The sequence below is a fragment of the Sinohyriopsis cumingii genome, unplaced genomic scaffold, assembly GCF_028554795.1.
Source record: "Sinohyriopsis cumingii isolate HCF-2022 unplaced genomic scaffold, ASM2855479v2 utg001339l, whole genome shotgun sequence".
Classification (NCBI taxonomy): Eukaryota; Metazoa; Mollusca; class Bivalvia; order Unionida; family Unionidae; genus Sinohyriopsis; species Sinohyriopsis cumingii.
This window is the reverse complement of record NW_028315985.1, coordinates 2,022,695-2,166,873: the sequence shown is the minus strand read 5'-3', so window position 1 is coordinate 2,166,873 and position 144,179 is coordinate 2,022,695. Positions and strand designations below refer to the sequence as shown.

Genomic DNA, 144,179 nt, shown 5'->3' with positions numbered 1-144,179 from the left:
GGTCACCGAATTGTCATTACTTACCCTTAGTGGGACCGAGACATTGAAGTAACTTCTTACCATAATAATCTGTTCATGGATACTTTACAAGAGAACATTTGTGCTTTGCCTGTGGAGTTGAGAGAACGCATTTACCGAGAGCTGGTCAAAATACAAGTGAAACGTAAAGAACAATTGCATCCGTTACGTCACCGGTGTTTGAACCACTGGTACCTGAAGGCTATACAAGGACTGATTCAATTGAAAGTGTTCCATCGGACGGACATTGATCAACGATCCTCTAGTTTTAAAAAGGATTGGTTTGGTATGGACGATTCTATCTACTACATCACTGTAAACTTACTGCATCGAATTCCAGAGGAAGAGTTAACGAATTACCAACATCTTGAACACAATGTCAACTTAGTGAAAGAGGAAACTTCTGAACGAATTGTAATGTGTAGATTAGTGACTCAACGATTTAAATTCGACACTGAAGTAAAACCATGTTTCTGCAAAGAGTACATTTCTTGTGTCAGACCAAAGAGGATTTAGTATGACCTATTCATGGATACTTTGCTAGAGAACATTCGTGCTTTGCCTGTGGAGTTGAGAGAACGCATTTACCGAGAGCTGGTCAAAATACAAGTCAAACGTAAAGAACAATTGCATCCGTTACGTCACCAGATCTTTAACCACTGGTACCTGAATGGTATAAGAGAACTGATTCGTCAGAAATTCTTTCAATGGTCAGACATTGTTCAAAACTTTGAGGTCGCTAATGATCGACATGTTCATGATTATGGTTACTTCGAGATTCACCTAGTGCAACGCATTGAGGAAGACAAGTTAAAGGATTACAAACATATTTTACGTGGAATCTGCTTAGCGGAAGAGGAAACACCTAATCGAACTCTGACGTTTCGGTTACAGTATGCAAGGTTTAGATTCCCTACTGGAGAACGAAGATCTCTGGCTAGAAAGTACGTGTATTGCATCCGAAAAAAAGAGAATATAAAAACAGGCTGCCATGCCACGGTTTATGTCACATGTCATCCAACAGATTCCGTGGAAGGAACTCAATGACCATATTCAAACCGTGGATCATTACCATCGATTATTACAAGAACTGTATCCATTCAATTTGGGACGACAAGTGGTGTGTGTCTTAGTGACTTGTTTTTTGGGATTTCGTTTACCAGCCGATTCTTTGTGGACTCTTTACGATCAGTACTTACCACCTCCATGGCCTTAAATGGTCACGAAAAACTCCTTTTGCTCAAAGCCTTGCGTTTTCATCTGGATACTTCTCGACCTCAACAGGAAAAAAAGATTCGTCAACTTTTAGCTACCCAAGACGTGTATGACGATGTGTGTGTAGCTTGTGACTTAAATCCCCATTGGACAGATGTCCGTGCCTGGAAAGAATGGGGTTTTGAGGCTTGGACCCAAGAAGTGGCCCAATATGCACGAGAGTTGTTCAAGGAAAAAAGTTACTTTTCAACCCGTGTTAGTGACGGTGCCAGAAGAACCCGTCACCCAGGACAGGACTGTCGTGGACAGGCCTGAAAGACCCTTTCGGGAGGACACTTGTGTGACCTTACCCCCTACTATAGAACTGGTTAGAACATTACCCAAAACATGTTGTACAGACACTTGTTTTTATTCCACGTTCATAGTTATCATGTGCCTTTTATCCTTGTACTTAAGCCTTTGGCTTTTATGTATTTTTGTCTTTCGTATTCATGTTTGAAAAAAAACATTCAATAAACGTGTTCTGAAAAAGTATATAAACTCTTGTCTTGTTTGTTTTTTCGTGTCACAAGTGACATTTCTCACACCATGACTACCTCTGCTGTCTCTGCTCCCTCTTCCTCTACTGTCAAAGTCATCGACGAACACTTAGATCGTGCCAGTTGGGAGGCTTTGTATCTTCGCCATCCCTTTAACATGCTCATTGCTGGACCTAGCGGTTCAGGCAAAACCGAATTCGTCAAACGTTTGATCGAACATAAACATCATTTGATCGATCGATCCCCTCAACGGATCGTGTGGTGTTACAAAGAGTGGCAATCGGCGTACAGCCTCTTGCGAGAAAGTCAAGGCGATTCCATCGTGTTTGTGGAAGGCATTCCTAAAGAAGACGACGGCATCGTCTTTGACTCCCGTCAAACCCATTTGGTCATTTTCGACGACATGTTAGGAGAAGACGAAGAAGAAATTAAATTGTGGTTCACGCGCAAAGGGCATCACCGTAATGCCAGTGTCATTTACATCACCCAAAATTTGTTTCAACAAAGTAAAGCCCATCGCACCATCAGTCTCAATGCACATTACGTGGTCTTGTTTAAAAGCCCTCGAGATAAATCGCAAGTGCAAGTCTTAGCCAAACAGTTAGGAACGCCTTGGCTAACTCAGGCGTACGACGATGCCACTCAAACGCCACACGCCTATTTACTCGTCGATTTGAAACCTACGACTCCCGAGGATTTGCGATTTCGTACCCACTTGTTTCACCACTGGTGCCAAGACGGAGGGCCTGTCCTGTACACGTCTCCGTCCTCGACTTCATTTCACTCCCCATAAAAAAATCTATAAAAACCTCAGACCCTTTTTCGTCTGTCTCACACAGTGTGAACATGACGTCCCTTCAGTCGCATCTTCCCATCAAATTGATTCGTGCCTTGTATGGCATCAGTCGAGAAAAAGATCCACAAACACGAGCTCGTGTCTTAGAAGATAGTCTCAAAGAAGTCTTACGATGGTTCACGGTGACGGCACGTCAATTACTCAAAGGAATCATTCAGATTCCTCATCAAACCCAACGCTTTTTTGATCGAAACAAAGTCGCTTTGGTACCACTGGCCGATCCCCGCATCGACACTCAAACCAAAAAACAAATCATTTTGAAACCTGGAGGGAGCGGTACTCTAGGAGGGGTCATCATTCGCTCACTCTTAAGATGGGATCCTAATGCCCCCAAAGTTATCCCCAAGACAAAAGTTCAACGAAGCCCCAAGAAGAAAAAGAAAAAGACCAGGTCCCCAAAGAAAAGAACTTCTCCAGTGGCAGGACCCTCCTCTTACCAGACACCACCCCGAAAAAAGAAAAGAAGCCCCCAGAAAAAGAAACAGAGAAAAAGTCCTCAGAAAAAGAAATGTCCACAGAAGAAAACTAGTCGCAAGAGAGGCACTTCGGCCAGGACGCAACCTTACACTCGCAAACCACGATCTGCCACGGCGGTGACTGCGTCTCCGCAGCCTCACGTTTATCCACTCCTCCGTTGATGTCACCAGGAACTGAAGAGTACTTGGAGACGTTAATCACACCAAGAACTTCTCCGTTGATGACCCCCAAAAGAACTTCCCCAGTGGCAGGACCTTCCAATTTAGCGGCAGTGGCTGCTGCTCACAAAGTACCTTCTCCCAAAATCAAAGTCCATGAAAGATCGGGCATGTTACAAAGTTTGCTGGATTTGTCCAAGCAAGAACTGGCTCGATTTAGTCCGTTACGTACCCCTGCACGACGTGTCATGCCTGTCCTCAAACTGATACGACGTAAAGACAATCAGTGGCGACGCGTTCCAGTATAAAAAAGGCCTGTGACCCAGTAGGGTATCAGTGTTTTTTGGTGCTCCTGAAGACTCAAAGATGTCACCCTCCAGAAAACCCCAAGGAAAGAAAAGGAAAGGACTGCCACCACGTTTAGCCAAACATGGGGACCTGTTATCTGTCCTGTCCAAAGCTTCTCCACCCCTACGAAAAAAACTCATTCAAACGGCCTCCAAAGAGGTCATCGATACCGTGTGCGAATGTTGTTTGAACGTTTTGAAAGGCACGATTCCTTTGTCCAAACACCAGAAACAATGCTTAAGCAAACATCGTCACGTTCTTCGCCAAATGGTTCGAAAGAAAATTCCCATTCGTCATAAAAAGAAGATGTTGGTCCAACGTGGAGGCATTTTGCCTCTCTTGTTAGGCCCCATACTGAAAGGAGTCTTGGGAACCATGTTGGGAGGACTAGTGGGAGCAAGATAAAAAGGCCTTCGAAAGTCCCAAGATCTCAGAATCGACCCCTGACAACCCCATGGAAGGACGAAAACTAGCTTTAGTGCCTTACAAACGATGGATGGAATACCATCGGTGGCAAGAACAACACACCCCGCATTTACCTCCCAATCCCAATTTGAGCGAGATGTCCCAGTTACAACACGAATTGCAGTCCTTGATGGATCGCCAAGATTTGTCCGAAACAGAAAAATCGCAAAAGTACGGTCAACTCTTGCAACGATTGCAACTCTTTCACCAGAAAGCTTTAGACGAAACAGCTCTACCCACTCTGAAAGATTTTAAGACCTTGATGAAAAGTCCAGCACCATCACCAGTACCAGTACCAGTACCAGTGGTCAAGACAGAAAAAGGAGAAGAAGAGGAAGGGTTTCAAACTCCACCAGAAAAAGTACGCAAGTTAACAACACCACCTACCTCCAGAATTGGATGGATTAAAAAGATGATGGCCACCCCTTCTTCATCACAAGAGAAAAAGAAAGTGAAGACAGAAGTGAAACAAGAACCGATATCCCCCGCTCAGACATCCTCCTCCTCTTCGACACCTATTGCCGGTCGCACACGCAAAGCATTGCAATCCAAGAAAATACCCCAAGAGAAAAAGAGTAGCATCCTCCAAGAGTGGGTGCCTTATTAACACACCAACCAACACACACAAAAAAATGGAAAAAGTCTTAGCCAGCATTTACTACGATCCCTCACATCCTGCAGGTTACGCAGGAGTTCAAAAATTGTATCGTGCTGCCAAAACGCGACTGAAAAGTCTCCGTTTACCTCAAGTGCAACGATGGTTACAAGAACAAGCTACCTACACTTTATACAAACCCATTCGACGCAAGTTTGCCAGAAGTCGCACCCGAGTGGAAGGCATCAATCATCAATGGCAAGCCGATTTAGCCGATGTCTCTCATTTGGCCAGCTACAATCGTGGCTACAAATATTTGTTTTGTGTCATCGACGTCTTTTCCAAATTTGCCTGGGTCGTGCCCTTGACTTCCAAATCGAGCAACGAGTTAGTGCGAGCCCTGCAACGGGTGTTGAAACAAAGCGGTCGTCACCCTCTTCGATGGCAAACGGACAAAGGCACCGAATTTCTGAACCAAGCTTTCCAAAAAGAATTAAAGAAACGTGACATTCATTTTTTTACCACCGAGAATCCCGAAACCAAAGCCAGCATCGTGGAACGTTTTCAACGCACTTTGAAAGAACGCATGTGGAAATATTTTACGCATCACCACACTCTGAAATACATCGACATCTTACCGCACCTGGTGCAAGCGTACAACCAATCTTACCATCGAAGCATCGGACGTGCCCCGCAAGACGTGACTCCCAACAACGAAGTGCTGGTGTTTGAGCGCCTGTTCGGTACGTCCCCGACGAGGGCTGTCCCCAAGAAAAGTGGAGAGTTGGTCGTAGGAGATTGGGTGCGCATTGGCAAAACCAAACGCACTTTCGACAAAGGTTACTTACCTAACTGGACGACCGAATTGTTTCGCGTCACTGGACGAGTGCATGGCCGTCATCCTGCCGTCTATAAATTGGAAGACATGAACGGAGAAGTACTCAAAGGAACGTTTTATTTACCCGAGTTACAACGTGTCACCAAAAAAGAAGACGACGTGTACGACATCGAAAGCATTCTCGAACGCAGAACCCGTAAAGTGGGCAAACGACGTGTCAAAGAAGTCAAAGTACGTTGGAAAGGATATCCACCCAGTTTCTATTCTTGGATCGACGCTTCGCAAGTCATCGACTATAAAAAGAAGAAGTGACCATCATGCCCTTTCACTCAGCAGACGCAGCTACGTCGACCACTCCTTCTTCACCTAGTTCTTCTGTGCAAGATTTACAAAAACAACCCTTGTGGGTGTGGTGTGGAGAACGTGTGCCTAAAACGCAAATCGTCTTTTTCTGCCAAATCTTCGTGGTGTATTGTGTCATCGGGGCAGCCATTGCCAATTTGAGTTTGCAACAAGGAGACAAACAATTGTGGACCATTTTATTGAGCAGTTGCATCGGTTACCTGCTTCCCAATCCCTCCCTGAAATTCTCCTCGAACGGAAACGTTGTGTCCAGTGCCAGTGCCAGTCACCACTCCAACAACCACAACCAGAACCCCATTTTGGGCGGAGACACGCCTCTGACGTCCAGTCATATCCCCTCGGACAGCCACAGAACTCTGGAATTATGAGTCACCAAAACCAATTTTACTTAACCTTACCCAGTGACAGTTCCATGGAGGTGTTTCCCAATAACACGTTGTGCTGTTACACGGCCAAATTACCTCAAGCCATCCCCTTAGATCACGAAGCCCATTGGGAAGTGGCTTTAGTAGAAATGATTCACCCGACCCAAGTCCTCAATGTCCTTCCCAATGAAAATAAATTTGATGTGGAAGTTGTTGACGTGACATTGCAACAGGAATTGGATAAGAGAGCCATGTCTGACGTTAAAAAACCTATAATGACAAAACTAAAACGTGGACCTACCACTTGTTCATTCTCCCAGGCTATTATTTTAGTGGTCATCATTTGGTCAGCGCCGTAGCCTCCAGGTTTAATGGCGTGTTTGGGAAAGCTTTTGAGCAGCTCAACAACAAAAGTGTCACCATGGAGTACCACAAAGTAGCTCGTCGCTTCTCGATGAAATTTGAGCGGAGTAAAATCCTGTCCATTTTATTTTGTCCTGAATTGTATGACATGTTGGGCGGAGACATGAACATGAGAACGACCATACTCAAGAACAACGAATTACCCATCGTTTACGACAACGAGTCTTTTAGCAAGTTATTTCGTACCCCAGTAGAACTGAACCAAGGACTGAATTTGATGTTTGTGTATTCCGATGTGGTGGAGTATAACGTGGTGGGACACACCTCCGTACCGTTACTGCGTGTCATTCCTTTCAAAGTGGATTCTGCCGCGAACGCTGACGAGGAAGGTGGAAACACTTACCACGTCAACCGCGAATTTGTCCATCCTCACTATTTGCCTGTCAGCAAGTCGTATTTGGACACGGTCAACATTACTATAAAAGGAGATTTGGGACAAAATATTCCATTCACCAAAGGAAAAGTCACGGTGAAACTCCATTTTCGAAAACGGTTCTCTCACGACTCGTAAGTAAGTAAGTCATGTATCCAGTGTACCGAGGGGTTGCTCGACAGCGAGGACACTGTTTAGGAGACATGTTAAAATCGGCCTTTCGTTCGGTGGCCCCGGTGTTGAAACCGATGGTGACACGCGGATTGCACGCCTTGAAAGATGCGGCACTGACGCAAGGCAAAGAATTTCTCCAAAATGTCATCATCGACAAACAAAATCCTAAAGAAGCCTTCATGAGGGCAGGCAAAAATGTCTTGCTGCAAACGGGCAAAGACATTTTAGGCCGACGAGAAACACCTATAAATGCCCTGCACGCTACCGAATCAGGCATTCAGCAAGGACAAGGCAGAAAGAGACGACGAAGAAAATACCCTTTCACTAGACTTCAAGCGAGAAAGATCAAGAAAAGAAGAACCGTTCGAGACTTAGACGTTTTCGATTATTGAAACACAGGAAAAAATGATGCACCGAGAGTCTTGCGCTTGTTCCAAGACGGAACTGGATCTGTTTGCCATGCCCCCTACCATGATGACGATGCAAGAATCTCAGTGGGTGGAATTTCATCCCGTCTCCTCATTGACCGATTCCGCTCCCATCGAGTTTGAAATCAAAGGACAGCCCGAAGATTACATCGATCTGAATAGCAGTTACTTGTACTTGAAAGTCCAAGTTCTAGAAAAAGATGATAGTGCAGTAGATGACGGTGACGAAATAGCTCCCGTCAACAATTTCATGCATTCCTTGTTCAGCTCAGTGGATTTGTACTTGAATAACAAACTAGTCAGCAGCAGCATGGATACATACCCTTACCGTGCCTACCTGGAAAATCTCTTGACGTACGGAACAGATGCCAAGGATACTCATCTCAATGCCTGCGTGCTGTGGGAACCTGACACAGCGAGCAAGTTCGACACAATAGATGGAAGCAATTCCGGCTTTGAGGCAAGAGAAGAGAAAATCTTAAACAAGAGGAGTTTAGAACTGATGGATCGTTTGCATTTGGACATGTGGTTGCAAGAGAAATATTTGCTGAACGGGGTCAATGTCCGCTTGAGACTGAATCGCAGCAGTGCCACTTTCCATTTGCAGGCTGCTGATCCTGCTAAGGCTCCTAAAAGCATAATCCATGAGGCCAAACTCTACGTACGACGCGTAGAAGTGTTACCCAAAGTGGGTAACGACATCAGTCAAACGTTGAGCAGAACGACCGCCATGTATCCGATCCGACGTGTGGAAGTGAAAACGTTCACCATTCCCAAGGGACAGCATTCTATGATCGAAGATCATTTGTTCCAAGGACAGCTACCCAAACGTTTAATCCTTGGTATGGTCTCGAATTCAGCCTTCAACGGAGCCTTCAAAGAAAATCCTTTCAACTTTCAACACTTCGACGTGAAGAAAATCGAAGTCAGTCGCGATGGCAAGACCTTGTGTACCCGACCTTTCGAACCTGACTTTGCCAACAAAAATTACTTGAGATCGTACTTGTCCCTGTACGAAGCCACGGGTCAGTTAGGAACCAACACCAGTCACGGCATTGAGTACGAGGATTATGCAGGAGGCTATGCTTTGTGGGCTTTCGATTTCACTCCAGACCAAGGCAGCGACGAGGGACATTTCCACCCTATAAAATCTGGCCAGATTCGTGTGGAACTTCAGTTTGCAAAAGAACTACCAGCGACAGTGAACGTCATCCTGTATGCAGAATTCGATAATACGATAGAAATCAACAGTTTGAGAGAAGTCATTCTAGATTATTAGAAACTATGGAAGACTGTTATCCCTCTTTACCTCGTGGAGAAACTTTGGAGATGGAATGTAAGGAGACCGTGGAAAAAGAAGAAGAAGTGATCATGATGAAATCGAGATGGCCAGAACAAGAAGCGCATTTAGTCTCCTGTTTTGCCAAACACTTGGTCGACAAAATAACAGAATTGATCAAGAAAAATTGCTATGGATGTCAAAACGATCATCCCAGTCAAATTCAACACGATAAATGCCTGATGTTAAGTCAAGAAGAAAAATTGGACGAGTTTCTGGACGAAGCTTGGAGTCTCATCTCGAACAAAGACGTGTTGTACCAGTGGTATAAAGACTTGCGTGAACATTCTTGTCCACCATTAACCACTCAAGAGATCCATCGTATCGAAGCTCTCCTGAATCAGAGTGAGGAAACAGAACGAATAACCGTTTATTCGTCAGACATTTTCAAGCAAAAAGTCAGGATCGAATTGACGACTTATTATTACCTGTGAAGAAGAAGAAAAAAAAACAACACAGAAAACAATGGATACCTGGGAACTTTATTACCTTTTGAACCACAGTTCGTATACGGCTTCTTGGAATCCTGTCGTCTGTGCTAAAGATGAACTCCCTCATCGCAAACCTAAAGACCATCAAGCTTACGTGATCAACACGGACGACAGTCATCTCCCAGGAACCCACTGGGTAGCCGTCTACTTTCCTCAAGAAGGATGTGTGGAATATTTCGATTCGTACGGATTGCCCCCTTTGGAAGACGATATCATCGACTTTATGAGAAGAAATGCTCAAACCACCCGATTCAATAACGTGAAATTACAAGGCACAGATTCCTTGGTGTGTGGACAGCACTGTGTGTATTTTCTGCATCATCGCAGCCTGGGCTATTCCTTAGAACATTTAGTGACTCATTTTGATCCTCGTTCTTCTGCTAGAAACGATGTGAAAGTAGATCGATGGTTTTGTGACCATTATGCTTATCTTTTGTCTCAAGCTAGGAAACGTAGTGTCCATCAATGGCCTAATGATTTCCAACAGTGGAAATCACGATTTCATTCACAACGTTGTCAGCCTTGTTTAAAGTAGATAGTATATTGAGAAAAATTGTTTGTGATTTGAAAAAAATTGTTTGATGTTATATTGTTAAAAATGTTAGAGTTGTTGTTTAGTGCTAAGTGATTTTTGAATAAAAAATGTTGTGTTTTGAAAAAATGCTTTTGTCTTTTGTTTAGCTATAAGAATGTTGGATTGATGCTCTTTCATTTTTTACTATCCCTCTCATGAACGTTGCGGCTCGAAAAACCGTGTGGGGATGTTTTCCTTCACGTCCGCGCTTTGACTTTAAGAACCGGTTTGTTCCCAGTCTAACCATCCATTGTCGACTCATCCTCCTACGAAGATGTGCTCCAAACTAGCTAAGCTCAACGAAGCCTACGTGAATTTGCATAGGGTCAGACACAGTCTGATACCGAAGCCAAAAGAAATAGAGAATGTGAGAATGTTAAAAATCACTGAAGACCTGATAGAAGAACTCTTCAGAGAAGAAATGAACAGGGAGAAAGAAGAATGGACAGAGAAGTACAGACTTCAGAGACAGCAGCAACAGCAGCAACAGCAGCAACAACAGCAACAACAGCAGCAGCAACCTAAAGCTGACAGAGGCTTTGTCGATTGTCGTATCGACACCAAAGAGTTCTTCTTCTCTTTCCGAAGAAGCAGACCTATTGCCAGAAAGTCTATCCTCAGAGGACATCGCATTCTTAGAAACTAAAAAAGAATGCCATAGCAAACAAAAAAAACAGCCCTTTTCAGGGCTACCCCAATACTCTAGAAAAGAAATAACGATCGATTTGCCAATGTGTGTAGGTAGAGTAGTGTGAAAATAAACACTAACTCTTGCTTTTAAAAATGTGAGGGTATGTGTTGGTGTGTTTGTGTTAGTAAGAGCTCAAGTAAGTTGGTGTGGATAGTAGATTAAAATGATGTTTGTTTTTTTTGGCTGTTAGAGGTGTATATTTGGGGTTAGATTGGATTGCTTTGCGTATGTGGATAGTCTATTGAAGTGATTTATAAACAATTTTACAATAGTGATGGGTAGAATAAAAAAGTGAGTGAGTGTTTCTTTTAGGTCCGCGCGTTGTTGTTGTTTTTTGGTCATGATCTAGGCAAGATGAATTTTATGTTATTAGGGGGATGTTTTCCTTCACGTCCGCGCTTTCAGTATAAATTGAAACTCGTTCGGCAGTCCAGCTACCCTTGTTGATTGATCAACACCAAAAAATGAACACGAGACTTGAGAAACTGTTGGAGCTTCATGTGCATCTGGAATATGACAGGCGCATATTAAATGAACTGGCCGCGGAAGCCATTGTCGAGGAGGGAAGGATAAGAGAGGAGGAAAGAAGAAACAAAGAAGAGGTGGAGAGAAGATATAAAGAAGAAGAAGAAGAAAGAAGATATAAAGAGGAAAGAAGAAACAAAGAAGAGGAGGAGGAAAAGGAGAGAAGAAATTTCAAAATCCCAGAGAGCGAAAATTGGGATTCTGAAGCGACATATCCTGCCTCTGCTCTCTCCCCCCAAAAGGTAAAAAGTAACTGGGGGATAAGATGTGTATGTGGCGCCAGGCCTGGAAGGTGCCACCATTAACCAGGTGTCCATGAAGTTCCAAACAAAACAGCCCTTTTCAGGGCTACCCAATACTCTAGAAAAGAAATAACGATCGATTAGCCAATGTGTGTAGGTAGAGTAGTGTGAATATAAACACTAACTCTTTATTAATAGTGGGAGTATATGTGATTGTGTGCTTGTGTTTGTAAATGTTGAAGTAAGTTTGTGTGTTTGTGTTTGTAAATGATGAAGTAAGTTTGTGTGAATAGTAGATTATGGGTTTATTTATTGATTCTTAGTGTATGTAGAGAGTATAGTTGAGGTTTATATTATATGAAATGAGAAAGTAAGGGGATGTTTTCCTTCACGTACGCGCGATGTTAGTCATGATCTAGGTAAGATCAAATTTATGTTATTAGGGGGATGTTTTCCTTCACGTCCGCGCTTTCACTATAAGAACCCACAGTGTTCGTTGTTCAAACCATTCTGCAAAGAATAAAAAGAAGATGGCGTCAAACCAAATGGACAAAATACAAACCTTGCAAGACGTTTTAGACAACTTAGGAATAATGGAACAGATGCTAATAAGACTCGTTGAAGACCATTATTCCTATAGTCCCCATCGTGTGAAGATGGAAATTAATAACTTAAGAAAAGCAAAGGACAAGATTAGTGGTGTCATGAAAGAGATCAAGGAGGAGAAGGAGGATGAAGAGGAAAGAATAAGAATACGCAAATGGAACGAAAAAATTGAAAAAGAAGAAGAAAATGAAAAGAGGAAGAAAGAAGAGGAGGAAGAGAAGAAGAAAGAAGAGGAGGAGAAGAAAAAAAAAAGAAAGAGAAGAAGAGTGTAGGAGATAAAATAAGAACTTGGTGGAGGAAAAGAAGAAATTAGAAGAAGAAGAAAACCCAAAGGCCCTTTTCAGGGCCAGCCATATTTCTCGAAAAGAGATAGCCTTTCCATTGCCTACCCCTTTTTTTATTTTGTTTTTTATAAAAAAATAGAGTCCCTCCCTGTTTCAATTTTACATAGACCCTATACAGTCCCAGGGGTTTTTGGCCATGTTAATTCCCATAGACCCTATATTGTCCCACGATTCTTGACCATGTTAATTCCCATAGACCCTATATTGTCCCACGATTTTTCTCCATGTTAATTCCCATAGACCCTATATTGTCCCACGATTTTTCTCCATGTTAAATTTACATAGACCCTATATTGTCCCAAGGGTATTTTTAATGATAAATCCCATAGACCCTATAATATCCCCCTTCACTACTTGTAGGATACACACGTACAAGAGATAAGAATGCCGAAAACGAACTTGCATATTATATCAATTTATTCGACCCTTGTGGGTTTATTTTTCGAAACGCTCTATTTTATTTATTTATTATTAAATTCGTTTGACTACATTTGCAAATCAAATTTTATAACACTTCACAATGTGTTATATTGACAATGCTCTTGGACAAATTCGAATACTGTGGATTTTGTTCATATACGACATTAAAATAGAGAAAAAGATTTGCAGTTAATCTTGACTGACTTCTTTCTTTCATACTATTTACTTCTATCACTGCACACAGTCGTATGCGTGCCGTGATTAACCATCGTATTTTGAACCTATGATATCTTTTCTAAGTATTATATTAACAGAATAAATGATAGAACTAGGAAGTTTAAGTTACTAACCGAACTTGAGCGTCACGTTGGCAGTAGTTTACAGAGATCGGCTACAACATTAGCGACTCAGTCTCGAAAGGCCATGCAAATAGTGCCCTTGGGGTGTTGTTTGTCTCTGTTTGCATCGTCTGATGTGGCTGTGCAGGCCTATACGTGAGTGACAGCCACTATTGCAGTTGGTGCAGACATACTGGGAAGTATGCGTTACTGTGGTTGCTGCCGCTTTCTTCTTTCTCTTACGTTTCCCCGCCACCAACTGGCCTCTCTTCGCATCAGCGACTGATATGCCATTGTTTACCGTCAGTCTCAAGGTGCCTCGGTCCTCGGCCAGCTCTTCCCAGCCATCGGGTGAAATGTTGCATGCATGCATGTCCCTCTTGCATACATCCTTGAAACGGAGTGAGGGGCGGCGACTCTTCTCATGCCAGTGGCCAGCTGTCCATATAGGATGTCCTTTGGCAGCCTTCCTTCCTCCATGCGTCGGACGTGTCCCAGCCATCGAAGGCGGAGTTTGCTCAGCAGGGAGTACATGCTGATTGTACTTGCACGCTGCAGGATCTCGCTGTGTGGAACTCGGACTTGTCAACTGATTTTCAGGATGCGTTTTAGGCACCGTATATGGAAGGAGTTGAGCCGGCGTTCTTGCCTCATGTAGGTACTCCAGGTCTCACTTCCATGTAGAAAGGTGCTGATGATGCAGGCCTGGTAGACTCGGACCTTGGTGTGCTCTGTCAGCGCGTTGTTTTCCCACACACTCTTCATTAGTCGTGCCAGGATGGTGTTTGCCTTTCCGAGTCTTCTGTCCAGCTCCATATCAAGCGAGATAGTGTTGTTGATGGTTGACCCCAGGTAGGTAAAGTTTTTGACTGCTTCCAGGGTGACACCGTTGATTTTGATGGAAGGGGCAATGGTGGTATCTTGTACGCTGATATTTGTTTTTCCCAAGCTGATGGTGAGACCAAACTGCATGCAGGCATCAGCAAAACGGTCTCACAGTCTCTGGAGGGCTTCCTCGGTGTGGGTCACAAGAGCTGCGTCATCTGCAAAAAGCATCTCCGTGATGAGCACAACTCTCACTTTGGTCTTTAGGCGCAGTCGTGCCAGGTTGAACAGTCTCCCGTCGGACCTGGGTGTAGATATATGCCATCCGTTGACGAGTCGAAGGCGTATGAGAGGAGCAGGGAGAAGAAGATTCCAAAAAGTGTTGGTGGCAGCACGCAGCCCTGCTTCACACCGCTGTTAATTGGGAAGGAGGTTGAGGAGGATCCATCATACATAACTGTTCCCTTCATATCTACATGGAAAGAGATTATCATACTGAGGAGTTTTGTGGGGCAACAGATTTTACTGAGAAGTTCAAAAAGGCCCTTCCTGCTGACAAGTCAAATGCCTTGGTGAGGTCGATGAACATCATGTAGAGTGGTTTACCTTGGTCTCTGCTCTTCTCTTGGAGTTGTTGTAGGGAGAAGACCATGTCTGTTGTCGACCTGCATGCTCTGAAGCCGTGCTAGGATTCCGGGTACACACGGTTTTCCAGCAACTGCAGCCTGTTGAGTATGATGCGATCGTACACTTTACCAACGATACTCAAGAGCGAGATCCCTCTGTAATTATTACAGTCACTGGGGTCGCCTTTGATTTTATAAAGGGTCACAATTGTGGCATCGCGCATGTCTTGGGGGACTGCTCCTTCCTCCCAGCAGAGGCAAAGTAGCTCATGCAGAGGTTTAATTAATGTTGGTTTTCCACGTTTGATAGCTTCGGTCGGTATGCTGTCACTACCTGGTGCTTTGTTGTTCCGGAGAGAGTGGATTCCTTTGCTGAGCTCCTCTAAGGTTGGCAATCTGTCGAGGTCTTCCATGGTGGGCAGATCCTTTATGCTGCTGAGGGCTGCATCAGTGACTGACGTTTCTCGTGAGTATAGCTCTGAATAGTGCTCTACCCATCTAGCCACATGTTGCCCACGGTCTGTGATATTCACTCCCACCAGAGATTTCAGGGGAGCGACCCTTTCACTGTAGGGCCTAGAGCCTTCTTAATGCTACTGTAGATACCTTGGATGTGTCCGGACTCGGCACTGCGCTGGATCCCTTTACACAGTTGTTGCCAGTACTTGTTCGCACACTGTCTAGCGATGCGTTGGGTGTTACTTCGGGCACTTCTGAGAGTAGCAAGCGTCCGTTAATTAGGACATTTTTGTAAGCTATGAAGGCTTTTCGTTTCTCCTCGATTTGTGGTTCCATCATTGATAGGTGTGCGTTGAACCAGTCCTGGCTCGGTCGTTCCGTCTTGCCAAACGTGGCCATAGCTGTACTATAGATGGCAACCTTCATGGCGTTCCACTTGGCTGTAGCGTCGTGCTCAGGCAGGTCCTGGAGAGCCTTGTCCAGGGCGGATACATACTCCTCCACCTTGGCGGGGACTGACATCTGCGCAGTGTTTATGCGAGGGTGTCCTTTTGCTTTTGAGCGGTGTAGTGTGTGTGGCTGTAGTCGCACTCTGCTGCTCACGAGTGCATGGTTGGAGTCGCAGTCTGCGCTGTGATAGGTTCTGGTGGGGAGGACGCTGTTAAGGGCAGAGCGCCTGGTGATGATCAAGTCGAGTTGGTGTCAGCGATGAGACCTGGGGTATTTCCATGACACTTTGTGTTGTGGTTTACACTTGTAGAAGGGGTTTGTGAAGCACAGGCCATGGTAGGTGCAGAGCTGCAGCAGTCTCTGACCGTTTTCATTGGTCTTTCCAGTGCCATGATATCCGAGGCGGGTAGGCGATGACTTGTGGTCCGCACCTACTCTGGCATTAAAGTCGCCGAGGAGGACATTGGGGCATCCTTTGATCTGTTCGTCCAGCTACCCACAGAACTGATCCTTTGCTTCTGTTGACGACGTGAGGGTGGGGGCGTAGACACTGATGATGTTGATAGGACCTGCAGCAGTGGTGAGGCGGATGGACAAGAGACGCTCAGTACCCGCTGTGGAAGATTGTTTTTGATGGCGAAGGCCACTCCGTGCTGGCGGGGCTCCTCAGGTTCTCGACCCTTCCAGAAGAAGGTGTAGTTTTCCTCTCTGAGGGAGCCACTATAGGCGAGCCTGGTTTCCTGGAGGGCAGCTATGCTGATATTTAGTCTGGTGAGTTCTCTATCGATGATGGCCATCTTTCTGATGTCGTCCACTTCTCTGAGGTCGTCGGAGATGCCTGTACACATGGTGCGCACATTCCAGCTTACAAATCGAAGAGCTGGAGTCTTCTTTATTGGTTTCTTCTTTCTTTTCTCTGGTGTATAATTACCGTCTGCTTGTCATGCTGAACAAAACACTGAGCTCCAGACACCCACTGGAGCAGGCAGACGATGGCGGATCAACACCTTATTGACCGCGGGCTGCCCGGCTTGAGGCGGGCGATAGTCGGCCAGTGAGACACGATGATCCCTCCCACCGTCAAAGCTGACCCGTGGCGCCCCTTCCCTACGCCAATCGGGTGGGGCTTATAACCCGCAAACTGTCAACTTCCGTGTTGTTCCCTCACTCAGTAGCGAGACTGGAATGTCCTTTCCAGGGCGCAAGCCCGGGCTTGGAATATGGAGATCCTGGGCTGCCCTGACGTCAGGATCCCCCTCTCGTCCTTGCTGGTGGGGTTCAAAGGAAAGCTGAGCATCACATTTGGCACCCGTTTGGATGCAGGAGCTGCCGGAAGGAAGTCGTAGTCGACACCCAGCCACCTTGGGGGCTCCACTCCGGATTTTCTGTCTGGGTTTACTCCCGTAGTCTTTCCTTCTCCCGAAGATAGCCACAAGGCAGTGGAGCCATCATCCAATGGATGGGACTTGGTGGGTTTTGAATCAGAGTTTCCTTCTCCTAGATGAATTGCCTGACAAGGCTAACGAGCTTCATCTGCCAGGGTTTGGAGTCAGAGTTTCCCTTCTCTTAGACTGGTTTCCTGCCAAGGCTAACCAACCCAGTCTGCCCACCCAGTTATACCGCCGGGTACTCGGTCGCGCCACACAGCAGGCTCTGTGAAAACAGGGGGCCCCGCGTAAAGGTGCTGCTGTAGACACAATACTGTAGGAGAGGCCATATACAAGTAACCTCCTACCCCGCAGAGCGAGACAGTGGTCCTGCGGCGATCACTACACCTGGAAAGGATAGGCAATGAGCGACGCTTCACTTTCCTTTGGCAAGCGGGACGTCAGGCCCAGGCCTCGCACACACACCCTCGGCTGGGGGGTAGACACTACATAGGGGTTCACTATCAACAAGAAAGCATTTCCAAGCAATGGATTGTAATTGATTTTGGAGTTTGAAGAAGCGACATAACCTACAAATTTCTTAGATTGAAAGATATGACCAATCAGAAGGTGAAATACAGAATTAAAGTGTTATTTGCAATGTATGTCATGCAATACTAATGACAAGACCCCTTAGTCCCCGGGTAAATATTGAGCTACATGATGATGCATGTTGTACCAAGTTTACTGCAGATGTCTTTCTTCCTCGTTCTTGCTATCCACGCTATTGAGGGTCAGGTCAGGTCATCTTTAATTACAATAGACGTGATAATATGTGTCCGACATTTCGGTTTGATCAATAACTAACAGTTAGAACGATAGAAACAATGGGGGTGGGGTGGCACAATGAAAGGGTAAAAAGATAAGAATGCACCCCCAAAAATACCTATCGGTGGTGAATTTATTAAACTACTGTATTTTATCGGCCTGTAGTGTTTTATCATATTAATTTATCTGTGTGTCATTTTTTAGTTACTTTTGCAAGCAAAGTTAAAAAACACACGATAATGCGTTATATTGAAAACACATATAAAGAGGAGGAAAATGTTGGTCCCATGAGTTTTTTTTATATGCGGCATTACAAATAGAAAGAGCATACTTTTCGTTCAATATGTCGTTTCTTTGGTAGGAATTATATATATATATATATATATATATATATATATATATATATGTTGTAATTCGTTGCCACCCTGTAGTATGTTATGATTGGTTAAAATTGCAATAATGAAGAGCTCGATCAATATTCTAAATACCTGATGTTTGTTGTACAATTTCCTGATATATTGCTATGGTTATAAATTTGGTGCCATTATTTTCAGTATTTGGATGAAAAGTTCCTAGTAAATAACAAGGGTAAATCAAATGTTATCCCAGTCAACTGAACACACGTCTTATGTTCTGAAAAGGAAGAGAAAATAAATGGGTGGCTGTGTGCCAAAAGTCCGAATCCGATGTCGATTTATGATGTATCCTGAATCTCGGACTTTTTAAATATATAATTATTCTGTGTTATTATCTTTAAAACGACACAGCTTGAAATTAGACCAATATATAATTATGGTTATGTAAACAACAATTATTCTGTTTATTGAGGGAATATTGTTAAGCCTAGAGATAAGAAATAAGAGAAATCCAAATTATTTAATTCACCACTACTCCCAAATCTACATGACGTAAGTTAGTCAACAAGTCGTAATTGTTCTAAGTTTACATCATCAGGATCAATCATGCAATATTTAGGTGGTTTAACCTGAAACAAAGACAACATTAGATTGAATGACACCTTGTTATCTAACCACCGTGCTGTCAAAAAGCGTTGTACACCCGGAGATTATGTAATTCAATAAGACCAGCTCATGAAAGGAGCTTGTAGGATTCATTGTTGCAGATACAGACCTTGAAAAGACATATTGATCTTAAATTCGAACTGTTTTGGTTCAAATTTATTAGTTCATAACATTTGTAATATCTAAAAATGCAAGTGAATAAATGTAACTATTTGGTCTATTTTTACTTCTTTGTTTCCTTCTACGTTGACCTTCAGACTATGATGACCAATATATTGAGCCTTGTATAAATGTTTTAAAGTATTATATTTATATATAAATGATGCAACTAAGAAGTAACCGGACTTAAGTTTCACGATGGCAGTGATTTACAGAGATCGGTGAGATGGGGGCTGGCTACCAATAAAGGTTATGTTCTATAATAATGGATCATACTTAATTTTGGAGTATTGTAAAACGACATATGTAGTAAATATTCTACATTAAACGATACAGTCATCTAAAATATGAAATACGGAATCAAAGTGCAATTTGTTAAGTATAGGATACATTACTATTGACAACACACCTTAATACATGGGTAAATATTGAGTTACATGATGATGCATGTTGTACATTGTTTGCTACTGGTATCTTCATCGTTCTCGTTACCCACGCTGTTCAAGGTCATGTAAGTGCACTTTTCAATACGATAGACGTGATAAAATGTGTCTTGAATTTTGTTTAGAAGAATAAATAAGGAACAGAAAGTTTGAAACAGGGTGGGGTGGGGGTGCGGGTAGGACAGCAAATTAGAGGGCAACAAGGATAAAAATGCACAAAAAATAACTAACAGAGGGGAATTGTTTAAACCAATGTGTTTAATCGGCCTGTCCTGTATTAGAATATTAATGTATGTATGTCATTTTTAACTATATTTGCAGGCAGATTTTAATAACACACGACAATGCCTTCTATTGGCAACACACATAGGGGGAGGAACAGAGTTTTGTACATGCCACATTAAGAATATAAAGGACGTACTTTTATTTTTCAAGATCTTTCGTTTCTTTTGTCGTAATTTTAGATCTGCATCCAAGAAAAGCCCCAAACGTGACTTAGACGTTGGAACCTAAACCAAACATATGATTAGCCATTGTCGTTGTAATTATCTATCAATCTATCTATCTTATAGGACTGAAAATATATATTGATCTTACATTCGAATTGTTTTATGTTCATATGTATTAGTTTATAACATTTGTAAAAAAAATAGAACTCCAAGTGAATTAAGGTAAATATTTTGTCTTTATTTACATCTTTATTTCCTACTGCTTGGATCTTCCGAAAAAGTCGTGTACATGTGTGTACCATAATGACCTACCCTATCGTTGTTGGGCCTTGTATACATGTTCCTAAGTATTCTATTTATATGTGAATGATTTATGTATGACTGATAAAACTAGGAAGTTTTATTTAGTGACCGAACTCAAGTTTCATGATGGCAGTGATTTACAGAGATCGGCGAGATAGGGGCTGACTACTAATCAAAGCTCATGTCTAAAATTATGGATTGTAATTAATTATGGAGGTTTGAAAAACGTCATATGTTACAAATATACTATACTAAACGATACAATCAATTAAAATATGAAATACAGAATTAAAGTGTCATTTGTTAATTATAGGATAAATTAATATTGATAACACCCCTTGAGCCATGGGTAAATATTGAGTTACATGGTGATGCATGTTGTACCTAGCTTACTGAAAATATCTTCTTCGCTCTAGCTACCCACACTAATGAGGGCAATAACAGGACACTTTTAAATACGATATCCATGATAAAATGTGTCTTGAAGTTTGTTATGAAAAATAAAAAGAAACAGAAAGTTAGAAACGGGGTGGAGTGGGGATGGGGTTAGGACAGACAATGAGAGGGCAACAAGGATAGAAATGCAAAAAAATAACTATCAGAGGGGAAATTATTAGACCAGTGTGTTTAATCGGCCTGTCCTGTATTAGCATATTAATTTATGTATGTCATTTTAACTATATTTGCAAGCAGCTTTTAATAACACACGGCAATGCGTTCTATTGGCACCACAGATTGGTGGAGGAACGTTTTAGCTGCATGAGTGTTGTACATGCGACATTAATAATAGAAAGGGCGTACTGTTATTTAAAAGATATTTCGTTTCTTTTGTAGTAATTTTAGATCTTCATTCAAGTAAAGCCCCAAAAACACAATTCTTAGACCAAGACCTAAAATATGATTAACCATTGTCATTGTAATTATCTATCAATCTATCTATCTTGTAGGGTTCATCGTTTCAGATACAGACCTTGAAAATATATATTGATCTTAAATTCGAATTGTTTTTAGTTCACATGTATTAGTTTATAACATTTGTAAAATGTAGAAATCCAAGTGAATTAAGGTAAATATTTTCTTTTTATTTGCATCTTTATTTCCTACTGCTTTGATCTTCAGAAAAAGTCGTGTACAGGTGTGTACCATGATGACATACCCTATCGTTGTTGGGCCTTGTATACATGTTCCTAAGTATTCTATTTATATGTGAATGATTTATATATGAATGATAAAACTAGGAAATTTTGTTTAGTGACCGAACTCAAGTTTCATGATGGCAGTGATTTACAGAGATCGGCGAGATAGGGGCTGACTACTAATCAAAGCTCATGTCTAAAATTATGGATTATAATTAATTTTCGAGTTTTGAAAAGCGTCATATGATACAAATATTCTATATTAAACGATACAATCAATCAAAATATGAAATACAGAATTAAAGTGTCATTTGTTAATTTTAGGATAAATTAATATTGATAACATCCCTTAATCCATGGGTAAATATTGTTTACATGATGATGCATGTTGTACCAAGTTTAGTTCTTCCTTGTTCTCGTCACCCATGCTACTTAGGGTCAGGTCAGGTCACTTGTAAATACGATAAAATGTGTCCGGAATGTCGGTTGGGATAATAAATAACGAAATATTAAAAACATTGCAAATTGGGGAAGGAGATGGGTGATTAAAGGGCAAAATTAGAGAAAAACATGTGCAGAAAATGTAGTAAATGGCATCTGAAACGAATTTATTAGACCCATTTCTTATGGAGACCTGTTCCTTTAAGAACACTTCACACTTTGTTACGATGACAGTTCATGTATGTATGTATGTATGTATGTATGTATGTATGTATCTGTGTGTGTGTGTGTGTGTGTGTGTGCACTGTTTGGTTGGGTTAGGTTTGGTGCTTTATGGCAGAACAACACAAGTACGTTATTTAGTGCCGAGGCAATTGGAATAAAGCACTTAGCCCCTGGACACACCTTAAAAGCTGTCCCAGTCTGGTCCAGTCGTGCGATTCAAACTTTAACAAATTCTGTCATACGGATCCGGCATTCATACAACTCACAGTGGCTCGCATCGTGACTTACAATATAAATGTCAGTCAGTATTATTTTGTACTATATGTATCAAATACGTTGGAACCGAGACCAAACATGATTAACCATTGTTTTTGTAATTATCGATCAATCTGTCTTGTAGGATTCATGGTTTCAGATATAGACCTTGAAAATATATATTGATCTTAAATTCGAATTGTTTTATGTTCATATGTATTAGTTTATAACATTTGTAAAAAAAATAGAACTCCAAGTGAATTAAGGTAAATATTTTGTTTTTATTTACATCTTTATTTCCGAATGCTTGGATCTTCTGAAAAAGTAGTGTATAGGTGTGTACCATGATGACATACCCTATGTTGTTGGGCCTTGTATACATGTTTCTAAGTATTATATTAATATATGAATGATAAACTAGGAAGTTTTATTTAGCGACCGAACTTAAGTGTCATGTTGACAGTGGTTGACAGAGATCGATAAGATAGGGGTTGACTACCAATTAAAGCTCCTCTATAACATTGAGGATTATAACCAATTTTGGAGTTTTGAAAAATGACATATGTTACAAGTACTCTATATTAAATGATAAAATCAATTAAAATATCAAATACAGAATTAAAGTGCCATTTGTTAATGTATAGGATATATTAGTGTTGACAACACCTCTTAATCCATGGGTAAATATTGAGTTACATGATGATGCATGTTGTACCCACTGCAATGCAGAGTTCTTCCTTGTTCACGTTACCCACACTACAAAGGGTCAGGTCAGGTCACTTGTATATACGATAGACGTTATAAAACTTATCCGGAATGTCGGTTGGAATAATAAATAACGAAAACTAGAATGGCTGCAAATTGAGGAAGGAGATGGGCTATTAAGGGGCACAAATAGAGAAAAACACGTGTAGAAAATGTACTGGCATTTCAAATGTATTTATTAGACCCGTGCATTATGCAAACCTGCTCTTTTTCGTTCATTCGTGCATTCGTTAATTTATTTTTATTCCATTTTACGAACAATTGCAAACCAATTGTTAGAACACTTCACATTTTGTTTCGATGACTGTACATATCACTGCAAACACATTTGTATATCACGGCTTTTTTACATACGACATTAAAACTCAAAATGACTTATTTGTTCAGTACTACTTTTGCTTTCAATCAAGTAATCCTTAGCGTGTACTCGAAATTGGAATTGTGATTTGTGGGTATGAGATGGAAATATTTATGCAAGACCAATGCCAGATATATGAATAACTATTATATATATGTATATATGTATGTATGGATGGATGGATACATGCATGCATGCATGTATGTACGTATGTACGTATGCATGTCTGTATTTATGTATGTATGTATGTATGTGTGAATTTAATTGAATTTCGAATTCTTTATGAAAAAGTCTGGTTAAAGAAGAAGACGATAAATATGACGATGGTAAAGATGATGATTATCAATCTACCTCTGACTGGTCTTTCTAAACGTACTGTTTTCAGATTATTTTTGCTTCAGATTATTTTGCAAGCATTGTCTTTAACAATTCATCGAATTCCAGGTTTCCTTGCAAAACGCAAAGTAAACCGAGTTACTTCTGGTGTGGACTATAGTCATGAACAAGTTCAACTATTACATTTTTTGATAGTAGATCTAGTTATGTTTATGTGTTTATGTAAAACCATCCACCACCCCACCACCCCCACACCCACCCCATTATTACACTTGGGAGACTACCCTTGCATTGCCACGATCCTGTTCTGGTATGAACGATCTTGTATTAACAGATTTCAACAATATTTTTATATTTTAGCGCCATATTAAAGAATAACTTAAGCCCAAATATAACACATGTATCAAGCCGTAAAATGTTCTCTTGTTTATATTCTTGTTTTAACTTAACTTGTCAAACTATTCATCCAGCGTTTGTTTTTCTTCCATACGTGATTTTTTGTCTACATTTACAAATGAGAAATTATAACCGTACTCGAAAATCACAGACAACACTAATATTTATTATCATCACCGTCGGCGTCGGCGTTGTCACCATCATTATCATAATCGTTGTCGCCAACCATCTCTATAGCAACATGAGAAGTGGTAGTAGTATCAGCAGTCAGGGTCGTCGTAGTGGGCCATGGACGGGTTTGCAGTAGTTGCTTTTCAAGTGAGAACGGGGCGAAGGTGACGCTTACCCGGGGTGCCGCTTCGTCAAGTGCAAACGTGGGACATACCTGGCAGCAGTAGTACTAGGAGTTGTTGGTTTTGTTATTTATTTTTTTCCTTTACAAAGATGGTGTCACCAATGACGAAAACGATGAAGATATTGGCGAATCAGAAGTATTCCAAAGTTATATGTAACGTTTCAATTCATTTTGAGTTTGTGCATTCTTATTTTGCAGTCGTTTCATGTCATGAAATCACTGTATAGTGTTTGGTTCGGTTTTCTAGGTTTCGTGCCTTGATTCATATTCATATAACAGTTTTAATTTTATTTTGTATTTCCATGCTGGACGTGCAAAACAACGAGAAAAGAACCATTTAATAAGTTGCCAGTCCAGGGGAGGTAAGTCAAAAATGCATATCTACATCATATGACAGTAGTATAATAGTGGTGAGTTCCAACGCAGTCACTATTCAAATGAATGTTTTTCCACGTTTCAGAATGCGCTAGTATCTATTGACATCCACTATTGACATAAAGATATGTCTAGTCTGCTATTAGTCTCTATACAAAATATAATGTATCGTTAATTGATTATGTCTTAATGAACAGTTATTAGAAGAGCCTCTGACCTTGACATTAACATTGTTCTACTCAGCAAAGTACAAACTCTGTATGCTTTAGCATGGGATTGTTGGCATATACAAAAACTGCGCATTTAACTTGCCTTGCTCAATCAGGAGTAATACTACTACTGTTGCTAATACTACTACTACTAACAATAGTTATGATAATAATAATAATAATAGTATTATTATTATTACTATTATTATTATTACTATTATTATTATTATTATTATTATTAAACAGTGTGCAAAGTGACACTTAGCATTGCTAGTAGAGTCAAAGCCTGTTCTTGGAATGTTATTAAGTACATTGTGTAAAACTAATAGTGCAACAATTTTACCAGGCAACTAATCGGAACTTATTGGTTCGGACAAGCCTAAGGATACAATCGACAGGATCAACTTATCAAATGTTTAAAAGGTGTTTCTAATTAAATATATTAACAATTATAATATTGACATTCTGCAAATAACTACAAAGGCTTTGTCTAATGATATCAGGTGTTGTTACAATACAATTCTTTCTCCAGCAGGAAACTATAGAAAACTACAATGTTCATGTTCAACAACATGATAACCTAAGGATAAAAGAAAAGCCTCCTGAAACTTTGAGACTAGAGCAATCAATGGAAAATGTAATGTCTGTGTTTATCTCAGCAGTCTTTAAATCTGTATTTTCGTTCGGCCTCTCTGGGGAGCTAAATGTAAATCGAACTCTCTATGAAAGTTGCGTCAAATGGCATAAAGTGTTAATTTTGTATTGTACAGATTTAACCACTACCCGTATTAACAGATAACGTTAATGCATGACGTAACTTTTCGGAACCTTGTTTGTGTAACGAAGTTTCTAACTCTATCAAATGAAATGTTTAGACTGTCTTCCTTGATGAATTGCAATGAAGTTTCTTTATTCCACTCTTGCTTGTTTCTAAGGTATTTGAACAAATTGTTATCACTTCCCAAATTAACTAGCTCAGTCAGCCATTGGTGGGTTATCATTTTGTTTTCAATTTTAGCGAGTATAATATTGGCCTCTTTCTGGATTGTTTATTTACAGGAATGGATTAAGTGAACCTCTACCAATTATGTATGATGGCATCAAGGTTCAATTACTGTTTCAAGTACTTTATCATTAGGTCTTTTTTCTTCAATTTTGTTATGCTTTTATTTTTATAGGTGTCTTTTCACACCATATACAACCTCTTTTTGAGTTGGATTAAATTTTGTATAGTTTCAAAAATGGACTGAATATACGATACTCGCTCATTGTTTCTAAATGCCTCTGCACATTCGCAAAATTTGTCATATTTTCCCCTCCTTCTTAAGTTCTGAGCAAAATGTATTTAACATCAATTATAATTTAAACGTTTAGAGAAGTTTACATTTCTAATTTTGCTGATCCCAATGCAGCACATCTTCTTCAGTATAGATGTATCGGGCACCTCTGACGTAGTTTTATTTGAATAACTTTAAATATTGTATATGTTTAAAATGACTTGTTCAAATACTTGTAATTTCTTAATGTTGTTTGTCAGAGATCATTTATTGTCATCGCATGGCACTGACAGTTTGTTTATTCTATCGTATATATCATAAATGAAAGACCTGAACAAAGTCATTTGTTGGCAATAAGCAAGTTCACGGAAAGTTACTTCGCATGTTGTTGTATTGACGGAATAAGCAATCAACGTACATTTAAACGTGAAATTATTTGGCAAGAAATCCTTTAATGCCACTGAAATTTCTTTTCTTTCGTGGTCTGTCTTGAAAATAAAGAAAACAAAATTTTTTGCCTCAGACATTATAATTTCCTTACATAATGCACGAGAGTTCCTTGTTCAAGCATCATTTTGTTGACTTGTGGAATGTTTAAAATGCTGCCAGTTTTGCAATAACTTTTGTAGTATATTCTGTATTTTATTTGTGATATCGTCATACAGTTGATTCTCTCAAACGTTATGCACGATAATCTGTATCTGTAACACTAGTTTCATTGTTTATCACATTTAGTTTGGGTTCTCTAATATTACAAATTCGAACAAGCTTTAACACTAAACGTCCTGAATATATATATATATATATATATATATATATATATATATATATATATATATATATATATTTATTTATTTTTTATTTTTTTGTTGCTAATTTAATTTTCCTCAGATAACAAACACTAAGTCATCGGCAGGAATTTTCATGCAGGAAAATAATTGCTTTATTTACAATGTTCAATATTTCCATTCATTCCAAGGCTGTAACTGCAGCTGTTTTTCAAATAATACACTCATTCCCATTCAATTTACTCATTTCACGCCCACTTACAATTGTTGACACATAGCCCATTTCTTTTTAAACTGTCAACATTTTGATAAATTATTAATGACTTGGGACTGGATCTGTCATACTCATTTGTGTCATCTTCATCATCAGCATATACATCATTATTAGCTTTTTGCATAAATGTTTGTTATAATGTTAAGTCGTCCGCTGATACTGATTCAATTTTTTTAAAAATAGTACATTAACAGTTTAGATTTTCTATTCTTCTCGAAAGGCTCACGTACCATCAATAAATATTTCTGGACCTAATAGTTGCTAAGGTTACTTAATGTTTCAAGTTTAAAATGATTCATAACATCTTGATCATTGATTGTCGTCATTGGATACGTTAAAAATGAAGCGCAGAGTTAAACTTTAACTTCCTGAATTCGTGGTTTTAAGTCAAGCAATGCTAACAAAGCACTCATCTAATTGCATGTCATTTCTCGAGCATTTTGGTTGCATCTGTCCAAATTATGTGTTGTTTTAACAAACTCATCATTCAGATTTACTGTGTATTACTCAAATACATGATGCATAAATCTGTATTTATAATTACCAGTCTATGCTCTTAAACTAATAGAAGAAAACTAAATCCAAGTTTTCTTAAATTAAACAAATAATTTATTTCCTTAGAATACAAAAGTAAAAAACTGTGGAAAGAACTTTTGGTATTGCGAATTAAATTCCAAAAAATCCTAGAATTTCTAACACAAGTCCTAATGATTAAAGATTAGAATAAACTTTAGCATTATTCCAAAATAAATCCAAGGCTGAAAAGTGTTGATGTGCCTGTGATGGCCTGTGTCAGAATGATTAGTCAACAATTTTGTATTGAATCAAAATAATACAATGATTATCCAAGATTATATCCTAACATCTATTTCACTATAAATCCGAGTCTCAATTCCCAAGAATTTTGTGTTTGAGTAATTGGTATTTCCACAGAAGAATAATTTGAATTAAATAATTTGAATAGATAAATTTTAGCCCAAAATGAAACCCCAGATACAATAATAATGCAACTAAAATCTGTTCAGTGAGAACAAGAATTAATCATTTCTAGACAAACAAAATTATATGGTACTCAACTTGACCTAATGTAACAATTAACAATGTAAAATCAGAAAAACCACAAAACCTAAAACAAGAAAACACAACAAACTACTTCCTAATTGAAAGTTTCATTCTGGAAGGTTCCAAATATTTACAAGATAAAATCTTAGATATACTTAGAAATTGTGTTACTATAATTATAATATAAAATGTAAACAACAGGTAGACCCGGCATTTTAAGGGGAATTTCCAATGTTTTGGACTAATAAGTGAGATTAATATGTTGCTTACAAAACTAAACTCATTGATTCAGGTCAGGTAGAAAATGAACTTGATTTTGGACATGGTCAAGTCCAAAATACAACTTTTTATATCATATAATGAACGAAAAACAATGCAAATTAAACATACATGACACTATCTACAAACATGAAAGATTATTTTACTATTATTATGTTACCACATCTCACAAACTATCTGTCAATGTATATTTTGGATAATTCAATTTGCAATTGTTAACAACATGACCTTTATATGCTCAAAAGAAATCATAATGATCGCCATCTTTAAAATCATCAATCTCTTTCTCAGAAAAGTTTTAGTTGGATTTTGAATTGAATCATCTTCAAATATTTTAAATTGAGACACTGTAACATTTTCAAACAATGACACTTCATTTATGAGAAAAGACACCTATCAGTATGAGTACTTCAATATTCCATCTTCTGTAAAAGAAATATATAAATATGAGCACTTCGATATGCCATCTCCTGTAAAAGAAATCTATCAGTATGAACTCTTTGATATGCCATCTCCTATAAAGGAAATCTATCAGTATGATCACTTTGATATGCCATCTCCTGTAAAACACATATACAGGTATCAATATGAGCAATTTGATATGCCATCTCCTAAAAAGGAAATCTGTCAGCATGAGCACTTCAACATGCCATCTTCCATAATTCAATTAGTATGAGCACTTTGATATGCCATCTCCAATTAAAGACATCTATCAATATGAGCACTTTGATAATCCATCTTCTGTAAAAGAAATATATAAATATGAGCACTTTGATATGCCATCTCCTATAAAGGAAATCTATCAGTATGATCACATCGATATGCCATCTCCTGTAAAAGACATATGCATGTATCAATATGAGCAATTTGATATGCCATCTCCTAAAAAGGAAATCTATCAGTATGAAAACTTTGATATGCCATCTCCTGTAAAAGACATATACATGTATCAATATGTGCAATTTTATATGCCATCTCCTGTAAAACACATATGCATGTATCAATATGAGCAATTCGAAATGCCATCTCCTCTAATTCAATTAGAATGTGCACTTCAATATGCCATATCCAATAAATGACATCTATCAATATGAGCACTTTGATGTGCAATCTTTTATAAAAGATGTCAGTAAGGATAAGTACTTTGATATGCAATCTCCAATGAAAGAGTTTTAGCCATCATCTTATGAGCGAAATCTATATATCGATAATTGGCAACATGTACATTACTTGGTTCCACGCTTTAATTGCCAAAATGCGATCTTCATAACTACTGATTAATGAAAAGAGTTCAAGAAAATTAATCAACAAACCAATTTATTGTACCGAATATATGCTGTTTGCGTAATCCGAGGAGTTTGAACAAGTTTCTCGGACTGCCCTGCCTGAGTAATGTAGCTATATTTTGTCACGAGGTAACTTAACTTCACCATTTAAGTAACAATAATCATTATGGAAACAGTCCAGTCATCCTGTATTCGCTAACTATTATATTAAATTTATCAAAATTTACTTTGTTGTCACTTATTGATTTACTCATTTCATTAACTCTGTTCAACTTATCAATAACATAAATTACAACCTCGTCATGTTTCAAATTTGTATAGAGTATAACAACTTGTCTTTCCAAACTTTTCCATCAACCCTTGTTAAGGTAAAGGAATAAAAGGTCAGTTAACATGGGCAATCGCAGCTCCTTAACCAGTAGGCACAATACCAGTTTAACTAGAAAAACTTGCCCTAACAACCTCTATAGAGTTTAAAACCTTAAATACTGCTGTATATTTTTTCTTTCATTTCAACAATGTTACATCTCTATATGTTAATCGCTCTTAAATTACATTAATTGTAATGTAACATTACTTCAATGTTCAATAGGTAATTTATCTATCACCAAAGTTTTTAATTTGTGGATGGTTGAGCCCATGGTGACATCAGACATTGTTAACAACTCAAAGAAATAATAATAAGCAATTTTAGTAGTTTTTCCCTGCCCATGCTAGCTGAGGAATCAATATTGAAATTAAATATTTTTTACATAAGCAAACAATACTTATTGTAGAACTGAGTTTAATGCCATGTCCTAAAAGTTGTTAATTTTGTTGTTCATTTCACTTGCCTTTAACTGTTAGGAGTTAGTAAGTCAGGAGATGCACTCAGCAAAATTGATGAACACTTTAGATAGAAGTAACACTCATACAAATTTGATGGCTACAACAGCAGATGTTACGCTTATAAAAATATAACTACCAGGGGTCTCAGTTTTTCTTGTTTAAGTGCCTTAAAATTATATATTTTGTCTTCTAAAATGACTTTTGAAAAGAAACAAAGAAAAATAAATCGGCCACAAATGATCAGTTAATCAAATGAAACATTACATTTCTGACACAACATTTAATAAAACATGTCATAATAGGGCAAATTTTTATCCTGTGTTTTTTAATGAAGAGGTAGCTCTGTATGTAAGAAGTATTTTGATTGGGTTAGGCTTCTTAGTAAAATGTTGATGACATGTAGCCTAGGTGGCTTGTTTTTTCACATATCTATTTGAAGACAGGAAGCGTAGCGAACCACATTTGTTTCTGGCCATAACTTACAGGCAGTTTAGTGGCCCAGAAGTCATCAAATCTGAAGGCCAATGACACAGAATCTGCCAGTGGTTGAGTGGCCCAGCAGGGTAACATTTTTAAGCCCAATGACCATTTTATTATTAAAATTGAAACAAACAATAAAGCCAATTTAAGGGCAAATGGTTACTTATTTTAAATTTGAAAAACTTGAAAGTTGGGAGCCAAGATCAAACGGTTGGAGGGTAAATACAAAAGGGTGAGGACATAAGGATTAAAGACAGCATTCAGATAGACCTTAGGAAAGATGCACTACTTATTTTGGTTTTCGATGACAATGTTTTCTTGCTCTTTAAGGCAAAGGACTTAACTTTATAATTCATGTACTGTCACAACAGTAAAAAGTGTATACTTCAGAGCAAAGAATATCCCAAAGTTGACACATTGGCCCTAACTTATAGCCTTGAGAAATTTGTATGGATCAAATGTACACTTGGTATGAATGAAGCCGAGGGAGGGCGAAGGTCAAATATCAGTTTGCCTCAAGAAAAAACATTGAGTATAATATTTATATGGTGGTAAAAGTGCATGGCACCTATTGCTACAAAAGGTTACATCAGATTATAAAGAAATCTTTCACTGAATTAGAAGTATCATCATGTGGTACCAATCATAAAGCAACAACTATGTGATGATTTCATTAATTTTATTTATGTTCTTATTTATAGTTTTATAAATAGCAAACAGACAACAAATACATATCTTTTAAAACTACTTTTGTGTATGCAACTGTCCTGAATGATGACCTTAGCTACAAGGTGGAAGATGCCTTCCAAATATATCATGTATCTATACCTTGGGGTTGATGAAGAAAAAAGCCAGCAGCTTTAAATTATTTCATAAATCTTGAGAAAATGATCTCAGGTGTACATGTACTGCATTCAATATATATATATATATATATATATATATGAATATATATATATATATATTTATTTCAATATTCATGCCAAGATGTACAGTGAGTGATTTATCCCCCTCCCCATAATTATTTTATAGGTAATGGAAAACAGTTCATACATAAACGATAATACATTTTGTTGTAGCAGTGCATGAGCTAATTATTGGAGAATTGCAGTGGTAACAACACTGTACTAGCAACATTACAGGGGTTTATAGTTTACAAACACAATTTCTAGTCATCTGCTTCCATTGTTGTATATTTGCAAATTATAATTACATACTTACCACGTTTTAATTTGGTACATTCTGGCCAGAAAACAGGGATAGTTTTCTTATATATGAGGACTTGCAATCCAAGTCTCTCATTCACCATGAATTAGAGTTTTTTGGGCAATTTTAACCGCAACATTCTGATAAGTAAATAAAAATCAATAAGCATTTGTCTTCACCAGTTTGAAAGTACATCATACAGTTTTAATCCTCATAACCCCAGACAGAATAATAATAATAATAATAATAATAATTATAATAGCAATAATAATCATATAAGTTTTTTTATTTGATGAGGGTAACTAAGTATATCATACTACATGTATTCTTCCTGGGGCCTTCAGGATGAACAAACTATTGTAAATACAAGAGAAAAAAATACATAGATTATAAAAACATAGTGTCAATAAAATGCACTAACAGAAAATACCAGAGTGCATGTATTTCAATATTTACAATGAAAGTTGGCTTTCAAGATGGACAAATCCTTCAGTATAAAGCCTGATCACTTATACCACATGCCAAGAATAGTGTTATGATAAATCCTTCAGTATAAAGCCTGATCACTTATACCACAAAAGCCACGAATAGTGTTAAGGTAAATTCTTCAGTATAAAGCCTGATCACTTATGCCACAAGCCATGAATAGTGTTATGGGAAATCCTTCAGTATAAAGCCTGATCACTTATACCACAAAAGCCATGAATAGTGTTATGGTAAATCCTTCAGTATAAAGCCCAATCACTTATACCACAAGCCATGAATAGTGTTATGATAAATCCTTCAGTATCAAGCCTGATCACTTATACCACAAGCCATGAATAGTGTTATGGTAAATCCTTCAGTATAAAGCCCAATCACTTATACCACACGCCATGAATAGTGTTATGATAAATCCTTCAGTATAAAGCCCAATCACTTATACCACAAGCCATGAATAGTGTTATGATAAATCCTTCAGTATAAAGCCTGATCACTTATACCACAAGCCATGAATAGTGTTATGATAAATCCTTCAGTATAAAGCCTGATCACTTATACCACAAGCCATGAATAGTGTTATGATAAATCCTTCAGTATAAAGCCTGATCACTTATACCACAAGCCATGAATAGTGTTATGGTAAATCCTTCAGTATAAAGCCCAATCACTTATACCACAAGCCATGAATAGTGTTATGATAAATCCTTCAGTATAAAGCCTGATCACTTATACCACAAGCCATGAATAGTGTTATGGGAAATCCTTCAGTATAAAGCCCAATCACTTATACCACAAGCCATGAATAGTGTTATGATAAATCCTTCAGTATAAAGCCTGATCACTTATACCACAAGCCATGAATAGTGTTATGGGAAATCCTTCAGTATAAAGCCCAATCACTTATACCACAAGCCATGAATAGTGTTATGGTAAATCCTTCAGTATAAAGCCTGATCACTTATACCACAAGCCATGAATAGTGTTATGGGAAATCCTTCAGTATAAAGCCCAATCACTTATACCACAAGCCATGAATAGTGTTATGATAAATCCTTCAGTATAAAGCCCAATCACTTATACCACACGCCATGAATAGTGTTATGGTAAATCCTTCAGTAAAAAGCCCAATCACTTATACAACAAGCCATGAATAGTGTTATGGTAAATCCTTCAGTATAAAGCCCAATCACTTATACCACAAGCCATGAATAGTATTATGATAAATCCTTCAGTATAAAGCCTGATCACTTATACCACATGCCAAGAATAGTGCTATGGTAAATCCTTCCGTATAAAGCCCAATCACTTATACCACAAGCCATGAATAGTGTTATGATAAATCCTTCAGTATAAAGCCTGATCACTTATACCACATGCCAAGAATAGTGTTATGATAAATCCTTCATTATAAAGCCGGATCACTTATACCACACGCCATGAATAGTGTTATGGTAAATCCTTCAGTATAAAGCCCAATCATTTATACCAAACGCCATGAATAGTGTTATGATAAATCCTTCAGTATAAAGCCTGATCACCTATACCACATGCCATGAATAGTGTTATGGTAAATCCTTCAGTATAAAGCCCAATCACTTATACCACAAGCCATGAATAGTGTTATGATAAATCCTTCAGTATAAAGCCTGATCACTTATACCACAAGCCATGAATAGTGTTATGGTAAATCCTTCAATATAAAGCCTGATCACTTATACCACAAGCCATGAATAGTGTTATGGTAAATCCTTCAGTATAAAGCCCAATCACTTATACCACAAGCCATGAATAGTGTTATGATAAATCCTTCAGTATAAAGCCTGATCACTTATACCACAAGCCATGAATAGTGTTATGGTAAATCCTTCAGTATAAAGCCTGATCACTTATACCACAAAAGCCACGAATAGTGTTAAGGTAAATCCTTCAGTATAAAGCCTGATCACTTATACCACAAGCCATGAATAGTGTTATGGTAAATCCTTCAGTATAAAGCCCAATCACTTCTACCACAAGCCATGAATAGTGTTATGGTAAATCCTTCAGTATAAGGCCCAATCACTTATACCACATGCCATGAATAGTGTTATGGTAAATCCTTCAGTATAAAGCCTGATCACTTATACCACAAGCCATGAATAGTGTTATGGTAAATCCTTCAGTATAAAGCCTGATCACTTATACCACATGCCATGAATAGTGTTATGGTAAATCCTTCAGTATAAAGCCCAATCACTTATACCACATGCCATGAATAGTGTTATGGTAAATCCTTCAGTATAAAGCCTGATCACTTATACCACAAGCCATGAATAGTGTTATGGTAAATCCTTCAGTATAAAGCCCAATCACTTATACCACACTCCATGAATAGTGTTATGGTAAATCCTTCAGTATAAAGCCTGATCACTTATACCACAAGCCATGAATAGTGTTATGGTAAATCCTTCAGTATAAAGCCCAATCACTTATACAACAAGCCATGAATAGTGTTATGGTAAATCCTTCAGTATAAAGCCTGATCACTTATACCACAAAAGCCACGAATAGTGTTAAGGTAAATCCTTCAGTATAAAGCCTGATCACTTATACCACAAGCCATGAATAGTGTTATGGTAAATCCTTCAGTATTAAGCCCAATCACTTCTACCACAAGCCATGAATAGTGTTATGGTAAATCCTTCAGTATAAGGCCCAATCACTTATACCACATGCCATGAATAGTGTTATGGTAAATCCTTCAGTATAAAGCCTGATCACTTATACCACAAGCCATGAATAGTGTTATGGTAAATCCTTCAGTATAAAGCCTGATCACTTATACCACATGCCATGAATAGTGTTATGGTAAATCCTTCCGTATAAAGCCCAATCACTTATACCACACACCATGAATAGTGTTATGGTAAATCCTTCAGTATAAAGCCTGATCACTTATACCACAAGTCATGAATAGTGTTATGATAAATCCTTCAGTATAAAGCCTGATCACTTATACCACAAGCCATGAATAGTGTTATGGTAAATCCTTCAGTATAAAGCCCAATCACTTATACCACAAGCCATGAATAGTGTTATGGCAAATCCTTCAGTATAAAGCCCAATCACTTATACCACACGCCATGAATAGTGTTATGGTAAATCCTTCAGTATAAAGCCCAATCACTTATACCACACACCATGAATAGTGTTATGGTACATCCTTCAGTATAAAGCCCAATCACTTATACCACACGCCATGAATACTGTTATGGTAAATCCTTCAGTATAAAGCCCAATCACTTATACCACACGCCATGAATAGTGTTATGGTAAATCCTTCAGTATAAAGCCCAATCACTTATACCACAAGCCATGAATAGTGTTATGGTAAATCCTTCAGTATAAAGCCTGATCACTTATACCACAAGCCATGAATAGTGTTATGATAAATCCTTCAGTATAAAGCCCAATCACTTATACCACACGCCATGAATAGTGTTATGGTAAATCCTTCAGTATAAAGCCTGATCACTTATACCACAAGCCATGAATAGTGTTGTGGTACATCCTTCAGTATAAAGCCCAATCACTTATACCACACGCCATGAATAGTGTTACGGTAAATCCTTCAGTATAAAGCCCAATCACTTATACCACAATCCATGAATAGTGTTACAGTAAATCCTTCAGTATAAAGCCCAATCACTTATACCACACGCCATGAATAGTGTTACGGTAAATCCTTCAGTATAAAGCCCAATCACTTATACCACACGCCATGAATAGTGTTATGGTAAATCCTTCAGTATAAAGCCCAATCACTTATACCACATGCCATGAATAGTGTTACGGTAAATCCTTCAGTATAAAGCCCAATCACTTATACCACACGCCATGAATAGTGTTACGGTAAATCCTTCAGTATAAAGCCCAATCACTTATACCACACGCCATGAATAGTGTTATGGTAAATCCTTCAGTATAAAGCCCAATCACTTATACCACATGCCATGAATAGTGTTATGGTAAATCCTTCAGTATAAAGCCCAATCACTTATACCACATGCCATGAATAGTGTTATGGTAAATCCTTCAGTATAAAGCCTGATCACTTATACCACAAGCCATGAATAGTGTTATGATAAATCCTTCAGTATAAAGCCCAATCACTTATACCACAAGCCATGAATAGTGTTATGGTAAATCCTTCAGTATAAAGCCCAATCACTTATACCACACGCCATGAATAGTGTTATGGTAAATCCTTCAGTATAAAGCCCAATCACTTATACCACACGCCATGAATAGTGTTATGGTAAATCCTTCAGTATAAAGCCCGATCACTTATACCACATGCAATGAATAGTGTTATGGTAAATCCTTCAGTATAAAGCCTGATCACTTATACCACATGCCATGAATAGTGTTATGGTAAATCCTTCAGTATAAAGCCCAATCACTTATACCACAAGCCATGAATAGTGTTATGGTAAATCCTTCAGTATAAAGCCCAATCACTTATACCACAAGCCATGAATAGTGTTATGATAAATCCTTCAGTATAAAGCCCGATCACTTATACCACATGCCAAGAATAGTGTTATGGTAAATCCTTCAGTATAAAGCCCAATCACTTATACCACAAGCCATGAATAGTGTTATGATAAATCCTTCAGTATAAAGCCCAATCACTTATACCACATGCCAAGAATAGTGTTATGATAAATCCTTCAGTATAAAGCCCGATCACTTATACCACACGCCATGAATAGTGTTATGGTAAATCCTTCAGTATAAAGCCTGATCACTTATACCACAAGCCATAAATAGTGTTATGGGAAATCCTTCAGTATAAAGCCTGATCACTTATACCACATGCCATGAATAGTGTTATGGTAAATCCTTCAGTATAAAGCCTGATCAATTATACCACATGCCATGAATAGTGTTATGGTAAATCCTTCAGTATAAAGCCTGATCACTTATACCACATGCCATAAATAGTGTTATGATAAATCCTTCAGTATAAAGCCTGATCACTTATACCACACGCCAAGAATAGTGTTATGATAAATCCTTCAGTATAAAGCCTGATCACTTATACCACATGCCATAAATAGTGTTATGGTAAATCCTTCAGTATAAAGCCCGATCACTTATAACACAGGCCATGAATAGTGTTATGGTAAATCGTTCAGTATAAAGCCTGATCACTTATAACACATGCCATGAATAGTGTTATGGTATATCCTTCAGTATAAAGCCTGATCACTTATACCACACGCCATAAATAGTGTTATGGTAAATCCTTCAGTATAAAGCCCGATCACTTATAACACAAGCCATAAATAGTGTTATGGTAAATCCTTCAGTATAAAGCCCAATCACTTATACCACAAGCCATAAATAGTGTTATGGTAAATTCCTTTTGATTTCGTAACAGTCGATGTCATGAGTTAAATTTTCCACCTAATTTCCTATCACATAATTATTAATAAGTTTTACAAAACACGTATTTAAAGTCATTCCTTGCTTCTTTCTATTTCAAAGTAGTATTCATTTATATGTAATATATCTGTTCTATAGATCATTATTGGTTTAGAAATGAACAGAATTTACAACTTCAAAATTAGGAAAGTGTTTTCACTGATTACATAATAGCACCTTATTTTCATAAAGATAAGACACTGTGTTAAACATTGCTATCTTGTGTTCTGTTTCATCTTCTTACCAACCTGGGGCTTATACTATAAAACAAGAAAGAGCAACCACCAGCCAGTTTTATATATTTTAAAATATGAATATATTTTTCTAAAATACAAAGCAAAACAATGAAAAATAAACTTACAATGGTTAATAATTCCATCAACCTTCAACGTCATATCAGTTACAAGTTATCCCAATGTATTCCAAAGGTATTACAAATGAAAACTGTTATGTCCTTATGTATCAATACCACAAAAGAATCACTATGTTTATAAATCCAATTTTCCTTTAATTGAATTCATAGTAAATCCAATAGAGATATATATACACCTGAAATGTCCTTGAACATTTTACGGTAAATTTATATAGCTATCCAAGTCTCTTTGAACAAATGTTTACTGTAGTTTCAACAAATGATATTAAGTTAAACGACTTACACAATCAAATTAAAGTATTTCTTCCAAGACCAGTACAATATCAAGAATGAGAAATTATACATAAAATATCTTTTGCATAAGAAGATAATATGCCATAATAATACAATGTAATACGAGCCATTGAAATGAATCATTATGCATTTTGAAATTCTGAAATTCAAAAAGAAAATTAGCTAATTTACATCGACTTATTAGGATATAGGTCAGGTTGACTTTTTAACAGTGAATGTCCTCGTGAGATTATGCGATGTTTATTTGCACTGTTCCTTTGCATCATATTATAATTTATGAATACTATACATAATACATGACGTGACTCATCTTTAAAATGCAGACTATGATGTTAAAATATTAGCATTAAAATGCCATTAAATAAATGCTTCTTACTAAAATCATTATTTTGAAAATAATATACATAACATAGATATACCAAACAATCTGGTCAAACTACTTTTGTACACTCATTATACAGCATCTGGTAGTATTAATTTAAACTATCTAAATCATTTACTTGTACAATGAATATTGTCAGCCCAACGATGTTTAGAGGAAATATTAATCATATAATAATAATAATAATAATAATAATAAAGTCTTTATTTCATAAGAGTGACTTAATTGATACAAAACCTAACTTTCCTTGTGGCCCTTTATTATCTACATGAGTGAAGGCAAATATATAAACTACAACTGGAAAACAAACTTCATATGAATAATAATGGACTAGTGTACACAAGAGCAACTAATAATATATTATCCCAGAAAGCATTGCATACACTAATATGTATGATAGAAAACATTTTTGTTCATTCATTCACACACAAACAAACCTACACAAATCAACACACCCACATTTGATATAATATATACATATACAAATATTACACAAAGTTGTTCAAAACTGATTGTATGCATTATCTGGAATGCATATAATTTAAACACCTGTTATTATAGGAAGGCACTGATGATGCTACTTTAAAATCTTTAGGTATACCCTTCCAAATGATGGAACCCCAGATAACCAAACTAAATGTATACCATTCAATGTAAGCTTGGGAAGAAGAAAATGATTACATGACATACAGCATATCACCTACAGGCTAGAATCTGTAATGATATTAGTTGTCCTTTTACTGAACATATGTATTTAGTTGGCCAATGGAACGTTTGGAAACTTTAAACACAAGTTAAACTTTTCTTAAACATATTTATTTAGTTGGGCATTGGAATGATTGGAAACTTTAAACACAAGTTAAGCTTTTCTTAAACATATTTATTTAGTTGGGCACTGGAACGATTGGAAACTTTGAACGCAAATTAAGCTTTTCTTAAACATATTCTTTCATAGATAAAGATGACCTTCAAATGCATTATTCATGGACAGTATTACCTTAAGCTCATTTTAATAAATTTGTTCTGGAAGCATTACCTCAATTGATGTAGTCCAGATGAGATTCAATATAACTATTGTAAAACATTGTCATGTAGTTTAGGGTTAGAAATTCTTTAATTCTTTTACTAGTAACCATATATAGCTAGCCATCCTTTTGTAACATTATGTATATGCTGTAACCATTGTAATCAACTTGAACTTCTACACGTTTATCTTGACTAGCAGTTATTAGTTCCATGCTCGTCAGTAAAATGGATGTGGAGATTATCATCTTTAATTCCATTACATAGTCCCTGAAGAGTGATTATCTTATATTTATATCATTTGTGTTCTATTTTGCATCATTGCATTCAACAATTCTTACACAATAGTCTTTGACACTGTAACAACCTGGTCCTTTCTGTACAGAACTATCTTGCTTACCCTTGCATTCCAGTATTTTATTTTCTCTTTTCTTGTTTCATAGGTGTACAGTAATACCTAGTGCATTCATGTTTCTGGATTCACGAATTCACAGATTCACGAAATTTTCATTGGTACCCTCTACATATATGTTTTCTTTATTTTATTGAATTGTACCTTCGTTATATGACTTCTGTGACATATGAAGTTTACCTAGTTTACCTTCCTGACAATGACAAGAAAATGTCAGTCATTAAGTTTACAGTCCCATTTGTCACTTGGTTTTACCTTACTGTGAGTGCAAAAGAAAATGGCAGCCAATGAGTTAGTATAGGGGTAATATTAGTATACCATATTGTAAATGCGCTAGTGTGGCAATGATTTGGGTCATAGTTAGGGTTTAAACCCTAGAAATAAGCATTTTATAGCATTTTAGTGACTCATACCAAACATTCGCGATTCCTCCTGATCTGTGACTGGTTCTGGAACCTAACCTCACGAATGTTCGAGGTATTACTGTATTTAGAATGTACTAGTCATAATAATGATGCCTCTTCTTTATCATTCATTTTTATATAATATTCCAAATGATTTCCATTGTATAACAAAAATGGCATTTAAAAAATTCATATGTACAGTATTTACATTTACAAAAGGGCATAAATGTATGCAAGTGAAAGCAGTGTTTGTTTAAGTTCAAATTTGAATGGGGTTAAACTATGCCAAAATCTGTGTTGTACAACTGATTCAATTAGCATTGAAATAATTATGCAACCTTTCATTTTAAATGTATGTACATGAGGTAAATTTAACCAACTTATATCATCGATGATTGCTACATGTTTTAAAACAAAGAAAAAAAAAAGATTCAAAGCAATAGCAAGTAAATGCTTAAAAACAGGATCACCTGAGTATGATAAATACAGGAGATGTCTGTGCATCATTTGTGCATTTATGTATGAGAACTTCGCTTGGGTATTTTAGATATTGTATATATTTAGATTATTTATTCTGTATAATTTTAACTGATGACAAATAGTGGCAAACAAATCTCAGCCAAGATTAAAGTCAGAGGACATGAACTGGAAACAGTGAGCCAGTTCAAATATCTTGGTTCCATAATCACTGAAGAGGGATCAAGAGCAGAAATTTTGTCAAGACCATCACAAACAATGGCAGCTATGTCAAAGCTAAGACCCATCTGGAGAGACAAGAATATCTGACTGAAAACTAAAATCAGACTATTGCGAGCTCTAGTCATCTCAGTCTTTTTGTATTCATGTAAGGCTTGGACCCTGTCAGCAGAATTACAACGAAGAATCCAGTCACTTGAAATGAAATGCTACAGAACCATATTTGGCATCTCTTACATGGACCACATCACAAATGAAGAAGTGCTTAATACCATCAGGCATGAAGTAGGCCAATATGAGGACCTCCTCACCACCATCCAAAAGAGAAAGCTGAAATGGTATGGCCATGTCACTAGAGCCAACAGTATATCCACAACAGTCCTGCAGGGCAACGTTCAGGGTGGCAAAAGGAGAGGTAGACAGAGAAAAAAGTGGACGGACAACATCACAGAATGGACCAGGAAAAGTTTTGTGGAGAAACAGGCATGGGCACATGATCGAGACAAGTGGAGGGAACTGGGTAGATGTTCAGCAACACAGTGCCTCACCGGCCACACTAGGTCATGAGACTGATGATGATGATGATGATGATGATAATTTTAAACTTGAGAAATCCTCGGAATGTGAAATCTTAAAATGTTTCTTAATTTCATACTTTTAAGCTCAATTACACTATTATGTGTAATACGGATATAAAAATTGTTTCTGATGAGTGAAGCCATCCCTTTTGGAAAAACGTTTCTTCAAATATTTTCCTGGTTATGTGTACTGTTAATGATGTTTTCATGAAACAGTCGTGTTTTCATATACAATTCTTTCTCCTGAAAATAAGGATGAAATAACATTAATTACCAGCATCATAGGTGTGAAACAAAGAACAAAACATATATAATATCATTGAAAAATATTTCTGAAGAAATTTAAATATAATCAAGCCACTTAAAACCATCCAATGATGTCCACATATAGATATTTAAAGTACAGATAAATATTAAAACTGATATGGAATAAACCTGCATTTCAATTTAATGTAATAATCTATATTTTCTTCCCTCATTTTATGGGATATCAGATTTGTTTGATTTTAACGCTTTTCCACTCACTTTATTCAACAAATTTTCTGCATTTTCATAGAATGAATTACAGCTACATTAGTATGCATATTAAATCTAACGTAAACTTTTAAATTTCTACATTGTTATCACCTAACACTTGTATGAAGTACAATATTTCTCCACTGCATATTTAATGATGGCAGTAAAATTGAATATTTATTGGCGCAGCTGATGAGCTAGATTAGCTAATAAAAATGCTACAGGACCCAATAAAACGTAGTGGTGAACATCTTTATACTTTAGATACTGTATTTCTATATGAACACCAACTATGTGAAGCCAGTAAAAAATTAGTACATGAAGTGGAGCTAGCACACACACACACACACACGCACACGCACACACTGTTAGTAATAATTCAGGATCGCAGTTGAAAGGGCATCCCTTTACCTTAGATTCTGCATCTGAGAATGAACCTCAACTGTTTTACACTACTAGAGCCTAGACTGGTGGAGGAAATGTGTCTTCCCTGTGTTTTCTGTGTTATTAATGTGATTTGCCTTGCGGGTGGGGTCATTTGGCAGAAGAATTGATATGAATGGATCTTTCTCTTTAATCATAGGAGCGGGCGTGTGACAGGTGCATTTTTAACCCCAATGGGCACTGGAAGGGGGGGCAATAGGGACACCAGCCCCTAAAATTATATTGATCACCTTGCTGAAGAGCTCGGATTAGTGTCAGCAAAGGAACATTTTGAATCGTTATTGACCATTTATACCAACTTAGCAACCGTTTGAAATCTGGCACTTCTTCAGTGAAAAACTTTACCAGCATGACAGACTGAGTCCACAGTATTTTGTTTGAAATGTGTGAATAAGTTTCTGAAATGTACAAGAAAGACCAGAGTCTGTCTGCCATTGTCATATATAAAAAGACAAATAAATATTTAAGCGAGGCTAATGACTAGTGGATGGTATTAATTGGGAACATATGATGATGCAAGAAGGCTGAAGGGTTTTTACTAAATTCTAAATTATTGAAATGTACACAATGTTGGATTTAGGACATTATTCCAGTCTCTGAGCACGGTCTTATTGTCACAAACGTGTGACAAAAATGAACCAGAATACCTTAAAGTGCGAGTGAAGTAACTTTTATTGTCTGCATTAATACTAAAGATTACCCATAGCAGAATAGATCTTCAAAGATCTGGAGTATTGCTAATGGTTGCTAATTCTCATATATTCAAAAACATACACACATCCATACAAACACCCCAACCCATATATATATATATATATATATATATATATATATATATATATATATATATATATATGCATATATGTGTGTGTGTGTATGTGTGTGTGCATTTACCACTAGAGAGGTCATTATATACATGTTCTTGATCATTTGGACTTGAACATATCGTTTCGTAGAATCCTATCCTCGATGACCTACAATATTAATAATATAAATAATATAAATAAAAATAATAATAGAAGAGCGTTGGTAATTCTAATTATGTGATCTACATTCTGATGTTCAGTTTAAACAGAGAGTAAAGAATTTTGAATATATTAATAAGGCTATGAATAATAACTCTTCCCTTATAACAATTTAACAAGTAACCGATACCAACTGGGTTAAAAAACACTGATGTTATTTATAAATTAAATAGTAGTGTGTGTCTGTGTGTGTGATTTGGATATTTTATGTAGCTTTTAAAAAATTGTTAGTCTTATTGCTACAATGTCAGCAGTGTGACAGTTTATAGCAATGTCTAGCACACGAGCATCATGCCAGACATGTAGCGTGATGTCCCACCTAGTCATATTATCCTGACACCAGACTGATCAGTCCTAACACTAACCTCTTAATGCTTAGCACCTAGCAAGGCAGCTGTTATAAGTACCATCATTTTAAGTGCTTGGTTTGTCCCGGCAGGGGTTCAAACCTGCGACCTCCCATAACCTAGGTAGATACTCAAACCACTAGGCCACCGAAGCGGTCAAAGTAATATATATTCTATTTCAGCGATCACCTCACATTCACCTAGCTTGTTTTATTGAAGACGCTGATGAAAAAGATACAAATAGAGACACACACACATGTGCAAACATTTAACACATTTGACCTAGCAGAACAATAATTTATGATAGCCTAGAATTAAGTAATACATTACATTTGTTTTTTATTACAAATTATCAAACACAGTCGATAACATCAGCAAACTGGAAAAAGGGACAATTAACAATAAGGCTTTAAGTCATCTAACTACGTTGAGAAGCAATCGGTGTAATATCTTTGCAAGACATAATTTCAATGTACCAGTTATAAATGCAATGTATATTGTATATATTATTCATGTAGTAATCAGTGTAATGTCTTCACATTACATAATTCCAATCTTATAAATGCAATGTATATTGCAACATAACCATATTTCTTTTCACTACAACCACATTATTATTCATGTAGTAATGGTATGGCATTGTATGGCATGATGATTTTACTTTCTTTTTTAACTTGTGAAGAATTAATTAAATAAACTGAACAAATTAATCTCTAAACTTCACACTAATATTCAAGGTAGCCAATCAAACTATACTTCACAATTGTTTGACTGCATTAGAATTACAATACCTGACATTTAGGTTTTCACTGCCTTCACTGTTGATGTCTGAATAATAATAATAAGAATAATAATAAGAATAATAATAATCTGACTTTAAAGATCTTTGCTTAGTAAAGTTATAGCATAAATGAAGCTTTTCTTTGAGTTTTTATTGCTTTAGCACACGCTAATGAAATGTTTATTTCATGATTAAAATTTATGTGAAATATTTAATCCCAATGACTAAAATTTCATATCTTATGGATGTTTATCTTAAATTTACGGACAACAGGGCAATACTGAGGCATTTGTAGAGAAAACAAAATAGTAATTAATAATGAAAGAAAAAAATGTTCAAAGTTTAATTGAGAACACTTTGATACTATTGTCTTCAACATTTCCATGTTTATTGCATCCGCAGTAATCAAGGGCTTGAATGGAAGTTGCATATTAGTAACAAAAGAACTTGATACATTAGACAATGACTCAGGGAACTTGTCATGCTGTTAGCCTTCATAAACAGACACTAAATTACAATAATGCAGGTAACATAACCATGCCTAAATTTTACTTGTGACAGTGACATGCGGGTAAAAAAATAACTTACGTTGAAGTTCTAGATATTGACCTTCTTTTTCATTAATCTGTGGACCTTCGCTCTTTCCAGTACTGGCCTCGAGGCTTCTGAAATTTTAACAAAGTCAATTTAATGCATTGGCCATGTGAAGATTTATGTCTTTGAAAACATTCTTTTGAAAGCAAGCAAATAAAACGCAACAAAACCAGAGAATGCATTCCATAGGTCTTGTGTGTATATTTAATCCAAGCACTACCCTTGCTATCCAACAACCACTTTCATGAATCTAATATGTGTAGGAGGCAAATACCCTATTAGGATTGCTTTATTTACGTTTATTTTGGGGAACCAGTCCTTTAATACAAGAAACCACAATTATACAAAACATAAAGATGACAAAAGTGATATTAATAATGTGATGACTTATACAACATACAACAAAATGCCCATACGGTATCAAAATTAACAGAAAACAGATGATAAAGACAGATGGAGGCAAATATGAATTTCACAGATATGTACAATCCAAAAATGTTACACATGTAAAACAAAATGGATGACAGAGGGATGGGTAAGTTAGGGTAGATAAATACCATTCTTATTTATAATTAAAACAAAATGATACACATATAAAAGAATGTTTCCAATGAGAACATGAGTGCACATTTTGTTTAAAAAATGCATTACCAAAAACACATATACAAATACAAAATTAGATGTTGTCAAGAATGATCCATAGGCCCTACAAAAGTCTATTGGGTTGGCATGAAAATGGTAATGTCTAACGTTTGACTCCTAGCCAATCTGGTTTCTTAAAGAACAGAGTATGAAAAGAAACACAGACACTTAACATTACTTGGGTCCAACCAAAGAAAGTTAGCGACATTGTGGATACCATGGAGAAATCCTTCTCCTATGTAGGCAAATCCAGCTCTGGCTATTTGTCTGGGTGTCGGTCCGACATATGTTTAAACCATTTCACCTTGACAGTTTGGAATCGACTTTTAAAGTCACAGTAACTGGCAAAGCCACAGACAAAGTGTACTTTTCTTTGACAGATGCATTTTGTTGAGGTGGCGGTGACATTCCAAGTCATTTGTACAGGCAGGCATGAGATCCATAGGGCAGTACACACATGGCATCACACTCACCATGAAAACCAGTAAATGGTTGTGTTGCATCTCTTCCACTAGTAAACAGGCACGGTGGTACATCAACAGCATCACTTTTACATTCATATGGTGGTACATGAACAGCATCACTTTTACATCCATGTGGTGGTACATGAACAGCATCACGTTTACATCCATATGGTGGTACATGAACAGCATCACTTTTACATCCGTATGGTGGTACATGAAGAGCATCACTTTCACATCCATATGGTGGTACATGAACATCATCAGTTTTACATCCATATGGTGGTACATGAACAGCATCACTATTACATCCATATGGTGGTACATGAACAGCATCACTTTTACATCCATATGGTGGTACATGAAGAGCATCACTTTTACATCCATATGGTGGTACATGAACAGCATCACTTTTACATCCATATGGTGGTACATGAACAGCATCACATTTGCATCCATATGGTGGTACATCAACAGCATCACTTTTACATCCATATGGTGGTACATGAACAGCATACATTTACATCCATATGGTGGTACATCGACAGCATCACATTTGCATCCATATGGTGGTACATCAATAGCATCACTTTTACATCCATATGGTGGTACATGAACAGCATACATTTACATCCATATGGTAGTACATCAACAGCATCAGTTTTACATCCATATGGTGGTACATCAACAGCATCACTCTTACATCCATATGGTGGTACATGAACAGCATCACATTTACATACATATGGTAGTACATCAACAGCATCACTTTTACATCCATACGGTGGCACATCAACAGCATCACTTTTACATCCATGTGTTGGTACATGAAAAGCATCACTTTTACATCCATATGGTGGTACATCAACAGCATCACTTTTACATTAATATGGTGGTACATCAACAGCATCAATTTTATATTCATACGGTGGTACATTAACAGCATCACTTTTACATCCATATGGTGATACATGAACAGCATCACTTTTACATTCATATGGTGGTACATCAACAGCATCAGTTTTATATTCATACGGTGGTACATCAACAGCATCACTTTTACATCCATATGGTGGTACATCAACAGCATCACTTTTACATCCGTATGGAGGTACATCAACAGCATCACTTTTACATCCGTATGGTGGTACATGAAGAGCATCACTTTTACATCCATATGGTGGTACATCAACAGCATCACTTTTACATCCATATTGTGGTACATGAAGAGCATCACTTTTACATCCATATGGTGGTACATGAACATCATCAGTTTTACATCCATATGGTGGTACATGAACAGCATCACTTTTACATCCATATGGTGGTACATGAACAGCCTCACTTTTACATTCATATGGTGGTACATGAACAGCATCACTTTTACATCCATATGGTGGTACATGAACAGCATCACGTTTACATCCATATGGTGGTACATGAACAGCATCACTTTTACATCCGTATGGTGGTACATGAAGAGCATCACTTTCACATCCATATGGTGGTACATGAACATCATCAGTTTTACATCCATATGGTGGTACATGAACAGCATCACTATTACATCCATATGGTGGTACATGAACAGCATCACTTTTACATCCATATGGTGGTACATGAACAGCATCACATTTACATACATATGGTAGTACATCAACAGCATCACTTTTACATCTATACGGTGGCACATCAACAGCATCACTTTCACATCCATGTGGTGGTACATGAAAAGCATCACTTTTACATCCATATGGTGGTACATCAACAGCATCACTTTTACATTCATATGGTGGTACATCAACAGCATCAATTTTATATTCATACGGTGGTACATGAACAGCATCACTTTTACATCCATATGGTGATACATGAACAGCATCAGTTTTATATTCATACGGTGGTACATCAACAGCATCACTTTTACATCCATATGGTGGTACATCAACAGCATCACTTTTACATTTATATAGTGGTACATCAACAGCATCACTTTTACATCCATATGGTGGTACATGAACAGCATCACTTTTACATCCATATGGTGGTACATCAACAGCATCACTTTTACATTTATATAGTGGTACATCAACAGCATCACTTTTACATCCATATGGTGATACATCAACAGCATCACTTTTACATCCATATGGTGGTACATCAACATCATCAGTTTTGCATCCATATGGTGGTACTTGAACAGCATCACTTTTTCATACATATGGTGGTACATCAACAGCATCACATTTACATCCTTATGGTGGTACATGAACAGCATCACTTTTTCATACATATGGTGGTACATGAACAGCATCACTTTTACATCCATGTGGTGGTACATGAACAGCATCACTTTTACATACATATGGTGGTACATCAACATCATCAGTTTTACATCCATATGGTGGTACATGAACATCATCAGTTTTACATCCATATGGTGGTACATGAACATCATCACTTTTTCATACATATGGTGGTACATGAACAGCATCACTTTTACATACATATGGTGGTACATGAACAGCATCACATTTACATACGTATGGTGGTACATGAACAGCATCACTTTTACATCCATATGGTGGTACATCAACATCATCAGTTTTACATACATATGGTGGTACATGAACAGCATCACTTTTACATCCCATGTGGTGGTACATAAACAGCATCAGTTTTACATCCATATTTTGGTACATGAACAGGATCAGTTTCCATGGTGGTAGTAGTGGTAGAGAAGCAGCCATGCCATGCTGAATCGATGGTGCTGCAGGGTATAGCACTGATGTGATCACAAGACACATAATCACTCTCAAGTTTCTCTCCATCACTCACTTGTGTCTGTGTGAAATGATTCATCTTTCTTGCTCTGTGTTTCTAGTCATAATGAAGTATCCTATCAAGGAAATCTTCCATTTTTATACTGGAGCTCGACATGTCCATAGGGTGAAGGACTGTGTTCTCAATCCACTCATTTCTGGTACACGAGTTGTTAAATTTTGTCCAAAGGGAGACTGATGACTTGGTAGTTTTGTAACAGTACAGATTTATGTGGCTCCAATGTGGTCACATAGGAGTTTTGATCCCTTCAGACTGCAGAGTTTCTTTCAGCATGACAAGGTTAACCACTTGACTTGCGCAATAATTCAGTGTTAATCCTTAGACTTTGCGGTTGGTATGCATTTCTTTTAATATGGCAGTATCTCTGGTATATTTCATGTCAGTTTCAGTTCATTACACTTTTCATGTTTTAAAACAGAAATGTCATGACTACATTTTATGAATTACAGTAGGCCATATTAGGGACCTATTATTTTGTATTCTCTCTCTACTTATAGAACAATTTTTAAAAATATATTATCACTTGTTTTCATATGCATTTAGAATCTTACATTTAACTTTTGTTATTTTTGTCTTCTAAAATGCCTACTTTACTCTCTAAAGATTTATCTTTCTATGTGTGCCAAGATGTCCCTACGTTAGTCAAACAATGACATTTGTTTTTCTGTTTACATCACAAAAACATTGTGTACTGTATTTGCAGCAATACAGACAGAAATCAAAAACAATTTTGAATTATTAATAATTGTTCAGACATGAGTGAAATATTTAGTCAGTACTTACCTTGGGGTGTTTTCTCCTTTCACACAATTACCTGCTCAATTAGAAATAATAAGATATTCCCAAACCAAAATGCATGCTTACCACAAGCTAGCTGAAGTTGCACAAGCTAGTAAGGGAGCTAGAACAAGCTTGCAAAAGAAATTTGTTCAAGTCTGCAAGCTTGCAAAATCTGATGTTCAAGCTTGCACAAGTTTGCAAAAGAAATTTTTCCAAGTCTGCAAAATCTAAAAATCTACATAAGCCTGCACGCAAGCTTGCATTGTAATTTAATCAGTCCTGAAAGTGGAAAGTTGGCAGCTAGCTATAGCTCCTGCACAAGATCATACAGTACCTGTTGAAATGTTGAATATACATTTTGACTATAGATCATGTGCAGTAAGAAACAAGTCAAATTTAAATGTTATTTTGTTTTTAATTCATAGCATCTGATAATGCACTCTAGTTAAATATATGTACATACATTTTCAATTCTTGCAGAAATGCTAAACAGTTGTACTTAGCTGCTACATATATAAAATGTATTATTCCAACATTTCTGTCTGAACTTAAATAGGAACAATATTGATATATATTTCAAATTAAACTGATTTCTTGTTCTTTTTTAATAGAAAATGTAATTTAATTCTACAAATATCTTTTTTCCAAGTGAATGATATACCTTGTTTAAAATATCAGCCAGGTTAGATAAACAATTGAACTTTGAGCTTTTTACATATAAGAAACATTCTTTAAGTGACTGTACATTGAATTGGCTATTTTGTCAGTGATTGACATGGATTATAATCATACAATAACTATTAGTTGTCTGTAATATGTTTATGTGCCTAAACATACAAATATTTCAATCTACAGTTAAAAGTTTTAAACTATACAAAAACGTGTCCTTACAAACACACATAACCAGTATATTATCAAAGTCATCCCATACAATGTTTACTATATAACTAATTCAATCAGTTTCCACAGTATATTATCAAAGCCGTTATCATGCAGTGTTTACTATATAACTAATTCAATCACTTTCCACAGTATATTATCAAAGTCATCCCATACAATGTTTACTATAGAACTAATACAATCACTTTCCACAGTATTAGGTCTTAGTATGATACAGCTCTTATCTTTTAAAAATAAATTAACCCAGACCAACAATGTTTTCAAAAGGTATGGCTACAAAATCATCAGATAATTTCCCAGTATAAACGTAAATCAAACATGCATGAACGAATGTGGTTTCATCTACAAATGCACATTTTTCATCTTTATTTACAGACTACCTTAATACGGCAAGATATTTGATGTCAAGTACTTGTAAATGCTATTTACCGACTGCACCATCAAATATAATCTCACTAACTACTGTAATATTAACTTCTGGCATTGAGGTTTTGAAATAATTGTCATATATTTGTTTCAATGACAATCTCCTGCCAGAAGAAAGAAAAAACGATGGTCAGTTATTTACTTACTAATATATACAATATCTGGGTTTTTTTGAGAGAGAAATGCATCCCATTCAGCCAACATTCTATAAAGAATTAAGCTTTGTGAAGTTCTCTAGCTTAAAAGTAAATCAAATCTAGCCATGGAAGATTAATGTGGTTTTCCGCAACAGAGACTTAAGTCAGTATCAAGTCGTTAAAGATAAATACTTCCCCCATTTACGGTCAGCAGACTGGTATACACACAACATATATGAGTCACAAGAACACAAAACAACCACTGTAGCGTCGCTTAAAAAACAATTTAGCATGTTAATTCTGTAAATTTCATTGCCCACTGAAGCAATATTTGTGCAGTAACCGATCCTATAAGCCGAGAGATAATTTGAAGACACAGAGTTATCATGTTGGTGAGTAAACTCAAGAGTGTGTCATACGTTTACAGTGTTCAGGACTGTAGACTGGCGGTAGCATTCTGTTTCACTTTTATGATTTAAATACGCCAAAAAATTACTTTGTATTGTTGCTTCATCCAATGATTGAGATGACAATTCTGAAGATCATTATTATTTATTGCTGCACTTGGCAAATGTTAGTAATCAATGCAGTGCTGTCAGTTATAGACAATAAGGCTATGAAATTATAAAATTAAATGCATGCTTATGAATCTCATTTCCGTTATTCTTAGGGTCTTTATTTACTCTTGCATATCAAAATTAACAATTGTTCAGAGGTTGTTACATTTAATCCTTTTCATTCTCAAAGAATATCGCATTTATTTTATTTCAATAATTCATATGGTACCTAATCAGTTTCATCAGATTTTTTTTTTGCTTAAAGCTCTGAAGTGCCATTCGTTTGACGTGTGCCTTTCAAAATGGATGGTAAAACTAAATTTTAGGAGCTCATTAAAGGATGATCATGAATAACACTTACTGATATTTTTTGGACTTCATAAGTGATTTTGGAACTAAAAATGAAATACTTTTATCAAAGAGATAAATACTTGGGTTTTTATTCCTGAATACATAGTATATTTGCCGCAGTTTCAAATATAAGCTTGCCGCAAACTTACTTAACAAGCTCGCAGCATGCTTGCTCAACCTTAAAATAAGCTTGTGATTTCGGTTTGGGTTTGGCACAAATGGAACACAACACATTTGAACTTAAATTTCTTTGAATTTAGTTCCAAAAAATAAATATTACCTATAAGTAGGAATTAGCATGGTTAAATATTTTAAAAAGCTATCAGCAGATGACCAACATCATAATCATCTCTCTCAAAAAATTATACGCTGATCGCAGGATTCAAACCCTGCTCCCTTTCAGCTGTGAGTCCAGACTACTAATACTGAATAAAACATATGGCTATGAAACTGTGCCCTGAATTGCAATCTGCAAGTCATGATTTCATGAGTTAAAATTCTATTAAAAAAATCATGCAAGATTTACTTTATTATTTTTCTTACTCTGATATCAGGTAAGCGCTAAACATTTCTTTAAATGCATATACATACTTGTTAATAATTTCAAAACTGTTGATGAATTTACCATTAAATATGAAAAGGGATCAATTATATTGTGTTCGTATTATATATTACCTTCATCATGGGCATTTCTTTTCCGATACAGCAGTATCCCAATAACAGTAACTACTAATGATACAAATAAGGTCGACCCAACTGCACTTCCAATAATTACTGCATCTGGGCCACTCTTTTCCTGTGGTTTGCTACCTGTTAAAAAAGTAAGAGATTTTTAAGCAATTGATAATATCTGTATATAGGCTACAATACGCTTGACGCCTGTACCCAGCAAGTGAAAACATTTGGTTTACTCAGGTGTTACTTTTCAAGAATCTAGTTTCATCATCATATACTTTCTCAAACTGAAGGATTTTCTTCGATATCAAAGACAAAGGTCTAAAAGGATAAAAACTAATTCACCTACTTGAATGAATCAGATAGCAGTGCTTGATAGGTTGAATGTCACTGATGATGTCAGAGTGAAATTATCAGTACTCAAAAACGACTATGAATCTAAGTAGTTTATGGTATCAGTGATGGTCCATATCAACTTTATGGGGGACTGTAACATTACTGATGTCACTACAATGACCTATGTCAATTTAATAAGGATGAGACAGTATCAGGCACAGTGGACATTTCAAACTTGAGCTGATATAAATGTTCACTATAAAAATGAAAAAAAATTATTGGTCTGTTGATCTAATACAACTGTATTTTTGTATTGATTGGAAATGTAATTATACAGATGGATACATAATATCCTTTATAACTAGAGTTGAACAGTACGAAAAGTTTGATAAATTAATGTACATTTTAGAAACTAACAAGTTCAAGATTTAATGCAATAATTACAATGTAATTCAATAACTGTGTTTGTAAATTTCATCTATTTCATTTTCTGCCTCTGCCAAGGAATATGGATATTTAGAATAAGCTTCAATAAGCTACAATTTTAAATTAATCATATATAAATAAATGTCTTATTTCATTATCATTCTTAGTGTGTTTATTGTAATAACCTGACCCCAACCCAGTTCATCTTGCTACATTATCCTTGCACAGCTAGATATCCTAATGAGGATTGAAAGTTTCCTGTGAGACCATAGCATTTGAGAGAAACAGCGACCTCCAGTGGGTGTTGACAATGCCTAATTACCAATGGGTGTTGACAATGCCTAATTACCAATGGGTGTTGACAATGCCGAATTACCCATGGGTGTTGACAATGCCAAATTACCATTGTGGGTGTTGACAATGCCTAACTACCAATGGGTGTTGACAATGCCTAATTACCAATGGGTGTTGACAATGCCTAATTACCAATGGGTGTTGACAATGCCTAATTACCAATGGGTATTGACAATGCCTAGAGAATCATGGTAACCATTTCTGCAGGAAAAATTATTGTGTTCTAGTATTTTAACATCTAGCTAATACCCACTGGTGACCATGTCAGGCCATCCCAGCACAGTTCTGATGATGTTTCAATGTCAACAGAATAACTTTCGGTTGATATTTCAATGGCTGTGCTCATTGTTGGTTTGTATGGTAATGGCTATGTTGGCCTTCTTTCCCATGATTGACTTGGTGCACAACAGAAATTCATCACTAATGGCTTCAATTTCATACACACACGTGGGAATGCCAAAGATGTTCCAATTATTATGTGTTTTACATGCAAACATAAATGAACTGTTTGCAGCAGACATCTAAATGGTTCCATGCAAACATTTGGTTAATAGTATTACAAATGCAGTGCTTCTGATGAATACCTGGCAGTGCCATGATTACACATGGAAATATGATTTTGAATTCTAGCAAGTTCCGGGTTCCCAATATCAATGTGGTTGTGCCCTGGATCATATTTGTTACCAGATTTTGCAATGACACTTTACTTTCTGTGAATATCCATTGGTCCATTATACAGTGATTAATCGACAACAGAAACAGCATCAATGAGTTCATGTACAGGTGCACAACAAACACCAGGGATCACACTATCAGAAGAAGTGGGCAACTAAGTTGCTTAAACATGTAAACTTTGCCTTCTTTTGTTATGAGAGAGAAAATGACTTCGATTGAGTTGCATTTCTTGCTGTTGCAGGGATTGTGCTGGTAACTTCTCCATGGTCATTCTGATTACTCCAACACCACCAGCAATTTATAAAGTGTTCACTTGGTTCTACCAGTTGCAACAGTGATTTTACACAATGCAATTACTTATTAGAATCCCATGGTGAGACATTCACATGTGGATTGATGCGACTGCAGCTGTTGTTTGATGGTTTCTTTTGCAGGCATAATATTTTTGTATGTAACTTCAAGTTGCTATTGTACCAACAATTTGGTATGCCCAATCTAAAATGGTGCAACTGCATTTTTAACAAGTCTGTGTGCTGTCAATCGTTTGTGCTGACATCAATGTCAGTGAAAAATCTGGTTGATACTGACACAACAACGTATGCATAGGTGTACGTGACTGATTGTGTGCAGATCCAAACAATCCTGCTTTTGAGTGCACAAGAAATTCTTGAACCTGTTGTGTACCATGTCTCCAGAACACCATGCTGCATGAATATTTAAGAACATGTGTGTGTCTCTGCTCTGTCATTGAAAACCATGAGTACATTGGGTGTTATGACGTATAACTTTCTGAATAGCGAAGTACTTGTTGCCTGACATATGATTGCCAAGTTTGTGAAGTCTTTAAGAACATGGTAGCATCACTTATCATTGGTCACTTGAGCCATCTCATGATTAAGTAGTTGTTGTTGTTTTTGTAGGGTTTAATGCAATTTTTCAGCACACAATAGGCTATACATGGCGGCCAGTATTAATGGTGGAGGAAGAACCCAGGAAAAACCCGGAAAGAACCACCGACCCACGAGAAGCTACTGGCAAGCTTTCTCACATATCCACATTAGCCGAATCTGAGACTTGAACCCACGCAGACAGAGGTGAGATGGCAGTGATCCGTAATGGAGAGCGCTTTAGACCACTCGGCCACTCAGGGCCCCCATGATTAAGTTGAACAACAACTAAGTTTTGCTAAATCAGGATGGTTCAATGAATATCACAAATCTTGGTTAATGCTGTACGATGTTTGACTGGTGCTAGAAACCTTGTTGTTTAAAAAGTCAATTACATCCATGGTGGAAATTAGAGACACCTTAAGATCATATTGTTTTATATGCCCCAGGTGAAAAAGATACAACAAATGCAGACAAATAATAACAAACACACAATCATGGGGCATGCACTAGATGTGCCAAAAGAAAAATATTGAAGCGGGAAGCAACCTGGTGGTTTAATAGTAACCAGTAAAGTAAAGTCATGGTGGTGTCACTATCTTGCCTGGTAAGTTGCAATACATGTCATGCATGTAATATCCCTGTGAAAAGGATTTACCCAGGTATAATAACTGCAGTCCTGGCCTTCTCTCTCACAGCATTAGAATGATGATTGTTTCATAATAAACATGTGTGAACGAATCACTAGCAGGTTGAAGTTTGTTGTAGTCTTGGGACTGGTGATCAAATCAAAACCCACTTTGGATTCCTGCAACATATATTCAATGCGTGACTCAGCCAGGCAAGGGAGGTCTGACTTTTTTATGTGATTACTGGTGATCCATGCATATTTTTGGTGCAACACTGTCAATCCCTGTGCACTGTGGACAGTTTTTGTGTAAGTGAGACAACATTGGGACAATTCATTGCAAAACAGGCTTGGGGGCCTCGCCTGTGCCTGGCATATTTTGAAAGTATCCTGTGAAGGATACAACAGCACCAGTGATACATACGGGAATTCTGATTGATGAAGTCTAAACTGTTCTTGCTGAAGTTTGTTGCACACTTGCTTGCGTGAAACGATGATGATGATGATGCTGTTGGGAGTCCACTCCTGCAGGAAATCTTTCATGTGCACAATACTGAAATTGATCTAATTACATTCTCAGTTTTAGTTATTTTAATAGAGCGTCCTTGGTGCGAAAATCAAAATCAAGGTCAAACCGTGGCTCTACAACAGGTCTGATGTGAGAATGTTGCTGTAGTTCTGCAGAGAGGATGAACTCATTGATTTCCACATGGAGATTATTTAATTTCTTGTTCGATCATGGCCAATTTGCAACCATTTTGGTATATATATATATGTATGTATGTTTGTATGTATGTATGTATGTATGTATGTAGGGGGATCTACATCACTAATTAAGAAAGAAATAATCATTATTTTTTGCCACACTACTATGGTGCAGATAATGTCTACTGATCATTATAGATATCCTGAGATACGTTCTTTTGCATACCGAGGCCCAGCAACATGGAATGAATTGCCCACTGAACTTAGACACAAAGACAGTGATCACATTCAGGAGGGCTCTCAAAACTCACTTATTTCGATTGCAAGAACAAACTTAAAGACCTAATAATGTTTCCTACCTGAAATATTCTCAGCATATTTTTTTAAATTAATTTTGTTTATGTTTTTCTAATTTCATGGTGTTTGCTTTTGTAATAATATTATTATGTTTTTTTATCTTATAGGTGTTGTCTAATGTTGTAAAGCGCTTAGAGCTTCTAAAGATTAGGCGCTATACAAAGTACTCATTATTATTATTATATCCTGAGATACACTGATAGTCCATGAGACTATCACGGGTTTGTCATACCACTCCTTGGCTGTCATTACAAACAGAGGAATTGTTATTCTTAATGTTTTTGAAAACTTAACATTGAACCCATGCACACGTATTTTAGAAGATTGAAGCCAGGGTTTCCATCAAAGTCTACATGCATCACACAGTTTTCATAATGCAATTTTTCCATGCACACCATGTTGGATTGGTGTGCATGGACCAATTAGGACCACCACCTTTACGAACATGATCAGAGCGTATGTAGCAATATTTGTGAATAAGTGGATGTGTGACTGAAAGAGTTGCTTAAATAAAAAAGAAAGGAAACCTTACTGATATTGTACATTTAAACCTACTAAAGGAAGAGAAAGGGTATAATTTAATAACATGTATACACACATGCAATCCAACATATATCCTTGTTAACTAATAGAAAATTGGTAAATGGTATGCAATTGCAAGATGGGTAGCACACAAATTTATAAATAAATACCCAGTTACAAAGAGACAGACAGAATGTGGTTTGTTAAGTAATTCTCCAGCTTTACAAACGCCCACACTAATTAACGTGCAGGGACAAAATGGGTACACTATCTTATGATGATTAACAGACATTACTAAAAAAATACTCATTCTAATAAACTATGAGATGCAGTGAACAGTGTAATAGTTGGATGCATTATATAAATGAAACAAGTGATTTTATCCATGTAGCAGTTAATTTATAAAAGCATTGGTTTATTCAGCTAGAAATTAGTTGTCTATTCAAACTTTGTTCCTTCAAGTTATTTTACATCATCATTATGGATGATCTTCTCATAGTGACAACATTCAGTAAGTATTGTTTGAAACTAATTTAATATCATTGTTATGTCAATTACATCATTGTTTACAAGGCAAGATAGTAAGAGCTTCTTTACAATTACTGATATGAAATACTTGCACACAAAAACTTAATTGCAAGACTGAAAAATTATGAAACACTTTTCACAGTTTGAGTTTAAACAAAATAACACAAATTGGACAGAAATGCATTCAATACAGTATGATATGAAAGTGCATCAATGAATTGATACCACATATAAAGTGGTCCATGGAACATGAAACAACGTATATTTTTAAGTCTGATACAGAAATAATAATAAAATGTACAACGATGTTTGTGATACTCAATGATAGTTTTATCAACTTTAGTGGAGGAAAGTTATTTTCTGAATATTGATGGCAATCCTTATTTAAAAGTAGTTTTAATTAGTTGCTTTCTATTTCAAGTTTTCAGCTATTCATTCTCTATTATATTTCTTCAGAACCATCAAGCCTATCCTAGATTTCGACTCTTGTGAGAGCCTTTGTAATTTGACAATTCCTAAATTTGCAATAATTTTACCATGAAAGGATTTATTTTAGGTCAAATATCTTTTGACTTCTTTAAACCTCCTTTACACTATCACACATTTCTAGCCCTGTTGAGTATGAAAGAAAATGGGCAAGCCTTTGAAATACAGCAATTTAATCCTAGTCAAGGAAAGGTGTCATACTCTCTTAATGAATGCAGGAGCATGTGGTTTAAAAGAACTTACCACTTACACTCAGTTGTAGTAGCAATGGATACATTTCCCCAACAGAATTCTGCACATGGACTTGGTATAAACTGAAGTCCTCCTCCGTTATGTTTCTAATCTCCAAAGTGGCTATAAAACCAGGTTCACGGATTCGGACCGAGTAGAAATTTACATCCACCATACTGCTGGCTACAATGATGTTGTACTTGTCTGAGTTCAGCAGTTTCTCTAGAGTTCCTCCGTTGTGTTTATACCATGTAACCATCAAATCCAACAAACTGTTATATAACTCAATGATGAGCCTTCCAGAGTGTCCTACCTCTGCATAGAAATTCGTTTCTCTTGATGTGACATAAGGGAGTCCTGAACACAACAAATACATGTTTGGATGTACATTTTGGAAGAAAAACAATTATACCTAACTGATATTATGGCAAACCTTTTCAGAAATACGAGTTTGTTTTAAAGACATTCCTTAAGCATGATTTAAATTTAATTAACCGAACAGTCGCAGATATATCAATATTGTACTCCTAGGTTTAGGAGAAAAAGTATTTTAAAAAAACAGATAAAGAAAAGAAAAGACCCTTTCTGCTGAACCATGTCAGGAACATGGCAAGCACATCCTCAAGAGAAGTTAGAAACTTTACAAAATATTTAAATGATCAATTAAATAAGTGAACTCTTGAATAACCCATGGAAAGAATGTGGAACCATATATTAGGTTTACTAGTAACTGTATGAAGAATCATTATATCTAAAACATTAGGTGCTGTTACAAAAAAATGATGCAGCTATAAATATGTATAACCATAATCTTGTTAATATATTTACTTTTGTTGAACATTAAACATATTCACTATGTATAATGTAATAAATATATTAACAACAATGCTTCAAACAAACATGGTTAACATAAAGAGCTCTCACCATTAGAGATGACTACCACCTGAAGGCTTGGTTTAGAATAGGCCCGATTTGCCCTCCAGCATGAGGTAAGAGGCAGACATTTAGTGTAGAACTATAGGCTTTGTGATTGTCCATTGACATTTAACTGAAACTTGCTTGGAATATTTAACAGAATAATGTTTATATCAATAATAAAACAAACATATTTTAAGGATTTACCCTCTTTTACTTTTAGCTTTTGGTACTTTACATACTGTTGTCTAAGGGGGTGAAATTGGGGGTAGGGATAAAAAACCTAAGCATAATTTCTAAAGCCCGATGTTTTTACATATCACTGAATCCTATGCATATAAACACATTTAGCTTTACATTAAAGAGTACTTGTAAAATGTTCATGAAATTACAATTTATTTAGACTGTTGTGATCTATAATAAAGGCCATTATCTGTAACAAAAAAAATGGAACAGAAATTATAATTTAAATACTACAGTCTATCATGAGAGGTACAAAACATTTATCTTAACTGTTTAGTTTGAGTAAAAACTGATACTCAATTACACCACCTTACAGATAACAAAATTATGTAGATGGGTATGAAATACAAAAAAAGACATTATGTTGATGAATGTACAAATATTAAAGGTTTAATGAGAATAAATATGGAAATAAAGAAACGTGCATTTTATATTAATTTGACACTGACCTTTAATCCAAGCAGTGGAATATACACTTTGATCCAATGATCCATCAGTGTAGTCCAGTATTCCATTGTTTACACTACAAGTGTAAATTCCTGTGTCCATATAGGTAGGATTATTAAAACGGTGGATTATTACTCCTGTAGAGATGAACTCATAACTCACTTGTCGTATTTCTGTGTTAGAGGACAGAGACTTGTGTGTCAATCTGTAGGTATATTGTTCAGGTATGCCATGTGCTGAGCATTTTATCATAAGACTCGTGTCGTTGTGACTTCCATTTCTACTTTCCATGTCAACAGCTGGGGGATCTGCAATCAAAACACAAAAAATAAATAATGAACACTTAATTTAAAGTAACCTATTGAGTCTCTCAACTTGCTGCTTCTTTTTTTGTTGCAGCTAAAATTCATATTTGTCGATTAATATTTGATACGCAATTTGACATATGCATACAACCCTAAACCTGATGTCAAACAACTATAGTGAACTAACTGATGAAAAAACCCAACCCAACTAAATTATGGTTTTCCAAAAGTTTCTTAAAATCCATTCTGAGACTCATAGTTAGAATTTGCCATTGCATCACCAAATTTTATTAAATTCCTAACAGATTACAAATGACCGTACCAAAACTGGGGTCACAAAGTGATCAAAATTAATTGACCCATTATTCTCCTGTACAGTACCCACACATGCAAACCATTTATCATTTATTTATTGTTAGCAAAGAAGATCATATGTATACAAGTATGAGTAAATCACTGTTCCTATGCCTGAAAAATCTTTAGGTTCAGGATCAGATATTGTGAAAAAAATAATCCCAATTATTTTCTATTTCTCAATCTCTGTGTCAAATTACCATAAGTTAGCCAGTCTGAAACTCCACCCATTCAAAATTCAGATGTTTTCAAATTTTTTTAATCAACTGATCATACAAAATATACTGACCGAGATGGAATTAATGTACAATTTTAAAATGTGTTAACAACTGTTTAAAGTGATGCTATTCTTTAAAAATGGGGCAAAAGATGATTTATATATTGATAATCTAAGCTCGGTTTTACCCTGATATGAAAACTAATTGGGTCACATGCCTTTAATTCTTCTATTTCGTTACATAAATACATAATTCCAACAATAATTCAGGTTCCAGGAAACAGCACTCACTATTTAAAATCAAATAATGTTAATTATTAGCATCGGGAAATGGATCGAGACAAATCGTTTTGGTGCATTTTTCTTGGATGCTCAAATTTAAAACTTAAATTGTTTTGCTTTACAGCAGATTTCATGGTATTTGTTTTAGTGGCATTTTATATACTTATATGTTGCTGTGTGAGTTTCTCCCAAGTCAGTTGTATGGTTAGTTTTTCTGCATATCAGTTTATATACAATGCTGTCGGGCATTTCTGCGCACTTAAGGTTTCTGTCTCCAATACTGAAGCAAAACGCATACCTAATTCAACCAATGGACAAAAATAAAATACAGCAATGCTTACCATTTGAAAAGAGGCAATTGTAACCAGAATATTCTGTTCAAAGTAATATTAATTTTGGACACAGGGGATACCACCCTTGTGTTTTCCTGATTCGTGATATGTCGGCCTATATTGAGCACAGCGTTGACAAGATGTAATATTTATTAATCGGGCAAAAGAAATGAAATGCATTACTTTGGACTGTCACTGTCAGCATTTCAATCGAGTAATTAGGTCAGGTCATGGCTAGCTTTGCAAAATTCAATGTAATAATACCAATAAATGGCAAGAGATATTTAGCAAACAAAACCCGATCTTGTAAGAGAGTTAGTAAAGTACAACATTTAATATTTTTTTTATATTTATTATGTAGGAGAAAAACAACACTGTGTTTACAATGTCTTGCTGATAGGGAAAAATTAATAAAGAATTTAGAAACAGACTATACACTGGTGAATTTCTTGAGAATTTATATTCTAGCGGCATGTTGACACGTTAGGTAGCAGACGATCTTGTACGTGTAGGAGAACTTCTTGCAAAAACGGAAACTTGGATTAAAATGCAGTATTGTTTTAAGGTATAAATTTCCATCTTTTTTATATGTATTCATTTGTATGATTCTAAAAGATACTCAGTAAATCAGATTTTCTGGGTTACCAGTTCAAGAAGGCCATGAAGTGGGTCTTCATGTTGAAATTTAAAATCACATTTTCATATGCATTTCAAGTCGAAATGCCAGACATTTTTGTACACTTTATGAATATCACTTTTCTTAATTAAATTGTGATTATTCTTTCTCGATACAAAATGGATTGTTGACCCAAAGTAACACCTGAGCCAATGTTTACAGAAATGATGTATCGTTGCACAGAATTACCCGACGCACAGAATTGGCCGACATGGTAGTAGTTGTTACCTTAAATTGGTTTCTGACCATAATAAAAAGTTTATGTAAATCGATGCCACCACTGCTCATGCTATTAGAACAAATACTGATGATATTGAGAGTAACCCTAAAGTCTGACATGCCAAATTCATAAACTTGACGTGGGAACAATTTCATAGTCAAAAACTGCAAACTAAACAAAAGAATTTTAAAAGGAAATACTGAGAAGAAGATGATCTGAAAGTATTTGGGTAGATGACAAGCTTGAAAGTGTCAATCCTGAAAAAAACTGAGAATTTACAATTTGAATACCTGAATAGAAATGTGGCTATAATGCTGTTATAAAAAAAATGTTCACTACATAATTAAAAATTGCTGGAAAACTCAGATGGCTAATTTTAAACGTAGAGAAAAAGTACAGTGACTCCTGATTTACAAATTTCAAGACAACCAGGCAACAGATTATATCAATACATGTATATGACAATTAAATGTGGTCTCCAATATTCATGCTTGAATCATTAACTCTTCTATGAAAAATTAGTCATGTATCCAAAAACAACAAAATGTATACAACAAGTTTTACATTAAGTGGTAATTTACTATAAAATATCTTGCCTAATGATATTAAATTGTATACAGCACATAAACATCAACATTTATGAAAAAAGGCTGTACTTAAAGTTTGACTCAAAACATTAACAAAGATATCATTTACCATGCATATATATATATATATATATATATATATATATATATATATATATATATATATATATACATATGTGCAAGTTATGTAGCTGTAGAACAAAGACAGTATTTACCATGCATATATATGTGTGATTTAGCTCTAGAACAAAGCGATCTCTTATGGGGATATTTTAATATAGAAAATTTGGGATATGTCATGAAATAAAGAGTAATACTTTGGGATATGTTATGAAATGATCAACTAGTAATCTGTGGACATTTCAGAAATTTGAATGACCAATATCCACCTACAATCAAATGTCATGGAAGGGTTGAGAGAAAAGTAATGATTACACTTATTAAACGTCATTGTGGCTTTAACGCTTTTTTCAGCACATGATAGGATATACACGTAGGCCAATATCCTTCACTGTACATCAGTCTTGATGTATCACAATGGCATTGTCAAAAATGTCTTTGAATGAATTTGTATTAATCCCAAAATGTTGCTTTAGGCCAGACTGTCAAATGAGCACTTTGTACCTCCAATACATGATTTAAATACATGATTCCTCTAAACTTAAATCTAAACACAAAGTTAAAGACATTTGCAGTCTGACATTAAACAAGAACAATACTAGGAATAAGAAGACTTCAATTCTCTCGGCAGATAGATATCCATAACTATATTTAACATTCTATGTCACAATTTATATATGTGACTTTTCATAATACCTGGCTTATTTTGAAATACAATACAACCTGTCCTGACAGACCACCCTTGTGCCAGAATATATCTCAAGACAGGTGGTCTCTCATGACAGGTCATAACACTACATAACTAATAAAACTATTAAAGGAGAACCTGGTCTCTCAAGACAGGTGGTCTTTCATAGCAGTGGTCTCTCAAGACATGATTTACTGCACAACCCACTTGACATGTCACAAATGTCAACCATCCAATCAGAAAATTAACTCAAATTTGTAAACAAATTATCATCAAGGGTGGGATCGAAAGTAGTAAATACCTATTTATAGTTCTATCAAAAAATAGAATCTACAGTCATAGAACAAAAGTCAAACAGAAAATACAGATATACTTAAAACCACCCTTATAAATAAAAGGAAAGATTTATACAATAAAGCTTTCTTTTATATATTAGTCAAACAATGAAATTACATAGGAAGATGGCATGTGAATCACATACACATGTATATATATATATGCAAAATAAAAAATATAGTACTTCTATATGTGTGAAGTGCACCTGTAATCAGATAATCTATTCCCTTTACATGACTAATATCAATATTGTATTTCCTGAAACATCAAACTCAATTTCACAAATCTCTGATCTTTGCTTTTCATTACGTTGATGAAAGCAAGCAGGTTGTGATCACAGCATACAAATTTTTTTAGAAAGCACTTAACTAATATACACTTCAAAGCTTGCAAAGCTAATATTATAGCCAAACATTCCGTATTGATTGTGGAATCATTTTTATGGTCAGTTTTTTTACAAAAAATAGCACATTGGATGATCTACACTATATCTGATTGCTTGAAACAATACTCCACCAACCCCTACCTAACTTACATCAATATACAATTTAAATGGTTGACTGAAATCTAGAGCTTAAAGAAATGGTGCACCGTTAAGTATGGCCTTAAATTTTATTTATTAAAAGCATCCCAACATTTTTCATACCAATGAAACTTGGTTTCTTGCTCAACACAGTGGCCACAGGTTCAGACATTATGGAAATATTTGAGTAAAATTTCTGATAATATCCAGTCATACCAAAAAGTCATCCGTTGTTTTTTTTACTGATAGACACTGGGAATTCAGATATAGCCTTAACCTTAATGTCTACAGCTTTAATGTGTCTGTGTCTTACAATATATCCTAAAATCACAAACATGGCAAAACTCACTTTCATTAAAATAAATCTGCAACAATGCGTATAACAAAGAATTTCTGAATAGTTTCCAAGTGATCTTTTAAGGTGTCATTGTATATACTGATGTCATTGATGTGTCACTGTATATACTGATGTCACTGATGTGTCATTGTATATACTGATGTCACTGACGTGTCATTGTATATACTGACATCATTGATGTGTCATTGTATATACTGATGTCATTGATGTGTCATTGTATATACTGATTTTATTGATGTGTCATTGTATATACTGATGTCATTGATGTGTCATTGTATATACTGATTTCATTGATGTGTCATTGTATATAATGACGTCACTGATGCAGCATCACAGCTATCTATACCAAATGTTATTATGTTTGCTAAAAGCTGGAATGTTTGGTTACAATTAATAGTAACAAATGGTATGACTTTATATTGATAAAGTCCATCTGGATTTGTAAATACTGAAATTTCATTTCCATGTGTGGAACTCGCCAAAATCCTTTCAAAAGGACAACTTTGTAACTATGTGACATAATTTGCATTTCCAAGTGTGTCAATTCAGTCATCAACTCTTGGTATTGTATATGAATTAGTTTTGGTCACACTGTTCAGTTTTAAATAGTCAATACATATGGAAAGTATTATCTGGTATCGGCACAAGAATACATGGTGAACTCCAGCCATGTTTACTTGGTTCACTACATTCTCCACCAAATGTTGAATTTCCTTTTTCAAATATTCCTGCTCAAGAGTATTCATCCTGTATGATGTTGTTGCACAGTGTAGAGTCTGCACTTTCAACATCATGGTATATTTTATGTGTTTTGGAACATCAAGAAACAGGTGCTTATATTCACATCACAGTTATTTTAATTTAGTTTTTTCTTGTGGCTCATATGAAAGTTTCTCATCCAGACTGTTCAATTTTATGAATTCGGAATATTGGCTAGTAAATCAAAGTCAATGCAGACCGACTGCACCTCATCATTTGTATTTCCATCCATGTACTCCTCGAACAAATTTATATGATCTATCTATATCTCTCTCTCTCTCGATATATATATATATATATATATATATATATATATATATATATATATATATATATATATATATAAAGGGAGCAAATTAAATGGTTGTTTTAACTGGGCAACAATATGGCATGCATGTCAAATCTGGCAAAGTTTATTTCGGACTACTGAAACATCATAATATGTCTATCATTGAAAACTCCATATAATACACTTGCACTAACAGATGGATCATAAACAAGTCTTGTCTCTGAGCAGTAGAGCTAATAAAAAAGCCCTAAGTACACAAAGTAGAGAAATTATTAGATACTGGAACACATGGACATACACACTGACAGAAAGAAAACAGACCATCATATAAAATGCACACTGGGCGATCATGTAGCATACGACTCTGCACGTAAAAACACTAGATACAGTAAAACCTGTCATGAGCGACCTCTGCTATGAGCGACCACCTGTCATTTCCGACCACAATCGTAATGCACGGATCGATTTTACTATATAAACGCTCTGTTATGAACGACCACCTGCTGAACGCGACCAGCGACCGCGATTTCTTGGCAAAATATGCATTTTGACACTGCTATGAACGACCGCATCGCCAAAAAATCAAAACAGATTGACACCACTGACCTTAACTTAATCCTTTGTAAACACTAGAGCTCGGGATAAATGTAGTATGCAAACAAAGTGCACATTAAATAACACTATCGTTGAACAACCATATATCGGGATAAACACCTCTAACCATCATTTAATCCTTTGTAACAAAGACTGCATAAATAGCAAAGATTGCTCTAATAAAGTATTTAAAAATAATTTGTCTTGCTACAGTACCAGTTTTGTGAAATTTACAACTCCAGCGTACGGTGTCATTTGTAAACTGCAGTAAACCAGACTAAAGTACATGTCACTAACCGCCATTGTAGTGCCGAAGTCATGTGAATAGCCAGTAAGAGTAACATCAAAGGGAGTAATGATGGATATACGCAGTCAATTTAGAGGTTTGTATTTTTTCTTTATCTTTATGAAAACTCACAAAACGCCGGTAGTCCTTATGTCCAAGTGAGAAATCGTTTGAAAGGGCTTCAGTGTTGGTTTGAGTACGTCGTTTGCTTTCCAGTTAATCCATAATGCCTGGAGGGTGAATGAGCTCATTGTCTTTAATACTAATAAGTGAGAATCATTTCCGGATTTTTTTAAAATTATTTTTTATTTCTTTTGTTAGTGTTTCACCAAGCCACAATCTGTTTACGTGGGTGCAGATGGTCGGAACATTTGTTTATCGAGCTATAACGCTGTTGATTTAAACTTCGTCTCAGAATAAATGTATTGTTTCCTGATGAGTTAATTATGTCTTTTGGTTTCATTCATTGGTACATAATATATATTTAGTCCACAATTCCCCAAAACCTGATCAAAACCGATAGTCTTTATAACGTCAACACTAATAACAACGGCAGAATCTCCGCTGAAAAAAAGAAAAAATTTAACACTGGAAGAAAGGATTAATGTCATTGAAAGAAATGAAAAAGGCGAGACCACTCGCAAAATAGCAGTCAGCTTAAGCGTCGGTAAAACGCAAGTTCAGAATGTAAACAAAGACAAGAAGTCCATTAGAAACGAATGGCAGAAAGGTGCACAAGCACAGAGGAAATATGCCACGGCACGACGGACAGTTTACGGAGATCTGAACGAGCGAGTATGGGAGTGGTTTTGTGTTGCAAGGAGTAAAAACATACCAGTAAGTGGAAAGTTGATTCAGGAAAAGGCAATAATTGAGATACATGTTCAGACTAAATAGCTGAGTAAAACATGTCAACAAAGAAGTATAATGGATTTCTTTAAAAAAAAACAAGTGAATAAGTGTATAAAATAAGATATATACATCATATTTTAACTGTTCATTTTTTGTACATATTAATGTGATGTTGAAATAAAAATTTTATTCTCGTTGTTTGATAGATGTATATCTTTATTATATAAAGATATTTTGAGAGGAATGCATGCAATATTTAACAAGATTCATGAATAAAGGATATGATACATGTACAGTGAGTATGGATATTATTTATTTTTCAACAATGCTAACTATTGACTCTGAAAACCAGTCCATTTTCACACACCTCTTATGAGAGACCACCTGTCTTGAGAGATCGCTTTTGGTTGGCAGAAGGGGCGGTCTCTCATAACAGGTTTTACTGTATGAGACAATCAGACTAAAGTTAACCCACTTTCCTTCCCAGAAGGTTAGATTAAAAAAACAAATTCAAATATACCCACACTGAACTATAAGTTGAATGGCTTTCTCTGCAGTAGCATTGGTTTCTGTGTTTTCTGACTGGCAACTATAAGTGCCTGTGGCATTTCTATACACATTTCCCAAGGACAATACATCTGCTGGATCGCCATAAACCACTTTCTGTTCTTTGTACCAACGAGAACTGCAGCTGGGGAAACAGTCTGCTGAACATCGTATATCAGGTGGAGCATGGCTCTCATTCACTGTGTACACTGTGTTGTCTGGTGTAAAGACTGGACTATCTGGTCCATCTAAACATTAAAAAGACTTGCATAAACTCTAAAAAGGTTAAACACATCATCAAAAACATATAAGCTGACCACCAAAATATAAGAGTTTCACTTTTCGAAAGATAAAAATATATAAAGAATATTAACTATAAAACTACTTGAGAACAGAATACAACTTAATGACCAAACATTCATTATTTATAAAGGTTACATATACAACTAGACATACATGCAGTTACAGGCATGAAAATCCCACATGCCAAACATGTTCTAGTGATCACATGTGTCTTACTTAGCAAATATTATAGATACATGCACCCACACTTAGAGATTTGGAGCAATGCTCATAATTTTTCAAGACGTCTTCTGCAAAATGGACCAGATGAAAAAAATAAAATGTTATTGTACATCTGTAAGTACCACATAACTTGACTGCAAAGTTTCAATAAAATTGGATATGGACAGAAAAGAGACGATGCATGGAATTAAAACAATATAAATTGTCTGACAATTTGTTTTGCAATTTCTCAAAATATGGCTTCATGGAAAAAGTAAAACCTTGTTGCACACCAGCACCAACATAATATCTAGTCTCTGAAGTTTCAATAAAAGCCTCCAACTAGTGGACATCAAACGATGATGACCTAATTTCCCAAGCAACCAGCAAATATTTTTTATGCAGTTTTAACGTAAAATGCTGCTAAAAGGAGATAAATAAATGGAGAAAACCTTATTGCATTTCTAATCCAACCACTTATTCAGACTTCATAGTTAAAGAAACCTCAACCAATGGTGGTCAAAACATGAATGACAAAGTGAATTAGGAAAACACCCCGTTTTTGACACTTTGCAAAAATTTTGCTAAACATGGTTCAGAGGAAAACTGTAAAACATCACTGTGCATCTGTACCAACCACATATCTAGTAGCCTTCAAAGTTTAAAAGATATCCTCAGACCAGTGTATGAGATGAAGCGATGATGATGTAAAATCTCAAGATATTCAATCTCTGATAATTTTTCAAGACAATTTGCCCAAAATGGGTCAGATGAGAGCAGTAAAATCTTATCTGCACATCCCCACCAAAATATCCATCATGAGATCATTGAATCAATGTGACCATTTTTCAAGATATTTCCAAAAAATGGTCGAAAGGAAAACAGTACAACCACTTCACATATCCGGTAACCAGCTATTTATTGAGCAAAATATGGAGGAAATTCTCACAATATGGGCAAGATGACAAAATTAAAACATTATTCTTATCTCCACTGAGAAAATATTGGTCCAACAAAGTTATAATAAAATCCCTCAAACCATGTGGAAGGTGAAAGAGTGATGATGATTAAAATTCCCAAAATACCATTTTTTACCAACTTTTCTTGAAAGTTCACCCAAAAGTAGACCAGGGAAAAGATTAAAACTTTATTTCACATCTACATAAACCAAATATCAAGTGGCATAGGAGGAGAAGCAATGACAACAAAGCATCGTAAAAATTCTCCAAGCTGTGTGATAAGTTTTAACAGTTGCCAAGCGATGCCAATATGTACATTATTAGTACAGGCACTTGAAAAAAAAATGTCATCATGCCAAGAATTACCTTTATGCAAAGTGATGCCAATATGTACATTAGCACAGGCACTTGTAAAAATAGCATTATGGCAAACCAAACCAAAATATACATTATTACAGGCTCTTATCTAAATAACTGAATGCCAAGAAATACCTCTATTCCAAATAAAGCCAAGATTTACATTAGTACAGGCATTTGCAAAAATTACTTTGATCCGGCTCCATCATGGATCATCCCTTAGTGGAACCAGGGTACTTCATAACTCTGGACACCTCTCTCATTCAATCATACAACTTTGATACACCGGGAAGGGTCAGTAATTAAGCAGTAATCTTCTTTTCATTGGGAAGTCCTTAGCCACAGGTGACATACATACAACAGAAAGTCAGAAAGTCATCCCTCTCATATAATCATGTGTAACAGTTGTTCATATGCTGGGAAGTGTCATCACTGAAATAGGTGATTTACAAATTCTATGAAGTGCTATAGCCACAGGCAACTTCCATACATCAGAAAATAATGTGGCCCCTTCCTGGGCATTGACAGCATCCTTCAGGTCTCAAATCCTGTTGGGCCACAAACGACAAATTAGGAATGATCTATCTCTACACATGACCTGCATACCGGAGATGTTATCCCATGCTGCAATAATGTGCCCACAATTTCCAGCATCTCAAGGTATTACTGAATGTATTACAACAATGTTGTATTACAACAATGAACTTAAACCCAAAACTATTGGAGAAATAAAACACAAGAAGCATAGCTTCACTAGTGATATACTGAAGACCCTCATGATCAATGATAATGGACACAGCTACATGAAAATAAAGGAATGACAGGAGAGAAATAAATATATTCACAAAAAGTATAAGGGGAACACATCTGGGTAGAAATGACAAAAATACCTAAATCAATCAAATGTTGAGTGCCCCAGAGACACATGTATAAATGCATGATGTCCAAGTAAAAGAAGGAGCCTATTCTGTCTGTCCGAAGGTATCAGACTTTTATCGTGTTTTTTCTTTCTTTCTAGACCTCCAAGTTCTAACTGGTATAGGCAATGTCTTAAACATGTGATGAGCATCAGGAAAAGATACACCAAAGCAAAAATAGCAGTTAATTATTACAAATATTAAAACAAATATACTGTATACTTTCATGATCAACTCGCAAGACATAAAAGCTCTAACCCTTGTTGTCATTGCCATTTTAAGATACATTTATTCCTAATAAGGGTACCAAACATTTGACACAACAGTTTCAATTTCTGTGCCATTCACTTCTAAGTAAAAGTTTCTATATTTGGCCGCCCATTATACAGGGCAGATTAGCATTAAATGGGTTTCTGCAAATTAAGGCCAAGTTTATTATTGCACAACCATTTCATTGCTGATAGTAAATCTTCATTTGGTTTGCTGCCAGCAATTCTAACATCTTTATCCCTAACATTATCTTCAGTATACACAGTCACTGAAGAATGTTTCAAATAATTTGGAAAATCATATATAGAATATAATTCATATGGTGAATAACAGTCATTTCAAGTGCACTGGTTCCAGCAAGGGATCAGGTTTGTCAAGGATTAATTAAGATAAATGCAATAAACTGACAATGAACAGTGCAAAATTAGTTTCTAACTAGCCTGAATAATTTCGACTCTAAATGAGTCTTTTTCAAATGCAATTACATAACACAGACAAGACACATAAAAAGGCAAGACTTGCAGTTAAAAAAATTACGTCAATATTTCTACATGAGGCTTGAAAATTTTGACTAGTTAGCTTCAACTTGATGCTGATGTTGCATCATATTTCACACTGTCCAAGAAATTGATGAGCCCTATCACCATCTGTTTCTGGGATGCAAATTTGGGTAGCCTCAAAATATGTCAAGAATATTTCATTATTTTATTAGTAGTTGTGAGCTGCTGGATGACTAATAAGCAAATTGAAAGAATTATTGAAATTAAAATGTGCCGACTGCAAAAGAATGACGATTTTATTTGTGTGTGGCTTTTTTTTCTCTTCCTGGTTTAAACCACTTGGTTTCAATGTTCTAAGGCAGCGTATCTTGGAATAAGATTCCTTTTCTTTCCTGGTTTGGGGACTCCAGTTGGGGTTCAACAGTGAGCAGTTGCAATAAGTGTTACATCACAGTATCTTTGGTCATGAGAAGAAAAGTGTTCTGCAACTGGACTTCTGTACAGTCAACGTCTTTGTCATCCAGTCAGATCAGCGATCCCTTTGTGTAACTTTTCAGTTCGTCCAACATAAAGAAGGCTACAGATATTACATGTGATGAGATACATTTTATTCTGTTTTGCACGTTCTGTTTGGACCATGTATGTTCAGTTTTTCGCTAGTCGCTGTGCTAGTCTCAATCTTATGCTGTTATGTTTGGCACCTTTTATCACTACAGGGGCTAGATTTACTAGGCTGGTCTTGGTTAGTGATTGGCATTAGCTTAATCGGACTTAGGATGTCTTTGAAGTTTCTCAGCATGTAATAACCAAATTAGTTACGTAAACAACACTGGACCATTGGGTAGCTTCAAAACTCTTGGGACTGGTTCTTTGGTTATCACTTCAAAAGTATAGATCTAAGGCCTCTCCCTAACATATATGACAAAAGAATGTAATATATTTCAGCTTGAAATGACCAAATTAGTTATGTAAACAGCAATGGTCCATGGGTAGCCCATACCCCGTGGGGATTGGTTCTTAGGTTATAACTTAGAAATCTCCTTTAGACCCATTCTAAATGTGTATGACAAAGGAATTTAACACATGCAGTCAGCATTGATTCCTCTGTCTATTTTTCACAGCCTTAGTTTCTGAGTCATAGCCTGAAATATTTTCACAAACCCACTTTGTAAAATGTATGTACACTTAGTTTGCATAAAAAGGAGAATATGTTATGTAGTAACCAAAACAGAAATGGTACGTTGAAATGAGAAAGATGACACAAAGTGTTCTGCTCACATTAATTACTGATGTCTAAATAAAGTGTATGATAGACAAAATGATTGATAAACATTGTGGCAGCTATATACTTTCAAAAGCCACGTTACAACAAGTCAACTTGTATAAATACTTACACTGAACTGTAACTGATACAGTAGCAGTAACTGATTTACTTGTTATGCTGGGATTAGATGCTGTACAAGTAAACACACCAGTCTGACTTCTGGATATCTTGGAAATGGACAATATTCCTGTTTTGTTGGGGTAATTTCCACCAGGACCAGTCCATCTGTACTGACAACTGGGGAAACAGTCTGTTGAACAGTTCACATTGAGAGAAGAATTTTCTGCATGCTCATAGGACATCTGGCTTGGGGATAGTGTAATGCGGTCTGGTCCATCTGACAAAACAAAAACTTACTATGGTTAGCTAGCATTTAAAGTTGATGTATACTACGGTTGATATATACTACAGTTAATTAGCATTTAAAGTTGATATATACTAAGGTTAACTAGCATTTAGAGTTGATATATATATATAAGGTTAACTAGCATTTAAAGTTGATATATATAAGGTTAACTAGCATTTAAAGTTGATATATATAAGGTTAACTAGAATTTAAAGTTGATATATACTAAGGTTAACTAGCATTTAAAGTCGATATATACTATGGTTAACTAGCATTTAAAGTTGATATATACTAAGGTTAACTAGCATTTAAAGTTGATATATATAAGGTTAACTAGCATTTAAAGTTGATATATATAAGGTTAACTAGAATTTAAAGTTGATATATACTAAGGTTAACTAGCATTTAAAGTTGATACATACTAAGGTTAACTAGCATTTAAAGTTGATACATACTAAGGTTAACTAGCATTTAAAGTTGATACATACTAAGGTTAAGTAGCATTTAAAGTTGATATACACTAAGGTTAACTAGCATTTAAAGTTGATATATATAAGGTTAACTAGAATTTAAAGTTGATATATACTAAGGTTAACTAGCATTTAAAGTCGATATATACTATGGTTAACTAGCATTTAAAGTTGATATATACTAAGGTTAACTAGCATTTAAAGTTGATATATACTAAGGTTAACTAGCATTTAAAGTTGATACATACTAAGGTTAACTAGCATTTAAAGTTGATACATACTAAGGTTAAGTAGCATGTAAAGTTGATATACACTAAGGTTAACTAGCATTCAAAGTTGATATATACAAAGGTTAACTAGCATTTAAAGTTGCTATACACTAAGATTAACTACCATTTAAAGTTGATATACACTATGGCAACTAGCATTCAAAGTTAATGTACACTAAGTTTTTCTAGCATTTTAAGTTGATATATACTAAGGTTAACTAGCATTTAAAGATGATGTATAAAGAGCAATTAAATCTAATTAAGATTGGTTTATAAAATCAGAGTACCCCTATTGGTTGTAAGGAATTTTCAGATATCCATGATAGGTCTCTTTATTTTTTCATTTTGTTCTCTTTAACTGCAAAGTACTAAAATTATATAACATATTCTTCAAAACCTCCTCATATAAAAGACAACATTCGTTTTACCTTCTAAATGGCCCTAGTAACCAATTTTCATGGATAATTCTATCTCCATCATGACAGGTTACAATACCAGAAGGAGTTCAAACTGGTAACTCTGTGTTGACATGCACCAGTACTGATGTCATGTAATGAAATGATGTGAAATGCAATTTTATAGACAAATATGCCCTTTCTGGACAATATCTAGCATAGAGCATATGTATCTCCCATCATGATATTTTGACAGATGGTAAATGCAGATAATATTGTCATAAACTATACTGCTTTCTTGAGGTGAGATAATTACTGTTCACTGATCTTCTGAAGATTAATTTAGGATCACAAAAACACACAATTTCTAAAATGACATTTAAAAAGAATTTTTAATTAGACATATTTAATCATTACAGAGATAATGACGGTAATAAGTTAAATAGTTTGCATAATTTTCACAAATACACTAAGATGTCAGTGATATTTGAGGTTAATTTAATTTTTTGAATTTTTTGTACTTATTGTAAAAATATATCCATCTGCGATAAAAGATAAAATACAAATGTGTGTATGACTTTCTTTCTCCACTTGTAATTCATCAGATATACTTTTTATTCTGCTCCTGTAGTCTATTGAGAGAATACACTTTTTTAAAGTTATTTGCTGCAGGCAGTGCCCCCCTCTCCCTTATCAGCTGATTTGATCGAGAACTGATATTACATTGAATTTGTTTCAATTAATCTACTTTTAACCATTTTATTTCAGTAGAAAGGTTGATTACAGTTACATAACCAATATTCCAATGGAAAACATCTTCCTAATTACTCTTTTGAATGTAAACTAGAAGGAAATGACTTCCCATACAGAAAAAGTCATGAAAACAAAATTGTCAAGATGGCTGTCATGGCAATTATATTAAATGTCAGATTGGCATCAAATACATCTAGAATCAACCACATATCATAAGAAGTCTTTTTATTGAAAACTCCATGCTGATATGACAATCCAATCATGCAGAGAGGTGATATCAAGATTTCCACTGTGGTGGCCATATTTAATGTCCAAGTGGAACTATTTTCCCTTTGAAAAAACTAAGTATTATACAAATCTCCCTGTGAAAGCCTCATGTCAATACAAATTTATGTTCTAGAGTAGCAATAAGATCTTCAAGATGGCTGCTAATGCTGCAATATTGGATATCAAATCATTGTTTTCATTTAGGACCAAAAAGACATCATAAAAAGTCTTATGGGAAATATTAATAGTGAGAAGTCCATTAATGATCAAATTTTTATTTATGGCCACTTGTTGAAAAATATCTTATAAATTCACAAATTCACAATTTCTTTTCAAAATGGTCATACCATGCAACAGTTATTCTTGGTCTGGTACTGACAACAGTAAAAGAACATCAATATTTGTACAGACATCACAGTCACCTGTCCTCAACATAACTGAATATGTGTGCAATTTTCTCAAAATCAGATTTAGAAGATCTCTGCATATCATTAAAACTTGTTTTCTACAGACTACATCAAGGCATTATACAGAACCATTCTCAAAAAAGTTATAAAGTCAGAGGCAACATCACAAAATCCGTTAACAACAGGTGGGTCATAGCAGACAAATAAATGGACAAAGCCTGTAGAAGGGAATCTCTGATGACACTGTAAACCAAGAGTTGTCAAATTATTTGTGGATGGAAATATATAAGGACATCAGATGCAATTAACTCCATCACCATGTAAAAAGCTCCTGGGGTGGAAGCAAGTCCAAAAGGAAGAGCTCAAATTAGAATGCCTCATGGCTGAGGCAAAACAGGAAGTAAGATATGGATTTGAAAACTGATAGAGACTGCCCAGTCAGAGAGCCTTACATGATTTCTAACTAAGCAGTGGTCTCCATCTTGAAGCTTTTACCCCAAAGGCAGAAAGGTCAATGTGTCAGAACCATCTTCCTTTTTTGAGATTAGAAGTGTCAGGAATAAAAACTCTACTGCATCCTTCTTCAAAAAGGAGCATATTTCTTCCCTTAATTCGCATCAACTTGGGTTGGTGAACAATGTGTAAGGTCCATGATAGTGGAGAGTGTTCCCAAACTGTGGTTGGCAGCACTTGTCTAGTGCAGAAAGGACCAACACATTGCCTATGATGCTTGACAAAGGCCAAGAAAGTAGGGTTAGCTGAGTTCCTATGGGTAATGCTTGGAAAAGGCACCCACAGCAGTATATGCGCCAACTGGTAACAAACTATTTTTTTTAAGAAGAATGAACTTTTAACCCCCATCCGGGAATCTGTTTTGCATCTAATTTAGTCATATACCTGATTTATAATAAAGGTTTGTCAGTTGGGCTGAAAACACCTGACACGCCAAGTTGTATTATACTGTGTCCAGTTTGGGCTATATTTTTATTTTCTTCACATTATTGAATTTAAGTGATTTTTCTCCATGGAAATACAACAGTGCTCTGATATAATTCTTGGATAAAGACATTCACTGGAATTTATACCGAATTCAAAACTTGAATAATATTTTCTGTGATTCAACAAGAGGCTGTTGACACATCTGCACTTTGTAGGTTATACAGACGTCATCATCTTCCACCTTGAATTTGATCGGGATTTGAACCAAGATTCACTTAGAACTTTTCATTGATATGACTTGTGTTTATAATTCTGGGATTATTTTGGGATTTAATTCGCAATACCGTATGTTCTTTTTCTCATTTTTCACTTTGTATTCTAGGGAAATAAATTATTTGTTAAATTTTACAAAGCTTGTTGTCTTTACTCTTTTCTGTTACTTATTTTAAGAGCATATACTTGTAACACAAGACACTGGAATTTATACTGAATTCAAAACATGAATACTATTTTCTGTGATTCAACAAGAGGCTGTTGACACATCTGCACTTTGCAGGTTATACAGACGTCATCACCTTCCCCCTTGAATTTGATCGGGATTTGAACCGAGATTCACTTAGAACCTTTCATTGATAGGACTTGTTTTTATAATTCTGGGATTATTTTGGGATTTAATTTGCAATACCATATGTTCTTTTTCTCATTTTTCACTTTGTATTCTAGGAAAATAAATTATTTGTTAAATTTTACAAAGCTTGTTGTCTTTACTCTTTTCTGTTACTTATTTTAAGAGCATATACTTGTGACACAAGACACGGACAATAAAAGGGCCATAAAAAGAAAGCATGACATATTTGGAAAAAAGGTTTCCTCACAGCCCCTATGGGTGTAAAGCGAATATAGGGAAGGGGGATGCTAATTCAACCCACTTCCCAAGTTGAAAGAGTAATGGCCGACTCCAAATCCCACATCAAGTGGTAGCACAGAAACCCGGTAGGAGGGGGCTCAATCTACCCCCTGTCTCCATACCACAAATGGGATGTCACTGAAAGGTGTTCAAAGTCTGATGACAGGTGATTGATTCCCAAGCAAAGACTGGTCAAGTGATAATGATCTGATGTGCAGCTTGCATCAAAACCTTTACAATCGCTGTACTACCTTCTTAGAGAGGCACAATTCTCTTGTGAGCAATACGGAGACACCACCACTGAGGGAGTGCTGCTACTCCGTAATGAAGGATGCACTACACTTGTTGGAGGTTTTCATACCTCGGGCGGGACTTAATATAAATTCCTTACCTGTACAACAAGTACTTTATTAGCATCAAGGATCCGTGGGAATTATAAGGTTTCCTAACCATATTAGTCTCACTGATTTTATTAGAAACAGAGGGGGTATCAACCTAAACTTTGTCCTTCTTATTTTTGTTCTGATTATTACTAGTACATGTAGTAGTAGTAGTAGTATTGTAGCAGTAATAGTAGCAGTATTAGTAGAATTGCTGATGTTGTTATTATCATTATTATTATTATTATTATTATTATTATTTCAATTATCTGTGTTATTATTCCATTTGGTGGAGAGTCTATATAAGATGAAGATGAAAATGGACTTTTCATCCTCCCTTTATATGTGAGGCAACTTCCACTAATAGTCCAATGCCATATCAGAAAAAAATACAACAGAACTGACAGCTGTCAATGTGTACACAATATGTTCATGCTAAATAGGTACTTTTTTTCCTCCCTTATTTGCGAGGTGACCACCACTATGTCCCACACCTCATTATACCACAAACAAAAGAAAGAACAACCATCCATATGTACACAACCTGTACATGCTAAGCACATTGTGTGCTTCCCAAATGGGCTTCTGCTCCGACAATTACCCACCACTTATAATACATTATACTCACACAAACAAATATTTATACAAATGAGACAAAATCAGGAACTAAACACAGGCAGAAATACTTACCCTAACAATAAACTATTAAGGCAGATACAATTATTATAATGCTGCCTGATGCCAAGCAAGGTGTTTTCTTCTGAAACTGAATTAACAAATTAATATAAACTTAACAGTCAGCTGTTGCAGGTACTAGGATGACTATCACTCCAGCAAATCAAAATTATAAGTGGATTGCCAATACTACATTTAGAAACCAAAAAGATATTTTGGCAAGCAAATAGCACACATCTAGTTGTCTACTACACATTCAAATAAAGAGGAGATTTAACAAGGTTTGGGCTGTGTTCCATGCTATTAGAAAGAGGGGCTCATGTAGAATCATGTAACTTGAAATCTGCATCTCAGCTGAGTAAGCAATGCAACAGTAGCAGGTAATGTACTGTACTAGTACATTCTCTGCTACTGTACTATAGAAGTTATCAAATTTTGAGATTACTGACCAATGGTTTGTAACAACCCTGCCTTTTGGCGAGGGTATGTCATTTTGAATCACACATACAATCACCATGATTATTTACCTTTAAACAACAAAGTAAGAGCTTTCTTTATTACCTAAGTGCAACCCATCCAAGGGTATGTGCTATGAAACCCTTTGAACAACTGAGGCAGAAAAAATGGTTGAGATACAATGAGGATGCACATGTCTGTATTTTTTTGGCATGGACTCCTACATCAGCATTAGTACAATATTTTCCTGCCACGTTGTAAAGGGGAGCTAAACAGACATACAAGGAGTTTGGGTATCCAAAACAAGGCACAGAAAACAAATATAAAGGCAAAAAGGGTAAAATCCATAAAATACAAAGCAAACTAATTATTTTACATAACTTCATTTTCCTTTAAAGTCTATTAGACTTCAGCTGGAACTTCATTTGATGCAACCCATGGGTAAAGGTTACTTCCCTTAGTCACCTCTCACAACATTCATGAGTGTGTATTGGACCAATTCATAAAGCCTGTAAAGGAGGACATAGAAAAAAGTTGCCATTCTTGATTCTTCTTATTGAGACTGTGATAGTTTCACCCTGAATCTATACATCACACTTTATTATAGCTGTACCAGAATCTATACATCACACCATTTTATGATGGCTGTACCAGAATCTATACATCACACCACTTTATTATAGCTGTAACAGAATCTATACATCACACCACTTTATTATAGCTGTAACAGAATCTATACATCACACCACTTTATTATAGCTGTAACAGAATCTATACATCACACCACTTTATTATAGCTGTACCAGAATCTATACATCACACTACTTTATTATAGCTGTACCAGAATCTATACATCACACTACTTTATTATAGCTGTACCAGAATCTATACATCACACTACTTTATTATAGCTGTACCAGAATCTATACATCACACTACTTTATTATAGCTGTACCAGAATCTATACATCACACTACTTTATTATAGCTGTACCAGAATCTATACATCACACTACTTTATTATAGCTGTACCAGAATCTATACATCACACTACTTTATTATAGCTGTACCAGAATCTCACCAAAACTTGAAACTTTTGATTGCCCTGGACAATAAATGCTTGAAAAATGACATTTATACCAGCTGACATTGCATTACTGAAAATTTGCAAGAATTGCTGTTATTTTCTATCATTATCAACAGTATTATCTTCCTCCAAATCATTGTACTTTATTCTTCTTTTGTGGTATAGTTCAAGGCTAAGTGGAATTATACATAAAGGAACTTACAATTCACTCTGACAGTTATCTGAGCTGTGCCAATTTTGAGGGTGTAAGTATTGTTGACAGTACAATAGTAAACACCAGCAATGTTTCGGCTGATATTATTTATTGCCAGGGTCTGACTGGATCCAAGCAGTGTTAGCTGAGAATCTTTGTGCCATTGATAACTACTGCATGGTGGATTACATTCTCCAGAGCAGGTTATGTTCAGCAGTCTTCCCTCATCCACAGTCAGTTCACCAGATGGAGATATCCATGTATTGTCAGGTCCATCTGTAAATATATCAGATAAGTAAAGGGAAATAAATCGTTATTAATTAATGATGCACACTTAATCCACAGATCTAAATCCATATATATTCTAAGTCTGACATAACAAGATTTATGTTTGCAAAGAAAGGATGCCTGAAATGCATCAGTGTAAAACTTTAAAGATGATTCCCTTAAACAGATGACCATATGCTCTTTGTACTGGCTGAGTGTTGAAACCGGCTTGAGGAATAAAATTTTCAACATTGGATCTGCTTCAGCCAAACTTGACAGAAGATCAGCAGCATTTAAATCTAGTATGATGTAGACACCATCAGCAGACTTTAGATGCAATCCCCATATTTATATAATCATTCATTCAGAAGGGTTCATGACAAAATTGTCATCAATATGTTAATTGCAACATCCAAATTTGAGGTCAGACTGGCACGATTGTTATTCAGGACAACTATCTATCATAATTAATCATCTTGTTAAAACCTTATGGCAATATGACTTTCCACTACAAACAAGAATAACAACAATTACAATGGTGGCTATACTAGATGTTGGTATCAGACAGTTTCATTTCTCATTAAGTCTTTCTCTGGTAAATTAATCCTTGATTCACACAGTTTCGTTTGGCAATAAGTCTTTCTCTCTGCAAATTATTCCTGTACTCAGTTTCAATTGGCAATGTCTTTTTGTTGGCAAACTATTCCTTGACTTGCACAGTTTCAATTGGTAATGTTTTTCTGTTGGCAAATTATTCCTTGACTTAGAGAGTTTCATTTGGCAATAAGTCTTTCTCTTGACAAGTTATTCCTTGACTCACACAGTTTCAATTGTCTTTCTGTTGGCAAACTATTCCTTGACTCACACAGTTTCAATTGTCTTTCTGTTGGCAAATTATTCCTTGACTCACACAGTTTCATTTGGCAATAAGTCTTTCTCTAAGCAGGCTTTGATAAACATCCATCTGATAAGAGTTCTTCCAAATCCAAATCTGACACAACTTAGATATGAGATAAGACTGATCAGAAATATTTATCTCTTTCTACGTGCATTATCTCTGATTGCTAAGGGTTGAAGTATTATCTATAATACATCAATGTCATTGTCGTTTATTGAAAGCAGAACAAACCACATTCTGATTTTATTATGGAAAATTATGAACTGTTCATATCAAAAGGTTCTATGTTACTTACTGGTGATTCTGCCAGGAGACACAGGAGCTTCTAAGTCTTTTATTATCAAGTACATTGCTTTTATCTAAGAAGTCTTCTTGTGGTGAAAGTGTTTCTTATTCATGGATTAGTTGTTGTTGTTGTAGGTTTTGATGCCATTTTTCAGCACACGCTAGGCTATACATGGAGCCCAGAATTAATGGTGGAGGAAGAACCCGGGAAAACACCAGAAATAACCACTGACCCATGAGAAGCTACTGGCAAGCTTTCTCACATACCCACATTGGCTGAATCCGTGACTCGAACCCACGCAGACAGAGGTGAAATGACAGTGATCCGTAACATAGAGCGCTTAGCATTAATATTGTAGATTCAACACCTGTGAAGCAGCATCTTGTAAATAAAATCTACCATAACATTAATATTGTAGATTCAACACCTGTGAAGCAGCATCTTGTAAATAAAATCTACCATAACATTAATATTGCAGATTCCACACCTGTGAAGCAGCATCTTATCTATCATAACATTAATACCAGTATTGTAGATTCAACACCTGTGAAACAGCATCTTATCTACCATAACATTAATATTGTAGATTCAACACCTGTGAAACAGCATCTTGACAGGATGAATCCTCTGAAGCAGGAATCAGTTTGAAAAAAATAAATTCAATAATTTCTGGAGAATGAATATTACTGAAGCAAGTGAAAGTAACTTTAGTTCGCCATGTATTGTCATAATGAAACCAGATAATACTTTCCATGTGTACCAACTATACTGAACAGTGTCACAAAAATAACAGAGTACTTTTCAATTTCAAGAACCCATGACTGCACTGACAAAACTGGAAATGCAAAATGTGTCACCAAGCTCAAGTTTTTGAAAGGACTCTAGCAAATTCCTCTCATGGAAAGACCAAAAGTATTTTCAACATATGCAACTCCGGAAGAGCTTTATCAATATAAAGTGATGTTCTTTAGTATGAAATCTTTCTTTCTCAACATGCCATTGTTCAATGAACATAGTAACATCTGGTCTAGATAATTATGATCATTACATCAATGAAGTACTCATCTACAAGTGTACCTGTAAAGATCACATGGAAACCATTTGAAAATTTTGTGATAGACCAGTGATGCAAATTTTACAATTAAATAATGTAAAAGTGAGTTAGATTTGCCATGCTTGGGTTACATTTTCAGGACATTTTGGGACACGGTAAAATTAACCCTGCAGAAATCAAGGCCAAGACTATCTCTGAATTCCATGTCTATCAGTAAAAGGCAACAGATGTAATTTTGGGGTATGGCTGGATATTACCAGAAACTTTGCTCAATTTTTCCATAATTGCTGAAATCCTGACCAATTTACTGAGTAAAAAATTTAAATTTCTTTGGTGTCACAAATATCAAGAGGCTTTTGATAACTTAAAGGCCATACTTAAAGGTGCACCATTTCTGTCAGCTCAGATTAAAGTTTCTGCACCTGATTTATGGGTTGGTGGTTTATTGATTCAAGAAGACATAATTAGTGATGGTTATCCAGTGTGCTGTCTTTCTGAAAAATTAAACAAATAAAAAAGAAATTATTCCACAATTGAGAACGAAATGTGGCTTCGAGATAATGGCTTTTACAATACTTTGAAGGGCATGTATATCAGTTCAGTTCCTCTGATTGTAAAAACAACACATGTCAATATGTATTTTGTTCAAGAGAAGCAGCCATAAAATTGGACACTATAGTCGAGTGGTCTAAAGCACTCTCCGTTACGGATCACAGCCATCTCACCTCTGTCTGCGGCAGTTCGAGTCTTGGATTCAGCCAATGTGGGTATGTAAGAAAGCTTGCCAGTAGCTTCTCAAGGGTCTGTGGTTCTTTCTGGGATTTTCCTTGGTTCTTCCTCTATCAGTAATACTGGCCACCATGTATAGGCTATCGTGTGCTGAAAATGGCATTAAACCCCACAACAACAGCAACAACAATACACTGTAAGAAGTCTTTTGATAAAATCCTATGGCAATATGGCCTTTTCTTCTGGAGGAGTAGGAATAACAAATTTTCAATATAATTGCTGTGGCAGCCATATGTGCCCTCAAATCAGCAACATTTTATTTAGGACCATGGTATAAATGTACGTGTAATGTTTCATATCAAGCATCCAGGCAAATTAAGTGATAGCAAAGTTGTGGTATCAGATGGATAGACACAAGACCATATCATAAGGTCTTCTGGTATATGATCCATAGAGCTAAACTTGGTGAAATATGTGGTACACAATTTTAAATATGACGCCATGTCAATAGATTTCTGCCATTAATATAATATGTAGCCTAATCATGAGAAGATCCAATATTTCTAATAAGAAGTTTCTATTCTGCATGTACTGAAAAGTATATCCATCTATTAGCAGCAATCAAATACCATAGCTTTTTCTACCAGTCTAAAAATGGGACCAATGGGGACTAGAAATTTGAATACATTAAAAGATCAATATGGGAATTTCTTCATTTATTTTACAAAGCACTAAAGCACAAACATAAGCACAAACATTTATAGACGAAAACATTCTTGAACACTTAAGAATTTCAAAAGCCTATGCTATTTTGACTCTTTAAATCCCTTGATACTCCCATCTTTGTAGTTTTCTAGGTAATTTGCATCAGATGTATTATAACACATTGATAGGGTAATTTGATACTAAATCTGAAAAAAAACTGGTCATTCTGATGCTGGAAATGAGACTGATATTTAGTCTAAATCAGGCCCTGAAAAATATGTGACCAGCTTATTACACAATTATTCTACCAACCTAATCAAGATACATGTATATGATTTATTAGCTCTTTGATCTAGAAATATCCAAGGAAGAAGCAGAAAAACAGCCAATCACCACCTGTCCATGAGATATTCTATCCTCTACAACTAATTTATTTTTAAACTTGACATTGTAAAGTTATCTAGTTCACTTGACAAATTTTGCCACAGAAACATCCTTTCAGCTTAATTGCATTCATGCAAATGCCATTGTTGATACTAGTTTTACCTACAAGCAGGGTAATATATGACTTTGAAATCTTTGAGGAAAGATATATGAACTAATTATTATGCATATTACTAGTTTCTAATTAGTGTGATGTTATGGTAGAGCAAAGCCATTATCTACTGGTATGGCTCTGACGTGGCTTTTACATTTACCATTACTGTGGTAGCTAGAAACTGTATAGACAGGATTATGATCATGATATACTAAGCCCAATACACACACACACACACACATATATATATATATATATTGCTCATGGGTGTTGCCCTGTGATTTTCCTTTCCATCTTTCCAAGTAAGAAAAGGATAAATGTATATCTCTCGATTTTACCTGTCTGGAAAACATGTAAATAAAAAGTGGCAGATTTTTCCTTCATTTATATTTGAAATATTTCTTTAGCAATAAGCAACTAATCTATTAACTTATAAATAAAAATTAAGGTTGTTGCACTTTTAGTCAGTACATTGCTGCATTAATATACATGATCTTATTTGTCCAAATTGCAGAATAATGAATAAGCTATTTCTACAATATTTATGAATGTAAAATGACTTATCTTTTATGTTAGGGAAAAAAATATAACTCTGAGAGTTTCATTGTTGATTTTAATTTAATGACTAGTGGACTTTGACATTAACTCATATTATAACTTAGAGAAAATAGGTAAATATATTTACTTCTTTTAGGTTCCATTAACATTAATCTTGTCGAAGTCATGAAGACAACATATACTACACCTTTACAATGGTGCTATTACAAATTTCTGGGGAGATCAATGGACTGATATGTCAGAGTGTGATCCAGGAATGCATGGACTATTCCATTAAATGATAAACATTGTGAGCATTATTTTATTCTGCCAATTACTTTGCAATCATTTGCTTAACATCCAAGATTCTTCATCTGGTCAAGCCTCTATGTAGTATTTCCACACCAAATATACATGTAATACAACAAAATGTTCCCAAGGAACAGAGAAGCCAGATACGTCTTGACCATGTACTGATAAAAAATACCATAATAAGCACATGCTATATATGTCTTGACCGGTACTGATAAGAAGACCATAATAAGCTGATTTAGTCATTGTTAGTGGCTCACAAAATAATTATTAAATTTAAGAAAAAAGTGCTGAAAAAAGCTTCAACATTTAAATAGTTTCAGGAGGAATCAAGCATTTTGACATCTTATAGTTGATGTCAACATTATACAAGTTTATTGTATACAATACGTTTATCCAGTTCCTAAGACATGTACTGTAATTTTGTCTTTTTGAACGTCGAGCCAAATGGTTTATTATCAGCTAGGTTCCTAGCTTTCCAATAAGAATAATTACATTCAGATATGGATAGGGGACCAAGCCAATATTATGAGACAGTGTTCCCCTTTACCCTCATTTGTGCTTTAGAGACCCCCAAATTTTTAATTTGACTCCCAGTTTTGATACCAAGGTTCTATTTGTACATGTAATCTGACCCCCAGTTTTGACACCACAGAGATTTTTGACTCTCACTCTTGCACCCGTAGGGGATACACTGTGAAATTATTAAAACAAATGATATGATCACCCAAATGGCATTAAACCTTTGGGGGGGGGGGGGGCCACTATGTTTAGTGTGACTTTAGAAACTCTCTACCATCTGATAACACTCAATGCCATTTGGAAGTTGGCTATGTAAACCATTCTGCATTATATCCTTTCTTGCAAACTGAGAAAACTAGTATGATCATCTTTGGGTAATGGCCTTCTCTGTATACTAGCTTGAGAAATTGGTTAAATAAGGCAACATTTAGCTACCCTTTTTCCTTGCTTATAAGACAACTCAACTATAAGTCAACCCTACCCTTTTAGAACTTCCAAATGCTACTTTCACTTTGGCCTTTCTATAACCTTCTGTAAAATGTATTCATGTATCGATAAGATCCCACATCCTTAGGTTGATAATGAGGCTAATGCCAGAAACATGCTTTAGCAACTGCAACTGCATTATCGATGGTGACAGCTGAACAAATTTAAGTGTAAAATCATGGCGAATATTGTTGTGTTCTTTTGTATGATGGAAATGCTAGATCAAATCAATAACATAAGCTTCCATTATATTCCATCTATGAATAAAAAAGAGGAGCCACAAAATCAATTCATTGTTACCATATGTTATGATGAGAGATATTGCGTCAAGTTATGGAAGGTTATTGTTTTTTGCCTGATCAAGCAACTGTAGCAGCATAAGAGACAAATCCTAAAGTTGGGAATAGGTTTCTTTTCATCACCACTATACTAAAATGTCTAGAATAGCTAACCTGGTTGGTATTTGGCCTCATATAACTATATTAGAACACTACACTCCTCTCCATCACTTACTTTAATATTTGTCCTCAAATGTTATCCACATACACCTTTCAGAAAAAAGTCTAAAACTGCAACTGAGAGTCAGACTATCATGATCAGGAATTGAACCTTGACTGACTCTCTTTCATTCAGGTGTACATAACATTAGACAAAAGGTCTGGACCAGCTTGGCCGGTTAGTAAGTAACCTCATAAACCTGAACACAGCAATATCATTACAAAATTTCAAGACCAATCTCCATTTGTGGCATGTTTCATGTAATAAAGAACAATAAGCCTATGGACAGCCAATCTAATTCTAAGCCATGCTAGTTGGTGAAGTTAATAATTCACATGCCCACTCATCTTGAAAGTAGCATCTTCAATACCCATATTATGGCTAGAATTGATAAATTAAAGTAATGTTTATGAATTTATGTTGATCAGCGTATACCACTTAGTAACGGGTGTTTAATGATGTTGGTGTCAATACCTGACCAGGCTATCTAATAATAATAATAATAATAATATCACCATCATTGTCATTGTTGTCATCATTTCAGTTTCTGATGGTAACATATTAAGCACAAGTTCATCTGCATGACTATAGTAAACATGCAGTAAAAACAGAAGATAAATAATACAAGTGACATGAATCATAAATTGACATAGAGTACATCGATTCCACAGATAAGATACATAGTATGTGTAAGTGTAAGTGGTGGATCCTTGGCTTTATGATTTTGCGTGTGTGTGAGTGGTTTAAATTTTTAACGTAGCTTTAACAATGATTCAGTCAGGTCGCTATGATGTCTGCAGTGTGACAGCTTACAGTGATGTCTAGCACTGGGGCATCATGCCTCAGACATGTAGCATGATGTCCAACCCAGTCACATTATCCTGACACCAGGTCAACCAGTCCTAACACTGACCTCTTAATGCTGAGCGCCAAGCGAGGCAGCTCTTAGTTCCAGGCTTTAGGATTTTAAATTTTGAATTAAGTTTCATTATCGAATCATCTTTTTAACAATGGTCTATTTGTAGAGGTGAATTTTGCACTTCAAATCCACCTGTAAATAGTGACTTGTCAATAGTAAGTCTGAATTACAGTTTGAAATAGAAACAAGCCAAACTGACAACAAAAAACAGTTTAACATAAATACAATTGTTAAATGGAATATGTCATAAATAAATTAACTACTTATATTTTGTATATGTTAGTGTAATAAATTTGACATAAATCCACAATAATCATCATTATATTATAAATCGTTGAATTCTAGTATAGGGCACATGCAGGAATAAAAATAAATGCCCATATGATCAGAAGAAGAAAAAAAATCAATACTCCCTAGCATGCATGATTGAAAGCACAATAATTAATTTTCAACATCCAAGTCACCAAATAAGTATTGATATCCTCCATTGTTATCTGCTTGTTGTAAACAATGTATGACTCCGATTCCTAATTTTTACTGTCATCTGTGGTTTCTTTGTGGAGAATGAGTTAAGGCTTTGTAAGTGACACTTCGATCATAAATTCAGTGAAATCAATTAAAGGATGCAACTGAAAAGATAACATTTATGCGACATGGTCATGGGGAATTAAAAATAACAACTGTCTCTTAACTAAATATGGGATTCTACTTGGTACTGAATAATGATCAAATCTGAAGTATAATAAAGAAGATGTCAAATGGGGAAATTATTCACTTGTTAACTTTAGAAGTTAAGTGATTATGTTCTGATAAACATGTAGAGATGTATGACTCTACTTTACACTGAACAAGTATCAAATGTGCAGCTTGATCAAAGGATTATCAGCTGAGAAATCAATGGGGATGATGCCTTTACAAGTCAAAGGCTTATATCAGTCCACATGCTTTACTGATAACTTTGGAAATATGACTTGGTATAAAGATTTGGCTTGTGAATAAGGCAAATATACACAAATTAAAACTTTGTGTTGCATTAAACACATTATTTATAGAGCAATTCAAACACTTTGATAAAACATGAGTTATCCAGTGTTACCTATAGGGGTTTAACTGTAAATAACAAGACCAGGTAAAACCAAACAAATATTCAAGTTTTCCAAAATATAAATTTATATTAATAAAATACAGAAGTGAAAATATTAGGAAGAGCTTACACTGTATGAATTCCTAGAATGATAATAATCCTAAAATTTACTATCAGATTCTTACTAATCCAGAAACTGCTTCAAGGTATTCTAAATGAATGTTCTGAAGTACTAATGTTCTACTGTGATAACACTACAAAGTTCAGCAGTTGTTAATCCAAACATTTTTACTTCAGTGTAATCTTTTGAGTATAAAATATCACTTAAATTGTGACATGTTTCATATAAACTAATAGAATTAATTAAATATTAAAGTCCTTAAACGTATTCAAATAATATCAAATGAATGACTGTTTAAAAAAATGATTATCCAGTCTGCCATATTCAATGAAAATAGTGTATCGTAAATAAATCAAGTTCCTCTCTGACTTTTAAATCCAGCATAACTGAATAAGAATGGAATATGTGGTGTATATAGTCATTATTGTAAACATATGCCAAACAATTCAACAGAATCACTATAATTTCTCAAACAATTAAATGATAGTATTTCAAAATAATTCAGGTCATAAACAAACAGTCCTGTTCTGACCTGCATGTCTTATTGAACCAATCAAATGCTCAGGTTGTGTGCGATAGCTATATACAGGGCAAATATACTGAATTCCATGTGCTGTTTATGTCACCTCCATTCATATTTGTGTGGCATTCTTGACTGAAATAGTTCTTGATTTGGCTTCAGCTACTGGCCTTGTTACGATAAAATGCACATGTACTTCATTATATTACTAACTAGCCACTGAATTAAGGAATGTTAAATATAACTGTTATATTCTTAAATAACTTCAGTAAAAACTATATTATAATATAAAAGATAATATATATATATATATATATATATATATATATATATATATATATATACATAACAACACACTTGCACAAAAATATTCTAGCTAGTAACCACCCAGTGTAAACATCACTGATAGACTGACTATTCACTATGTGGTGGGTAATACATAAATTACTATTTTCAGATTATTCAAATCCAAAGAACAGGTATTCTGTAGTGACTAACAAAACTATATTTATAAAACATATTGATTACTGGATGGAAATAGCGGTGTGAAAAAATAACAAATTATTTGACTCAACATTATTTTGCACATACTACGAACATCTAGAGTTTCTAATAATACACTTAGGTTTATTAATTGATTTATATATAAGAAGATCCACTCAGTGCATCGAATAAAATCAGTAAACTGTGTTGACTTATATGTGAGTATAGTACCTGTCTATATAGTACATGCCTGTCCCTGGAGCTCTCAACTAGTAGAATGAAAAAGGATGGATGGGAGGGGCAGAATAACTTTTACAATACAGTAACTTGCCTGGTAATCAAAGTTATTCCAAGGTCTGTTTTATTCCAACTTCAATGTTTTCATCAGCTTTATAAATGTATGTGGTGTCCATAAAATGTATGTACTATGTATAATTCAAAATCATAAAAACAGGTGTCAAGAAAATTGGAATTTTTAAAGTCCAGATATTCAAACTGATGATGATAGAATGAACTAAAGTATGTAAATGATAGAATGAATGTAAGCATGTAAATTTGTTTCTTCTTATAGTCCATTTTAGTCGGGTGTCTCACATGACCCAAATTTACAATGTTATGTCTCTATTCAGTGTTACCATGATCCTACAGTCACATGTCCTGACAAATTTATCATCTAAAATTCCTCTTCTGGTCTGCCTTCAGTTCTGAATCTTCAGAAAAGGATATTATGTGATTACTTCATTTGAAATAATTGAGACAGAAACCTGTTGTCAGAATCCAGTATGTTTACAGTCCATTTTGTCCTGAAAGTATCATAGTTGGAATATCTATAACACTGAAAACTCATCACGCTTAGATGAGTGAAAAACAAATATTAAGACTGAATGTTGCATGGCCAAACTAAATACACTCAAACAAAGATATTATGCACAGTGTTAATCTTTACATTTCAGTTCTTGGGTCAGGTCCATTGCACTTTACAGGGGGAGTACACTGGGAGTTCAGAGCTAAACAGTAAGGTAAACATCAATAAGGTGATTATGTGATTGATTTGTTCAACAACCCCTTAAGTTAACAGTAAACATTTACTTATTTCATGATAATTCCAAATGAATGAATCCTTAACACAATTTATTATGATATAGTAAGCAATATATCGACTTTCATTTATAAATTCTGTTCACAGTTTTATGCTAAGCAAATAAGACTTGAGGGTGAGTATTTCCAAAATAAAACAGTACCCAAAACAACAAATTATTAATCTACATCATGCTTAATTGTTTCCTCTATGTTGATAATAAATATTGTTGTTACCCTGACATCGAATATTTTTGGCCCAGAAAGATGAAGAGTGTTCTTTTACACAATAATTGAAAACCAATCACAAAGCTTTCGACCAGGTCTTTCATATAGCACTAATATTAGTGTTTGTTCTCAAATGAGGCAGTGGTAAACATACCTTCTAGAAATGGTCATAATCATTTAAACAAAGGCAGCATAAACCTAATGTGGTGTTTCAACTAGAGTCTGATCAATGCCCTATTGATATATATATATATATATATATATATATATATATATATATATATATATATATATATATATAGAGAGAGAGAGAGAGAGAGAGAGAGAGAGAGAGACAGACAGACAGACAGACAGACAGACAGACATATTACTCACAATAAACATTCAAGGGGAATGCAATACTTTCTGGAGACTTCATACGCTGGTCCTCAAAAGCTATGCATGTTAAACTGACATTGTTGTCAGTCCTGCTGAGGTTTCTAATTGTCAATATAGTCCCACTTACACCATACTTTGTATCTGCCATTATGTTCACTCCATTTCTCTTCCACTCAGAAAACATTGTCAGGTTATGGTTTGGTTTCTCACTTTTGGACACAGCAGAGCAGTTTAATCTGTACTCCCTTCCTGCTACAGCTTGTTGGGAAAATTCAGTGATTACTGGTGTACTTGGGCTTTCTGTAAAATTATATCACAATTCATTAATATGTTGTTTGACTAATCTTGAAGTAAATTCTAATACTCAAATCATTTTATCTGCATCCAAGCTATCTCTCAATGATGTTGTTTGAAAAATATATATTTTCTCATAAATTCATAATTATTTTAATGACATGACTGGACCTCAGTTGTAAGTATTTAAATGGATCAATATATTCTGAGTTAGGTAAAACATACAATATGTATTGAATGCATAACACATAATGCATATAACAAGAGACTCATGAAGGGATGGAAACTCTTCTGGCTGTAGATAACTATTTGTAAATCCCAATCACAAGTCACCAATCCTACTGAATAAAGTTGCCTAATTAAATTCAATGGATGTTCAAAATAAGATCCAACGCTGATGGTATTTGATGTTCCTGTTGTGGCCTGAAGTGTAATGATGTGCTAACACTCTTTGGAAGAATCACTATAATATAATCCTTGTCTGAATTCACTACACTTTGAGGTTAAAGTCTCTGTCCAAGAATATTATTGAAAAGCACCAGAGAATAATAGTTTGAATAAATAAGTATGGTCTTTTTCATGAACTTAGAGCCAGGATGTATGACAAAAGTTCATTTCTAGAATAATCTGTTACTAAAATTATAACTGAGAATGTGGTAAATGTCAGACAGGCCAGGTATTTTTACAGGGAAATTCAAATAACAATGACCCAGACACTAATAAATATGTTTACTTGTATTGATAATGATCCTCATATTTAACCAACACTTCCATAAAAATATTACCTATGGTTTACCAACATAAAATTATGTGTCTTTAGTCAGGAATATAGTGAACTTTACTTTGGACAAGGTTAAGTCTAAAATACGATTATATATAACATAATAATGGAAAACAAATTAAATATATATAACAACATATTACATGAATTTAGGCACTGTGTTCTTGGTTATTTAAAACAACAGAAGTATGACCATCCTTTCTGGAGAGTTTACATTGGCATCAATTTCATTTGCATCCAAGAACATGCAAAGAGAAGTGCTCAAGTGAAAATTATTATGCAATATAATCATCCCTTTATAAGGTCTAGTGAAAGCCAAGATTTTCAAAATGACTGCCATTTGCATTTGGACTAGATATCACAGTGCATGATAATTAACATTCTGTATGTCACCTCAGTATTTTTTTCATGACCTGACAGATATCATAAACCAGTATTTTAGTGTAATGCCATGTTGTTACAACTTTCAATTTATAAGAAATAACCATAACAACATTGTCAAGGTTGTCACTATGATAGCCATATTTTACTTTAGATCAGCATCAATTTCATTATGTATCAACCAGATATGGTAATGTCTTTTGGTGAAAGCTCCATGTAGTGATGAAATTCAAATTCAGAGACGTAGTGATTAAAAGATTGATGGCCTTGTTTGAGGTGTAGTTAGCACCTCCATATAGTATCATTGCAGACACAATAAATCTTTTAGTGAAGATACCTTGTAGAAGCATCCATTTAGGTGGAAAAATGATTAAAACAAAAACTGTCAAGATTGACAGCTGAAAATTGCTTTTATAGAAGGTTTTGTTTCCTTGTACATAGAAGTTTCCTTGTCTAAAAATAGACTGACAACATGTAATATAGTCATGACATGTATCAAAATCATAATCAAAGCCACATTTGACAGGTATGACTTGTGATTGTGTATGTTGGTGGTCTACCGTTAATTTCTGTCATAATAAAAACTTCTGCCAATGGGATGAAATAGTTTTAAGAGCAATGTATTCTCCTATTAGGAAATCAGATATATCTCCTTTTTTGGAGCAATATATAAAGAAAGCCATTGTTGTGTCATGGATTCATCTCAAGGTATTACTATTTAAGTTATCTCTAATAAAACAAAATAATTAAAGAATGAGTGACCCTTTTATTCATTTAATGCTAAGAATGTAATGTTATTATATACTAAAATACAATTAATATATGATGTATGATTTGTTTTCCTCCAGTTCCTTTGTTACAAAATAAGACAAGAAAATCATTATGTTTAGATTAGAAGAAATGTGTTGTCAAGTCCACTACTAAAATATCAATTAATGGACTGGGGACTGTGGAGTACTACATGCTCATCACAATTATCAAATTTGCCCTTAGCAGGATGTTTTTATTCTTAATAATTACATGTAACAACTCTCTTTCTTTCCTGAAAGAATTTCTGAAGAAGAAAACAACATCTTGATCAAATATCAAAAAGTGTTATTCAAACTTTAGATGTAATAATTATGAACAAGATACACATGTATGACTGGAAAACGTGAAGTAATTGAAAATCAGTCACAAACCATTTCTGAAATAATTCAAAGCAAAATACCTAGAAAACTCAACCTATTCACCAATTTATAAATCCATACTAACTGAGCAAACATTATATAAAATATGGCTGTTAAGATGGACATAACTGTAGTGTGAAAATAGGCATGCTTCCCTTTTGTCTGCCAATCAAGCATGTGCTTTGTTAGACAACAGGTTATTGTAAATGAGTAGCCTATAGGTGCCTGCTGTATAAAGTGTAAGCTATCTTTCAAGTTGCTGCATGTATCTATTAATATATGCTCACATTTAAAATTGGCACAGAAATTATCTTTTTTTTAAATGTCATTGTGTTTGAAGCATCAAAATCAGCTGCGGCATCTTTGGCTGAAAAAGCTGTAGGGGATAAGATCACCGATAAAATGAAAGGTGAACAAACTAGTTAATTGCAAACTATGTCCATCCCAGAGGTGTTATCAGTAATAGTTATGTCAGTTCCAGCTCAATGTATAATAACTGCTACAGCAAAATGAATACTGTCTAAACATGGGCATGAAATCATAAATGACCTGGAATTGGCTAGCCATGTGATAATGGGCATGCCTGCCACAGCTGACTTTACCACCAGCAAAGGTAACTTGAGTAAACTCATTGACAGCCAGCTGGCCACAAGCAGGCTCACCTAACACAGAATGACATCCATGATGACCATAACATGATTATCTCGTGTGTATTAACATTTTTATGTAATGGCATAGTATAAAGAATGTTGTACACAATGTATAATTCAGAATTTTAAACTTTTCTATGAGGATCCCATCAATAAGTCCATACAAATTCAAAGAGTTCCTTGACCAGGATTCTCATTAAATCAACAAACAAGGCTGGAGTGTTTGAATACCAAAATAAGATGCTTTAATCTGTTGCCACATAACAGTTTTATTGAGATCCATGGAAAACTACAGACATTAGTGGTACTGCCAGCCACTTTTGCTGCTGATGTGGACATCACATTGGTCAACAATGGTTGTAGTCTATTTGACTCTGCAATGTACAAACTCAACAACCAAGTCATAGATGAAATTAACAAAGTCCCCATGATTATTGTGATCAAACATCAAGTGATGTTCAATGATAATTTCATTCATAGTACTGCCACTGACATGGTGTTTCAAAGACCAGGCTTTTGTATACATGATTATCAATGTAGCTGCAGTCATATTACCAAACGCTGATCCAGTATTTCCTGCTACTGCTAATAATGTAGGCACCAACAGAAGAGTTACTTACAGTTCATGTCCCTATAAACAATGCAATCAGAGCCATGTTTACTAGGTACAAAAATGCTTATTACAACAATGGATTTGTTACATGACAGGCTCTGGCTGCTTATGGACATCAAATTTGCATTTTTCTCCTGATAAGTTCTTGTTCGGATTTTGTTACAATGTCCACTCGGTTTTTCACAGAGTCAAACACACAATCAAGCTCAAACTGAACAGCCTAACTTTTTATTTCCATCCGTACATGGTGTTGGAGATGGACAATTCCTATTGATAAGGTTTTCATTAAGGTTTCCTAAATTCAGACCATCAGTGGTGCTTGAGAATGAACTTTAAAATCTGTTGATGTTTTCCAAGCCAGTGCATTTTGAGCAGCAACAAGGATTTAGAAACATCCATTACACATTTGCGGAAACTTATATGACATGGCAAATCACCACCAAAGCATGTCAATGTTTACAGTGTTTCAAATAATCAAGAGTTAAATGATATGATTTGTGATCATCTCAACTTATCACAGAACCGTGTCAGAACCAACTATCGGCAGTATCCCGAGAGAGAACTCAAGTGCAATTTACACTAATGCCACCAGGACCTATTCATGTGTGTTCATCATGGCGATGCAAAAATATTAGGACACTGACAATGGTACACAATTATCCATTGAAGAGTTCAGACATTTTTATCTGATTTACAATTTAGATCTTCCCAGACACAATCCTCAAGCGAAAGATCTATGTAGGAAATCGAGATCAAATGGACAGTAGATCCTGTGGCCACCAAAGATGATCCAGCTAATCCTGGTAACATGTTAGTGACAGGTACACATTATCATGCTATGCATTGCTGACCTCTGATTTGTTTTTCATGCTTGATGCGATATTGGGTAACATGACCATAGTCATCCAAGATGACCAGTGATTTAAATCACCATAATTCAATTTTTAATTACCAAAAATGCTGATAAACAACTGAGCAAATTGTAAAATGGCTGCATTATAATCAAAATGAAGTGTGCAGTGTGTAGTAAAAAGAAATCAAAATGTATGTCTGGTACGATGAAGCATGAAGCACATGGTGACTGGTGGGTTTGTACCTGATGCTCCAGGGGGCATCAATCAAATTGTAATCGTTGATGGTTATGGTAAACCCTGTGCAGGAAAATTACCTTGACCATGTGGTGGTTCATGGTTGCCCAGGAATAAATACACATGACCTTATAATCCTCTAGATAAGCAGCTGGAAGTGTCGAAAACCTTATGATGAAGCAGATTCAACCATATGAGACATGATATCTGCTATTGCGATCATACTGAGGACAAATTAGGTTGCTACTGCCTAATGTTAGACAAACTCAAGGTGATTAAACCCAATTGGTAAAGAGAACATATCTATAATGAAGTTGTACATGCCCTCATTGGTACTAAACAAACTTGGTGTCAGTATGACATGCCAAGTCTGGGCTAAAGGAAAGCATAGTCGTGTGGGCAAAAGTAAACATACTCATGTGAGTAAAGAGAAAACAATCACCATCAATAATGAAAAATTAGGAGATGAATTATATGCACCAGCAAGAAAAAACTTTCCTTGGCAAAGAGTGATCACTAACGGAGTGGATAATATTCACACAGCTGATCCTGTAGACATCAGTAAGTTCTCAGAGAATAATGATGGATATAAGTATTTGCTAAATATCATAGATGTATGCAGTGAATTCACATGGAGTACCACTCACAATAATAAAACTGGAGTGGTCATCAGAGATGCATTTTAGTCAGTAGGGATTAAACCAAATAAACTCGGGGTGGATAATGGCAGAGAATTTCATAAAACATTCAAGGAATGGTTATCCTTGAGAGGAATGCATAAGTACTCAAGACATAATCAGGGTAAGTCCATGGAGATTCAACACAGTGTTAAAAGCTAAAACGTGAACATTTGACAAAGTGTGGCACAACGAGGTATATTATAGACATGTTACCTGGGGTCGTGTCAGAGTACTATGACACCAATCATCACAGCATTAAAATTACCCCAACTCAAGCGCGAGAACAAAAACATAAGGTTGCTGTAGTAAACAAGCTTTATTGCCATCTATTTCCTGACAGCAACATCAGCATTCAAGCAAGAATCAAAGGCATTGGAAATGAAAATATTATTGCAAATGAGTAGCCTATAGATGTCATAAAAGAAATACTGCCTGATGTATACAGTGTAAGCTATCTTTCAAGTTGCTGCATGTATCTATTAATATATGCTCACATTTCAAATTGGCACAGAATTCATCTTATTTTTAAATGTCATTTTGTTGGAGAATTTGCACGGATGAATCCAGATTTGTTTAACCAGGGGTTGCTCAATTCCGATGAAGATACAGGTTATATACCAAAGGTCAATCGTGAATATTCCACTAAACTTCATGTGAAGCATAAAGATTATCACCTGAAAACATTGTGTGTGATGATATGATCAGTCCAACGAGTCAGCAGCTGAAGGCACAATTAAGTGCAGAAGTTAACGTGCCAGAATTGGTGCCTAATCTGATGGACAGATGCTGAAACTCAGTACATTAAAAAAATCTCAAATATTACATGGATTTAGGGATGTAGGTGACTTTTATTCAACATGTGCTTAAGTTTAACCAACATTCCTGGCTTAAAATGCATACTGATTTTAATGCCGAAAAATGAAAAGAAGCCAAGTCAGATTTTGAAAGGATCTTTTCAAAACTTACGATAAAAAGCATTTTTGGCAAGACCATGGAAATTATACAAAAGTGTCTCAATGTCGAGTTGGTTACTGATGTGACCAGACAATGATGTTACTTTATGTAAATCATCATTTTTATACAATAATAACAGATCAGAAAGTATCCATTATCACTATAACCATAGGCATTAGTCTAATTCAGTAAACCAGTGTGGTTTTATCTAACATAAATAGTATAGGTAATTATCTCCCCCAGCTTATGATGAAAATCATTTTTAAAATAAAAATAAAAGTAGTCAACTAGTTGTGTTTTATCAGGAGGAAAATATTTGATGATAATTTAGCACCCATCCATAGTAATTGGACAATAATCAAACCAGAAACATATCGATTGCAGATTTACCATGCTGGAGTTATACAAACTCCTGATGTAACGATTTCATTACGGATTCATTAAAAAACAATATGCATGGTTGAATCCAGATCTGTTTAACCAGCGGCTGCTCAATTCTGATGATGATACACATTATATAACAAGGGTCGATCGTGAATATACCACCAAACTTCATGTGAAGGATTAATATTATCCAATACCTCCTGAAAACATTGTGTATGATGATATAATCAGTCCAACGACAACGAGTCAGCAGCTGAAAGTAGAGGAGTGAGCGTGCCAGAATTGGTGCCTAATCTAATTGTCAAATGCTGATACTGTACTCAGTACATGTTTAAAAAATCTCTAATATTACATGGATTTAGGGATGGAGGTGACTTTTATTCAACATGTGCTTAAGTTTAAACAACCTTCCTGGCTTAAAATGTATATCGATTTTAATAATGAAAAATGAAAAGAAGCCAAGTCAGATTTGAAATAATCTTTTTAAAACTTATGTTGAACATAATTTTTTGCAAGACCATGGAAATTATACAAAAGTGTCTCAATGTCAAGTTGGTTAATGATGTGACCAAACAAGATAAAATTAGTCAACTATTCATGTTTTTTCAGGATGAAAATATTTGACGATAATTTAGCAACCATCCAAAGTAAGTGGACAATAATCAGACTAGATAAACCTATCTATTGCAGATTTGCTGTGCTGGAGTTATCCAAACTCCTGATGTAAGGATTTTGTTACGGGTTCATTATAAAACAATATGGCAGCAAAGCAAAGTTACACTTCACCAATACACACTCGCTCTGCTATGAAGTTAAAACGGGAAATACCTATGCAGAATCATACGGAACATGAGAGCTATTCAATTTTTCAAATTATCCTCAGAACAGTGAATAATATCACCTGGATAATAAGAAGGTTATTGGAAAGTTTAAAGATGAGACGTCATCGGTACCCACTGTGGAATTTGTCAGACTGTACAGTAAGATGTATTCCATCAAACTATTCAACTGAAGCATAAAAATATTGTCAAGAAAAAACTCACCCATTAAGATACTTAACAGCATTACAGGGTGGATTACAGAGAACTCCCATGAACACTAAAACATCAATAAATCACACATGCTTGCTCAACAAAATTGGGTTAGTTGTTATGACAATAAATGATGAAATATCCACACTAGTGCATGGCAACATTGACACTGTTGACAAAAAACCAATCGATGCTGGTTTGCTAGCAGAGTTAGGATGATACTAATGGCAAATGTTACTGAAATTATATCAGTGTTGTCAGCATTATCGTAAGAGTTTACAATACTTGGCTGCTCTACCATTGGGGTCACATAAATAAATGTACAACAACCTTTTGACTCGATATCTCTCGCATCACAGATTTTAATGATTTTTCTATCACTCACCACGATTAAATGACTACCCAATGTTATAGAATTGAACATTTCTTAGTAGTTGGTTGGAAAGAAATGTACTATCACAGGATGATACGACTTTATGTAATTCATCATTTTTATATGATAATAACAGATCAGAAAGTATCCATTATCACTATAACCATAGGCAGTAGTCTAATTCAGTAAACCAGAGTGGTTTTATCTAGCATAAATATTATAGGTAGTTATCACCCTTGGCTCTTTACTTCTTCATGCTGCCTTAAGTATAAACTCATAGGCTCACCAGGGAGATCAAAAAGTGTAGCTATATGTCATTTCCTTTTTATTGTCATGTTAATTATGTCTTTTGAATCAAATAAAGGAGGTGGAATAAAAGAAAAGTCAAAAGGCAAGAAAATCCTACAAATTTAAAATCTAGCAGCCCCAGTCATATGTCGGGTGAACTCACTTCATCTGATCAATCGAACACTTATAAATGTTATTGTGTATGTAACATAAACTGCCTTAAATTAACTGACTCTTTCATAACTGTGATCAAAGATAACAAGGCAGCCAAACAAAATGAATACTTCGTAAAATAAAGAGTTTGATTTCACAGATTCAGACCATTGTGGGCAAGCGATTTTTTGATAATTCCTGGACTGGCACTTATAAATATCCTCAAGGATGATAAGAAGATTCATTATTACTTCCAATGAAATCACGACACAATGTTGTACTAATTGAATAATACAAAATATGAGTTTCGACGTATACGATTGTCTCACGAAATAAATCTTGCTTGTTTTTTTTATAAAAAGAATCTTGTCTGGGGGTGTATCAACAGTTAGTCTAGTTCCCTGCTCTGTGGACTCATGATTTGGCAGGATAATATCAAAAAGCACTACGGGAACCAGACTCATCAAGAAAACAAAAAGCAGTGACGTAATACACAGATTTTTTTCGCGTATATATGAAGGTTGTTGAAACCAGTAGGAACGATCTTTCATATGTTGGACATTTTCAAAATAAATGTTATTTAAACAGAATAATGAACAACTTCATTACAAAAAGCACCTTATAAAAAATTATTATCGACGTGATTGTAAAATGAAGATTCAGTCAATAATCAGCCCAGTTCCCTAACGCCACTCCCCACCCCAAAGTTTTCTCGATGTCAAAGCGATTTTTTATTTTTCAATTTTCTGAGGTCCCTCAGTAAATTGCTCTTCGCTTATAGTGTGGTCTATGTATGTGTACCCCGTTGTGCGTGAGTTATCAAGAGAGAGGTGTATAATGTTTTTTTTAAAAAAAAATGGCCATTGATTTATGACAGTTGACAAACGCATGATAAAATCATTTATTATTGATCAAGTCAAGCTTAAATGCATGAAAAATCTAAGACTTTTCATTCCTCTTTGATGCTGATGACCATATTCCAATAGCACACAACAAACCAAAAGTCTTCCATTTAAATACTCCAATATTATAATTAATTTTTGCAAAGTTTCAACTTTCATATAGTTTCTAGAGTGTATGATTGTCTTTCCGCCTTGATGTAGCTATGTTTGAAATCTAATTCTTCCTCTCATGTTTCACTTTCTGTTTGACTTTCATTTCAGCTTTTGTGGGTCTACTAACGTGTACTAGAACAATTTCTTTGGACATTATCATTGCTGTTGCTATCTAAGTGATACTTGGGTAAAGAAATAAGTTATATGTTACATGATATGAACCTACTGATACTTTTAAAAAACTATTAACAAAACTATTTTTAAAAGAATATGTTTACATAAATGGTGTACAAAATTCCTTATTTGACCTAGAACCAGACAGAGATTTAAACTAAGGTCACAAAAATTTCAAGACATAACCATATTTTAAATTTGATTAACTTCCTTGTTACCAATGCTGCTGAAGAGATCCTCTGCTCTGCCTAGCTGCTCGAGACATCACTTAAGATGGGTCTAGGGCAAACTACCAGATCTCAATGCTTTTGTGGGCAAATGATTACTTGTAACCTGATGGTTTGGCTGTATCAGACAATATTATTTTAAACTTACCTTTTAATTCACTGATTTTATATACTGCAAGAGTCCCTCTAAGTAACTGATGTTCTACTGACCAAGATGAATTTCCAGAAATTCACAGTATAAAATCAGTCCTTGGATGAAAGATCAGCACCATTTTCATTTAATACCCAATTAGATACCATCAAAACTCTTTAGGTGAAACCCCATGTAAATATTACTGTACATTCATGACACATAGCTGTAACAAGGTTTTCAAGATGGTTGCCATGGTGACTATTGTGCACAACAGATTGGCACCAATTTCATTTAGAACCCATATGACATCTTAAGATGTAGCTTACTGAAGATCCCATGTTGTTATGACCATCCAATCAGGAAGATATTAAGCAATAACAAGATTTTCAAGATGGCCACTGTAGCAACTATAATGTAAATTTGAGCAGGACCATTTTCATTTAGGATGAACTAGTCATCATAATAGGTCATCTGGTGGAAACACCATGTCGATATGACTTTTCATTCAGCAAGACCATTTTAATTTAGAATGAACTAGACATCATAATAGGTCATCTGGTGGAAACACTATGTCGATATGACTTTTCATTCAGCAAGACCATTTTAATTTAGAATGAACTAGACATCATAATAGGTCATCTGGTGGAAACACCATGTCAATATGACTTTTCATTCATAATATGTCATCTAGTGGAAACACCATGTCAATATAACTTTTCATTCATAATATGTCATCTGGTGGAAACACCATGTCAATATGACTTTTCATTGAGGAGGTGTAGCTATAACAAGATTTTCAGGAAAGTTGCAATGGCAGCAACACTTGATGTCAAATCTGCACAAGTTGCAATTAGAAATATCTGCACAGTATAAAAAGTGTTTAGTGACAACTCCATGTTGAAATGACTATCCATTCAGGAGGGAGAAGTGATAACAAGTTTTTAAAGATGGTTGCTGTTGTGGCCATACTGGATATCCAAGTAATGCCTTGATCATTTTGATTTTTGCAGGGATGAATGTATTGTATGTATGTTTCATGGCAATCCTGAATTATGTCTAATAAGGTAATATCCTACGGGGTAGGTGTGTTATACATGTGTGTGCTAATTAAAGCATGTGAGTGAATTATGTCTAATAAGGTAATATCCTACAGGTTGGGAGTTACAGAGATAACAAACTTGTGCAAATGGATAGACTGATTTACAGTGGACAACATATCACAAACCATCTCATAAGCTGTTCTTGGGGCAAAAAATCCCATATACTTTGCAACAAACACTTATGAAAGCTGTGGCATTATAACCAGAAAAGGAACTGTATGTAGCTGATATAGTGAAACTGAAGAAGATTTTGATGAAGAACTTCACTATGGTGCTGATAGGATTATTTTCTTACAAAATAAAAGAGATAATTCATTAAATAGATAAAGTTGTCAAATTATTTGTTCTGCATGGCTGCCTGAAGCTAGGAGACAGACTGGAACTTCAGGGATGAACTATTTATGCAATGTCATATTAAATGAAACTAAAAATACTGCATATGTGGAAATGATAGAAAGATTGATAATAAGCTAAACAAAAGGATCAAAATGTGTTGCCATTGAGCACAGGGTTTTATTTTCTGGCTAGTGGTGTCTCAGGCCACAGCAAATGCAATATCGCAATGAGATGTTTGTCAGGACAAATGTATGCAAAATAACAATGAAACCTTGCTGCCTTCGAAATATCTGTCAGCTAATAGAACACAGTTTGCATGGCAAAGAATACTGCTTGGATTATTGACTAATAATGACATGCACAAGATTTGCACCCTGCTCAAGTTGGCAACTAGGTTAGAATGATGACTGGAGATTCATTGAAACTGGGTCTTATCAGTGGGTAATATGATACACACTGTACATCATTGTGGAGTGAGGACAGGAGATTCATTGAAACTGGGTCTTATTGATGGGGAATATGATACACTCTGTACATCATTGTGGAGTGAGGACCGGAGATTCATTGAAACTGGGTCTTATTGATGGGGAATATGATACACACTGTTCATCATTGCGGAGTCAGATGCAGACTCTTGTAAGAGAAATATATGTCATTTAATAAAGATCAAGATGAATATGTTGATGATGAAACTCACTCAAAATTTGCATTGCAAGAAAATTAAATGTAGACATCGGATAATAAGGGAACAGCAAAAGATTACAGCAATGGATCAACCCACCACCACCGTTCTGAAACAAATTCAAATCTATTTGCATTCACACAACATTCTGGGGAACAATGATATATAGTAGACAGACATTAATACCATTCCATAACATGCAAGAAGACAATCAATAATACCAACATTTACCCACCTAAAGCTTCAATTTATATAACTATTGTCTATCAAGATACAAATGTATGCAGTATTGGCACTACACAGAAACTAAGGACCAATTTTAGGAAATAATGTACACTTGGTAATAATATATACAAACCTGCAACAACAATATATAATTTTCCACCAATCACATCTGTGCTTGCTTTGATAACAATATATATAATATTCACCAAATAAATTAAACAAGATATGTATATACAAACCTGCAATAACAAGATACTGTTCCCCAGCAATCACATTTCCAGCTCCTCCTTTGGAAACAACATACTGGTACATTCCAGCACTCTCTTTTCTCAAATTTGACAACGTGAAGGACACAAATCCTTCTGAAATATTGCCTGTGTATGTAACATCAGGAGCAGTGTATGATGGATTGGCCTGTCCAGGAAAGAAATCTAGAATAATGACATCATTCGGATCCTTCAGATTTCTGTTGGTATTTATATCTCTGTCAGTTACTGTAATGTTCATGTTGACCACTCCTCCAACTACACCAACAGCTGGTCTACCTGCATGTATAAACATCAGATTTTATAGAGTTTGTGAAATAAAGGGTATAAGACTAATATAAACACAATTTGATACATGATTTTCCAAAAGCTATGCTCTCATAAAAGAAATAAAGTCTAGAAAATCTTAAATCCTGTTCATCTTTAAAACCAAAAACAGATTGTAATCAGTAATTACATAGTTTACCTCTAATTTATCTAGTCACCATTAGTTACTGTAAATATTTTCTTTCAGAAATACATTCAGCCTAAAGCAATCCTAACAGCTTTCCAAACTAAACATCTTTTTCCACTGGGTTGGAGACTTAAATAACTATTATTAGAATTATGAACTACTGTTAGGGTAGGATGGTTCATTATGTTAGGTTGATAGGGCAATGAGTCACACATTTTGCCGTTACAAACACACACAACTTTAACAAAATGCATTCCTATTTTGTTGTACCAATGATGGAAGGTTAAATAAGACATTAGTAAAAGACTTGCTGAAGGCTGTTCTCATTATATCATTCCAGGATAAGGATTCTAATAAGCCCAAAAAGTAGCAATCACTCTAACTTCATGGGCTAAATTCTCATAAGAAGGTCACTTGTTTGAGGAGATACCTTAATACCCTAACTGGACAAGGCATCTATCTTTACCATCCCATAAAAGACACAACTGTGGCTGGGATCTTGACTGTTGCTGGGATCTTGAGAGAAAGTTAGCTACTGAAGTGACCTTATGCAGTGACTATATTTAAGCACAATGTTTCAAAACAAAAATAAATTTGTGTCAAACTGCTAACATAAAACTTTACTCTGTAAATGGCAAATTGTATAACATTTATATCTGATTGCATAGCTTATTAAACAAAGTGAAAACACTTCACCTAGCATTGTAAAATCAACAGAACACTCTACACACTGCACCCCTCCCCTTTTGTGGCAACAATTACATTATCTGAAAGAGAGTGTGTTTAGCATCCAATGAAAGTCACTGAGGTATACAAATGGTATTCATTTTACTAATGGTATCCACAGATAGCATCATACTTTTGCAGTTATATAAGTGTTAATTGTACATGCCTATGTGATATCATTGTGACAGGGATTGTTATTCTCTAAAGGATTCACAGTACTAACTCTGCTACCATAGTAAATATATGCAAATACCATGATATTACAAATTTAATAACTTTAAAAATCTGAAGGTTGATGATAAAACTTATATTTATCAGTATAGACTATAATGTATCCTTGATCACGGCTTGTGTGTTGTCAGTATAGACTATAAAGTATCCTTGATGACAGCTTGTGTGTTGTCAGTATAGAATATAATGTATCCTTGATGACAGCTTGTGTGTTGTCAGTATAGACTATAATGTATCCTTGATGACAGCTTGTGTGTTGTCAGTATAGACTATAAAGTATCCTTGATGACAGCTTGTGTGTTGTCAGTATAGACTATAATGTATCCTTGATGACAGCTTGTGTGTTGTCAGTATAGACTATAATGTATCCTTGATGACAGCATGTGTGTTGTCAGTATAGACTATAATGTATCCTTGATGACAGCTTGTGTTGTCAGTATAGACTATAATGTATCCTTGATGATAGCTTGTGTGTTGTCAGTATAGACTATAATGTATCAATGATGACATCTTGTGTTTTGAGAAAAACATATCTGCCATAGCATTGTCTAGATCCACATGTGTTTGAAACATGTTTTTAATTCCACACCAAAGAGTCAGGTGCTAAATTCAATAATCAGCTTTCAGAACTCATGTCTGTTAAAGGACTAAAATTCCATCAATAAAGCAAGTCTCTATTGCATTCAATTACAAATAAGATAAGCACAAAATATACTATTCTTTTCACTAAAATTGAACTTTCATTATCAATCAATCCTGACCAGCCATATCCCACATAAATGCTATTTTATTCTTGCACAATTGTAGACTGGTTCCCATTCTTCCATATATTAAATACCAATTTTGAATCCTGATAACTGGTTCAGTAACACTGTTTAGAATGTTGTGTACTTTGTTATAAAATTTCACTTGAAATTGTTTTCTCTACCCTTCATGTCAAACATTTGGACTTCCATAGATAATATAAGTCAAACTTCCATGATTTGTAAAAAAAGAAGGTTGGTTTTTGAATCCTGTAAATAGCACACAAGAATATGTTTACATATTCTAACAACTATGGCTGTTATCATAGAAGCTGGAATGATCATGATTCCATGTAAACATCAAAGATGTACGTCTCAGAAGGATAACTTTTGATATTGTTTGAAATCTTTTCATAACTGGTAGTGAGAGTCATTATGTTTAAGTTATGAAATAACATTGACTTTTATCCCCATGCATATTTTAGAAAGGTGGCAATTACATCCTCCTGCCAGTATGTCTGTCCTTCAATTAGTAATGTAGTGTATATCCTACAATATTAACAACGTGTGAAACTTTGGAATATTATTGAGTATAGTACTGAAATGTACACAGTGGTTTCAAATGGATGGTTATTTTGTTATAAACATAATCTAAATATCTGAAATATTGTAGGTGGAAATCCAAAAAAGTTTGCTTGTGTCAGCTTGAATGCCATGGCTATGACATACGCATTGGGCTTTTGGGTTACACTCTCTGGTCTTGCCCAGGGATGGTGCCTGTGGGTATGCTTCCCCTGGGTCATAATTTGGAAACTGTTGAAATCCCCAGTATATATATGAAAGCTGTGACATTATAACCTGAAGCTGTGGAATTATAACCAGAAAAGGAATTGTATGTACTTGATATACTGAAGCTAAGAAGGTTTTGATGAAGAACTTGAATTTACTATCGTGTTGGTAGCTATTTTTGATTACAAAATAGAAAAGATAATTCATGAAATGGATAAAGTTGTCAAATTGCTTGTTATGCAGAGCTGCCTTAAGCTAGGTGACAGACTGGAACCTCAAGGATAAAGTTTGTACACAACAATGTCATACTAAATGAAACCAAAAATAATGCATATGCAGAAAGGATAAAATGATTCATGATAAATGTGTTGCCAATGAACTCAGGGTTTTATCTTCTGGCCAGAGGTGTCTCAAGCCATAGCAAATGTAATATCACAATGTAATGTTTGTCAGGACAATCACATGCAAAATAACAATGAAACCTTGCTACCTATGAAATTCCAGTCAGCCAAAGCAACACATGAAGGACAGCCATATCTACTTGTAGTGGATTATTCATATGAATACTTCAGAATCTCCAAATTACCAAACATGAACTGTAAAACAGTTGTGATTACACATTGTTAATCACAGTTTGCATGGCACTGAATACTGCTGGGATTAATGACCAATAATGGCATGCACGAGATTTACATCAAGTTGGCAACTAGGTCAGAGTGAGGACTGGAGATTCATTGAAATTGAGTCTTATTGATGGGGAATATGATACACACTGTACATCACTGCAGGAGTGAAGACAGGACAGTCATTGAAATTGGGTCTTATTGATGGGGAATATTATACACACATCGTTGTGGATTGAGGACTGGAGATTCATTGAAACTGGGTCTTATTGATGGGGGATATTATACACACATCGCTGTGGATTGAGAACTGGAGATTCATTGAAACTGGGTCTTATTGATGGGGAATATGATACACACTGTACATCATTGTCGAGTGAGGATTGAAGATTCATTGAAACTGGGTCTTACTGACAGGGAATATGACACACAATGTACATCATTGTGGAGTGAGGACTGGAGATTCATTGAAACTGGGTCTTATTGATGGGGAATATGATACACACTGTACATCATTGTCGAGTGAGGATTGGAGATTCATTGAAACTGGGTCTTACTGACAGGGAATATGACACAATGTACATCATTGTGGACTGAGGACTGGAGATTCATTGAAACTGGGTCTTATTGATGGGGAATATTATACACACTGTACATCATTGTGGAGTGAGGACTGGAGATTCACTGAAATTGGGTCTTATTGATGGGAATATGATAAACACTGTACATCATTGTGGAGTGAGGACTTGAGATTCATTGAAACTGGGTCTTACTGATAGGGAATATGATACACACTGTACATCATTGTGGAGTGAGATGGACACTCTTGTAAGAGAAATATATGTCATTTAATAAAGATCAAGATGAATATGTTGATGATAAAACTCATTAAATATTTGCATTGCAAGAAAATCAAATATAGACATAGATAATAATCCTATATTAGAGGGAACAGCCAAAGATTACAGCAATGGATCAACCCACCACCACCGTTCTGAAACAAATTCAAATCTATTTGCATTCACACAACATTCTGGGGAACAATGATCTATAGACCTGCATATTTAAAACACTATATAACCTAATTTAGTAGTTATTGTCTTTTTGTAATTTAAACCTTATTTCATAAATAGTATTGCTTGTTATAGTAGACAGACAGACAATTATGCCATGCCATAAATATACAGAAAGACAATCAATAATACCGAAATTTACTGACCTAAAGCTTTTATGTAACTATTGACTATCGAGATACAAATGTATGCAGTATTGGCACTACACAGAAACTAAGGACCAATTTCATGAAATAATGGACAAAAGATAAGTATATAAGAACCTGCAATAACACTATATCATTTTCCAACAATCACATCTGTGCTTGCTTTGATAACAATATATATAATATTCACCAAATAAATTAAACAAGATATGTATATACAAACCTGCAATAACAAGATACTGTTCCCCAGCAATCACATTTCCAGCTCCTCCTTTGGAAACAACATACTGGTACATTCCAGCACTCTCTTTTCTCAAATTTGACAAAGTGAAGGACACAAATCCTTCTGAAATATTGCCTGTGTATGTAACATCAGGAGCAGTGTATGATGGATTGGCCTGTCCAGGAAAGAAATCTAGAATAATAACATCATTCGGACCCTTCAGACTTCTGATGGTATTTATATCTCTGTCAGTTATTGTCATGTTCATGTTGACCGCTCCTCCAACTACACCAACAGCTGGACTACCTGCATGTATAAACATCAGATTTTATAGACTTTGTGAAATAAAAGGTATATGACTAATATAAACACAATTTGATACATAATTTGCTAAAATATATGCTCTCATAAAAGAAATAAAGTCTAGAAAATCTTAAATCCTGTTCATGTTTAAAACCAAAGACAGAGTGTAATCAGTAATTACATAGTTCACCTCCACTTTATAGAGTGTAATCAGTAATTACATAGTTCACCTCTACTTTATAGAGAGTGTAATCAGTAATTACATAGTTTTACCTCAAATTTATAGAGAGTGTAATCAGTAATTACATAGTTCACCTCTACATTATAGAGAGTGTAATCAGTAATTACATAGTTGACCTCAACTTTATAGAGTGTAATTAGCAATTACATAGTTCACCTCTAATTTATAGAGAGTGTACTTGGTAATTATTGCTCACCTCTAATTTATAGAGTGTACTCAGTAATTACATAGTTCACCTCTACTTTATAGAGAGTGTAATCAGTAATTACTTAGTTCACCTCTTCTTTATAGAGAGTGTAATCAGTAATTACATAGTTCACCTCTACTTTTATAGAGTGTAATCAGTAATTACATAGTTCACCTCTAATTTATGGAGAATGTAATCAGTAATTACATAGTTCACCTCTACTTTATAGAGTGTAATCAGCAATTACACAGTTCACCTCAACTTTATAGAGAGTGTAATCAGTAATTACATAGTTCACCTCAACTTTATAGTGTAATCAGTAATTACATAGTTCACCTCTAATTTATGGAGAATGTAATCAGTAATTACATAGTTCACCTCTACTTTATAGTGTAATCAGCAATTACATTGTTCACCTCTACTTTATAGAGAGTGTAATCAGTAATTACATAGTTCACCACTACTTCATAGAGTGTAATCAGTAATTACATAGTTCACCTCTAATTTATGGAGAATGTAATCAGTAATTACATAGTTCACCACTACTTTATAGAGAGTGTAATCAGCAATTACATAGTTCACCTCTAATTTATGGAGAATGTAATCAGTAATTACATAGTTCACCACTACTTTATAGAGAGTGTAATCAGCAATTACATAGTTCACCTCTACTTTATAGACAGTGTAATCAGTAATTACATAGTTCACCTCTACTTTATAGAGTGTAATCAGTAATTACATAGTTCACCTCTAATTTATGGAGAATGTAATCAGTAATTACATAGTTCACCACTACTTTATAGAGAGTGTAATCAGCAATTACATAGTTCACCTCAACTTTATAGAGAGTGTACTCGGTAATTACATTGTTCACCTCTAATTTATAGAGTGTACTCAGTAATTACATAGTTCATCTCTACTTTATTGAGAGTGTAATCAGTAATTACTTAGTTCACCTCTACTTTATAGAGAGTGTAATCAGTAATTACATAGTTGACCTCTACTTTATAGAGTGTAATCAGTAATTACATAGTTCACCTCTAATTTATGGAGAATGTAATCAGTAATTACATAGTTCACCTCTACTCTATAGAGAGTGTAATCAGCAATTACATAGTTCACCTCAACTTTATAGAGAGTGTAATCAGCAATTACATAGTTCACCTCTTATTTATAGAGAGTGTACTCAGTAATTACATTGCTCACCTCTAATTTATAGAGTGTACTCAGTAATTACATAGTTCACCTCTACTTTATAGAGTGTAATCAGTAATTACTTAGTTCACCTCTTCTTTATAGAGTGTAATCAGTAATTACTTAGTTCACCTCTTCTTTATAGAGTGTAATCAGTAATTACTTAGTTCACCTCTACTTCATAGAGAGTGTAATCAGTAATTACTTAGTTCACCTCTACTTTATAGAGTGTAATCAGCAATTATATAGTTCACCTCTAATTTATGGAGAGTGTAATCAGTAATTACATAGTTCACCTCTAATTTATCTAGTCACCATTAGTTACTGTAATTATTTTCTTTCAGAAATAAATTCATCCTAAGGCAATCCTAGCAGCTTTTCCAAAACTAATGATCATTTTCCACTGGGTTGGAGACTTAGAATAACTATTATTAGAATTATGAACTACTGTTAGGGTAGGATGGTTCGTTATGTTAGGTTGATAGGGCAAAGAGTCACACATTGTGCCCTTACAAACACACACAACTTTAACAAAATGCATTCCTGTTTTGGTGCACCAATGATGGAAGGTTAAATAAGACATTAGTAAAAGACTTGCTGAAGGCTGTTCTCATTATATCATTCCAGGATAAGGATTCTAACAAGCCCAAAAAGTAGCAATCACTCTAACTTCATGGGCTAAATTCCCATAAGAAGGTCACTTGTTTGAGGAGATACCTTAATACCCTAACTGGACAAGGCATCTATCTTTACCATCCCATAAAAGACACAACTGTGGCTGGGATCTTGACTGTTGCTGGGATCTTGAGAGAAAGTTAGCTACTGAAGTGACCTTATACAGTGACTATATTTAAAGCACAATGTTTCAAAACAAAACTAAATTTGTGTCAAACTGCTAACATAAAACTTTACTCTGTAAATGGCAAATTGTATAACATTTATATCTGATTGCATAGCTTATTAAACAAAGTGAAAACACTTCACCTAACATTGTAAAATCAACAGAAAACTCTACACACTGCACCCCTCCCCTTTTGTGGCAACAATTACATTATCTGAAAGAGAGTATGTTTAACATCCCAATGAAAGTCACTGAGGTATACAAATGGTATTCATTTTACTAATGGTATCCACAGATAGCATCATACTTTTGCAGTTATATAAGTGTTAAATGTACATGCCTATGTGATATCATTGTGACAGGGATTGTTATTCTCTAAAGGATTCACAGTACTAACTCTGCTACCATAGTAAATATATGCAAATACCATGATATTACAAATTTAATAACGTTAAAAATCTGAAGGTTGATGAGAAAACTTATATTTATCAGCATAGACTATAATGTATCCTTGATGACAGCTTGTGTGTTGTCAGTATAGACTATAATGTATCCTTGATGACAGCTTTTGTGTTGTCAGTATAGACTATAATGTATCCTTGATGACAGCTTGTGTGTTGTCAGTATAGACCATAATGTATCCTTGATGACAGCTTGCGTGTTGTCAGTATAGACTATAATGTATCCTTGATGACAGCTTGTGTGTTGAGAAAAACGTATCTGCCATAGCATTTTCTAGATCCACATGTGTTTGAGACATGTTTTTAGTTCCACACCAAAGAGTCAGGTGCTAAATTCAATAATCAGCTTTCAGAACTCATGTCAGACAAAGGACTAAAATTCCACCAATAAAGCAAGTCTCTATTGCATTCAATTACAAATAACACTGGTCAACAGTGAAATCATTACTGACTTGAAAAGGCCCTAATCTGTAGTATTTTGGTGTGCCGAACACGAATATAACCGTGAAAAATTTGTATTGGCTCTCGTTTTGAAGATATTCATATACCTCATTTTCTATGTTTCACTGTGTAAATTTCTCCAGTAGGACTGCAGCAACATCCGGAATAATGATGTAACATTGCATAATACCATCATGCTCACATCATCCACAGTTGATTGCATCATTTTCTGATGCAATGCAATACTAATGCCATGCGGCTGCTGAAGTAAGTTGACGTCAGCAGTGTACTATACATGTGTAGGCCTATTATACTAATGCCAGGCGGCTGCTGAAGCTGACGTAAGCAGTGTACTATATAAAGCCCAATCAGATAGGTTCAGCATTTAAAATATTTTAGACGTTGTGCGAGACAGTTCAAGCTACTGTTACATAAAACTTATTATTTTATCCATTTACGTACAATAAAGAACAGTAATGCCTCAAAAGTGTGTTAATACCGCGGACAATTTTTGCTATATTTGTGGGGAAGTGACATTTGCCAACCAGAAGAAAAGTATCAATTCTCAAGTGAAGAAGGCATATCATCTTTACTTCGGATGCAAGGTTGGTGACCAAGACAAGCCTTGGGCTCCGCATATATGCTGTGCTACATGTACAACACAGCTTTCACAGTGGTTGAATTGCAAAAGGTCATCAATGCCGTTTGCAGTCCCAGTGGTGTGGAGAGAGCCAAGCAACCACCTAAATGACTGTTACTTCTGCTTGGTTCCTCCTCTTTCCGGCGGAATAACGAAGCGAAAGAAGTCGAGAATAGTCTACCCAAACATTCCGTCTGCATTGAGACCAGTTCCACATGGTGAGGGACTTCCTATTCCAGAACCTCCAGCAGAATATTCTCTTGATTCATCTGACGAAGACAAAGGTGAGTCGACCTGTTCTTCTCCTGGTCCATCAGCATGCAGTGATCCAGATTTTCACTGTGGTGCATCATCAACCCCACACAGAATAACACAGGAAGAACTAAATGACCTGATTCGTGATTTGGACTTATCAAAGAACAAGGCAGAATTGCTAGGATCAAGACTCCAACAATGGAATCTTCTAGAAGAAGATGTCACAATTACTGCATATCGAAAGCGCCACCAGCAATTGGAGCCTTTCTTCAGAAAGGAAAGTAATCTGATATTCTGTTCCGATATTGAGGGTCTCATGAATGCTTTAAAAATCACTCATGACCCACAAGAATGGAGACTATTTGTGGACTCTTCGAAACTGAGTCTCAAGGCTGTGCTTTTGCACAATGGAAACATTCTTCCATCTATTCCAGTAGCGTATGCTGTCCACATGAAAGAGACATACGATAACTTAAGGCAGCTACTGAATTCCATTGAGTATAACAAGTACAGCTGGCACCTCTGTGGTGATTTGAAGGTAGTTGCCCTTTTAATGGGACTGCAGCAAGGATATACAAAATACATGTGTTTCTTATGCGAGTGGGATAGCCGAGCAAGGGAAATGCACTACATGAGGAAGGAATGGACTCACAGGCAGAATGTAGCCATTGGAGAGAAGAATATCCAACACCCAGCTCTGGTTGAGGCTCAGAAAATCTTGCTACCACCCCTTCACATCAAACTAGGTTTGATGAAGAACTTCGTGAAAGCCATTGACCGGACTTTGCCAGCATTCCGATACCTGCATGAAAAATTCCCTCGACTCAGCGAAGCAAAGATTAAAGAGGGAGTTTTTGTGGGTCCTCAGATTCGAGAGCTTTTCAAAGATGACCGGTTCAACAACTTGCTGGAAGGTGACGCGAAACAAGCATGGAATGCTTTTCGCCTAGTTTCTACAAACTTCCTCGGAAATGTTAGGGCAGAAAACTATAAGGAACTAGTAGAAGACATGTTGATGAAGTATAAGAAACTTGGCTGCAATATGTCTCTAAAGATTCACTTCCTTCATTCCCATTTGGATTTCTTTCCTAGCAACTGTGGTATTGTTAGTGATGAACACGGCGAACGTTTTCATCAAGATATCGCAACAATGGAACAAAGATACCAGGGAAAATGGTCCACTACAATGCTGGCTGACTACTGCTGGACACTCCTCAGAGATGCTCCCGAACAGCTGTACAAGAGACAGGCGAAGAAATCTAAGATGTAGTCAATGACTTGATTTTTTATAGGTAGGCTATTACAGTTGACCTTTTACTATTGGAATGCATTTCGTTATGTAAACATTAATTTCTTGCAGATTACAATAAAACTAGAGCCAATTTTGCAATTTGACTGTCATATTTGTGTTCAGCACATAAAAATTGATAAGAATTGACTAATTTTATTTCAGTAACATGACTTTTGTAAAAATTTGTTGTCCAGTGTAAGATAAGTACAAAAAATACTATTCTTTTCACTAAAATTTAACTTTCATTATCAATCAATCCTGACCAGCCATATCCCAAATATATGCTATTTTATTCTTGCACAATTCTAGACTGGTTCCCATTCTTCTATATAATTAGCACCATGAAGCCTGATAACTGGTTCAGTAACTGTTTAGAATGTTGTGTTCTCTGTTATAAGATTTCACTTGAAATTGTTTTTTCCACCCTTCATGTCAAACATTTGGACTTCCATAGATAATCTAAGCCAAACTTCCATGATATGTAAAAAAATAGGTGACATTGGTTTCGAGTCCTGTAAATAGCACACAGAAATATGTTTACATATTCTAACAACTATGGTTGTTATCACAGAAGCTAGTGTGATTATGATTCCATTTAAACATTGAAATTATCAAAGATGTACATCTCAAAAGGATAGCATTTGATATTGTTTGAAATCTTTTCATAATTATCAGTCATCATGGTTAAATTAAGAAATAACATTGACTTATATCCCCATCCATATTTTAGAAAGGTGGGGATTATGTCCTCCTGCCAGTCTGTCCCTCAGTTAGTAATGTTGTGTATCTCCTACAACTTTAACAAGAGTTGTGAAACTTTGGGATATTATTGGGTATAGTATTAAAATGTACAGTAGTTTCAAATGGATGGTTAAATATCTGAAATATTGTAGGTGGAAATCCGAAAGTTTGCTTGTGTCAGCTTGAATGCCATGGCTATGACATATGCATTGGGCTTTTGGGTTACACTCTCTGGTCTTGCCCAGGGAAGGTGCCTGTGGGTATGCTTCCCCTGGGTTATAATTTGGAAATTGTTGAAATCCCCAGTGAAAATATATATATATATATATATATATATATATATATATATATATATATATATATATATATATATATATATATATATTCTTATGTGTTTAGGCTCAAATAAACACAGTAACACAGAAAGAGTGAAAAAAACAAGGTTTTTAAAATTTAACAAATAATTTATTTCCCTGGAAAAATTCTGGAAAAATTAAAAAAGAACATACGGTTTGAAGAATCAAATCAAAATATAATCCAAGAACAGTCCGAAAATAATCCAAGAATAATCCACAAATTAAATTGCAAAAGTCCTAGTAATAAATGTTCTAATAATTTCAAGTTTAAGTCCTGATGGAAGGTCCAAGATGGATAATGATGACATATGCTGTAGTCTGTACTGTGTTGTCTTTTACAGTTCCTTGTAGAAAACAAATAATGACACTCAGGTGTTGGAAATTCAAATTAAATTTGTAAGCAATGTCTTTCCAAAAATTTTTTGTGTGAGCACTCCTCAAAATATTTCCAGAGAAAAAAGAATTAATCCTTTTGAAATCCAACTGATTTGAAGAAAATTATAACTCAAAATCTGGCTATAACAAAATAACTTGACATCAGTGTAAAAAACCCAAAACTGAGGAATCTCCCTCTATGCATCTCTATTAAAACTAACAAATGTGCAGTAATTGAAAAACTGGAATTGCAAAACACAGGACCATGTGACCATGGTTACATATGAAATAAACACGTACACAGAATATGGCCTTGATTAAACCAATGACTTTTTTCCGAGAATAAAAGTAAAAAATCATTTAAATCTTAAATCATGTAGTCCCATCCTGACCTTGACAACAACCAATCTTTTAAAATAAAAATAGAACTTTGTTTAGTAATTTTGAATCAAGGTCAGGATCCAGGTCAACACCTGGTGTTTATGAAGGAATGATTAAGGTCAACCGATTTTCTGGAAAAATATCATCTACAGTGAATAAATTTATAATAAAATAGCATGTAACAAAATAAAAAATTTAAAACTGACAAACAATTAAAATAATATGAATTAAATCAGATATATGTAACAATATTGTCCTGAAGTATGAGACAGACAAATTTCCAGTACAGAGCCTGAGGAAGGAGGCTTGCTCTTCAGGTCATCACTTGGAAACTGTTGAGATACCTAATATAGGGCTAAATTTAGTTATTTCAGGTGTATTTATATTAGTTTTAGAAGAAAAGATATATTTGTGTATCAATTTTCTGAATTCTCTACATAAATTTAATAACAGTATGTCTATGATAGAGGAGTAACTCTACAGTCACTGTTAGATTTACAGGCAGAGATTTAAGGTCAATACTAGGTTACCAGCAACTATTCAAATGCTATGGTGTCAAGTTACAGTCCAGAGAAATTGAAACAAAGGAGTCAGTAGGACAGTTGGAAGATGTGTTTGTAAAGCTAATTAAAATCAATTATAGCAAGTTTGCCATAATACTTAAACATTAAAATGACCATTTGAAAGGAAATTTGAATCTCTTTTAGTAGGTATAAAGTGCTTAAAATAGAGTTGAGTAGTTATAGTTTAATTTTGAAGTAATTTGCTCAAATGGATAAAGTTTACAAGTAATTTCATACTCAAAATAATATTTTTGTAAATTCTAACACACAGCATCAGTGGGAAAAGTGTGTATGGAGAGTACATATGTGGCTTTATTTTGGATTATAAAATTTAGATTCTGTGCATTTTGATATGTAGATTAGAGTTAGATAAAGGGTCTGCACCTAACCAATCAGACCAGAATATTACTTCATTAAATGTAGAAAAAGAAGAAACCCTCTTGCTTGTGACTAATTCCCCATAGCGCAGTGACATCAGAAAGGCTCTACTACATACCCATTATGTAGTTCTGAAAGGCACGAGGAAATAAAAGTTGACATATGTCCAGCACAGACCCTGGGTTGTGCCCCAATGGTTCTGAACTTGACCCTGGCTCATAACATGGAAATTTTTAAATCTCATCCTAAAAGAAGTATACAGAAGTATACACACATTTAATGTGCACAATAGATATATATATATATATATATATATATATATATATATATATATATATATATATATATATATATATATATACTAACTGGATAAGAAAAGGGATATATACATTTCAATATTGAAAAAATGTGTCTCTGGGTCAATCCTTACCCTTACCTGTATATATTGCAAGTATGGTGACATGCAATGACATGTCACTCACCTATTTCTAATTGTCTTTCTATATCTCACTGTGGATTACACTGATTATGATGCTGACAAAAGCAATCATCCAATGTTAAAACTGCACAAGTGACACTGTCCACATGTTGAATCAGGGTGCATGGATACTTGTGTAATTTTGTACGAAATCTTCCAACTTATTCTGCTTGTAAGGTTTACGGACACTAACCTATTGGCTGAATGATGCTATACACATCAAAACTACTGAGTGGTTCTTCAATGTAAACGGCACAGATTTGGGTTACACTTAGGGTGCTATTTTTAATTTTGAATTTAACAGAAGTAGTGATATAAAAATTGATTTTAAATATATGTAAGACAAGGGTATAGAATTTGCCATTATTTGGACATCATTATATTTGTTTGGACCTATCTGAAAAGGCCAGGTCTCAAGTCAAAGGTCAAAATTATTTTTGTCTGTCCAGACTGTCACCCAGAAGCTTTTGTTAAAGATGATGGAATTAATTTCCCCTAGAAAAGCACAGTTAGAGTATTATAAATATATCCAATGAGCATGATCAAGGTCATGTGTTAAGCATACTCACTTTTTATATTAGGACTGTAACTCTAAATTCATTGAAGGTTACAGTTTATTTAAAAAATGTTCAAATCATAACTTTAGAATTTATCATTTATTTTCAATGTATTCTCATCAAAGTTTAGATCTAACCTCAACATTATCTAGTTCTGTGTCTAGAATGTAGCTCATACAATCTCAAGGATGGTGAGACAAAACAAAATCTCAAGGATAGTGAGATAAACAATAAAAATTCATGCAGCATGGCCTAAGGTCGTGCCACATAGCTCACTTATGATCCAGTTTCAAAGATTGGTGGGTTTTTTTCATGGTTGGGATGTTCTGCAGAAGCTGTTCAAGTAATAAAATAATACACTGGAAGGTGTGTGCATCTTGTAATATTATGAAGATACCATTGTAAACTAAAGCAAACGGTCATCTCAGGATTACTGTCTTGTTGAGATCTTGGCTGTAACTTAAAGCCATTAAAAATAGGATTATCCAACATTGTACAATTTTACATAATGATAATTTGACTTTCATAATCTTAGCCACAAAGTTATGGTCACACACCAATATGCATATAATCTTAGCCCCAAAGCTATGGTCACACACCAATATGCATATAATCTTAGCCACAACGTTATGGTCACACACCAATATGCATATAATCTTAGACACAAAGCTATGGTCACACACCAATATACATATAATCTTAGACACAAAGTTATGGTCACACACCAATATGCATATAATCTTAGCCACAACGTTATGGTCACACACCAATATGCATATAATCTTAGACACAAAGCTATGGTCACACACCAATATACATATAATCTTAGACACAAAGTTATGGTCACACACCAATATGCATATAATCTTAGCCCCAAAGCTATGGTCACACACCAATATGCATATAATCTTAGCCACAACGTTATGGTCACACACCAATATGCATATAATCTTAGACACAAAGCTATGGTCACACACCAATATACATATAATCTTAGACACAAAGCTATGGTCACACACCAATATGCATATAATCTTAGCCACAAAGCTATGGTCACACACCAATATACATATAATCTTAGACACAAAGTTATGGTCACAGACCAATATGCATATAATCTTAGCCACAAAGTTATGGTCACTCACCAATATGCATATAATCTTAGCCACAAAGTTATGGTCACTCACCAATATGCATATAATCTTAGACACAAAGTTATGGTCACACACAAATATGCATATAATCTTAGCCACAAAGTTATGGTCACTCACCAACATGCATATAATCTTAGCCACAAAGTTATGGTCACTCACCAATATGTATATAATCTTAGAAACAAAGTTATGGTCACACACCAACATGCATATAATCTTAGCCACAAAGTTATGGTCACTCAACAATATGCATGTAATCTTAGCCACAAAGCTATGGTCACACACCAATATACATATAATCGTAGACACAAAGTTATGGTCACACACCAATATGTATATAATCTTAGACACAAAGTTATGGTCACAGACCAATATGTATATAATCTTAGACACAAAGTTATGGTCACGCACCAATATGTATATAATCTTAGACACAAAGTTATGGTCACACACCAATATGTATATAATCTTAGACACAAAGTTATGGTCACACACCAATATGTATATAATCTTAGACACAAAGTTATGGTCACACACCAATATGTATATAATCTTAGACACAAAGTTATGGTCACACACAAGTATTCATATAATCTTAGCCACAAAGATATGGTGACACACCAATATGTATATAATCTTAGACACAAAGTTATGGTCACACACTTCAATACGCACATAATCTTAGACACAAAGTTATGGTCACACACCAATATGTATATAATCTTAGACACAAAGTTATGGTCACACACAAGCATTCATATAATCTTAGCCACAATGATATGGTGACACACCAATATGTATATAATCTTAGACACAAAGTTATGGTCACTCACCAATATACATATAATCTTAGACACAATGTTATGGTCACACACCAATATATATATAATCTTAGACACAAAGTTATGGTCACACACCAATATGCATATAATCTTAGCCACAAAGTTATGGTCACACACCAATATACATATAAGTCTTGAACCTAAAACCCATATTGGAGAGATGAAACTGAATATGCTTATATCCATAATAATCTGTGTTTCGCATACTAGTGTCATGGTTCTATCTTAAATATTAACATATTCATTTTTTTAATTCCAGCTAGAGCTCTGAAGCTGTTTAAGATATTATGTAGAATGTATGTATATGATATGGAGAGTGTGTTACATATAATGTTCTATGTCATTTCTCAAGGTCAAGATCAAATCCCAGAAGTGTCATGTTAAATTATGAAATGATTATTGATGCATTTGTTTTATATCTGTCTTAAGTTAGGCCTATTATGTAAACAGATTGTCATTTCATACTTCTGTTAATATTTGATTGTGTAGTTCACAACATTGTGATAGCTGTAGGGTTTTATGAAACCATGCCTACGTATATACACTATCATAACTAGAAGGTGTGCCACACACCATATACAGGACCCCTGCCGCTTGGTTCAGTTCATGACAAGGCAAAGGAAATTGTAATTACATGTATGTGGTTTTTTGTTACCTTTTTGGGAGGACAACTTTTAAACTACTTAAAGACCATTTAATGAAAAATTAACTAGTTTTACATCATAATTAGAGATGCCACAGCCATGACTTCAGTCTCAAGTTCAAGGGCACAGCTAGGGAACACATAAATCAGCAACCTCTGTCCATGTATAATATTGCAACTTTAGTCTGCTGTATATCTAGATTTAATTGTCTAATGCATTCACAGTCATATACTTTGGCACATAGGTTAAGGTCAAACAGAAGTGAAATAAATGGCCTTTTTTCTTATCTAGACTGTCTCTGTTTAACTACATCATATACTGTATTTTGATGTTTGACCTAGTTCCACAATTTATGATACTGCTGGCTGAATTGTAGCTCTAAGATTAAGGTCACAGGTTGGGAAAAGGGCATGTCATGTGATGGGCATAAAATGTGCTGTGGTTACTTAAAGTTTCGAGGCTGTGTCACATCTGATTGTTTTTAGTGTCATCTTCAAAATTCTTATGTTAAAGACTTTAAGGGGTTTCTCTACATGCTTTTGCCAAAATTTCATGTGACACTAATGTGAAATAGTTGGTGCTTTGGGTATGTGCAACCTAGCCAACTTTGTCATAGCAATTTCATCAATGTGTTGTGCATGCAGCTATAACAATATAGGGTTAACAGTTGATAAAGTGAAGATCATGCAGACATGCTGCTTTTGCTGAAGATTTCTTTCTTAAAATAACTTATGTCCTACATCGACATAAAAGTCATTTTATACAATTTTAGTTTCCACAACAATCAGATCAACAATATACTTTATGCTCCAGAAGAACCAGGTGGAAAATGCATGTTTTAGCATATCCCTCAAAATACACTGGAATTTTTTTATATCAAAGTACTGGAATAAATATTTATTATGTCAAAGTCTACAAAGAAATGTGTGTATGAGACTAAATATAGATACCTTTCTGCAGCAGATTAGGCTTCTGGTGTGTATGAGACTAAACATAGATACCTTTCTGCAGCAGATTAGGTTTCTGATGTGTATGAGACTAAACATAGATACCTTTCTGCAGCAAATTAGGTTTCTGGTGTGTATGAGACTAAACATAGATACCTTTCTGCAGCAGATTAGGTTTCTGGTGTGTATGAGACTAAACACAGATACCTTTCTGCAGCAGATTAGGCTTCTGGTGTGTATGAGACTAAACATAGATACCTTTCTGCAGCAGATTAGGCTTCTGGTGTGTATGGGACTAAACATAGATACCTTTCTGCAGCAGATTAGGTTTCTGATGTGTATGAGACTAAACATAGATACCTTTCTGCAGCAGATTAGGCTTCTGGTGTGTATGAGACTAAACATAGATACCTTTCTGCAGCAGATTAGGCTTCTGGTGTGTATGAGACTAAACACAGATACCTTTCTGGAGCAGATTAGGCTTCTGGTGTGTATGAGACTAAACACAGATACCTTTCTGCAGCAGATTAGGCTTCTGGTGTGTATGAGACTAAACACAGATACCTTTCTGCAGCAGATTAGGCTTCTGGTGTGTATGAGACTAAACAGAGATACCTTTCTGCAGCAGATTAGGCTTCTGGTGTGTATGAGACTAAACATAGATACCTTTCTGCAGCAGATTAGGCTTCTGGTGTGCATGAGACTAAACATAGATACCTTTCTGCAGCAGATTAGGTTTCTGGTGTGCATGAGACTAAACATAGATACCTTTCTGTAGCAGATTAGGTTTCTGACTCACTTCAACCTTTTTACAAGATCTAACTTCTGGCCTAGAGCCTCATGATAATAACTAATGTTGGTCGCATAAAAAAATCCTTCTGTACAATGGCAGAAGTTCCAATCAGGAACCACAGTTCAACACTGGTTGATGAAGACTTTGTGAAAAGGTCAAAAGCTCAGGAGTCAGAAACTTATTTTGGTACAGAAATGTATTTATATTTAGTCTCATTAACAGCAAATGGTTGTAGAAGGTAACAATATTCATTCTAGAAATGTTTAAATTTTGCTGCCTATGAAAGCCAGGTGATAAAATAATTGTCACACCTTGTTCAAGACATCTTCATTTAATGTTGTCAAAGTTTTAAGAAATGTTCAATTTGAAATGTTTTAGTTAATGTTGTTTCATATAACTCTCATTACAACCAAACGTCTTTGACATCTGCCAGGTAGAACTTATTTTGGTATTTGTTCACAATAATTTAAGACAAACTTTAAAAATAAAACAAATTATCATTTACAATCTTTGTACAATTGCTGTATATTAGGAGAACAGAAACAGTCTGCCCATCTGATTTTGTCAGAGGGTGAAGTAGATCCTTGTTGTTTTTAAGCCCAAAATATTATTTTTATATTATTTCATTTATAATAGTTAATTATTTTCAATATAACCGGATACAATATGTTCTTTTACCCACAAATTAGATCAATTACTTTAAAAACTATTAGAAAGCTGGAAATGTATAAGTTTGGTGTTATACTGTTCTAACCCCCTTCCCCTGAAATTTAATGTGGACATTCCATGTGCAATACACCCAAGAGACAAACCTCTGAGCTAAATTTAACATGTGTTACGTTATTTCATTTCATTATATATTACAACCCCTTTCTCGAGGTTTTGTTTCCTTGAATGCATATCTGAACTACTCGACCGACACACAAGGGCTCGTATCGTTGCTTACAATTTACCTGTCATACATGTACTGTTGTTATTATATAGTACATGTATGACAGGTAAATTGTAAGCAACGATACGAGCCCCTGTCAACGTACATGGAAAATAATGAGAAATTTAATATTTTAAAATTTGTAAATGTCCCATTTAAATCACGGACAAAACTTAATAATATTTCACATGGTCCAAATCAGCCCGTAATTTGCGCCTAATAACCTGGTTCGCAGCAGCAACCACAGTAACGCAGACTTCCCAGTATGTCTGCACCAACTGCAGTAGGGACTGTCACTCACGTATAGGCCTGCACAGCCACAGCAGACGATGCCAACAGAGACAGACAACACCCCAAGGGCGCTATTCGCATGGTCTTTCGAGACCGAGTCGCCAATGATGATGATGATGAACCTGGTTCGAATCAGCTTGTCACCGATTCATGTGAAAAAGATAAAAACATTATATATATATATTGATCACTTACCGTCTAAAAATTGACACAAAAACGCTAATAGGAATAATATAACTAGAACAATCATCTTCTTCCGCTGACATGAAGTCTCGATATTATATTGATTCAACCCGTAAAATCGAAAGTACCCTGCAATATGGACGGTTCGATTAGTTGAAACTTCTTCTACAAAAACTCTGGTTCCGGAACCGGTAGCGTTTCAATTACCTGACAGCCACAACGGTCCATTTAGAATCAGAACACATTTAATTTTATTATATATTCTCTGCATTTGTTTCTCAGGACTGAAATTTCCGTTGTTACCAAATGATAATAAATCATATATCATTCTACAGTACCTTCAAAAATGAACTAACAGTGAAGTTTTTTGTCATAGGTTCACCGAAATTTCTTCGAGAGGTTGGACTCTAGGGTAACATTAGAGCGCAAACCATTAGAGCTTATCATACTAGAGCGCAAACAAATATTTTTTGTCCTACTAGAGCTAATCTTATGAGGGCGCATCCCATTAGAGCGCGAAGAACTAGTATCGCTAGAGCGCGAACTAATCAAAAGAATTTTGAAGAAACAAAGTTTTTATTATTCTCGTTCGGGGGCTTGATCTTTGATCTTTGCATTTTATTTTTTTACGATGTGTCGTACTCCTACTGTCCCTGGAGTTGGTCTCTTTGTTTTCCTTCCCGGTATATTTCTTTATGACATATACTTCCTTCTTCAGACACTAGGTCTTGCGACTGGTTTCTATAACATGGTCTCTAAATTATAGTAGTAGTAAAGGGGGATACATTAGCGACAATGGGAATTAGCATTACAGACCCCCCTGGGACAGATTAGCGACAAGGGAAATTTAACATGGAGAAAAATCGTGGGTCAGATTAGCGACAAGGGAAATTAACATGGGAATAAATCGTGGGTCACTCTAGCGACAAGGGGAATTTAACATGGAACTATAGTGTGGGTCTGTCTAGCGACAAGGGGAAATTAACATGGGAATAGGGGACTGTATAGCGTCAAAGGAATTTAAACAGGGTGGGTCTGTCTAGCGACAAGGGGAAATTAACATGGGGAATAGAGTTTGGGCTTTTGGGATTTTTTTTTTTAAAATTTAAATTTAAATTTAAAAAAAGGGGTAGGCAATGGAAAGGCTATCTCTTTTCGAGAAATATGGCTGGCCCTGAAAAGGGCCTTTGGGTTTTCTTCTTCTTCTTCTGCTTCTAATTTCTTCTTTTTCTCCACCAAGTTCTTATTTTATCTCCAACACTCTTTCTCTTCTTCTCTTTCTTTTTCTCCTGCTCTTCTTTCTTCTTCTCTTCCTCCTCTTCTTTCTTCCTCTTCTCATTTTCTTCTTCTTTTTCAATCTTTTCGTTCCATTTGCTTATTCTTATTCTTTCCTCTTCATCCTCCTTCTCCTCCTTTATCTCTTTCATGACACCACTAATCTTGTCCTTTACCTTTTTTAAGTTATTAATTTCCATCTTTACACGATGGGGACTATAGGAATAATGGTCTTCAACCAGTCTTATCAACATCTGCTCCATCATTCCTAAGTTGTCTAAAACGTCTTGTAATGTTTGTATTTTGTCCATTTGGTTAGAAGCCATCTTCTTTTTTTATTCTTTGCAGAATGGTTTGAACGACGAATACTGTGGGTTCTTATACTTAAAGCGCGTACGTGAAGGTAAACATCCCCCTAAAACGTAAAATTGATCTTACCTAGATCATGACCAAACAACGCGCGGACGTGAAGGAAAACATCCCCTACTTTTTCATTTCATATAATAAAACCCAAACTATACTCTCCACATACGCTAAGAAACAATAAACAAATCCATAATCTACTATCCACACAATCGTACGTGAGTGGGTACAAACACAAACACACAAACACAAACACACAAACACATACGCTAAGAAACAATAAACAAATCCATAATCTACTATCCACACAATCTTACGTGAGCGGGTACAAACACAAACACACAAACACAAACACACAAACACATACGCTAAGAAACAATAAACAAAATCCATAATCTACTATCCTCACAATCGTACGTGAGCGCTTACAAAACCCAAACTATACTCTCCACATACGCTAAGAAACAATAAAGAAACCCATAATCTACTATTCACACAAACATACCTGAGCTCTTACAAGCACCAACACACAAACACATACCCTCACACTATCTTAGAAAAGAGTTAGTGTTTATATTCACACTACTCTACCTACACATTGGCAAATCGATCGTTATTTCTTTTCTAGAGTATTGGGTAGCCCTGAAAAGGGCTGTGTTTTTGGAACTTCATGGACACCTGGTTAATGGTGGCACCTTCCAGGCCTGGCGCCACATACACATCTTATCCCCCAGTTACTTTTTTACTTTTTTGGGGGAGAGAGCAGAGGCAGGATATGTCGCTTCAGAATCCCAATTTTCGCTCTCTGGGATTCTGAAATTTATTCTTCTTCTCTTCTTTTCCTTCTCCTCCTCCTCCTCTTCTTTTTTTCTTCTCTCCTCCTCTTTGTATCTTCTTTCCTCTTCTTCTTCTTTATATCTTCTCTCCCCCTCTTCTTTTTTTCTTCTTTCCTCCTCTTCTCTTATCCTTCCCTCCTCCACAATGGCTTCCGCGGCCAGTTCATTCAACAGGCGCCTGGCATATTCCAGATGCACATGAAGTTCCAACAGTTTAGACAGTCTCGTGTTCATTTTTGGTGTTGATCAATCAACAAGGGTAGCTAGACTGCCCAGCGAGTTTCAATTTATAGTGAAAGCGCGGACGTGAAGGAAAACATCCCCCTAAAAAACATAAAATTGATGTTACCTACATCAAGCAGTTCTAAAACTCACAGGACAAAATAAAGGGATAAACAATGAAACCCTCACTGCCAAACTCAAAGACAGTGGTACCCCCATAAATAGGGCGTATAAACTCAAAAATCATTTAGGACAGGAAACCAATACAGCGATACTAGAATCAAATTCTCCACTCTCAACCATGATAAGACTAGATCACTCTGGGGCACGCCACCGCCTTGAGACATACATAAACAAACCCAGGTTCTGCAGCAACTGCCAACACTGGGGACATTTCTCTAACAGATGTAGATATACCCAACTATGCTACAAATGTGGGGGAAACCACAAAGATGTATGTTGTAGAACCACACCCAAATGTACCAACTGCAGGGGCCCGCACCTACCTAAATCCCACGAATGCCCCAACACTATCAAGGAATATCAAACCATAGATATCATGAACAACAAGCAAATCCCGTATCATGCGGCGAAAAAACTAACCCCCAGTAATAAAAATTACCACATCATGACCCCAAACAAACCAGCAACTGAAGCAACCACAGCCCAAACACCCAACCTACCAAGGTCAAACAAGGTCAAACAAGATCAAACAAGATTAAATAAACAAGATACATTCTTAATCAAATCCCACAAAGACTCACAACTCCACCCCGAAGAATCAGATAACACTAACACCAAAAACAAATCACTCTCAAACCCGACAATAGAAAAGTTACTCACAGAGATCAAAGCCGAACTTATCAACAACCACCACTACATCGTGGATAAAATAACACAGATAATAAGCATAATAAGCAAAATCGAATCAAATTTGAAGTTAACATAATAACCCTCAACACAAAAGAATTAATAAATGACCACCCCAATAATGGATTATACAACAAACCGGAACATTATAATATGGCAATGGAATGCTAGAGGCTTAATAAGCAATATCAGTGAACTCAAAGCCAAATTACAAAGCTTAGAACACAAACCAGATATTATATGCATTCAAGAAACAAAAATAACAAGTAGAACCAAACAAATACCCAAACTCCCAGGATATGCCCCAGGTCACTTCAAAAATCGAACCACGGGACAAGGAGGTGGGGGTTTAGCCATCTATATAGCAGATAACATCCCGAATGTAACAACAATAACCATAACACCAACCCCATGTAGCAACGAAGCATTCGAAATTCAGTCCCTCATAATTCATACAGGCAAGGGTCAAATACAAATATTCAATATTTATGACCCAGGGGGAACATCAGGCACAGCTAACTTAATTACTTACAAACAAATAAATGATCACAAACGAGTAAATCAGATCGTCATCTGTGGAGATTTCAATGCCCATAACGAGCTATGGGGGGGGGGGGGGGGGCGGTGTGACGGACAAAAGAGGCAAATTGATTGAAGAATGGACCGCAGAATCTAACTTAGCCATTTTAAATGACGGTACAAAAACACGCCTTAACCCAGAAAACGGTCTCATGTCCGCCATCGACCTCACCATTTGCTCGCCATCAATAACCCAGGTGGCGGACTGGAGAGTGGATCAAACTGACCCCTTGGGCAGTGACCACTTTCCAGTAATAGTCACCCTGCAGATGACGGTCCAATACAACTCGCTAAAAAGAACCCCTAGATGGATATATTCAAAAGCAGATTGGACCTCATTTAATGAAACACTAAGCAAAATAGACACCAAAAACATAGAAAATGATAATATTAATAAATATTACGAAGACCTGATTGATACCATACTAAAGGCAGCCACCACTAACATACCCAAAACCAGTGGTAACCCACATAAACAAGGAGTCCCATGGTGGAATGATGAATGCAAACAAGCCATCACTGATAAGAAAAAAGCCCTCAATAAATTCAAATGCACTAAAAACTCTATTGATTTCACTATATATAAACAAAAGGAGAAAAACCTTAAAAACATAATTAAACAGGCAAAGGAATCAACTTGGCATAATTACTGCACGAATATCAATATCACAACTAGTACCAAACAAGTCTGGGATAAGATTAGATCAATTAGAGGAAAGACAACTAACACCACTCCAAAAATAGCTGGAGCCATTACTAATAAAGAAAAGGCTGACCGACTAGCTCAGCATTTCTCAGATATGAGTAGCAACACCAACCACACCCCAGCATTTCAATTACATAGGGACAAAGTAGAAAGAACCCATAGTAATCTCTTTAAAGACCTCGGTCCCAAAGTCTCGAACCTAAATAAAGACATTACAACTTACGAATGGGACCTATCATTGAAAACCAAAAACGAAACTAGCCCAGGGGAAGATCAAATAGGATACACAATATACAAAAATATCCCAAATAACATTAAACAAAGAATTATTAAATTACTAAACCAAATATGGACCTCAGGCAAACTACCCGATAAATGGAAACACGCAATAGTAATTCCAATACCCAAGCAAGGAAAAGACCCTAACGATATTAGCTCCTACAGACCCATTTCCCTAACAAACAACATTTGTAAGATCATGGAAACCATAGTCACCAACCGACTCAAACACCACCTAGAGAGCAATAATTTAATCTCCGATAATCAATGCGGATTTAGAAACAAAAGATCCACCACGGATCAACTAATACGATTAGAAACCGCAATTAAATTGGCGTTCAACTCCAAACGCAAAGCTGATAGGAATTTAATTGCAGTATTTATTGACCTCGAAAAGGCATTCGACCTTGTATGGACCAAAGGCTTATTAGCCAAACTCAACCACTACGCCATCACAGGTCGAATGTTTAAATTCATTGAGAACTTCCTCGCTGACCGTAAAATATCAACCAGAGTCGGCGACACCTACTCTGAACCACACACACTTGAAAACGGTACACCACAAGGGAGCGTACTCAGCCCAACCCTTTTCAACATCATGATTAATGACTTGGACACCAACTTAACATCAAAACTAATTGAACTCTCACAATTTGCTAATGATAGTGGATTATGGAGAGCAGGAAACCCTTCCAACCACAAAGTAATCAGCGATATTCAAACAAGTTTAAACAAAATAGGGAAATGGACTGATAAATGGGGTTTCAAAATATCCCATGAAAAAACCATAGCAGTATTATTCACCACCAAACGTAAATTACAAAATCAGTTTCCCAAACTCACCATCCAAAATCAAGAAATTAAATTCGTAAATGTAGCACGATTTTTAGGAATGCATTATGACTCCAAGCTAAACTGGGGACACCACATAAACGAACTAGTCAAAAGGTGTAATAAAGACCTTAACCTCCTTACAACCCTTAAAGGAACCACCTGGGGATCCAATCAAGAAACCTTACTAGCTTTATATAAATCGTTAATTAGATCTAAACTAGATTACGGATGCCAAATTTACAACTCGGCACCGCAAAATAACCTCAAAAAACTAGATAGCATACAAAGAAAGGCCCTAATTATTTGCACTGGTGCACTACCATCCACATCACTAGTGGAACTTCAAATCTTAACTGGAGAACTGCCGCTCCACCTTAGAAGACAAGAACTCACCCTCAGATATGCAGCCAGGCTAACAACACACCCCGACACACACCCCACCCGGCTAGCTATAAATAAATGCAACATACCTTTTAGAACTAAATTGTCACAAAACATACCAGCAGGGAAATTAGTCCATCAATTAGTTGAACAACTTCCTATAGACAAACTCCAAGCAGAAATTGCAAATCACTATGACAAAGAACCATGGATAAATATCAACCCCACAGTTAACACCCTCATTACGAAATATGGCAATAAAAACGAACAGGAACTCAAACTAAACACAATCTGTACAGAAGAAATCAACTCAAAATATTGCAACTACATTAAGATTTACACTGATGGATCCAAAATTACAGAACCACCCAGAACAGCAGCAGCTTACGTAATCCCCGAACTTAACATTAAAGTAGGAAGAAGACTACCTAACCTCTGCTCTATATACACAGCTGAATTCTGGGCCATACTTGAAGCACTCAAATGGATCAAAGAGAACAAAATACCCCAAGCGGTAATAATAAGTGACTCGCTAAGCGTCATAAACTCAATACTTAATAACAACACCAAATCAAGAGAAAACTATCTTAGGCAAACCAATTTATTGTTAAAAATACTGAACAATAATAACTTACAAGTAGAATTTATGTGGATACCATCCCATATTAACATACCAGGTAACGATATGGCAGATATAACAGCTAAACAAAAACTAAACGAAACCACTCACATCAACCTAGATTATAGCATATGCGAACTCAATAGCATATCTAAAACCCTCATTGATAATAAATGGCAGGAATTATGGAACACAAGCACTCAAGGCAGGAAACTAAAAACCATCATTAAAGAAGTATGTAGAAATAGGAAACCACCCAAAACAAAAGGCAGTGAACAAAAATTCATAAATAGAATACTCACGGGCAAAACCAAGCTGGCTAACAGCTTCGGACAGTACATAGGACCACAACCACATAACCCTAACTGCTACCACTGCAGGGTCCCAGAAGACATAGAGCATATTTTTAACAGCTGCCATACACTTGAAAAAGAAAGGGCTAAGTTTAAAGTTAAACAGCATAAAATTGGATCCCCTACAACATACCCAGAATTCTTGATGAACACAAACCCCAATATTAATCTAACATTCAAAAATATCATAAGTTTTATACACGAATCCAATCTACTCAAAAAAATCTAAGAAAGTAAATCAAAGACCAGTTAAAAATATAACAAATCACTGTTTGGGAATTATGACGGCCGGCTCGGTCTCGTGGGTTCACAGACTGACACAGCCGTTCATAGCCCGAATAATAAAAACCAGTTAAGGACGAATATTACAAAATCACTGTTTGGGAATTATGACGGCCTGCTAGGTCTCGTAGGTTCACAAACTGACACAGCCGTTCATACCCCGAATAATAAAAACCAATTAAGGCCACAAAAAATTAAAATAGGAAAATAGGAATTAATTAAAACAGGACTCCATAATAACATACAAACAACCATAAAAACAAGTTTTCATTCCAAACCAATAAGATAGGGAATCAAAATAAATAAGGAATTGATGAAAACAAAAAAAAAAAAAAAAAAAAAAAACAAAAAAAAAAAAAAAAAATACTCCTAACCGTCTCCTTGTCTCTTAAACAACATCTGGCTGAACTTTTAAATCAAGCTTCCACAGCTATTTCTACTAACATACTCAGCCAAATCCAGGCAATGTTGGCAGACGACACTGAAGAATTTGAAACTTCCACGCTGGCAGCGGCCCTGGAAGTATCATCATCCAGCGGCGATGAAGCTGATGAACCTGCACCACCTAAACAGAGTGGAAAAAAGGAAGGCTCTGTCTACCGGAATATCGGACTGGGAAAGGCAATTGATGATATCAAAAAAGCGGGCCACTTCGTCAATGCCACAAGACCGGGTGTCCTAATGTGACCTCATCGCTGCCGACCAATCGTGGCGGGAGTCACATACTGCTTGGTTTGACACCTGGGGCATTTCAATCCAACTAAGAAACACGAGTGTGTGGTGTGACTATTCCCACTCATGTCTATTAGCCTTTCAGTCAGGTTGTTAAGGACTAGTTAGTCCTACACCTGAGTGGCTAAATTAAAAAGTACTCTTTGAGTACATAAAAGCCTGGGGGATGAGGCTCCTTTTCCTTCCCCCAGGAGTAATTAAAAATCACGCAGTGCGTGAATAAAAAAGTGGTACATGTTCAAAAGAACGAAAACCACTATAATCCAACTAACTAACTAACTAATGACCAAAAACAACAACGCGCGGACCTAAAAGAAACACTCACTCACTTTTTTATGCTACCCATCACTATTTTAAATTTTTTTATAAATCACTTCATTAGACTATCCACATACGCAAAGCAATCCAATCTAACTCCAAATATACACCTCAAACACCAAAAAAAACATGATTTTAATCTACTATTCATACCAACTTACTTAAGCACTTACTAACACACAAACACATACCCTCACATTTTTTAAAAAAGAGTTAGTGTTTATTTTCACACTATTCTACCTACACACATTGGCAAATCGATCGTTATTTCTTTTCTAGAGTATTGGGATAGCCCTGAAAAGGGCTGTTTTTTTTTTGTTTGCTATGGCATTCTTTTTTTAGTTTTTAAGAATGCGATGTCCTCTGAGGATAGACTTTCTGGCGATAGGTCTGCTTCTTCGGAAAGAAAAGAAGAACTCTTTGGTGTCGATACGGCAATCGACAAAGCCTCTGTCAGGTTCAGGTTGCTGCTGCTGCTGCTCTTGTTGTTGTTGTTGTTGCTGCTGTCTCTGAAGTCTGTACTTCTCTGTCCATTCTTCTTTTTCCCTGTTCATTTCTTCTCTGAAGAGCTCTTCTATCAGGTCTTCAGTGATTTTTAACATTCTCACATTCTCTATTTCTTCTGGCTTCGGTATCAGACTGTGTCTGACCCTATGCAAATTTACGTAGGCTTCGTTGAGTTTAGCTAGTTTGGAGCACATCTTCTTAGGAGGATGAGTCGACAATGGATGGTTAGACTGGAAACAACCCGGTTCTTAAAGTCAAAGCGCGGACGTGAAGGAAAACATCCCCCATACGGTTTTTGAGTCGCAACGTTTAGTGAGTGTCATGAGAGGGATAGTAAGAAATGAAAGAGCATCAATCCAACATTCTTATAGCTAAACAAAAGACAAAGGCATTTTTTTCAAAACACATTTTTTATTCAAAAATCACTTAACACTAAACAACAACTCTAACATTTTTAACAATAATCCAACAATATAACATCAAACAATTTTTTTCAAAACACAACATTTTTTTATTCAAAAATCACTTAACACTAAACAACAAGAACTCTAACATTTTTTAACAATAATCCAACACTAAACGTTTCTCCACTAGGTAAAGAGGGATAACAGTCTTCCATGGTTTCTAGTAATCTAGGATGACTTCTCTCAAACTGTTGATTTCTATGGTATTATCGAATTCTGCATACAGGATGACGTTCACCGTTTCATCAGGGTCTCGGTCTTTAAACTGAATTTCCACACGAATCTGGCCGGATTTTATAGGGTGGAAATGTCCCTCGTCGCTGCCTTGGTCTGGAGTGAAATCAAAAGCCCACAAAGCGTAGCCTCCTGCATAATCCTCGTACGTAATACCGTGACTGGTATTGGTTCCTAACTGTCCGGTGGCTTCGTACAAGGACAAGTACGATCTCAAGTAATTCTTCTTGGTAAAGTCAGGTTCGAAAGGTCGGGTACACAAGGTCTTGCCATCGCCACTGACTTCGATTTTGGACACGCCAAAGTGTTGAAAGTAGAAAGGATTTTTTTCGGCAGCTCCGTTGAAGGCTGTATTCTCGACGATACCAACGATCAAACGTTTGGGTAACTGTCCTTGGAACAGATGATCTTCGATCATGGATCGCTGTCCCTTGGGAATGGTGAAGGTTTTCACTTCCACGCGTCGTATGGGATACTTGGCAGTCGTTCTGCTCAACGTCTGACTGATGTCGTTTCCCACTTTAGGTAACACTTCCACACGGCGTACGTAGAGTCTGGCTTCTAGGATTTTGGTTTTGTAACCGTCACTATCAGCCATCAAATGGAAAGCGGCACTGCTACGATTCAGTCTCAGGCGGACATCCACCCCGTTCAGCAAATACTTTTCTTGCAACCACATGTCCAAATGCAAACGATCCATCAGTTCTAAACTTGTGTCGGCTCCCGTGATTCTCTTTCTTCGTTCTACAAATCCATCATTGTTGTCTTTCTTTTCATCAGTTTCCAATATTTCAAACTTGGTAGGTTCGTCAGCTTCCCATACCACACAGGCATTGAGATGAGTGTTCTTGGCATCTATTCCGTACGTCAAGAGATTTTCCAGGTAGGAACGATAAGGGTAAGTATCCATGCTGCTAATGACCAGTTTGTTATTCAAGTACAAGTCCACTCCACTGAACAAGGAATGCATGAAATTGTTGACGGGAGCTACTGCTTCATCGTCTATAGGACCTCCAGTCTTATCTAGAATTTTGACTTTCAGGTACAAGTAACTGCTATTCAGATCGATGTAATCTTCGGGCTGTCCTTTGATTTCAAACTCGATGGGAGCGGAATCGGTCAGTGAGGAGACGGGGTGAAATTCCACCCACTGGGATTCTTGCATCGTCATCATGGTGGGGGGCATGGCAAACAGATCCAGTTCCGTCTTGGAACAAGCGCAAGATTCTCGGTGCATCATTTTTTTTTTTTGTCTCTTTTCTCAATAATCGAAAACGTCTAAGTCTCGAACGGTTCTTCTTTTCTTGGCCTTTCTCGCTTGAAGTCTGGTGAAAGGGTGTTTTCTTCGTCGTCTCTTTCTGCCTTGTCCTTGCTGAATGCCTGACTCGGTAGCGTGCAGGGCATTTATAGGTGTTTCTCGTTGGCCTAAAATGTCTTTTCCCGTTTGCAGCAAGACATTTTTGCCTGCCCTCATGAAGGCTTCTTTAGGGTTTTGTTTGTCGATGATGACATTTTGGAGAAATTCTTTGCCTTGCGTCAGTGCCGCATCTTTCAAGGCGTGCAATCCGCGTGTCACCATCGGTTTCAACACCGGGGCCACCGAACGAAAGGCCGATTTTAACATGTCTCCTAAGCCGTGTCCTCGCTGTCGAGCAACCCCTCGGTACACTGGATACATGACTTAAGAGTCGTGAGAGAACCGTTTTCGAAAATGGAGTTTCACCGTGACTTTTCCTTTGGTGAATGGAATATTTTGTCCCAGATCTCCTTTTATAGCAATGTTGACCGTGTCCAAATACGACTTACTGACAGGCAAATAGTGAGGATGGACAAATTCGCGGTGGACGTGGTAAGTGTTTCCACCTTCCTCGTCAGTGTTCGTGGCAGAATCCACTTTGAAAGGAATGACACGCAGTAACGGTACGGAGGTGTGTCCCACCACGTTGTACTCCACCACATCGGAATACACGAACATCAAATTCAGTCCTTGGTTCAGTTCTACCGGGGCACGAAATAACTTGCTAAAAGACTCGTTGTCGTAAACGATGGGTAATTATTTTTTCTTGAGCATGGTCTTTCTCATGTCCATGTCTCCGCCCAACATGTCAAACAATTCAGGACAAAATAAAATGGACAGGATTTTACTTCGTTCAAATTTCATCAAGAAGCGACGAGCTGTTTTGTGGTACTCCATGGTGACATTTTTGTTGACATGCTCCAAAGCTTTCAGAAACACGACATTAAACCTGGAGGTTATGGTGCTGACCAAATGTTGACCACTAAAATAATAGCCTGGGGGAATGAACAAGTGATAGGTGGTGTACTTTTGTGTACGGGTTTTCTTGTCATATTTGACATTGCTATCCATCCACTGTTGCATTTGCTCGTCATGAACTTCCACATCAAAAAAATTTTGATTGGGAAGGACATTGAGGACTTGGGTCGGGTGAATCATTTCTACTAAAGCCACTTCCCAATGGGCTTCGTGATCTAACTGGATGGCTTGAGGTAATTTGGCCGTGTAACAGCACAACGTGTTGTTGGGAAACACCTCCATGGAACTGTCACTGGGTAAGGTTAAGTAAAATTGGTTTTGGTGACTCATAATTCCAGAGTTCTGTGGCTGTCCGAGGGGTTAGTGGACGTCAGAGGCGTGTCTCCGCCCAAAATGGGGTTCTGGTTGTGATTGAAGTGGTGACTGGCACTGGCACTGGACACAAGGTTCCCGGGGTTCCCGTTCGAGGTGAATTTCAGGGAGGGATTAGGAAGCAGGTAACCGATGCAACTGCTCAATAAAATGGTCCACAATTGTTTGTCTCCTTGTTGCAAACTCAAATTGGCAATGGCTGCCCCGATGACACAATACACCACGAAGATTTGGCTGAAAAAGACGATTTGCGTTTTAGGCACACGTTCTCCACACCACACCCACAAGGGTTGTTTTTGTAAATCTTGCACAGAAGAACTAGGTGAAGGAGGAGTGGTCGACGTAGCTGCGTCTGCTGTGTGAAAGGGCATGATGGTCACTTCATTTTATAGTCGATGACTTGCGAAGCGTCGATCCAAGAATCGAAACTGGGTGGATATCCTTTCCAACGTACTTTGACTTCTTTGACACGTCGTTTGCCCACTTTACGGGTTCTGCGTTCGAGAATGCTTTCGATGTCGTACACGTCGTCTTCTTTTTTGGTGACACGTTGTAACTCGGGCAAATAGAACGTTCCTTTGAGCACTTCTCCGTTCATGTCTTCCAATTTATAGACGGCAGGATGACGGCCATGCACTCGTCCAGTGACGCGAAACAATTCGGTCGTCCAGTTAGGTAAGTAACCTTTGTCGAAAGTGCGTTTGGTTTTGCCAATGCGCACCCAATCTCCTACGGCCAACTCTCCACTTTTCTTGGGGACAGCCCTCGTCGGGGACGTACCAAACAGGCGCTCAAACACCAGCACTTCGTTGTCGGGAGTCACGTCTTGCGGGGCACGTCCGATGCTTCGATGGTAAGATTGGTTGTACGCTTGCACCAGGTGCGGTAAGATGTCGATGTACTTCAGAGTGTGGTGATGCGTAAAATATTTCCACATGCGTTCTTTCAAAGTGCGTTGAAAACGTTCCACGATGCTGGCTTTGGTTTCGGGATTCTCGGTGGTAAAAAAATGAATGTCACGTTTCTTTAATTCTTTTTGGAAAGCTTGGTTCAGAAATTCGGTGCCTTTGTCCGTTTGCCATCGAAGAGGGTGACGACCGCTTTGTTTCAACACCCGTTGCAGGGCTCGCACTAACTCGCTGCTCGATTTGGAAGTCAAGGGCACGACCCAGGCAAATTTGGAGAAGACGTCGATGACACAAAACAAATATTTGTAGCCACGATTGTAGCTGGCCAAATGAGAGACGTCGGCTAAATCGGCTTGCCATTGATGATCGATGCCTTCCACTCGGGTGCGACTTCTGGCAAACTTGCGTCGAATGGGTTTGTGTAAAGTGTAGGTAGCTTGTTCTTGTAACCATCGTTGCACTTGAGGTAAACGGAGACTTTTCAGTCGCGTTTTGGCAGCACGATACAATTTTTGAACTCCTGCGTAACCTGCAGGATGGGAGGGATCGTAGTAAATGCTGGCTAAGACTTTTTCCATTTTTTTGTGTTGATTGGTGTGTTAATAAGACACCCACTCTTGGAGGATGCTACTCTTTTTCTCTTGGGGTATTTTCTTGGATTGTAATGCTTTGCGTGTGCGGCCAGCAATAGGTGTCGAAGAGGAGAAGGATGTCTGAGCGGGGGATATCGGTTCTTGTTTCACTTCTGTCTTCACTTCTGTCTTCACTTTCTTTTTCTCTTGTGAGGAAGAAGGGGTGGCCATCATCTTTTTAATCCATCCAATTCTGGAGGTAGGTGGTGTTGTTAACTTGCGTACTTTTTCTGGTGGAGTTTGAAACCCTTCCTCTTCTTCTCCTATTTCTGTCTTGGTCACGGGTACTGGTGGTACTGGTACTGGTACTGGTACTGGTGATGGTGCTGGACTTTTCATCAAGGTCTTAAAATCTTTCAGAGTGGGTAGAGCTGTTTCGTCTAAAGCTTTCTGGTGAAAGAGTTGCAGTCGTTGCAAGAGTTGACCGTACTTTTGCGATTTTTCTGTTTCGTACAAATCTTGGCGATCCATCAAGGACTGCAATTCGTGTTGTAACTGGGACATCTCGCTCAAATGGGGATTGGGAGGTAAATGCGGGGTGTGTTGTTCTTGCCACCGATGGTATTCCATCCATCGTTTGTAAGGTACTAAAGCTAGTTTTCGTCCTTCCATGGGGTTGTCAGGGGTCGATTCTGAGATCTTGGAACTTCCGAGGTCTTTTTATCTTGCTCTCACCAGTCCTCCCAACATGGTTCCCAAGACTCCTTTCAGTATGGGGCCTAACAAGAGAGGTAAAATACCTCCACGTTGCACTAACATCTTCTTTTTTTGACGAATGGGAATTTTCTTTCGAACCATTTGGCGAAGAACGTGACGATGCTTGCTTAAGCATTGTTTCTGGTGTTTGGACAAAGGGATCGTGCCTTTCAAAACGTTCAAACAACATTCGCACACGGTATCGATGACCTCTTTGGAGGCCGTTTGAATGAGTTTTTTTCGTAGGGGTGGAGAAGCTTTGGACAGGACAGATAACAGGTCCCCATGTTTGGCTAAACGTGGTGGCAATCCTTTCCTTTTCTTTCCTTGGGGTTTTCTGGAGGGTGACATCTTTGAGTCTTCAGGAGCACCAAAAAACACTGATATCCGACTTGGTCACAGGTCTTTTTTATACTGGAACGCGTCACCACTGATTGTCTTGACGTCGTATTAGTTTGAGGACAGGCATGACACGTCGTGCAGGGGTACGCAACGGACTAAATCGAGAGAGTTCTTGCTTGGACAAATCCAGTAAACTTTGTAACATGCCCGATCTTTCATGGACTTTGATTTTGGGAGAAGGTACTTTGTGAGCAGCAGCCACTACCGCTAAATTGGAGGGTCCTGCCACTGGGGAAGTTCTTTTGGGGGTCATCAATTGGAGAAGTTCTTGGTGTGATCAACGTCTCCAAGTACTCTTCAGTTCCTGGTGTCATTAACGGAGAAGTGGACAAACGTGAGGATGCCGGAGACGCAGTCACCGCTGTGGCAGGTCGTGGTTTGCGAGTGTAAGGTTGCGTCCTGGCCGAGGTGCCTCTCTTGCGACTAGTTTTCTTCTGTGGACTTTTCTTTTTCTGGGGACTTTTTCTCTGTTTCTTTTTCTGGGGGCTTCTTTTCTTTTTCCGGGGTGGTGGTGTCTGGTCAGAGGAGGGTCCTGCCACTGGAGAAGTTATTCTTCTTGGGGACCTGGTCTTTTTCTTTTTCTTCTTGGGGCTTCCTTGGACTTTTGTCTTGGGGATAACTTTGGGGGCATTAGGATCCCATCTTAAAAGTGAGCGAATGATGACCCCTCCTAGAGTACCGCTCCCTCCAGGTTTCAAAATGATTTGTTTTTTGGTTTGAGTGTCGATGCGGGGATCGGCCAGTTGGACCAAAGCGACTTTGTTTCGATCGAAAAAGCGTTGGGTTTGATGAGGAATCTGAATGATTCCTTGGAGTATTTGACGTGCTGTCACCGTGAACCATCGTAAGACTTCTTTGAGACTAGCTTCTAAGACACGAGCTCGTGTTTGTGGATCTTTTTCTCGACTGATGCCATACAAGGCACGAATCAATTTGACGGGAAGATGCGACTGAAGGGACGTCATGTTCGCACTGAGAGTGAGACAGACGAAAAAGGGTCTGAGGTTTTTATAGATTTTTTTATGGGGAGTGAAATGAAGTCGAGGACGGAGACGTGTACAGGACAGGCCCTCCGTCTTGGCACCAGTGGTGAAACAAGTGGGTACGAAATCGCAAATCCTCGGGATTCGTAGGTTTCAAATCGACGAGTAAATAGGCGTGTGGTGTTTGAGTGGCATCGTCGTACGCCTGAGTCAGCCAAGGCGTTCCTAACTGTTTGGCTAAGACTTGCACTTGCGATTTATCTCGAGGGCTTTTAAACAAGACCACGTAATGCGCATTGAGACTGATGGTGCGATGGGCTTTACTTTGTTGAAACAAATTTTGGGTGATGTAAACGACACTGGCATTACGGTGATGCCCTTTGCGCGTGAACCACAGTTTAAT

At 36.1% G+C, this 144,179-nt stretch overlaps 1 protein-coding gene across 2 annotated transcripts; it reads right to left on the bottom strand.

Moving 5' to 3' along the window:
• Positions 1-38,708: 38,708 nt before the first annotated feature.
• Positions 38,709-127,769, bottom strand: LOC149772628 (cell adhesion molecule CEACAM5-like). 2 transcript variants are annotated; one of them, XM_089947569.1, is made up of 15 exons: positions 127,667-127,769; positions 112,187-112,492; positions 107,152-107,457; positions 94,139-94,441; positions 82,509-82,775; positions 75,027-75,293; positions 70,104-70,373; positions 61,804-62,109; positions 60,209-60,553; positions 54,062-54,196; positions 51,019-51,049; positions 46,283-46,359; positions 45,705-45,741; positions 44,436-44,515; positions 38,709-42,824 (listed from the first exon to the last, which is right to left on the bottom strand). In XM_089947569.1, exons 1-15 carry the CDS (start codon positions 127,719-127,721, stop codon positions 42,787-42,789), a joined length of 2,823 nt encoding a protein of 940 aa, XP_089803695.1. In that variant the 5' UTR covers positions 127,722-127,769; the 3' UTR covers positions 38,709-42,786. The 2 variants fall into 2 exon arrangements, 1 of the variants encoding a protein (XP_089803695.1); XR_016417659.1 differs by lacking the exon at positions 51,019-51,049 and having other exon boundaries at positions 42,802-42,824.
• Positions 127,770-144,179: the final 16,410 nt, after the last annotated feature.

Excerpts from the sequence above, each read along its gene's own strand:
- LOC149772628 (XM_089947569.1), bottom strand. The coding sequence starts at position 127,721 with ATGATTGTTCTAGTTATATTATTCCTATTAGCGTTTTTGTGTCAATTT. Across the intron at positions 70,374-75,026 it reads TGTATCAGTTACAGTTCAGT|ATGGACCAGATAGTCCAGTC; the intron begins GTAAGTATTTAT and ends TTTAATGTTTAG. Across the intron at positions 45,742-46,282 it reads TCAATATCTAGAACTTCAAC|ACATCAACAGTGAAGGCAGT; the intron begins GTAAGTTATTTT and ends ATTATTATTCAG.